The sequence below is a fragment of the Lichenostomus cassidix genome, chromosome 4 (assembly GCF_008360975.1).
Source record: "Lichenostomus cassidix isolate B80296 chromosome 4, HeHo_3.0, whole genome shotgun sequence".
In the NCBI taxonomy this organism is placed as follows: domain Eukaryota; kingdom Metazoa; phylum Chordata; class Aves; order Passeriformes; family Meliphagidae; genus Lichenostomus; species Lichenostomus cassidix.
In genome coordinates, this window is record NC_139484.1 from 27,327,702 (window position 1) to 27,467,553 (window position 139,852).

The following is a 139,852-nucleotide window of genomic DNA, read 5'->3' on the forward strand; positions in this document are numbered from 1 at the left end:
ACTGCTCACAGAGGTCAATTCACAGCCTGACAGTTGGCTCCCTTGGATTCATTGCTATCTACTCCATCCATTCCCAGCTCAATGCACTTTTTACAATTGCTTGTCCCTTCCTTGCTACAGAAACATTGACCCCCTGCAGGAAAAGAGGGAACTACAAGATGGAAGACAGTAGGAGGTAAGATATACAGGCCACATAAAGGGAGTTTGAGGATTATTTTCATTAGCAATTGCAAATCACAGCTGCAATAGGAAAAGAGGTGTCAGAAAGTGAAGACTACTGCAGTTACACACAATAGTAGGAAAGCAAAAGAATTGGCTGCTGAAGGTTTCAGCAAAATATGCCAAGTGATAAAGAGCCTCTCCCACACAGCACTCAACCCTGAGCTGCCCCAATAGGTATGGAAGGAGAACAACAGACCTGACATTATGTTCATTAGACACAACATGAGACAACGGCATTGTCTGCTAGTACAGATTGCGTTGCTGTGAGATTTCTTTAACATTTATTGTGGATTTGCTCATATACCTTTGGCAGCTAGGCTATTTCTGTACCACAGTCACTGGTTGATAGGTACTCTGAAAATATGAATACTAATTTGCTTTAGTAAGGAATAAAAAACACAGCACTTGTAATTGGTGCTAAGTGGACAAGAGTCTATGTGGAAATGCTGCATTTTTAGCTTTTAGATAGCTGGGCAGGCAGGTAGGTATTGCTTGCTACTTTACTTCAGTAATTTCTCTGTGCAAAAACTCCTAGTGCTGGAAATTGTGCCACCTGGCTTAATTCCCCTTTTGGAATTTAGTGATGTAAAATGATGACCATGGAAGAATTTTATTTTTAAAACCAACCACCTACTGTCTTGCCTTGGTGCTAAGTCAAACACACATGGCACCCAGGGAAAAGAGCAAGGTGCACAGCATGACAGTCTGCAAAACTAGACAAGATCTGACCTGGCAACTGAGTCACAAGACAGAGCAGCACAGAGAAAGCTTATCTCTGTGCATCTTTTTTTCTTTCATCACATGCTTCGGGGGAAGTCAGCTGTAAAAGCAAGAGTTTCGTTTCTGTAATGAGTTTTAGCTTTGTGTGAGGATGTAAGCCTTGTCAGAGTACAAGCAGTTCTGGTCCCAGATGCCAGATAGAATTGCAACTATCTACAACAGCATTTAACAGTTTAAGCATTTACATATGCCTTGCAACTATGAAGCTGCTGTGAAGATACTGCCAAAACCCTGTCCAGGAGACTAGGACCTTCCAGATCTTATGTTCAGGAAGGAAGCTCAAGGTCTTTCACAAGTATGAGCTTTAAGCTGCCTTCCAGAAGTTCTTTTCACTCAGAAGCATCTGCAACATTTGCCCAAGGAAATACTGATAGCAGAATTTGCAGGCCTCCGTTTAACCCCAGTTTACAACTGCCAAGATGTTGAACTGCCTCTGTGTACACCATGTCTCTGTTCAGCAGTGACACATTCTCCGTGTAAGAAGCCAATACGTCAGCTTAGGCTATCCCTGTGTAGAGTTCTGCTCTATCCACAACCAGGAACAGCAGCAGTGATCATAAATTCTTTTGAAGGGTTCAGCTCACCACCTTCTAAAACCAGGAACTTGCTGACATAACAGAGCTTTTCTGCAGACTCAGATCCCAAACCTCGATTTACGAGAAAGCCTGCAATTCCTTATAGGGTTCAGTATTTTGTTATCAAAAACTTAATCAATACAGTAACTATTCCCAGTGTTGGTTTATTTTATTGAAACACACAGCTTACACACTCTGCATCTGGGGATAAAGGATGATATTACACAACCCAGGAAGTGGATGATGAGACAGACAACTCTGAGGAAAGAGGCAATGCCATCCCTGCAGGCCTAAAGACAGTGATTTAAAGACAAAAGTACTTCTTATTCACTTACTTCACACCTTTATCAAAAAGAAGGGCAAAAATATCTTGCAGATCCAGAAATTATGGTAATTCATCAGATTTATGTATCAAATCACATTTCATGCAGAAACTATAAATATATAAATGCAAATTAAAACATTGTCTAAAACGTTTCATAGCATATTGTAATTTGAGTGCTAACTTTGGCTTCAAATTACCCAGTTAGAAATAATCCAGTTTTATTGTTATGTAATTAGTTAGCAAAGCAAATATTGACTGTGACAAGCTTAACCTGAAAACACTTGGAAGTAAGAACTCCATATTTAAAATATATTCTTTTGCTACACTTTGTTGTTAAGAGATTTACCACAGACTTCTACTCAAGAAAGGTAGAGCTTTCTATTATGCCACCAGTAAGGGCTTTGCCATTTCCCTTTTCAGGTTTATAGTGCAGGCTGTTAATGTAGTTATTTTTCCCCAACCCTCAGGCAGCTCTGAGAAGCAAACCACCATTTTACTCTCAAGTTATCAATTTCATTTTATACTTTCAATATAGCACTTTCAGTATAAGCACTTGTTCATGAAGCACTTTTTATCTGTTGACTTCATAAAGATTTTTGGGTTTTGTTGGTTGGGTTGGCTTTTTTTCTTTTGGTGTGTTTTGTTTTGTTTTCTCTCTTTTGGTTGCTTAAGCCATACAGTGAACTTGGGGGATGTTACCATGTCAGCTAATTCCTTCTGTAGTCATGAATGGACATAGTTGTTTTTTGGTGAGTTATGCTGAAGCCACTTTCTTAGACTAACCAGACCTACTGAATCTCCTTGTGGAAATGCAAACTGTATCAGCTAAACAGTGCTTTGTTTTTGCTGTAATGGTTGATACCAATTCCCAGATACAGTATTTTCACAAGGCCAAAAGATAATGCTTCTCTGGCTGCTGCCAGCATACACAAGCTGTGTACAAACACACACTTCTACACTCTGTTAGGATGGGCTCTGCAGAAGAGCTGGTGATCAAGCAGCCCATTTTTCACTCTTCCCCTCTCCCCACAACCCTGACAAATTTCTCCGCTCTTTATCCAGAAATCCCTCTCCCAGGAAAGACTAAGTCACCCAAAAACTGTATGACACTTAACAGAGACCCCAAAATATCATCACAGAACAAAGCAAGGCCTTTTTGCTTCCCACTCTTTGATAGCACTGTGTTTTCAAAAAACATGTTTGGGAAAGTTTACATCCTGTCAAGATACTCAGTTTCTTTCTTAAGTATAAAAGCCTGCTGTGTCCCAGAGATTCTACCACCTTTGCATTAAGAACATTCCCTTCCCTTTTGCAATGAGCACCTTTGGTTTACTGAGCCCTGGACAGGTCATCTAGCAGGATAGACCATTCACATCACAAGTTTTCACAGCATTGCCAACATCCACCATTAAAAGGAAAGTCTGTGGCCTCAATGCAGGCAAAATGTCTGTAGTCACCTGAATTTAAATTACTTCAGTCTTCCAGAAAGAGGTCCAAATTTCCAGGTTACTTATTAATTTACCCCCATACCATACACAAAATCCCCCAGGTTTGCACAGTCACCTTGGATAACCTCTGAAACATGAAGAATCCAAGAATCTGCACATTTTGGCTCCAACAGTCACACAGCACAGATACAAACCTATTAATGTTAGTCTCCTTATATACAGTTTTGCTCTTGTCTGCTGAGGAAGAACTCCAACACTTATCTGAGTAGCTCACTGCACTTACAGTGAATTCACAGAATTCACATGAATTCTGCAAAGACAAACAAAAGTAGGTTCAAAGAACAGCACTCCTTATGTATCAGGTAGATGCTGGACTACCAGGAAAGAGGAAAACAAAATATCATAAATTCTGGATCAAATGAAATTAACCACAGAACATGAGTAGTATGCTACATGCTTTGAATATCTGGTAAATCTATCATTGCCATAACCCCTCAAGTACAGACAGACATACGGTCACTCTAACATCATCCTTCTTCATTGGATGAGCTTTTTCTGTATGAGAAGCTGCTGATTTGAAATAGTCCATGTTCCAGCACCTGTGATACCCTAAACAACAGTGAGAGTCCACAGAGAAAGTGAGGAATTCTTTGCCCAGTCCTTCATACTTCATATCCATTTTTGAAGTATACTACTACTAAAAGAAGTAAAAGTACACAATAAGATTTAGTTCAACCACTCTGATGTAATAATGTCAAGGATTTCATCTTCGTTTTGTGCCCCCAAAGCCTGCAAAGAAAAAGAAAAAAATCAGCTCCACCATAGCATTTCCAGGGAACTCTCTAGTTCTAAAAATGCTAAAGGTAGCAAGGGAGATGAAGTAAACATACTCCCATGAAGTAGAACAGCAAGCAACTGTGGGCTGACTGGCCTGGAAACTGCTCTGTTCTTGCAGATTAGATAACCTGCATTCTATAGAGAACATGTTTGTGCATGCTTGCTAGAGAAGAGCATGCGTAGTGCACATCAGAAGGGAAAGCCTTAAATGAATGCAGCTCACCAGTGAAGACAAGCCCAATGCTGATGGTGCCATGCCCACCACAGGCCTGTGGGGAATTTCATGTCCCACAATGCTCCCCTACTTCCGTAGGGAAAGGAAGTTAGGGACATGGTTACATGCCCATCTACACCAACCGGTATAATAAAACAAGGATGCTCATTGAACCTCAGCTAACATCTGCTTGGTTTTGATACATCAAAGTCTCTTGAGCTTCAGAAAATTAAAAGGTGTTTTGCCTTACCAGAAGCAGTTCTTGTTCCTGAACTGCTACGTTCTGTGGAATTCCTTGAGTACCCATTCACAGGAGGTGTAGCTGTGGGATCTGTCCACATACTGTGATATGGGGAACGTGGCTGTGCTCTGGCATGAAACAGAGTGGAAGGAAGGCTTCATCAGTGACTTTAGGAAAAATTTAGAAGATACCATTCCTAACGAAGAACTGCACCTCCAAGGGAAAACTGTAAGCAGTTATTTCAGAGCTGGAAACACTCCTATTTAATGTATTTAACATGTTGAGAGCAAGGATATCCAGTGCTGTGATATCATAATCTACAGAGTTTCGAAAGAAAATTAAGCTTCATTCTTCAGAATAAGCAATTCTAGCAATTTCAAATGAGGAAACTTTTCCCTCTGAAATTTTGGCATTAGATTCTGTCAGACAAGAAAGCAGTTTGAAATCTGAATTTTAAATGCATTTTGGCATCACCTACATCCCAGCCATGTTTGGCAAGAGAAAGCATTCTTCTGTTAACTATTTTGAAAAGGTCATATCAGTAACACTAACATATCATGGTCTTTGATTCACTGTCTTAAAATTACTTGCTTCCATGGATATGGAATTTCCTGCTGTTGAAATTTACAAATAGCTCTCTCACACTTCCTGGCACCAGCATTTTGAGGCACATAATTTCAAAAGCCTAAAAAAGCAAAGTAATAGTGGACCAAAGACTGTTTTAAACAAAAAGAAGCCCAAGATAGGAAGCTTGCTCAGGTATTTGGACTTAACTCAATTAGATCTCTAATCCTGAACAATAATTTGTGCTTACTGAAATGGGGGTGTGTGTAGAAATCAAGCAACTATCCTGTATGTAGATACTACATAAATATAATGCTTCAACACAAGGGTTATGTATTTAAGACATAAGAAATTCCAGGTGAATAAAAATTTTGACACATTACATCTTTGAAAAATTCTTAGCAGAGTTAATAAAAGGTTTCTGTTACTAAAAATAGCCAACAACTTTAAAATGAAGACTCTTAGCATACTCCTGTCCATATTATCTTGTCATTCTCTAATCTGTTATACTACTACAGGAACAGACTTGATACACATCCAAGTTATTTGACAAATAGAGAAAACTGCTTAGACTACAAAGATTCCTGCAGGAATCACATACCTTCTTAAGTGAAGCCTAAAATGGCAGCAATTGCTCTCTTTACACAGTTAATCTAAAAATTATGCATTTTAAATGTCTAAAAGTCTATAGCAAATATGGCCATCCAGACTAACTTCAGGAAAGATGACATTGATACAGGAGACCCATCTACAGATGGTTATATGCTTAATATGACTATCTGTGTTCTAAGACATTCTGCATATAAAGTAAACAATTTAAATTTGCAGGCCATCATGCCAGGTCAGAGGAAGCACAATTAGATACATCAGTCAATGTATGCTTCCTCAGAAGCATGTTTGAAATGTCTCTGGTCCTGGAGCTACAGATAGCTGCTCAAAATTCTTCTAGTGGTAGAATTTTATAGCTTGAATGACACAAGCCTGAAAGCTTAGAAACAATGTCAACATAGTATATGGCATACCCCGGAAGTTTAAATACTTTTATAATCTGATAGGATGCGTATTTTACCTGTAACTGCCTGCCAAATAGCCCAGCAAGCCTCCTGTTCCTAATCCAGTCCAAAATCCTGGTCCTGAACTGGTTCCATGATGGGAATGAGTTCCAAAGCTGCTGTCATCTTAAATAAAATGAAAATAGGAAGCATCAGTTAGTAGTAGCCTAATCCTCAGGACAGCTGTTGCAACAAGATTCTCTCCTGTTAAAGATAATGGAAAATTAGACAACAAACTGCTCCTGATTTCAGCAGATTCTTGGTCAAGCTTAACTTGAAAGGCCTCACATTTCAGAAAGCAGGTAAACCCACATAAATGAACACGACTGTAAAGAGTTTTATGTTAAAAATCTGCTTCCACTTCATCTCATAGCCCTGACGTTTGCATAACATGGAAAAAGTCCCTGCCTGCTGATCTATAAACAGACAAGTTAGATTAAAAATAGAAAAGGAAACGAAGAAAGAATAATCTGCTGAAGGTCACAGAGCAGGCCAGAAGCAGACGCAGGAACACAAATCAAGTAGGTAACACTGTGCAGTGAGCAAACCACAAAGACACACAGCTCTTAATCTCACTGAGCACAGCTGCACAATTTGAGTCACAGTGGCTCAGTGTAACGCTAACATTACTGGTATTGTTCCTGGTAATCCTAGTCTGGCACTTGTTATCAAAAGACAAGCTAACTGTAATCACATTGTGAAGTTTTTATTATGCATGAGCCACCAAGCTTGACAAATACCTTGATGAAACTGCAAGCATATCAAGTAGTGGGGGAAGGAGAGTCACAATTTTTTTTACATGTGACCTGTGTAACATGAGGCTCTGAATTAGAATGAATGTCTTCCATTTAGAAATAAAATGAGAAAATACAAACCCAAAATAGAATAATTTTCTGGTCTAGCAAAAACCACGGATGCAAGAATAAGCTCAACCACAGGTTTAACACATAAGAAAGCATAAAAATGGCTGAAGATAACATTAGGATTCCCTTTAAACATGCCCACCTGAACAAGAGGGTCAGAGATGACACAGGTAAAAAGTACAGAGGGCCTGATTTGTCTTTGAACTGGTATGGGTTGTTTAAACTCATAGAAGATAAAACAGTAATGAAATAATCAGTTTCAGTCTACACTGGATTTGATGTTGAAGTTAATTTTGAATATGTGGGGAGAATAAATAAACTCTCATTGGGATGATATACCATTAAATTTGTTGATTTGGAACAACAACAACAAAAAATACTTAATTTGTCACAAAAACAATGTTAATCAGAGATGAACCAACTTGTTTATTCAAAAGTACTGTGACTAAACACTGACTCAGGAAACTGAGTAATTTTTTGTTGAAATATCTAGACTAAACATTAAGAATCGTGTCAAACCACTAACAGAGAGAAAGCAGAATTTAATTAAGAAAGTCTAGCTAAACAAGTTCCACAAGACACCTTCTGCATGTTAAGGGGATTTAAAATGAGGCAAATTAAATATTAACAGCAATGTGAACAACATTGCTTTTCATTACTGGCCAGGTTTCCAAAGACTAATACATTCCTAGAACACATGGACATACACATTCATATGTGCTTTTGCTCTGCTACTACAATGTAAGCCAGACACTAAATGGATGAAGTAGCATAACACATCATATTTTTAATCTGACTGCACATTTTAGAAGTCTTCCTCCTTACTGTGTCTAAAATCTGAAATCATTGACATGCCTTACCAAAAATGCCCTAAGTTAAGCATTATACAGCTCCCAATGTGTGTTTTAAGTGTCTCAATTTTCAGCAATCATCAATAAAACCTTCTCAAGACCCTATCCTAGCTAGATTTCAGTCCTGCAATGAAATATGCATTGGGGCAATTAATTGACAAGGAACTGGAAAGAAAAAAATGAAAGTAACTCTTCACTGTTTTGCCTGTGCCCAGTGGGACAGAGCTATGTCTCATGGCCAGGGCTCTAGTTGACCACCACAGTACAGCCAGCACCATGCCCTCACTTGGCCACTGATGCACACACAGCACAGACAGACTGAAATAACTACATGCAAACCAATTTGCAAAGCCAACAGTAATACAGAAGCAGATTCCCTCTAATTTTCTGGTGCAGGTATGGCTGAAAGTTTCTGCTGTGCACACCCTGCACAAGGGTATCCAAAAGAATTACACTGCACCCTCTGTTGGCCAAGCTGCTTGAGCAAAACTTGGAGAGCATTAATAAGCATTATTAATATATACACTTTTGACTAAGTAAACGTAATCCTTGCTATAGATTTTCTTTCTAAAACCCCTTCTCTATTAAAAAGAAAAAAAAGACATTATGTAACATGTGAGAATGTAATTTAAGTTCCAGTGCTGTGAGCAACTTGCATGTTCACAGGGTTAAATGAGTTGGTCAGATGCCAGATGAGTAATGTTTATTTTCCTTAGACACTATGACTGCCTAAGGAAGATTACTTATTAAGTGACAGAAGTCACCATTTTTCTGGGAAAAGAAAAGCTACGTCTTTTCCTAGCAGCAGCCTTGTCACTGCTTTTATAATTTTCAACTTCAGACAAAAGGCCCCACATGAGATTCAGATGCTGTACCTCTAATGACAGTCAAGAGACACTGTTCTCTGCTCTGGGAACCAAATCTTTCAACTGCTGGGACTACACTGAAGCATGTGTTAAGCAGAGGACTGGTACATGATACTCAACTCCATCAACTGCTTTGTGCATGAAATCAGGGCTGAAAGGCCATTCTGTAAAGTTTCAAAGTACTCCTTTGGCATGGGTTTGTTTCTGGCTGTGTAAGACCATTCTCTCTTCCAGATTACCTATGACAACTATTCTCCCTGTCACAATCCTACTATTTTTCAGGTGATGAAAAGAATGCTTGCAAAGCACAGGGAGATGGCTTTTCAGAGGTTCAAAGGGCAGCTTGCCCTGAAAGCCTGTGGAAAACCAAGCCCTTACTTCCTCTTTTAAACAAAGAACAGAATGCAAAGCTGGCTGTAGGCTCTGCAGCCGATGCAGCAGTCACCTGCAAATGCTGTGGTTTTAACTCTATCCCACCTTCTCTTTCAGCAGATAAACAATCCTGCTTGCTTTTTTGAATACTGTAAATGGCTCAGAGCCCTACCTGTGAAGGTGGACTTAAAGCCAGGAGGAGGAGGTGCCTGCTGACTCTGCCAGAATGGCCGAGAGAATCCATCACTGTCCCCAGAACTTTGCTGAGACTGCTGGCTGCTGAGGAAGAACTTGTATACTCCAAAAGCAAGAACGAGAAGAACAATTACAACAATTGCTCCAGAACCAGAATCAGAATAATCTTTCCTTGACTGGTAATAGCTAGAACCAAAGCTTCCAGAGTTCTTCACTTTCCTTTCACCTTCCTCAGTCAGCTCTAGCCTGAACAGCAAACTACAGGAGCCTCTTAGTATGTAAGGATCATCCGGATAATCATAGCCTTCACAGCTCACTTCTATTTGTCCAAAACGGTAGGCATTGTCCAAGTCTGCTTTGCACTGCCACTGAAAAGCAAACACAAAACAAAGTAAAATATACTGGCCCAAAGATGAAAACACTTGTCAGGTCCCCAAACACACCCTGAAATAAAGCTGCAATAGCTAACAAATCATGTAAGGGGAATAGGGTATGAAATTTCCATGCACTCCTGTTTTGAAAAGGAGTAGGAATTTGATGTTTAAATGAATTTTAAATCCTAAAACTTTAAAAAAAAATCTTATCTTTCAGAACACTGAGGAGTTACAGCCCTGGAAGATTTGGTTTTACTTCACCGAACAGGTTTTCCAAATATCCCTTTTTTAGATATAGCAACACTTCTAAAAATGTGCTGTCTCCTATGTAGCAACTGCTTGATAAACAATTGTCCTGTGCAAACTCGAAGGCAGCTACAAAAATATAACATGTGAGCCTAAAATCCAGTGTATCCTATTCCATTTGTGTCTATGCAGAAATCAAAAGAAACTGGGACAGATATCATTAGGCATCCATACGCAACACTTAACAACCATATTGTGGATTTTCAGGTTGAATATATGTGAATTCTCAGCCTCTCATTTCCCTGAGGTACCTGAATTTAGGGATCTCTAACAGCACGTGACATGCATTTTGGAAATGAAATAAAAAAGCAGTCATTTCTAAATTAATAATTCAAGACAGCAGTACCAACTGCCAATTCATATTTGACTGTTCTTTCACAATACTGTATCGGTTTTAACAATTACTTTCAGCCTTGATTCCTGTCTATTGACAGGAGCTTCAGGAACAGCTAACAAATAGAGAGTCATGACTGCTCACTGACTAGCACTCACATCTGAAGGTAGAAGAGAAAGTCAGACAAGTCTGAAACTTCATTTTTAAAAGGTAGGGCTGAAATGAAGCAAATATTTAGAAGCCCATTCCATGCTAATAAAAATAGGAAATCCACACAGCAATAACAATTCAAGAGCAGCCTCTGGGGTTTGCAAGAGTTTGATTTTATAAACTCGAGCACCATTTATTTAAAACAAACAAAGGTTTGCTATGCTGTGCTTTTACATGAGTGCCTTGAAATACATTTCAAACAGATATCTATAGCAGTTCTGGAAAATCCAAACCTAAAAGTATTTAGGTTAAGTTTTAGCTGTCAGACGTCATCTAACAAAAAGCATCTGAACTAACAAGGTAGCTCATTTCTCTTTGCTCCTTCCGAAATTACCAGCTTGGGAGAAGACGATTTCATAAAGAGTTTAACAAGTTTTAAAGAGCTACCTGTACATCATAGCCATCCCATCCTTTGTTGTAGCACTGAACAACCTCAGGGACACGGGAACAGCCCGCAGAGCCTCCTGTGCACTGCAGCTGAGGGACCGCAGCTGTTCGTCTGGATGTTGTGTATTGCCCTCTGTGGAGAGTGAGCGCCTGAACATCCCGCAGCAGAACCTTCCCTGAAACAGGCAGCACAAAGAATCACAGAACCCATTAGGCTGGAAAACATCTCTGCCATCAGCGAGTCCAACCTCGATGACTGAACCCCACCACGTAAACCAGACCGCGGCACTGAGTGCCACGTCCAGTCTTTCCTTAAACGCCTCCAGCGATGGTAACTCCACCACCTCTCTGGGCAGCCCATTCCAATGCTTAATCACCCTTCCTGTGAAAAAATTCTTCCTACTGCTTGTCAGCGCTTACGCAGGTGCATTCCTCTTGGCCACAAGGGTCTCCTCTCAGGAAAAAGCTGGCGATACAGAGGCCGAAGCAGTAACCTGCATCTTTAGGAGACGAAGCTCTGGAAAGCATCAGACGCGCAGAGAGAAACACGGTAGAATTGCCCATTTCCTTCCGAGGCAGCTCTGGGCTATTCTTCGCAGACAGACAACTCTCACTGACCACAGTGCGGGATTATTGCTGCGACACGAACCGATGTAGAGGGAGCCCAAATCCAAACGCCTTCCTGGCGCGGACCGCGGCACAAGCCCTCCTTCCCCCGTGCCCGCCGCTAAACCGACAGCGCAGCGCAGCGCCGGGCCGCAAGGAACCGCCAAGGCGCCGGGAGAGGCGCTGGGCTGCGCTGAGCCCCCTTAGCCCCCTTATCCCCGCGGGTCTCACCCGGCCGGTCCCAGCCCAGAGCGGGTCCCGCGGCGGCGCAGAGCAGGACGAGCAGACACAGCTCCGGGCCCGCCATGGCAGCGGCAGGACGCAGCACCCTCGGCCCCGGGGAACAGGCGTGGCTGGGCGGCGAGGCCCCGCCCCAGTTAGCTGCAGGGCCAATGGGCGGCTGCAGTGCGGCCCTTCCCGCGCTCCGCCCGGGGGCGAGGTGCCGCGGCGGGACCTGCGCGCGACACGTCCGAGCGTCACGGGGCCGTGCCCCGCCCCTCCCCAGGAGCGGCTTCCGCTTCCGCGCGGCACTTCCGCTTCCCGGCGCGCGCCTCTCCGGTGCGGCGCGGCTGGCGGGACGGGCGGCGCCATGGCGGGAATCAAAGGTGAGGCGGCCCCGGTAACGGCAGGCCTGCGCGGCCTGCGCCGGGAGGGGCCGGGCGGGGCGGGGCGGGCCGCGGGAGCTCTCGGGCTCCCGAGAGTCTCCCCGCTCCGCCGGGTGGCCGGGGCTGCGCTAAGCCCCGCGTTGGTTTGCGGGCCGCGGTCGGTGCTTTACACGGGGCGTTGTACCCTTCATGTTGGCTCGATTTGTTCTCGTTGTAGCCCTGATCAGCCTGTCCTTTGGGGGAGCGGTCGGACTGATGTTCTTGATGCTCGGATGTGCCCTTCCCCAGTACAAGTACCGTGCACTCTCTTTCTATTCTTCATTTCTTTCCTGTGTGTCTAGAACTCCAGGGTAGTCCGGCTTCCATAGCGATGCATTGATAAGTCTTCTCTGTGCAGGAGGGGCCTTAGGTTTTTTTGGGTGGGGTTTTTGTTTGGGTTTTTTTGTTTGTTGTTTTGGGGGTTTTTTGGGTGGGGTTTTTTGTTTGTGTTTGTTTTGGGTTTTTTTTTGGTGTTAGGGTTTATTTGGATTTTCAGAAGATTGAGGTGGAGGAAAAAAGGCCATCCAGCATTTAATTAACCCTAAAGTGTGATGGTAGCAAAAGTTAAACTACCAGGCCTGGCTGCAGACTGAAAGGATACACTGCCTTGGGTATCTCGACTGGTGTCCCACTGTGGCTGACAAGCAGACAGCAGCATCTCCTGACGTGAGCAGCGAGGGAAGCCTTTGCATTTTCTGTGGCTGCCTAGTGGCAGCTGGGTTGTTGGTGACTAGCAGGTGGACCTCTGGCCGTGTCCCACACTGGTAGTGTAGCATCTCGAATAATTGCAGCTGCTATCGTACTTTCCCTACTTCGATTCCTATCTCTTAGTTTTCAGGAAACAGCAGTAAAGTATAGTAGCCTCAGTATAGTAGTTTTCAGTGAGTAGCAGACTTAAGTGTTCAGATAGTAAGGGCTATGGCTTTGACTCTTTGTAAGTGAATGCTGATTTTACAGAAAATATTTTAAATTTATTTATTCAGTGTTGAATAAATGCCAAATATTCTGTCATTGGTTGTAAATTGCAGTTCTCTACAGGTATGGCTAGAATTCTTGAGCCAGCTTTCTTCTGTTACAAAACCAGGGCTGGTGACAAACCCTTGGGAAGGAGATCCTTATGCAGTAGCCTTTTAAACAAAGCAGTAAAGCTTTATTGAAACAATGTGCACCTGCATTTGTGTGCCTGAGAAATCTAGAGAGCTGCAAGAAATAAAACACAGTGTTACCAACTATGGTGGTGTTGTAGTTTTTGCAGGATTCTGCCAGTTGCGGTCAGATTAAAAAAAGGTCTTGGTTCCCCACAATTGCTGAGTATTGGCCAAGAACAGTACTTTGCTCCATGTGTGCATTGAAAGCTTATGGACAAAATGACATAAGGGCCCTGCAAAGGTACCTCTGCAATTCTTAAGTACAGCTGACAGGATAAACTTGGAGTTAAGCTCATCTTGTGAGGTGGCATTAGATTTAGGCTTGCTTAGTGAAAGCTTGCTTTATGAATATCGTGTTAGTGAGCTCTGCTGCTGTTGAGGTCAGCCAAAGCCACTCACAAACATGGCCTGCTGGATTAATGTCAGCTCATTCCAAGGCAAAGGATTTGCTTTCTCTGGACTTGTCTGTCTTTCCTAAATGGGGATGCTGGATGGGGAAAACACGTTGTATTGATTTTAGGAGGAGCAGGAAGTAAACGAAATTGACTAAAGCTTTTTTTCTCCTTTTTCAGCCAGTACTGGCCACTGTTTGTTCTGTTTTTTTACATCCTTTCTCCGATCCCGTACTGCATAGCAAGAAGGTTGGTGGATGACACGGATGCTACAAGTAACGCCTGCAAGGAGCTGGCGATATTCCTTACAACAGGCATTGTGGTCTCAGCATTTGGGCTGCCTATAGTGTTTGCAAGAGCAGAACTGGTTAGTAATATTTCAACCTGTGATTATTTTTTTTTCCTAGAAAACTTTGTCCTTTGTGTTTGTTGTTTGGTTTTTTTTTTAATTGAAGATAAAGGTTTCCTGCACTAAATAACTCCTATAATTACATACTTTTGGAACCAGACTAAGAGTTCTTTTGGCAGGAAAAATTAATACAGAAATGGGAGCATGGCAGAACATTGTGATTGCCAATTGCTTCACAGGGTCCTGGAATAAAGCCTAACAATGCAATGCAGAGTAAATGAGACAGAAAATACTGTGAAAACTTAACAGGGAAGTAACCAAATACAGAAGGGTAAAGAATGCTTTGAAGGCAGTTTGTGGAATAGTTGGGCTAAAGCAGCATGAATAAACAAACAAACAAAACCAAAAAAAAAAAAGCATTTTTGTACTCACTGTAAATAATATTGGTGTAATTTTTTTCAACTTCCAGGTTCTTATTATACAGCTTTTCACTAAAATACTTCAAAAGCTCACTTTGTTTGTGTGAATGTCAGAAAGCTCTACCAAGTCAAAAAACACGAAGTGCATTTTGATAAACGTCTTTAGGCAAGAAGAGCTCAGATGGGCAGTTTGCATGCCACACACCCTTTGAGTAATCCACTTACTCTCCTGTGAAAACATTCACCTCCTTTTTTGTTGCTTGGATATCTGCTGATGTTTTGTAGACCTTAAATATCTGTTTGAAAAAGTCTAGCAACATAGCTGGGCTGCAGATGTGTTTGATGCTGTTGTCTAGCCTTACTTTACATACCAAACCAGTTGTGCCTGCTAGCCAATGCTTTGAGTACAGCTGGAAGAAACTTGCAGTGCTGCTTGGCTGGCTATGAGTTGGTCAAGTAATTTTGGGTAAACCCAGCTTGCTTGGTGTAACCACAAATAATGAGACACCGCCTCTTGCATCATGGTCATGTTACTGAACGTTGTCAAGAATGGGTTAATAAGATGTTACCTTTTGTCTTGTTAGTGTTCAGCTTAAAACGTGTCTAACCAAATTCCCCCTGTTCACAGATTTACTGGGGTGCGTGTGCACTCGTTCTTACCGGGAATACAGTCATCTTTGCCACAATCCTAGGATTTTTCTTGGTCTTTGGCAGCAATGATGACTTCAGCTGGCAGCAGTGGTGAAAGGAAGATAAGAGAACTATCCACAGGCATCTTATCATGCAGTGGCCATCCATACAAATGAGAGAATGGGCAATAAAGAGAAGTAGCGTAGCAAGCCTCTTGAGTATTCTAGATGCTCCTTTTGACGTTGTTCGTTCTGAGTGTACTACTGTTGCTGACAGGGTTTCTACGTTTTTATGAAGTGGAGAAATGATTGATTTCATTTTTACCTATGGTATGTTTTTAGGTGCTCTCTTGGTTTAAAATTGTCATCTTTCTGTCCAATGTTTTATGTGAAGCTTTAAACCAGGAACGACATTTAAACATAGTTTCAAAGATTTAAACTGGGGGGTTTTGTTGGGGTTTTTCTTTGTTGTTGGGGTTTTTTTGGTTTTGTTTTTTAAGTTAAACATTAATACTGTGTTTCAATTTTACTTTTTTTCATACCAGGATTAAATTATATACAAGCTGAATGGAGGTAAGAGATTGTCCACCACCACTGCCAATTACCAGATCAATAGATTGTTGCTATGCTTTAGCAGAGGCAAGGTGGGTTGGAAAATACCAGTTGCAGATTTTCTTCTGCCATTACCTCAGAATGGGTGATGAATGTTGATAGCCTTCATTTCAGGAGAAGGCTGAGGAGCAGGTAGAGTTATTTGGGAGAAAAGTCCTAAATTTTAACATCACTAGCTCTTTTACCTGCTTTGTTACTGATTCTGTGGATGTGACATTCAAATACTCTGTAAATGTATTGATGTTGACATACAAAACTAAAGTGTATTGTAGGGGAAGAGAAAATGATGTTTAAATTCCATTTTTAAGGAAAAGTATCTTTTGAACTCTTTATAAGTATTGTATGGTTTTGAACTTTTATGTCAACTTTTTACCACAAAGATGGTAAAATGTTCATGTATGGAACTACTGGTCTATGTTAATTTGAAGCATATACAAAGCTATTTCCTCCTCCCCCTTTTTAATTTATTTTATACATAGCATATATATATATAAAAATATATAATAAAACAGCTTTTAAAATGTAGTTTAAAACTTTGTGTTAAACTTGCCTAGGAATGAGTTCCGCCCCCCCCTTTTTTTTCTTTCTTTTTTTCCCCTCACAATGCAGTTGAGGCACAACTTTTTCGGAAGTCACTGGCTGAACTGATTTCACTGACTGTTTTTAAGTTCTTATGCACTATTGGTTAATAAGATATACTGTTATGTCTGTAACTGTAGCTTGTGTTCTGTAAGATTGCACATGTAGCTTCAAGTATTTAAGACAAGTTTTCTGCATACCTCTCAATTGTCTAGATTTTTCATTTGAAGAAATCTGCCACTAGACATTCCATCACAACACAGTTCATGAATACCACTTAACCAGGTTTGCCTGTACCACATGCAGTGGTATAAACTTACTTCCAAACTGTATTCAGTTCTTTAAAAATAAGTCTATGAAACTTAACCATGTGTAATTAAAAGCTGACAATTGCTTAGATTTTGCTTTACAGTATGAAAAAGCACAGAACTGTGGGTCTTGGCTGTAATATTGTGCAGATGTAAACAAAGTATAAAGCTTGCATAGATAGATATATATATATATATTCATAAATGTATATGAATATATACAAAGTCTGATAGTAATGGGGTGTGCTCCAGGAACTGGTACTGGCAAGTGGGGGCAGCAGGGGTGTAGGTACCTACACACACTGCTTTGTTAAGGTCCTGTGTGTGAAACACAGCAACAAGCAGGTGCTTAGACTCCAGTCCAGAGCAGACAGTGTTTGAAGCATAAGCAAGTGCTTCACCAGGCTGCCTGTCATGGTGGCATTTGGAGCTGCGTGAGGGCTGTAGGATCACGTTTCTTCCCCTTTTTCAGTGAGACTTCTGCACCCACATACCCAGCACAACAGAGGCTTCAGAAAATCTTTCAAACCGGTGGCTAAAGTTGCAGTCCTCTGCAGTCCTTACAAAGGAGGAATGCCCAGGACTTGTACAAATATGAATCTGTTACATATTTCTTTTTCATATCAGGAACTGTTTTCTTCTTCATTCCTGAAGGCACATAATGCTACTCTCTGGATCACTGGTCATGAAGCTGACTGTGTATGTATTGGTGGTGCATTTTTTGTTTGTTGATTGCATTACAGCACTCCCTCCTTGCTTGCACACCAAGTGTGTGCAGTATTGCTCTGATTTATGAGTGGGACACTTGAGAGGTATGATCCTTCCATATAATATGCACTGAGATTGTGTTACCATCCTTCTAGAGGGAAAACTTTGAGCGATAAAAATTTTAGCAATCTTGAGTTCTGTATGTTTAATCAAAAAATACTCTAATAAAAAGAGTATTTTGTTTAAAGTATTAAGTTTTTTTCATTTCTTTAATTTTGTCATTCGTGTGGAAGAGATGACACCAGATTGCTCAGTAGTTCTTCAGAGTGAGTATTTGTGTTGTTTACGTGGGACTGCTCTATAAAACAACTCCAGTGTCCAAGTTGCACTGAGCTGATGTTGTTGGTCATAGCTCACATTGAAGCTTTTTCTTCAGTTCCTGTTTGAAAGCCAAATCCTGATATGTTGGTGGCGTTATATATAAAGTGATGGCCACCTTTACCCTCTGATGTATTTATAACTTTACAATTTAAAAAAAAAAACTCCACAGCCTTTGTGATATTTCTAATAATGACATTTCTGAAATTTGAAAACTGATGATTGATGCCAGTCTTTTAGCAGAAAAAAGTAGTGGGAGTTGGTTGGTGGAAAATCCTTCTGAGGTGAGCAATCACCCCTTCGCTCTCCACACACACTCACTTTGGTCAAAACACTGGAAGGGGAGTGGAGTTATTTGGCAATAACAGGTGCTATATCTGCACAGTTTTCTGATGAAATCAAAATTAATCAGAATTGCTGAATATGCTGAGCTGGAATCCCATCAGGATGATGGAGTCCAACTCCTGTCCCTGTGCAGGAAGCTCCCCAGAATTACACCATGTGCCTGAAAGCATTTTCCAAAAGCTTCTTGAATTCTGTCAGGCTTGGTGCTGTGACCCCTTCCTGGGGGGAGCCCATTCCAGGGCTGGCCACGCTCTGGGTGAAGAATCTTCTCCTGATGTGTAGTCTAAACCTCCCCTGACTGAGCTCCATTCCATTTCCTTGAGTCCTGTCACAGGTCACCAGAGTGAAGAGGTCGGTACTTGCCCCTCCTCTTCCCCTCAGGGTGATGAAGACCACACTGAGGTGCTCTCCTCTCTGCAGGCCGATCACACCAAGTGGCCTCTGACGCTCCTCATACAGCTTCCTCTCGAGGCCTTTCGCCGTTCTTTGGACACTCAGTGTCTTTCTTATACTGTGGCACCCCAAGCTGCCCCCAGCACTCGAGGTGAGGCTGCCCCAGTGCAGAGCAGAGCAGAGCAGGACAATCCCCTGCCTTGCCCGGCTGGCAATGCTGTGCCTGATGCCCTCAGGATGCAATTGTTCCTCCTGGCTGCCAGGGCACAGTGACTCATGTTCAACTTGCCAGTGACCTGGACCCGCAGGTCCCTCCGCACAGCGCTGCTCTCCAGCCTCTCGTTGCCCAGTATATACACCCAGCCAGGCTGCCCAGGTGCAGAACCCCGCTTGCCCTGTTGCCCTGCACCCTCGCAGCGCTGCCCGCCGGAGCACGCAGCAGGAAGGCGCAGGCACAACGGCACAGCGCCGCCCCGTGGCCACAGGAGGACACAGCAGGGGCGGGGCTCCGCCGGCACTTCCGCTTCCGGCGCGGCGCCGCTCGCGCGACGTGTGTCTGGTCCCGGTTTGAAGATGGCGGCCGCGGCGGGGGCGGCGGCGGCGGCGGGGCTGTGGAGCGAGGTGAACCGCTGCGGCCAGAACGGCGACTTCGCCCGCGCACTCAAGTCCGTCAACAAGAGTGAGTGCGGCGGCAGTGCCGCTCCCCGCCCCGCGGGTCTGTGGTCTCTGCCCGGGCGCGTTGGCCTTGTGGAGGGGCGCTGCCGTGTGGCGGGGGACGGGCGGGGACCGTCCAAAGGCGTCATGCCGGGAGAAGGGCTGCGGGCAAAGACTCCGGGGGTCTTACTGTGTCGAGGTAGATGGGAGCGGGGCAGCCGGGGCCTAGGATCTGCTACTACACCGCGACCATCGAGTGCCTCTGTGGCATCTCGCATCCCTTGCTGTGGACCAAGCTTTCGGAATTACTCGTGGGTTTTCCTTGCGTTTTGATCATGGGAGGATGGAGGGCTTTTCCCCCTGGAACTGGAGGAGTGGTGTTGTGTATATAGATCAACTGACTTGGGAGCAATAACTTGCATGGGACGAGAGTCCGTGGTGAGATGTGTTTTGGTGGTTTGGCATCCAAAACGGCATTGCAAGTATAAGGCACTTCATGGTTAGAAGTTCTGTCTTTGCCGCTTGTAGGCAGTAGGGATTCATCTCCTTTCCTGGAAAAGCTGGCATCCATGAAAAAAATCAAATAGCAAAAACCTATGCCTCTCTTGTAGTTCTCCCTCACTGTCTTCCACTGGCAGAAAGTTTTAGCATGTAAAGTGACTCCCTGACGAGAGCCACGCTGTTCTTCTGTACCAGCTGTTTTCTTTCCTGAATATCCTTTACGTGGCACTGGGGCCTTGGCACTGTGTTCTCTGCCTGGAAGTGAAATGCCAGTGACAGGTTTGTCCAGGTGTGTACAGCCCTTTTGGTGCACCTCTCTTCCAGACGTGTTAGCACAGTGGAGGCTGCAGGTAAGTTCAGGATGTATGCTGGATTCTTTTATCCTGATGGGGTTTGTTTCATGATCTGAGCCAAAGCAAGCCATGGCAGGACACTTTAGGTTGATGTGACCACTCTCTAGGATGGGTTTTTGCAGGTGCAACAATATGAGGCTCTTACAGAACCTGAGTGTGTTTGATAGTGAGTTGGATCATTGTGTTGAAACTGGTTTCTCCTCCAGTACTGCAGATCAACAAAGACGATGTGACTGCACTTCAGTGTAAAGTAGTGTGTCTTATCCAGAATGGGAACTTCAAGGAAGCCCTTGGTGTAATCAATACCCACACTAAAGTGTTAACCAGGTGAGTTGTGTCTTGCTGTGCTCTACAAAATATGAAACCCAAGTCCTTGAGAAGCTGCTGCAGCTTCAGTGGAGGGGACTAATAAGGCAGCAAAATAAAGGGGAGAATGTGCTCAGAGACATTGGAATTGCTCTTCTCAGTGAAACACTGATTTATGAGAGGGGGTGAGATGGGGTCTGGTTGAGTTTGACACAGTCCTAACATCTTGCTGTTATTGTTGAAGGGATTGTCCCTAACCTAGTCTTTGGCCACCTTCACATACTGATTCTGCTTGCAGATGTGGCTGGGTAGCATCGCTTGGTACAAGGGAAGGGGACAGATCTCACAGGGAGGGAAGTGAGAAGGGAGAAGCCCTTGTTGGTGGCAGTGAGCTGTTGGCTTTGCTTGGCTGTCTTACCATACTGCTCCTTAGGGTCCTGTTCTTTGACAGTCTGAAGGTACTGTCTCAACTTTTGGGGTGGTGCAAGCCCTTTGTGCATCCTCTCAAATTCAGGACCTTGGAGACAAATCATGTTTGAGAACAAGTCAAGCTTCCCATTTGTGTCATTTAGACTCTTAATTTTCTTCCTGATAACAATGCTCTTTGTGCAGTGACTAGGATGAAATAGTGCTACCCAAGAGTTAGCTGGCAGCAAAATTTTTGCTATTTCAGATACTGTTTTTATTAAGGAACTTCCCTGAAAAGTGTTTTGAAGTTATCAGTGTGATGAAATATACCTATAATTTTTTCAGCCTCACTCTACTGTGTCTCTTTCTGTGTTCTGTAGAACAAGGAAAGTGATGGTTCTTGGTCTGTCTTGAAGTTCTCCTGTCCTGCAGTGAGGCTGGCTTTGCTTTGCTTTGCTTTGCTGTAATTCTAAATGCCATTAATTTTCAAACATCCTTAATACTCAGTTGAATCGAGATCATTCTAAATAGGCAAAGAAAAGCTGTTAATAAGTGGCTTCAGGCATGAACAAAAGGAATTGCTGATTAATTTTCATTTGGCTTAAGTGGTAACTTGGTGGGTAGGTGGAATGTAGCATTCTAGGCTCTGCTTCTTTGAGAATGCTTCCCTGCTGGTCTGAGCTTGCTTTGAAGCCAATCTTATGTTGGCAAAAGCAAACCCTTTTGCTGCAGTTCTGCTGCAATGATATTTCAAAATAGGTTAATGTTACCTTTGTCTTGGTATCAGCCTGTGAGTGGGACTGTGTTTTATACCTTTTGCTTTCTCTTTGAGCCAATTGTCTTTAAAAGTTTGCTGTAACAATATTTCATTGTAATGTAATGCCTTCTCATTAAGAAAACGTCATGGAATTAAGTTTGCTATTGTTTTACTTTTTAAGCATTTGATTAGCATAATCAGTAGGCGGCCTGGAGCAGAGAGGATTTGGAATGCTATGTATGTGGAAATGCCATTAAAAAGGAAACTTTTTTTGGATGAAGTTTTGATATGCTTTCTCTGTTGAACACAAAGTAGATAGAAGATACTTTCAGTGCTCAACAGATACATAATTCAGTAATCTGGGATCATGTGTTTGGATTTTGGTTATGTAGCAGTATATGACTAATTAGGGCTGGTTATATGTGGGTGAATGCTGTTGAATGAAAACTCTAGTGCATGCTGTCAGCCTTTGTCTTGTCCTTGCAGTGACATTATTGCCTTTGAGAAGGCCTACTGTGAATACAGGTTGAACCGTATTGAAAGTGCTCTCAAGACCATTCAGAGTGCCAGTCACCAGACAGACAAACTGAAGGAGCTTTATGGACAAGTGGTAATTACAAGCTTTTCTTCCTGCTGGGAGTTTCATGTGCTGGATGCCTCCTCTAATGGGGGGCAATTATGGGGACAGAATTTCCTTTCGCTGGCTTGAAGGTAAGGACAGGTACAGTTCCAACTGCTCAAACTTCTGTGGAACTTCAGTTGCCTGTTTCTGGAGGCAGAGTCATCATCTTATTCCCACTGAACCAAAGCAGTAAGTTTGTGACTCCCACTCCCTTCCTGGGTCTGGCCTGGTATTAGCCATCTGGTTGAGGATGGAAGAGATCTGATGGGATTTGTTTGTGGTTCAGCCATCTGTTTGCATTAGATACCTGTTCAGGAATGGTTTGTGGGACCTGACATCTCAGGCATTGAAAGTGATGCAGAAAAACAGTTATGCTTTTTCCTCTCATTTTTTCCTGGTTGATCAGAATAGTTTTGTGAAGAATTGGCTATCTTCTCCCAGCTGCATGAAAGACCATTCATTTAATTTCTTTCTTAGAGAGGCGATCTAATTTGGAAGAAGGCTGTTTGAGGACAAAACTGAGTAAACTGCTGCTTTTAAAGAAGCTGGTTTAGGAGTAAGAGCTGTGTCATTTTTGTGCAGGTATCTGGTGTCATTGCTTGAGTCCTTCCAAGTGTAGTCTATATAGTTTGCCCTTAAAGGTAGATGCAAATGTTAGTAATGTTCAGCTTAAAACATATGATGCTCTGTTGCCCCCAGTCCATGGGGAGGGAGGAAGGAGGCTGTAGTTACCAACATGCACAGAAGAATACTGTTCTGAAGGCTAATCCCTTTCCTTTCTCAGCTGTACAGACTGGAGCGCTACGATGATTGTCTGGCTGCATATAGGGATCTCATCCGCAACTCCCAGGACGAGTATGAGGAAGAGAGAAAAACCAACCTCTCTGCTGTTGTGGCAGCACAAAGCACATGGGAGAAGGTGGTGCCAGTAAGTGAGTATGTGTGTCTATGTGTGTAAGAGTGAGAGCCAAGGAATAAAGTATGCAAATTCTATTGGAATTGTAGATATTGAACAGGACAGAAATGTGTTCCTTTCTCTTAATGACTTCTCTGTGTGTTGAAGATCACCTAGTGGTTTTCCCTGTATGGAGGAATAAATGCTGTTACTGTTCATGAATTATACTTCACCTTTGATCTCTAGACAGCTTGTACTATGAGATGTCAGAGCAGAGCAGGAAGTAGGTCTTCTGAACCTGCATTAGCAGAACACCTGTGGTGACTAGCACTTTCCTGTCTCATTGCCCTTTTGCCTAGGGTTAAAGTTAATTCCTCTAAACACCCAGCCGTGTTTGGGAATATTTTTGTTAATGAGCAGTGCAGATTGTAATGGTCATATTTGTTTAGAAATCCTTGTCCTTGGAGGTGTGCACAGCATGCTCAGCTTTCTGTTCAGTGCTGTGGATCCACTTTCTAAGCAGCAATTCTTACCTGCTCTCTTGCACCAGCCTAAGTAGTTCCCAGGGTCAGGCTGGTGTTTCCTTGCTGCCTTGTCAGTTGCTTCTGACTTTGTGCAGTGTGAGAGAAGATCCTTTGTGCTGCAACTTACTTGCCATGTGCATGCCCTGTTAAATTTGCCTCTTAAATTTATTTTGCAAGGATTAGTTTGAATGTACAGGAAGACTCCAGTTTGTGTCTGTTGCCTGTCAAATCTGTACAGATCAGTTCATGTTTATGCAATGTTATATTTGTTTTTCCTGCTAGGAGGATTTAGGCCTTCGAGAAGCTACCTATGAGCTGTGTTATAACAGTGCATGTGCATTGATTGGGCAAGGAAAGCTGAATGAAGCAATGAAAAAACTACAAAAAGCAGAAGGTAAAAGCCTGATGAGGTGAGAGGGAAGCTTTGTGTGATAGAAGTAGTTATTTGCTCTCTATATACGCAAATCAGAGGAAAAGAGGTTTTTGAGTATTTAAAAACTGACCAGCAGTAGGATTTATTGCAAAGCTGGCATTTTTGTAGAAGTATTCCTCTGCAGCTCTTTTCCAGAGCCATGCAGTATGTACAATCTCCTGACTCTCCTACAGTCCCCTGATTTGTGTTCAATAACTTTGTTCAGTTTTTTGGAGCCAGAAGTAGATGTGAGTGTAATCTCTTCTCCTAAGCATGAGATGTCTCATTTATTCTAAATCTTGATTTTGTTAGTGTAAGTATGTATTTAAACACATGCTATAAAAGTTCAAAATACTTCAGGTATGAAATTAGTATAAGCCAGTAAATGAGCTTTTTAGCAAAGAGGATTTTTTTTCTATGGGGTGAAAGGGGGTTTTTGTGTGTTTAAAGAAAAAGGCTGGGGAGAGAACTAGGAAGAACTAGTTTCTGTCTGATCTAATTCCCTTGCAGATAAATAGGTCATTTCTGTCCCAGTTTTGATGAAGAATAAGAGCTGTCCCATACAATTGATAAGCATGTGTAATTTGAACCTATGTCCTTTGATAGTAGTCCTTTGGAGAGCAAATAAGTGATGTTCCAGTGAAGTATGAGAAAGTTAAGAAGTGACTAGTAACGGGTACTGAAAACTAACAGAATTAGTGCTCCATAAAGGGTGATGTAATCTGAATATTGCAGGCTTGCAGCACTTAACTCACAAGCCTGTGAGCAGTTGCAGCTGAGTGATGCCTGTGGAACACATCAGGAGCTAGGTCTAAGGATTCAGGAGAGAAAATGAGTGTCTGGGAGGGACAGTATCTTCTGTGCCTTTGATATTTTTTCTGCATCATGTAATCTGCTCCCTCGTGCTCAGTCCCATCCACCATCAGGCTTCTAGTCTGCTGTACCCTTCTAGTACTGCAGGCGTTTCAGGGATACATGAAAAATTACTATGCTCCCCCATGCTTCTTGCCTGGTTTCTTTCCCCCTAAATCCTTCTAAAATGTGTTTTTCAATTTGTTTTTCCTTGTAGAGCTATGTCGCCAGTCGCTGTCAGAAGACTCTGTAAGTTCTTTATGTTGTTGTGGGGAGCGTTTGCTTTGCAGCCATGGGAGTGAGGGTGCAGTCACAAAGGGCAGTGAGCCAGAGGAGAGCCAGTGCTGCTCTGCTGGTACCAGCTTGTGAGGCTGGGGCAGCCATTATGGCTGTTGCATAAAGGCAGCTGACCCTGCAAGCTGTTTGCTGCTGTGCTCCTTGCATAGTTGCCTGTTCTGGTCCAGGTAGAATGGGTACAGGTTGTCTGAAACCTCCCTGTGACCTAAACCTGCTATGGATGAACAGTCTGAGTGGGTGGTGACCAACAGAGACTTTGTAACCAGTCATTGCACAGGGGCAGATTCAATGTACAAGTTAAGGTAATCTTCATATTCTCTCTGGAGTAGGTGAAACTTTCTTTTCTTTTCTGAACTTTTATCACTTCAACTCAGATATGCTTCTATTTGTGTTGTGGCTACAACCTTCACCTGTGGCAGCTGGGGTATTTTGCTACTTATACTGCTCAGGAATGCTCACAGACGTTGCCAGCAGAATGCTGAAGCCAGGGGAAGAGAGGTGAGATAGCAGCTTTTTACTTCTTGCTTTGATTTTCCTTCAGGATGTGACAGAGGAAGATATTGAGGCTGAACTGGCTATTATTCATGGTCAGATGGCTTATATCATGCAACTGCAGGGGCGTACAGAGGATGCTCTACAGCTCTACAATCAAATAATCAAGTTGAAGTAAGGGTTTTTTTAAAAACAAATGCTCAGCCTTCCATCTGTGAGAGACCACTGTTCAGTAAAAGTATGCTTTCTGCTTTTCTTACCTGCAGGCCTACAGATGTAGGACTTCTTGCTGTCATTGCAAATAATATCATCACAATTAACAAGGTATAGAATTTAATTGCAGTTACTCAGCTTGCTTCTCTTCTTTCCCTTCTATGGAAAGAAGGGAAATAACAAGGAAAGACTTTTTCTTAAACAGTAGTTACATTGCAGACCTAGGGACTTCTTCTTCTTCTTCAAGGAATGTAGTGAAATCTTCTCATGATGTGCAATTTCCCCAGGACCAAAATGTCTTTGATTCAAAGAAAAAGGTGAAGCTGACCAATGCAGAAGGTGTTGAGCATAAACTCTCCAAGAAGCAGCTCCAGGCGATTGAATTCAACAAAGCTTTGCTTGCAATGTACACTAACCAGGTAGGGGAAACTGATCTGCAGTAAGTAGCTACAGATTAAATCCATGGGAGTTGGACTGAGCAAAAATGGAGATGCAGCTGTTCTATGTCAGAAGTTAAGACTACTTGGTTTAGGCACATAAGGAGAAAAACAAAATGATCCCAAAAAACACAACTGTCTGTGTAGTGTCTTGGGTATTGCTGTAGGGATGACAGTGTGGAGATAAGTAAAAGACGAAAGCGGTGTGGGAGTTCTCAGATGTATCTGAAGTGCCACGAAGAGGACTTTTCTTGATTCTGTGTACTTATTTCAGGGAATTCATCCCTAATATCTCTTCTTAGATACTGTTGGTTTCTTAGCCCTGTGTAAGGTGCTCGGAGAGGCTGAGAAAAGTGTATTCTCTCTTTCCACTCCTCAGGCAGATCAGTGCCGCAAGCTGTCAGCAAGTCTGCAGTCCCAGAGCCCTGAGCATCTACTCCCTGTGCTTATCCAGGCAGCCCAGCTGTGTCGTGAGAAGCAGCATGCAAAGGCTGTAGGGCTTCTGCAGGTAGGTTAAGAGAAAGTTGGCCAAGTTCCATTTAAACTTTTGCTTCATGTTCTCCTATGCTGTTTTCCCTTTGTTTGGTTGGTTTGGTTTAAATTTCCGGGGGTATCTGACTTTCTATTTTGGTTTGGTTTAATGCTGCTGGAAAGCCTTCACACCCAACTGAGCAATTCTTTTTTTAAAGGGAAATAGTTCCCTTGCACCTCTGAATTTTATGCTTAGGAAACTGTAATAGACTTCTAGGGGGTAAGCAGTAGGCTTTGCTGCTCTATTTACAAGCAGTTTGCAACACCCTTTTTTGGAGGGAATGAGTGGCCTGAGACAGATATCTGAAAGGATGCACTTAGGGGTCCTCCTCTGCTGTGTGCTGAAGCCTGCATGTTCTGGAAAGCTTCCTTTGGCTCTTGCCAGTTTGCTGTGACTGAGCATGACATGATTCACCAAAGCAGCAGCCTGGTACCCACTCACAACTTGAATTGCTGTTTCTTCTGACTCTCAGGACTTTGCAGACCAGCACCCTGCCAATGCAGCTGAGATCAAGCTGACGATGGCCCAACTGAAAATTGCTCAAGGTATCTAGTGTCCTCCTTTGTTGGGAAGTGTCTGCACATGATAATGGTTCAAGGGGTAAGAGAAACAGACTTGAAGGCAATCTTTGCTGCAGTTAGTGTTGTGACAGGGTGCAGAGCAGAGATACTTTCAGTCAGGCAATACATATATATTTAGCTATGGCAGGATAATGCTTATAGCTTAATGTCTGAATACACAGGCTCCACAGATTGCCAGCAGAAATGCCCACAGTCTCTGTGAATAATAGGGCTGAGTCTATTCTGGGCCAGGATGATCTTGGGAGCAGTGTAGGGCTCCCTAATGGTACCATTCCTGTATATGGCTGGGCACCACAGACCTGCACCTGAAGCTGCCTGGTAGCTAAAGCTTGCTCCTGAACCCTTGCAGGATGTGGCAAGAGCAGAAAGGTCTATTGTGTGGAGGCTTGTGCTTAATTCCTGGAATGGGGCAGATATTGTGAGGAGGGGAATTGTTCTGTCCCCATTGTTTACCTTTGGCTTGAAGTTAACTGGTGGGATGAAGTGTTGCCATGCCACTCAGAGTGTATTCTTCCTTGTCACTCTACTAGGCAGTGTCACCAAAGCCTGCATGATCCTGAGGAGCATAGAAGAACTGCAGCACAAGCCTGGTATGGTAAGCAAAACTCAGTCTGAACTGTATGAGGTTTTTCCCTTGTAGGAGAGCTTTTCACTGCCTGCTCCTTTTTGCCTCTTCCCTGTGGTTTTCACTTGACTTGAGTGTCTGCAGGGATTTTGAGCCCATCTTCCTTGTCTTGAACAAAGGTGGTATTACGACTTGCTTCAGGTAGCTTGAACTTAGCCACAGAAGTACTCTGTCAGAGGGATGCTCTCTGCCTGCATTCCCGCTCGCTTGTAATCTCTCAGTCCTGCATGTTGCCTGGATTTATTTGCATAACATGACTGGAGCAACTGCTGGTTGCTGGTATGTACTCCTGGGACATTTTAGAAGTTGCTTCAGGACTATGGGCCTTCAGGGGCAAGTGCCACGTGTTCCATCCCTTCAGCATCACTCTGGCCTGCATGCTTATCCATACCTGGTATTCTGAAAAGCTTGATGACGTTCTAAATGCTCACATGTTCAGCATAAGCATTATGAACAGGGGCTGATAGTTGTGGATCTGTTCCAATTGCAGTGTGAATAATCAGAGTAATTTATACAGGCAATTAACAGTAACAGCTCCTTGCCCTGGGTCCCCTCTACTTGTGACTGAGATGTCGGCAAATGGATGGTATCCTTATCATCTCTTCAGTGCTGATTTCTTTTTTCATAGCTCTTGGGGTAGAGAATGGGGGATGAAAAAGGGTTTCTAATGAAACTGAGTCCCGTGATAAGCAAATAAAGTGCCAAGACAAAGAGATTCCTTTTGCGAATGCGGTCTTAGGCTTGTATTGTCGGAAAAAGATGGTGGGGACATAGGAAGATCTGACCTGGGTATTTGCCTCTTACCATAGCTGTTTTTTAGGGACACAGCAGAAAGCTCACACTGACTCTGCTTTTGGGAAATCCCATCCTTAAACTGCTGACACTCTGGCTACAGACAATTTGTATGAAGATCTGCTATATATTGCTCTTGAATGTTTGCAGGTGTCTGCGTTGGTGACAATGTACAGTCATGAAGAGGATATTGACAGTGCAATTGAGGTCTTCACACAGGCTATCCAGTGGTATCAGCAATTCCAGGCAAGTCAGACCAGACAAGCTAATGTGCAAGAATATATCCTGGTATCTTCTAGCTAGTCCAATTCAGCTTTTCTTGTTGATGTGTAGCCCCACCAGTTATCCAGATAGGGGTTTGGAGATGTAGGAGCTCCTGTTTTGTGAACATTTATCAGTGTTATATGATTTTAGATGTGTTGCAAATAGGGAGCAGCAGCTCCTGTCAGATTAGGAGAGTGTCATCAATGGGTACCCAAATCTAGTAATCAGGAATCCTCCCTGATGGGAAAACATGGTGGAGCAGCAAGGTGGCTTGTCCCGTGAAGTTCTGCCTCACTTCCCAGAATACAAAGGTGGTCTGCTTTCTGCATGACAGGATGTTGACTCAGTTCTCTTTGGCCAGGCCTCAGGGGCATTAAAGCCAGCTAGAGCTGGACTCCATGCTGTGATAATGAGGAACTAATTATGGCTGCTGTGTTTTTCAGCCAAAGTCTCCTGTCCACTTGTCACTGATAAGGGAAGCTGCCAACTTCAAACTAAAGCATGGCAGGAAGAAGGAAGCAATCAGCGACTTGGAGGAGCTCTGGAAGTGAGTTGGGTGGTTGCTGAGCAGCAGGTCTCCACCAAGAGTCCTCTGCAAGCTGTCTGGTGGCAGGGAGTGTCTGACAATTTTGATTGACTGGTGGCTGTCCTTTAGTGTTGCTTTTGCACAGGGGCTTCAATGCAAGGCCATATTTTGGAAGGAGGGGAGATAATTAATTTGATCTGTAGTTGATGTCCACTTGAAAACCTGTTAGACTTGTCCCCAAGGCCTCCTGTGTGCAGTGAACATTGTTTTGGTGACTGGGGTGCAGGTTTTTTTAGTGCTACAAAAATGTGGATATCTAGGTTTTAGTTTCTTTTGTGCATTTAATGGGATCTTTTATTGCGGGGAAGTGTTAACTTGCCTTTGCTACTGAGTTTTTCATCTTTCATTGACTGCCTCATGACACTGTGTAGTTGTCTGCTCCTCCATTTGTCCACACCAGCGATGTTTGGTGATGTGCTCTGGAGGAGACCACATACTAACATGCCTGTCCCCCCAGATAGCGGCTGTGCTGCAGCAGTAAACACTGTGTGGTATAACCAGTCTTTGGGATGAGTAACATTGGTAACTTGGTCCTTTTCTGTTTGTTTTGTTTTGTCCCCTACAAAGGCAAAACCCAAAAGATGTGCATACTCTGGCACAGCTTATCTCTGCCTATTCCCTGGTTGACCCTGAAAAAGCTAAAGTGTATCCTTTTAATGGTGGTGAAAGAGGTGTTTGGGTGTTGCTTCCTTGAATTTTCAGCTGTATGGGGACTTCAGACCCACTCTCACCTGAAGAAAGGCAAGGAACCTCTCCAGAACAGCTACATATCCAGGTCAAGTCATCTGGAGCTACTTTATTTCTCTAATTGGCATCATTACTGTGATATCTCAGGACCCTTTTATCTTTGGCCTCCTTCTCTTTGAGAATTAATAAGGTGAAGCCAAAAATAAGAGTACCTCCATCTTTTCTGTTGGAATCTTAAACCTCCGGTAGTAATGCAGTGCTGATAAAATATGGCTAAGCTCTTGGGCACCCAAAATACAGTTCACATACTGCTTTTGTCACCTAAGTCACTTTCACAGGAAGTTGCTCCCTGTGTCCCCATATTAATGAGAGAAAAATGAAGCAGATGGCGATTAAGCAGCTCATCCCAGCTTGTGTAAGAAGCTGGTGAGAGAGATGGAAATAGCCCCATAGGTCTGTCTGGTGTCTGCATTGCTAACAGACAGAATTTATCCAAGCTGAAGTTGCCTCTTCTGTCTGGAAGAACATGAGTGTTTACATGTGCTGGTTTGCATCCCTGAACTCTTACCTCACAGTCTTAGCAAACACTTGCCTTCCTCAGACACCATGTCCCTGAAAGTAGACGTTGATGCGCTGGAGAACTCCCATGGAGCAACCTATGTTCGGAAGAAAGCTGGGAAGCTCACTGGAGACAACCAGCAGAAGGAGCAAGGGTAAAGTGGTCTGCTATATTTTTTATTCCATTTTATTGCTGTAGCTCTGGTGCATCCTTCTTTGGGATGGTACAAGAACCATGCCTGGTGTGGTGAGGGCATTAATGCAGAAGCCAGGGTGGTGGAAAGGGAGCCTGTTTAACTGCAAGGAGCTTTATATAACAGCAGACCAAGAGAGAATGGTTAAGCTTTTTCCAGAGTTTTTAGTTGACTTGTCTCTGCTGTTATCAGTGTCTCGTTTCCGTTCTTGCTTTTCAGACAAGGGGAAGTGAAGAAAAAGAAGAAAAAAAAGAAGGGTAAGTTGTATTTCCTAGCTGTTGACGTAGCACAATTCCAGAGAGCTCACCAGATTGTTTCTTCAAATAGCCAGCCTCCAGGTCCCTGGGAGCTAGAGCTCTTTGCTAGGACTGGGTCTCTGGGAACCCAGATTTTCGTGATAGCTTGTATAGATGGGGCATTTTTCTACAGAAGTGAGAGCAACACCCATATAGGATGATGTGGTTGCTGTGCTCTTTGCGCTGCCTGACTACTGACATCCCATGCATGTCCCTTGGTGATGCCTCTTGTGTGTTGACCCCAATCTCATTTCCTGGCTCTGGATGTTCTGCAGGAAAGTTGCCGAAGAACTATGACCCCAAGGTGACTCCTGACCCGGAGCGGTGGCTTCCAATGCGAGAGCGGTCCTACTATCGTGGACGGAAGAAGGGCAAGAAGAAGGATCAGGTTGGCAAGGGGACTCAGGGTTTGACCACAGCTGGCTCCTCTGAACTGTAAGTACCCATTTTGCAAGGATTGATGTGGGGATTCACTCCTGGGCAGCTGGGAGGGCTGTGTTTGTATTGCTCTGCTGCAGCACTGTCACCACACCAACTGCAGGTAGCACAAATGACATTGTACTTTGCTGCTTGAACCTGCTGCCAGCTGCTCTCCCTGGAGATCCCTATAAGTTCCTGACAATCAATGTGGTTGTCATAGGATAGGCATGCTTGAAGGTGCCAAGGTGTCAATGAAATTCCCATAGTCTTTTAATGTGCTTTTCCCTAGCTTTGACAATGAGATGAATTTTGCATTCTTTTTCTTGAGCTATTTGCTTTCAAGTCTTTTGGCAGCTGCAGAACCATTAGCCATGATTTGAGGCAACACTGTACTTCTTTCTAAGCTGACACTAATTATTTGAGCTGGAATCAAGAATTTAAATTATGTGTGAAGCCTGAAGCAAGACGGTGACTTACTAGCATCTGAGAGGAAGGATGCTGGGTTTGCACTGCCTAAGAGTGGGGCCTGAAAGGCTTCTTGTATGTTGCATGATCTGTCACATGTCTATCCAAAAGTTAGCCTTGCTTTTGTTGTCAGGGACTTACACTGTCTAGTGGACATCAGTTAGAAGGTGATTACTGGCCTCTGGGACATGTTCCCATCATCCATCAGCTCCTTCCATATGTTGAAGTTTGTGTAAGGTCTCCTTGCAGGAGTGCCCTCCCGTACATAATGCTACCTTATGGGGCAGCTGCTATTTTCGCTGTCAGCTCCCTGCATTAGTACCACATCTCGTAGTTGGTTGTGAACCCACATGGTATCTCTTTCTCTTGTCTTCCTGCAGGGATGCCAGTAGAACTGCCAGCAGCCCACCTACCTCCCCTCGGCCCGGCAGCGGGGCAGCTGTATCGGCTACAAGTAATGTCATCCCTCCCAGGCACCAAAAACCCGCGGGTGCTCCAGCCACCAAGAAGAAACAGCAGCAGAAAAAGAAAAAAGGGGCTAAAGGAGGGTGGTAAAAAGCAGGATGTGTAACTTCCCTCCTTGAATAGGTGATGCTGGTTGCAGAATAAAGGTCAAAAGCAAGTGCTGGCGAAAGACTCTGGGCTGCCTTTCAGTGGTCTGGGGGGAGATGGGCTGGTATAGGTGCCGTGATGTGCCTGCTCACCAAGTTCCCTTCCTCACATTTGCCCTGACTGTGACTTGAGTTGTTGCCATCAGTCAAATGTAACCCCCAAGAAGAAATCTGTTTCTGTGCTGCCAGGCATTTAAGAGATATGGGATAATTAAGAATTTGGAAATGCAATGTTGTGCTCCTCCTGCATATGTCAGTTTCGGCCTTTAGCAGATCTGACAATGTGTGATGCAAGCACTGTCTTTTATGTCAATTGGTCATTGACCACCAAAGAGCGAAGGCACAAAGCATCTTAGAAAACAGCATCTGGGCTTTATTATACAGAATAAGATAATCTGAAGGGGGATAACAAGAGTGGTGAAATATATGGCAGCAGATTCAGTGTCCCATTTTCTGCAACCTGGCTGCCTTATTCTAAAGGGCTTCGCCAAATGAAGGTGAGCTGAATGTGTCTGGTTGTCTCAAGTGCACTTCCTACTCCTTTGGCCTTGACCCTACATTTCTATGAGTCGTATGTGTTGGGTTTATAAAAATAAGAGTGGTATAGCAGCAGGTCAGCTTAAGATCAGTGACTCTAGAGAGGGACCCACAACAAAAGAAATCCCCAAGAAATTACACCTTTGAGATTGTAAGTGCCCATCCTCCATGCGCCTTGCATGTACCTCTTGACCCAATGGTTATTTTTGGTCTGGATCTTTAGCACCTTACTGAGGTGTTTCTCTGTGTCCATGCAGGAAGGCTGTTAATGCTTCTTGTGAAGTTGCAGTTTCTGCTGATGGCTGTCTCCTTATCTTCTGGTGCACCTGCTTGCTGGCAGAGCATGGAAAACTAAAAAAGGTGATTTTTTTAAAATCACCTAAAAGAGTTAGGATAAATGTATTCATCGAGGAAAACAACAGTGTGTTATCACTGTTTATCTATCACACTATTCCTGTACTAAAGACAAAACACAGCAATGTACCAGCTACTAGGAAAATTACTAAGAAAACTGATTTTAGCTATGGAGGTGTAAATTCATGGTTTGCAGCCTAAGGCTTCAGCAAATCCAGCTACTCATCCTGATCAAGTAAAGCTAAGCAAACAGCACACTAAATCATGCAGAATTATAACTCTGTGTAACTCACTCTGCTGAAAACTTATTTATGCTAAATACCTACTATCGCTCAACACGTCTTGAAACTTCTGGTTTGATCTGAATGTAGCCAAAACATTTTTCCAGACATGGGCTGTCAGTGGGTAGAAACGACATCTTGGAGAGCGTTGTCAGATGTCAGCCCAAAAGGCAAAGGCTTCTGTCTGAAAGAGTTTAAAGCAAAGGTCTGAAAAGGCAGGAAGCAAGGGGCATGTTACCGTGGGTTAAGAAAAAAACAACTACTGAGTCGCCAGGGAGTAAAAATCTACTAAATAGAATCCATTTTTTTACCTTGACTGTACAGTGGGAGTATCTGGGAAGGGGGCCGAAAGTGTGTTGTCTGAGCAAGTCAAAGGAACAGAGCATAGAAAAAAAGTTGTATGAATGGCTGGCAGGCACTTGATGCCCACTAAGTGCTGAACAAGGAGTGTTTTAAATTACTTCCCTGGGCAATGTGCCTCCTCTTATGCAGCAGCTGGTGCCTACAGGAGAGAGAGCACTGTCCTGCAGCAATCCAGTGTTTGGAGGGGAGATACTGGAGGGGAAGCCAGCTCTGTTCTTCAGGTGCCTTCTCTGGTCAAACCCAGCAGCAGCTCTGGCCCGATGGAAACGCTGCCTGGTGGCACTGCTGGAGCCCTGTCCCGGGTACCCGGACAGTGTCCTGACGGCTGCGCCGGAGCTGGGCGCGCAGGCAGAGGCAAGCTGGGAACAAATCCCGCGGGGGTGGGGGCAGGGGAGGGCAGCAGCAGGTGCGCGGAAACCGTGGCCTCCCTGTACCAGCGACAAGCCGCCCGTGGCGCGCCTCGCTCTGTTTCATTGCCGCTCGTGTGTTCCCCGCGCGGCACCGGGAGCCCGGCTGGCGGCGGGAGCGGCGTTCGGGGCTGCGGGGGGCGCTGTCCGTGCGCGCTGCGGGTGCGCGGTGTTCGGTGCCCGCGGCCGGCGCGGCGATGGGCTCCCGCCTGCGGGCTGCCGCGCTCTGCGGGGCGGCGCTGGCCCTGGCGGGCGGCACGGTAGTGGCGCTTCGGGCCTGGGCCCGCCAGAGGAACCGCGTCGCTCTGCCCAGCCGCTCTGCGGCCGCCGCTGCCGCCGCCGATCAGGTAACGGGGCCGGGTCGGGGCCTCTCCGCGGGGCAGCGCCGCCCCGCCCGCCTCGGGGCCACCGCGACCTCGGCCCCGGCGCTCCCCGGCAGCTCCCGCGGGCCGCGGCGGGGCGGGGACTGGGCCGGGGGCCGGGCCGGGCCGGGGCCGCTTTCCCCACTTCCCTGCCCCGCGGTGCCCCGGGCCGGCTGGTGTCCCAGGGATCCCCCATCGCTGCGGCCCTGCCCTAATGCCATGGGAGCCCAGCCGGCATCTTCCACCTCTTCACCGCCAAGCGGCTTTTGCTGTGCCCTCCAGGCCCCTCGTTCAGCCTCCTTCTTTCCCCCAGCCCTGCTAAGCTTTGCTCTTGCACCGGCTGCCCGGGTAAGTGTGCTGCCCCTCGCTTTGCAGGGTAAAGGACACGGTAAGCAGATCCTGGTGCTGGGCCTGGATGGGGCTGGGAAGACCAGCATTCTCCACTCCCTGGCAACTAATCATGTCAAGCGCAGCGTGGCTCCCACCGAGGGCTTCAATGCCATCTGCATCAACACTGAAGAGTCCCAGATGGAGTTTCTGGAGAGTGAGTGAACCTGTTTTAGTATTGAATATAAAATAAGTTCCTGTCTTGTGCCGTAGGGATCAGGCACATATGTTAAAAGCACGACGTCCTCATATGTCTCCTTTGATAATGGGAAGTTGTGATTATTTTCTCCTTGGGGATTCTGCTTTCCTACTCAGCCTCTTTGAAGGAGAAGACACAGTGGTGTTAGAGATCGGTTTTCATTCAGCCCTGACATCCTGGGAATTCTACTCCCAGAGAGAGAAGGGTAATAAGCCTGATTGGGTGAAACCAGCAGAGGTTTCCCCAATAAGGCCTGTGGTGTGGTTCATAGCTGTTGTACTGCTTCTCCTTGGTGCTGTATGCCTGGCAAAGGGCAAGAGCTGCAGAGGAATAAATAATAAGTGACAGAGCAGGGGGGGGAGAGAAAAGCTTTGTACCCTTTCTGTTCAAAAGCCTCATTAGTGGTGTTTTCTAATCTTTAACAGCTTTTGAATGTCTGCAGCACTTTGTTAAAATTTCTGTACTCTCCTTAGCTCTGATTTTTGGGTACTGCCTGTGCCTGCAGAGGGCATTTCCTGTGATGCCTTTGGGGCATCACAGCTGTTCAAGGTGCAGCTAGCTGATGGGAAAGGTAGAGGCCCTGGGGTCAGGTCAGTCCCTGGTACAGAGAGGCTGACATTCCAGCCTCATCAGTGCCTGTCTTCTGTGGAGGCAGGAGCTGCCTGTAGCTTCCTGCTGTTTCTGCACTGTGCTGTACCAGTGCTCGACTGGCACAGTTGGCAGCTAGCCCACAGATGCCTCTGTACCTTTAGCAGGCCTGAAGGAGTTGTACTGTTCCCAGGTAAGTTTCTGGGATGTGAGGACGAGACCGCTTAGGCAGAATTTCATTCCCAGTCTTACTACCATAGGAGTCTCTGCAGTGGCTTGGGGAAATCATCTTTAGAGAAATGCTTGTAGTCTTGTGCCCCTTGCCTGGTAGGTAAGAGGGTGTCTCCTACTGGGATGTGCTTTGTTTATCTGAGCCCAGGGAAACCCACAGTGTCTCTGGTCCTGCCTGGGGTCAGTCTGGGCCCAGCACTGTGCATACCACAGCAGAACCTGTTGTTTCTGAGTCATCCTTCCCTCTCTGGTCCAGGTTGGTAGTGACTGAGATGTGATGGCTGCGATCTGACCCATGGGAAATGCAATGTCTCAGGCCAGTTTCAGCCAGGTAAATCCGTGCATGGCTCTCTAATCTGGTTACTTATCCAGTCTGTACCATTGCCTAGTCCAGGGGTTAGCAGCCTATGCCGTGACCACATGGCATGAGGTGATCAGCAAACAGCAGGGGTTTTATTTTGCTGGCTTAGACAGGTGGAAAACTGTTCTTTTTCTTGTATCACCATATAGGTTACTGGGTGGTATCTTGCCAAGTGGTATCTTGCAAGGTATAGGAGCTCCTAGCTTTCACTGAGTTCCTACAGGTTTGGGGAAAAGAAATTGTTCTCTGTGAGGTTGCTGACCCCTGGGTTATGCTATGCATGAATACACTTAACAAAGGGAGCAGTGCTGAACCCCCACAGTATCACAGTACAGAATTAGGGCCTTCTGTCCCAAACATTACATGTCAGTCACAGCCCTTTGGCTCCTTTCCACAGTGGCAGACTTGCAGTTCTGAGCCACTGCTTTTGTCCAGGGAGGGAAACTTGAAGGGGCACTTGAAGAGGCAGCACACTCTAATGGGAAATGTTACTTCCCTTTCTGTATTTTTGAAGCTACTGAGCCCTTTTGACTTAAGTGACAGCAAAATTCCTTTGAAACAGAACAGTCAAAGAGGGCAGTAAAAAATGGCTGACTAGCAAGTTAGTTCTGAAAAGAGCTCCTGTGTAAGGCAGGAGACAGTTATAGGGAACCCCAGATATATTGCTTTGGAAACTTACTACTTTTGAGAGACTTTCACATGCCTTTTGAGCACCTCAGTACTCTTTGAGCAAGTGGTTCTGCAATGTACCTGGAGAAGACTTAGAGACCTGAAAACACATCTGAAATGTTTAATATTCTGATAGTTATGCCATCTGCTATTAAACTCAGCAAACTACTGAACTCTGTCCCTTGATGGGAAAAACAGTCTCAAACACTTGGTGTCTTATGTCTTCACCAGAGAATTGTTTTAAGACCTAAGTTTTGAAGGTGGAAAGCTTTCCTCTGTACCCAACAGAGAAAAGCTCATGTAGAAATATATGCCTTGCAAAAACTACTTCTAAGGGTTGCCTGAAGACTCTGCTGGGACCTGATTTTTCTCTCTTCCTTAAGCACCTCTGGTTATTGACAGATGTGCTTAAGGAAGTTTGGGAGTTTTGAGCTAGTTCTTAGTGTCATACAAACATGATGAGAGCCCTCCACACCTAAGAGCTAAATTTCTCCTCTAGAAGTTGTAGACCTTATTTGTCTTTAAATGAGATGGGCCTGTGGAGATAGGTTATATGGGGACATATGATGTTTATGGACACTGAACTGTTTTCTACTCTCCTTGCTTGGAGAGCAAGAACCAAAAAGGCAGAAAGCAACTGTAAAGAAACTGAACCCAGAATCCTCTCAAAATAAGAGCTTAAAATGGAAAGTTGGGGTTTTTTTCCCCAGAGCATACACATATGCCTTAATGGAACTTGGCTGGAGAAACGAAAGCTGTTTTCAGTCTCCATGTGCAGTAGCTCAAATACTCTGAGTTTTTGGTAACCCAAATACCTTGGGTTTTCAGCCCAGGGCCTGCTGTCTGCACCTCTGGGAGCAGTGCTGCTTGAATTACTTGGTGAATCGTGTGCTGCTGTCTTCTCTTCCAGTCGGGGGCAGTGAATCTCTGCGTTCATACTGGAAGATGTACTTGCCCAAAGTGCTGTTGCTGGTCTTTGTCGTGGACTCGGCTGATCATGCCCGACTGCCTATGGCAAAACAGCTGCTTCATCAACTAATCCAGCACAACTCCACCCTGCCTGTGGTGGTTCTGGCCAACAAGCAGGTAAGAGTTCCCTGTTGCTTGAACAGCTTGGGCTGGCAACAGCTTTGGAAAGAGCAACAAAGCCTTTCAAAAGAGGCTTCATGCCTTTAAGGAGGGTACATGGCTGGGAGTCTTTCTGACACACCTGTTCACCACAAAACAAAATCATCTGAGGTTGTTTTGGATCTGCAAGATGCAGGTCCTGTGCTTGGTGAAGATGCAATCAGAGTTGTGGGTGGAAACTGCAGTATAGTTGCAAGGTTTGAGAGCTTCAAGGGAGACCACAGTTAGATCTGAAGTTAGGTTTCTGTTCTGAGTATCTGCCTAGAAGTACCACTTTACCTAGCAGCAGCAGCTAGAAAGTGAAGCACTGTTTGCCTTCAGACTGTCTGGCTGGTTGCTCCTAAGGTTGCTGCTGAAACCTGAGAGAAGGAGCAGCTTTCCTCACAAGGCAGTGCTTACTCCTAAGATCCTTGTGAAAGTCTCAACGATTGGTGCTGTGTCTGGAATAGAATTTGGCCTCTGGTACAGTCAGGTGACAGAAGAGCCCAGGAGTTTTAATCACAAGTTTTCTTTTATCAAGCCTGTGTACTCCGTTTGCTCTACATTGTTACCTCCTAAACTTCTAGTAACTAAGGCATGTTACTAGTAGTCATTTGTGTTACTCTTGAAGGCAAGTGCAGGCTTTGGCTTCATCAGACTCAAATGCATCAGAAACACTGGTGCTAAGAAGGTAGGCAGGGCATGACTGTTGTACATTTGCCCTGTTCTTGTAACTCTTTGCTGGGTGCCTGGGATCTTGGACCAGCAAGGCTTTTGTCTGCCTTGCACAGATGGTCTTACATAGTTATCAGAAACACTGGAATTAGTGTAGAAATAGAACTGTACTCATATTTCTTTGGGAAGAAATCAGATTAGAGATTAATTCTTTCCCCCAAAGCACTTTAGGACATGGAGACCTCATAGAAGGTACATAAAAATGGTGCCCCAAAGCTCTTGAGACTCCCTCCCTGGACAAAAGCAGTAGCTCAAAGTGGGAATGGTGCTGCAACCTCTTGCAACTAACAGGGTTGTTTTATTTTTGTGTAACAGGACCTCGAAGGTGCTTATTGCATCACTGATATTCACGATGCTCTGGCTCTGTCTGATATTGGGGACAAGAGGAAGATGTTCTTGATTGGTACCCATGTGGCAGAAGATGGCTCTGAGATCTCCTCCAGCATGAAGGATGCCAAGGAGCTGATAGCGCAGCTGGTTTTGGAAACACAGTGACAGCTCTTTTCTTACAACATGGTGTTTGCAGCTGAGGGAGAGCAGGTGTTAGCATATGGTCAGTTTGCTGTGTGGCAGCTGAAATGTACAGATATGTTTTTCTGGTGGGTGTGGAATTCCTCTGAAAGTGATACCTAGTTGGTAAGAAAATGTAATTTATAGTGGTTTGAAAATATGTTTGAGAAGTAGCCTATTTTTAGCGTATTTGTAGGAGAAAATTAGTCTCTCAGGCAGCAGATTTAAGGGGAAATATAGTTTAGATGGCCTAGATAGCTTCGTCAGGTTGGAATCAAGCACTGACTTCTATGCAAGAAAGTTGCATCCAGTGAATTTAACACGGCTTGATGTCTCAGGTTTAAGTGAAATATGTTTACTTCACAGATTTTACAGAACCCTGTTAACAGTGGTGTTCTGTTAAAAATGAGACCTCGCTTCCTGGCAGTTTAAAAGTGCTGCAACTAGTATTTTTGACAGTGACAATTCTTGTTGCTGTGTTGGACCCAGTTGTTAGGGGAGTGGCAAATTGGTAATCTCTGGAAATTGGGTTGGTTACTGCTTCTTTAGTGGGTAAGAACAAGAAAATAAAAGCAGTAATATATTAAGTGTTTCTTTCCCTGCAGGCAAAAAACTAAAATGGTGTTATTTGAGGTAGTGACTGGATGCATTTAAGTTAAATTGGCAGCAAAGGTGGGAGACTCCTCCATCAGGTTGAGCAGCTTATTTAAGCTTAGTCCGAGATGCCCTCAAGGAAGCGGTCTTTCTTGTGAAAACCCTGTTGTTTCTTGACAGTGATTTCTGTTAGCACAGCAGGTGAGGAGGATGACAAACTGCTGAGAAGTGTCACTCCCCTGGTGTCCTCCTCATTATACTCGAAGGACATGACCCAGGAGCAGTCCTGTAAAGGACTTGTTTTGCAACCACATCTATTGTACGAGGCTTTTATAGTTTTGTCCTTTGTAACAGATGCATAAAGCAGAAAATTCCACCCTAAGCACTGGTCCGGGCTGCTCTCTTCTCTTCCATCTGGGGAACAAGATGTTCGGATGTCGAAGGCTCCCGAAGCCCCTGTGGCACAGCCCCCATGCCAGGGGCCTTGTCAGCCCCGGTCCGAGCGCCTGCTGCCGCGGCCGGGCTCGGGCTGCCGTGCAGCGCGGTGTGTGCCCGGGGCGGGCGGAGCCGTTGGGCGGGGCGGGGCCGGGCCGGGCCATGGCGGCGGTCAGGAACATCTTCGGTGCGTGGCGCGGCCGGGGCCGAGCAGGGCCGGCAGCCGCGGGCAGGGGCTGTTCCTCCGCCGAGCTCCGGCCCCGGGGGCTCGGGCAGGGAGGGCTCCCGGGCACGGTGGGCTGCTGGCGCCGGCAGGGCCCGGGCGCCGCGGCGGGGAGTGCGGGGTTCCGGCCCCGTTTCATGGCCATCGCTGCCGTCAGGGCACGTGGCTGCACGTGTCGCCACGTCGCTGGTCTCCAGTCATCCCGTATCCCTCACCCCCCGCTTTAAAACACGGCAGGTTGTTCTGTACTGGCACCGAGTCCCAGTTTAACACAGCTGCTGCTCCCCCGAAGCTCTGGAAACCTCCCCCGTTGACTACTGAAGGCAGTCGTAAGGGGTGGCTACACTGAGTCAGGTGGGAGCCCGCAGGCTGGTGAGCACTGGTGCTTGTGTCAGGAGGAGAATGTGGTGCTGGGGGTGCTCTATCCTGCAGCCGTGGGGGCTGCCAGCATCACCCGTGAGGAGCAACCACTGGTGAGGCAGGCACCAGGGAAAAACAATGCAAACATCTGCTGAGCAATTATCCTAAGGAGATGCGCAAACTTCCATCTGCCATATGATTATTGCACGCTAAAGAGCAGGCAGCCCACGCTGGAGGTGTTACCAAGCTTTTAAATTCACCTGTTCTTGTTTTTGCAGTGTCTCCTTATACATCATCTTACACATGGGCCCCCCCACACAGCAGGTAAGAAGCCCTCCCAGCCTTCGCCTTCTGGCTGGGTGTTCAGGCCATGCCTCATGCCTCTTGAGAGGGCTCAGTTGGGGATTTACACTGAGCAGTGAGTCAATATATTGGTTGACACTGTGATAAACACTTGAGAGGAAATGATGCCTGGTTTTGCCCTTACCTCAGCTTATGACAAACGTCAGACCCTCCTGCCCCTTCAAAATGGAAGCTGTGACTGTTTGCTTTACAAGGAATTGATCTCAAAAGAAGTTGATCTCCCTTAACTGATGAGTCTGTGAATGCTCAGACAGTGGAGGGGAGGTGTTTCTGTGTCTGGCTGAAGCAAGGCCTCGTTTTCGTTGCTGGGAAGCATGAGCAGGACCAAACAACAAAGGCTCCACCAGGGCTGTCTTGTCAGCGAGGTGGTTTAACTCCTTCAAGTTGCAGAGCTGCTGTATGTACATCCTGTGTAAGGATGCTTGTCTAGAGCTTTAACCATGATAAAAGTAATCTTTTTTCTAATTGAAAAAAAAAATTGTCACGTGAGTTGAGACACCCGATCTGAATGTACGTGTGACTCGTTCCTTGGCTGGATCATGATGCGAGCTTTGCACAGCAGTGTGGGCACTAGGGCCGTGTGCATGTTGTGCTACATTTGGCTGTGGCTGTGTGCTGGGTCTGTGCCAGCGGTGGAGGAAAAGCAGTGAGTCTGCTTGCAGAGATAGTGCCAGCTCTGCCACACAGCTAGGCTGGCAGGCATCTCTGTGTGCTAATCCTTCCCTCTCTTGCACCTTTGCAAGGAAAACCCTCTGGGGAGCCACTTGCGAATAAAGAACTGAAACTGGTTTTTGGCTCCTGAAATGACATCTGCCTTCCTGACCATGTCCCGTCTTGAACTGGTGGCAGGGGACCAAAGTCCTACGGGCAGTTGCCTCTGTGGGATCTCAGCAGGAGCTGTGTTTGCAGTGCTGTGGCCCAAGTTAGGCGTGACAAGCATCTCGCAGGGAGCGTGGAACAAAGATGCTGTATGTAACAGCAGCCTGCCATTTCAGGGATCTCTGATGCCGAGTTCTCTGGCAAGCATTTGCCAGGGCTTAGCATCTTACTAGCAGTATTAGCCCATCAGAGAAACCACAGGTGTATCCCCAAAGCACAGATTGTTTTCTGTTTGTAAGTATCGCTCTGTTGGTGTCCTTACTCTTCTCTAGGGCTATGCTGCCTCATTACTAGGTGATACGGAGCAGGGAAGCAGTGCCCCAGGCTTCCACCTTCTGTGCTTTTTCCATGGTGGGGCGTGCACAGTGTGGTTATTCACCAGCTGGCTGTGGGCAGGCACCTGTAACCCTAGTGGGTGGCTATGGGCTTGGTTTGTGACATCAAGGAGTTGAGTAACACACTTATAGCACTGGATCATCTTGTTCTTCTCTCTGTACCAAGGCTCATAAAGTTCAAGCGCCTCCCAGTCACTGGGATTTCAGGCCTCAGCAGTGATACCTGATCTTCCTGAAAGGTTTTGGTCTGTTGTATGTTCAGTAAAAACATTTCCAGAGCTGCTCCTAGGGCAGAGACCATGTGTATTCCTGTGTCTCTATAGCATATAGGAACTCTGTGCTAAATGGAGTGAGATAAAATGTGCTCCTAAAGACATGTGGGAACATAGTGCTGTCTCTGTGGTGCCTTTTAGTAAACCACAACAGTGGTGATAACAGGCGTTTGTTCATCTGGGCTCCCATAGGCTGGGCGTTCATCCTTCTACCTGCAGTGGTTTCATGGTAAGTTATTGACCAGAAAAGTTCCTTCTCACTCTCCTAGCCCTTTCCCAGAGGAACTTTGCAGGGAAGACAGAATTGCAAATTTGTGTCTCTGTAGTCCAAGAGAAAACAAAAATTCATGGGCTGGTGAGTTTGCCAGATTAAATGGATGGAAAGTACTTGAAGAGAGAGGTCCTTAAACCCACTCTCTCTAGGGAATGGAGGCAACAGTATAGGGATTTGAGAGTGTTTATATGGCTTTGAGTAGAACAGTAGCTTCTTTATTCTTTGTTGATTTAACTGTATGTTTAATGGCATGTATGTTCTTTTCTGCAGTTTTGACAGGATCCATCTACTTGCACAACCCAAGCGAATATTCTGTGAAAGCAGTCCCACGTAAGTAGGTGCTCAAAGAGCCTTTGCTCAAGGGCTAGGGACTGATGGGGCTCAGCCAGAGCAGACCCTTGGCCATTGTCTTGCTGCTGCTTTCCCCTCTCTCTCAAGAAAAGCAGACTGAGATGTCCTGTGCTTGAAGGGCTCCCTCCAATTTGCTCTTTCAAGTTTTCAATCATAAAACTGGGCTTGACTTGAGCCTTGCCTTTGTTGCCCCATCTGATCTGAGCTGCCCAAATGAGACCTTGTGGGATAGGATGCTGTGTGGTGCAGGGTGACCAGACCATGGGAGCCACAGTCTGCTGTATCCTGGAGGATACAGTCCAGCTTTAGGAACAGAGTTGCTGCCTGCATAACATGATCAAGCTAGAGCTTGACAAGCCAAGGCAACAGTGTCTTCATAACATCTCCATTATCTGTATGGGTCTCAAAAAAGGCTCCACAAACCCATTGCCCTGCTGTTCCCTGTCCTGACTACCCTGGTACCCTCTCCCACCATGGCCTCTCAGTGAGGGATGAGCAACTCCAAATTTGCCCAGGGCACAGGAGAGTAACCACTAACCTGCTGTAAAACCTCACCCACTTTCCATGGCACACCCTGACTGTAACATTATTACTATTTTTACTGTCATACCTGTGGTGTAGTTAGGTGGTAATGGTGAGGCAAAAAAAAAATGCAATCATGAAACTCCCCCAGGGGATTTCAGAGATGTAATGAAATGACCCTTTCTGCACATCCACTGCTAAGTAAAACCAGACCTATCACCTGAAGACTCTCTTCTTTTTTAGTTGACAAGAGCCAGCAGGAGAGTGTTGGGAAATTCAGTGCCACAGAAGTTGAATGCTCAGAGGATGGTAGTGGCACTTTGCAGCTGTGGGGAGCCATAGGGCATATGTGTGTGTTCCATCCTATGCAGGGAAGGATAGCCCCAGCAAACACATTTCACGCTTGTGCATGTTACTAAAATTTCACAACCTTGCTGTTCCTGCTAGGCATGTATGGGGAACCCAAGAGACGATATGGACCCTCTCAGGAGGTGCTATGACAGCTCGGCCGTCTGCAAGAATATTGGCACTGTCCAAGCCCAAGAAAGATTTTAGTGAGTGCCAGTGCAGGTCAGTGACGTGGTAGCACATCCTGGGGAAGGAGTCAGCTCAGAGCATGTTCTCTAGGGGTGTATACTGATTCCCAGGGAAAGGGGAGATGGCATCTCCTCTCCTGAAGAGGCTGCCCCATAGGAGGCTCCGTGGCATTGAAACTCACCAGGCTGTTTTGTGCTTGGAATGGGGGCTGTCTATAGCAGGGAAGAAAGTGCTGTGGGAGCATAGTCATCCTGAGTTCTTGACTTCCAAAATGGGGAGGAACTGGGGAGTGCTAAATTTTGGTGTCCTTTTATTTCCTCATACCCACTTCCCAGCTGTGGGAAGGACTTCTGCAGCAAATAGTTGCTGGTCTGATTAGAGCTCTGGGTTCCCATCAGCTGGCATAGCAGCTTGTCCTGATCTCAGTCTCCAAGCACAAGGGAGCATATTCCTCTGCTGTAACAAAAATACCCATCCAACAGCTCTGCTTTGGTTTGAAGTAGACATCATGTGCATGCATGCATTCCTTGGTGGAATGTGTGTGTTGCACCTGTGAGTGCAGTGTCCTGTTGGGGCTGATGCAGTCCAACCAGGCACCTGGACACAGTTAATGGTCCCCTGCATCCTCTTGCAGTCTGACCTAAATCTTTAACATAAGGTTAGGAACAGAGAAATCTTGCAGCATTCTGATGCTGGAAAGAATCCAGGTCTCTTGCCTTGACTTAAACCTCTGCTGTCACTGCACGGTGAAAAACTAGACCATGTTTTGGAATTGAAGTGAAAAGTGATGTAAAAAGTATAAATGACAGTGATGCTGGTGATGCTGCTTTACTTGAAGCAAGTAATCTGTAGCTCTATTGGAGGAGAGGAAGCTCTTTTGGAGTCAGGAGGGTGGCTACTAGTCTGTAAGAAGTCTAGCAATGAGAATAGAGGTGAAACTGTGTTGCACTCCTAGCTTTCATCCACCTGGTGAGATATTAAGACATGCACTGTCTGCAGTTTTCTCCCCTCTCCCACTGTCACCAGTTATGGGCTCTCATCCTCCTGAGAGCTTCTGCCTCTTACTAAAGCTGTCCATGTAACAGCCCTTCCTGCCTTTTGGCTTACCTCTGCTTGTATCTTCCCTGGTGATGACAGGCATACTTCAACAGTTATGCTTGATTGAAAGCTGGAGATGACAAAGGCACTAGGCAAGCCTGGGGAGACACCAAGATGAAAGGAGCTACAAGGGCATAAGGTGCTATCAAGCCATTGTAACAAAGAGGTTTCTAAATTGGCCGAGCTGACCAACATAAATGCTGCTGGGTGTTGTGGGGCAGCTTCTTGAAATGGTCCAGGAAAAGCCAAGACTTTGAAAGTAATGCACCGAGGGTGTGTAAAAGAGGACTCTTTAGATGCAAGCAGCATTTAAAGTGAGGAAATCTCAGATGTAAATGACTGTTTGTGGCTTTTCCATGTGCACCAGTGCCAACTTCTGTACACGCAGCAGGCATGGATGTTTAACCAAACGTAGGATACTATCTGCCAGGATCATGTTCACTGTCAGTTGCCTTTTGCTGACTTGCTGTTCCTCAAAATCCTTCTTTTTGTACAGATGCAGACCAGTGATCGGTGGGCGTCCACCGCCAGCAAAGTTTGGCTACCCTTCTGAACGGCTGCTGAAGTTGTCTCAACCTAAACAATACCACCCAGATTACCTGCTGCAAAAGTGAGAGCCTAGAAAGCCTAAAGGGTGCTATAGGTAGGGCCCTGGGCCTTGTAGCATCAGTGCAGCTTCAAAGTAATAAATGCAGGAACAGAGAATGGGTAAAACAGAGGGCAAAATGCAGAGCCGGGTCTCTGCTGGGATCAGAACTTCTGGACTCTCTCATGGAATGAGTTCAGCACTGGAAATGGCCACAAGACAAAGCTGCCTTCCGCTGCAGCTAATGTGAGGCCCAGACATCCCAGCTGCAGCCAAAGTGGGGAACATCTGTGAGTGGTGGTGCCATGACTCTCTGTTTCCAGATCCCGTGACTCGCCCGAATGGCCCGTGTCCCAAGCTGCACAGAACTACAATGCCTCCGAGCGGATCCTGGAGCTTGCCCGGCCAAAGGAGCTGCACCCAGACTTTGTGCCAGCCAGAGAGGTGAGGAGGAGGTTGAGTGAGATTTGAAGGGTCCAAGGATGCAGCAAACTGTCCTGAGGAATTTTTACACCCTGTATCCCACCCCTGGATATGCCCAGTATGTGCTATGGAGGGGAGAAGCTGTCTGCTTCTGCTGGGGCTTATGTCACTGAGGGAAACTGCCTTTTAAGAGGGGAATGTTGTCTTTGCAATTCTCCTGCTGAGAGACAAAAACCAGCCAGGCTGGAGGAGCCTGGTGTAGCAGGAGAGCCAAGAGAGGAATCTGGGCTCCATCCTCTGATAAAGCAAGTGGGGAAACCTGGGAAAAGCTGAGAAACCTGATCGAAATGGTGCGTTTAGCTCTTAGGGAATACAGTCATGTTTGTAGTTGGGCAGCTGTGCTCCTATCCATGTACACAGGGGCCATGAGGTTGCAAACACTGTGTGTATTTTAACTGTGTTTTACCAGAAGCCTAATTTAGAGATATATTTCTGAACTTGTTCCTTTAGTTTCCATTACTTTGACAGGGGTGAAAGGGCTTGCAGCAATCTCGGATTACACTCATTTCCATGGCAAAGGCTAGGTTTTCTGGATGCTACATCTGAGGCTGGGAAATGGGAGACTGGGCTGGAGCAGGACTGGGCAACAGTAACCCTGTAAAAAATAGGGGAAGAAGTAATAATTTTTTTTCTCTGCTGGAGAAGTAATAATTTTTTTTTCTATAGGAATGCAGTTAACTGTACCAACAAATTTACCCTGAAATCTGAGTGTCTCTCCTTAACAGGGAAGATACTTGATTCAGCCAGGAAGATCAATATACAAAAATCATGGAAGAAATTTCTCTGTACTTTTACCTGGTTACACAGGCTCTCATTAGAGGTGCTCCCCTTCTGGCTCTGAATGGGTAACAGCTGGGGAAAGAAGTGATAGTGGCTATGACATAAAAATCCCTATAGCAGTAAAATTACTTTATAGTTCAGGTGAAAGAAAAATAATGGGTGCTGGAAAAGTAATAGTGGTCCTTCTTGTGACCATATCTGCAGAGGAAGGGTGCTGGGTTGCTCATCCTTGTGGAGAGGGGAGCATGTCCTTGTGGACTGCTGTACAAGCTCAGTGTCTGCATATCCCTCCCCAATTCTGAACCCATGCAGGTGCCAACACCAGTTTCCAGATCTGCAACATCAGCCATTGCATCGCCACGGCTCCAGCACCTCGCAAAGCCCTTGATCAGGCAGATGGCCTGCTGCCCTACACACAGCCATCCTAAAGCTGGAGAACTTCCGGTAAGGCAGCATCACCCAGGATCCTACACGATGGGACTCTTGGCAGAGGAGAGGGCATGGGTTCTCCGTCACTCGTGGCTCTGTTGGTGGCAGCCCTGGATGTGCTGCTCTCTGTGAGGCTGGCGTAGCTTCTTCCTGAGCTGGAAAGCAGGACTTGTGCTCCATTCAGAGCATGAACTGATTCCTAGCAGGTATCCCCAGAGAATGGCAGGGCTGTGCCCAGCCTGCGCTTGTGCGGATGGGGAGAGGTGGACAAATGTCTAACTGGGATCTCCAGTGCTGGGGGTGGTTGGACAAAGGGCTGTGAATAAGAAGAGGCTGGAGGGTAGGCTGTGGGAATGGCCAGGCAGTGATTTATCCTATGGTTTGTGTGGTGCCAAACACAGCTGTGTACAGGATCATGTCCCGTCTGTGTGTGGTCAGTGGCTGGGAACTTAGGTACACTGAGTTAGTTGCAGGCTGAGCACCCTTGAATGCCAGGAGCACCTCTAAGAACCTTCCTCCCAATTCTTCCCCAGATTACCAAGGCATCTCAGAAGGCAATTGCGAGCCCTCGGACCCTTGAGCTGGCTGTACCAAAAAAACTGCATGCCAAGTACATACACCCACGGGATCCTGAGTGGACTGTGACGGCCGCTGCCAAGCGCGCTGTGGCTACACCAAGGCTTTTGGAGCTGGCCAAGCCTTGCAGTAGGTAGGTGCTGCTCCCCTGTCATGGGGAAATGATCAGCTGCCAGCCCATTTTGTGTGGCTCATGGCACCTTGTTCATTTGTGTTTGGTCAGAGAGATTAGGCCACTGCTCTTCCACTTCTAAAATGCATGGATTTTATATGTCTGGATGTGTTAATGCTATATGGATTGTGGTTTAAAAAGCCCTTTTGAGGTGGAAGGAGAGTCAAAAGAGAATAAGCAGGAACTTTCTAATTCCAGCAGGAATTACTGGTTGGGACTTCTTAGTAGTTACAATTATAAAAAGCAACCAACTGGCAAAGGGCACAGTGTAGCACATTCATGTTGCTCAGTGTGGTGCAGCTGGCCTCAGTCCAGCCAGCAGGAAGTGCTGAGGAGGATGTTTCACAGGGTTGAGGGAACCCCTGGCTGTAGTGGCTGTGAGAGATGTCCCTCTCCTGATGACAGCAGCAGAGGCGTGACTCCTTTGTCCTCCCTTGACAGGGAAGGGCAGGCTTAGGTGGAGGTGTGGCAGCTGCACGGATGTGCTGACCATTGACCATCCCTGTCCTCTCTCCTCCAGACCTCCTATGGGCGTGACTTCATTCAACCCAAATGCATTCAGAGTGAAGGAGTCTGCTAAGAAGGCAACTTGTTCTCCGCGCATTGAAGAACTAGCTCGACCAATTGAGCGCTAAGCCCCCCCAGAAGTGCTCATACCAGCTGCCCACATCACCCCCTGGAACATCACTCTCTGTGGGCTGTGCTGTGCTGGAAAATCTACTTGAACACAGTACAGAGGCAGCACTCAGCAGCAACACTTTCTGGGAATTCAAATAAAATCATGATTCCTTAAGAACAGTCATCAGGGAAAATTAACAGAATTTAAGCTAATATGGGAAGACTCTCTCCCTAGAATGGGTTATGTCTGGAGTTTGTCTCTTGATTGTTTTGCTGTAATAGTTTAAGAAGTAATGAAATAATTGCTGGGGGATGGCAGCACAGGAATTGTCCTTTCACACGGGGAAGTGTGGCAAACCATGAGCATGCAGTAAGTTGATGCAACACAACTCCTGAACTTGGATTTAAAAATTTTGGTAAAGTTTAAACATCTCCTTACTGATGCTCAAAAGTTTTGTGCTTGTGACAGAAGTAGAAATACAAAAGGCTACAATGTATGCTGAGTTGGCTTGGATTTGGGGCCTGTTTTCTCAAATGCCTGGAGAACAGGCAGATCCAGTTACATAGCTAGGTTAAATCTGTGTGGTTCAGATATTCAGTTGTGTGACCCTGGGCAAAATAAGAGAGTTCTGCATTGGGATTTTTGGAGCCTAACTCAAAAAAGCAGAGTTCCCTTCCGTGTAAAAGAGAAGGCACATTGCAAAGGCTAAGCAGAAAACTAGTATTGATGCCAGAGTCTGCAGAACAAATCCTGAGCTCCAGTCAGGTCTGTGGGTGAGTGAGTTTGGCAGCTGGATTGCAGGGGAACAACACAGCCTGTGTGGGGCATGGCATAAGGGAGAATGCTTTTGTCTGTTTCCTACAAGGTCAGTGTGTTTTGCACTGGCAGCCCAACCGCTGGCGACAGGCTGGAGATACTGAGGCAAGAGAGATGCTCACCACTAAGGGACACAAGCCACAAATGAAAGCATATGGCAGTTTCAGAGACAATGTATTTTAATCTTCCCTGTGTTAAGCTGATTTTGCTTCCAAAGGAGTAAAGGCAGGTGACCACAAACCAGAAGGGGATTAATCAGAGGATCCATTAATTGATTCCATAAATAATCCACTAAGCAGAGGACTTTTGAAGTCTTTTGAACAAGGTAAGGTCACTGGGAAATGGTGCTGGTTATTTTTAGACCAGGCATTGTCCTGTGCCAGGATGGATGAGAGTCTGGGCTTTTTGCAAGAGCCCCAGTGCAACTGCATTCCTCAGGCGTGAGAATAGCCAAGAGGAGACTGGGATCTCCCTCTAAAGCCTCCACCCTGTGGGGGAACCCCAGCACTACCAGCCTCTGCCACCCCGGGATTAAGAGGTGTGTGGGGCTGTGTGGGCTGCCATGCATGGACCCACAGGTGCCCTAGGAGACAAGGCTGCCCATGTCTGTCCCTGTGGCAAGAGGGAAAACCCACAGTGCCCACTGAGGCTGCGTGGGAGAAATGTTACCCTCCCAGAGGAAAGAGTCTGCCTCCTGTCATAGGGGCAGGGAGCACAAGCAGGGACATAACACAGCTCCTCTCATCAAAAAATGTTGGGTTTTTATTATTGCATTGGGAAAAAAACCAAAACAACCCACGAGTTCTTTCTCTTTGGTCACCTTTAACAGAAAGATAAAAGAGGCATTCAAGGGGTGTTTGGCTCGGTCCAATTACAGTGTAGGCGCTTGGTTTGCCAGTATCCAGAGCTGATTCAGGCATGTTGAGCCAAACAAGGTCACCTGAACAACACACCTGGTTTTCCAGATGCCCTCCTCTCTGGATGATCTGTACCTTAACACTAGCACACATACTTTGCCTCTGGGGATTGTAAGGAAAAAGAATCTTTATTTCTTCCTTCTTATTTGAACACAGATCATGGCAACTTTTCTGCAAGCCTGGGACAAGGGCATGAAATTGCTTTTTCTTGTGCAGCTGCTATTAATGGGTTCGAATCACTAGACAGGTTATCAGCCATCAAAAGTTGTATACACACACATATGTATATATATATATTTTTTTTTTCTGATTATATACATGTTAAATAAAACTTATATTAAATAGCAGAGTATTACTTTGTATTGCAAAACCTATCACAACAAAAGAACCCCAAGGAAACCCACTCTGAAGAGCTTCACCATCATTTATAAGAGGCAAGGGGATTGGAGCAGCATCCTCTAGTCCCTGACAGACCCGCATTCTGAGGGCAGCCCTTCAGACTTCCTCCACTCTGCCAGGCGCTGCTTGAACCATTGCTGGAGAGAAGGAACAAAACAGAGATTGAGTGCACTGGGCTGAGCAAACCCTCCAAATAACTTTGCTAAAGGTGCAGATGTGGTCAGCACGTGGGACCAGGCGAGGGGAACTCGAAGGTGCTGTCCCAAGGCAGTACAGGCAGCAGGACAGTCGCTCCTGACTGAATGGTCTGTAACCTACATGTGCACCTCTTTCAAACTCATTTCTCTTGCTCACTTCAGACTTTGACAGCTTGGGTGAGTCCTTTTTTTAATTGCTGTGAGTCCAGGTTTTTCTTGCAAACAGTAAGAGATTGACTAAGGTGCTTGATGGTGTCTGTTTAAATGACTGGAGCAGTGAAACAATCTCTTGCAGGTCCAAAACTGACAAGAATCAAAAGCTGGTCTGCTTCAGAAAACATGATAGGAATAGCACATTGGCTCTCAACAAATTTAAGAACAAATATATTTTAAAACTTGTTTAAAAATTGTCTCAGTCTTCAGGCAATATATAGGTCTATGTAAGCAGTAACTTAGTATCTGCAAGCCGACTTCAAGAGCTGCTGATGCTACTTCAACACAGTCATAATTAAAAATAGTAGATAAAATGCATCTAGTTAAAGCTGCACTACCTAAGAAGAAAAGTAAGAAAAGAGATAAAACTCATGTGCCGGAAGCACAGCTCAGCCTTTTGTTTGGCAATGTGCCAGTGATTCCTTTTGTTGCAGCTCATTTTGTTGCTATATTTGTTCATGGCTATTTCTGAAGCTATTATGGTCCGTAATGATACAACCACGGTGCTCTCTACAAGTGTCTCTCACACTCACACTGCCTTCAACCATATCCAGTCAGATGATCGACAGCCTAGCCTTCTCCCAAAAATTTCTCTTTCTGTCCTAAACCATCATCTCCTCTTTGCACCTCATTGTTATTGAATTTTTTATTAAAATGGCTACTATTTCTAGCCCATAAAGCACTCCGGATGTCACAAGCAATGATTCTCTGTGTTCTACGCAATACAGGCTGTTTGCAGCTCACCACCCCAGTCTTGATCCTGTCCCTAACATGACCTTCATCTCCAGATCTCTAGGAGCACTCTAGATTAGTGGAAAAAGATGGTTATCAGGGAAGATTTTAAGACATCTACAGAGGTGCCCTAGGCATATATGGCCTATGTTTACAACTTGCTGTAGGGGGAAAAAAGGAACAGTGCCATTTATATGGAGAAAAAGGTACTTTAGGGGTACTGCCTCCTTGCTGCCTCAACCAAGCAGTGATTGATACCTGCCTGTCACTAAAGCAAAGTCCATTCCAGCCGAGGACTCTCAGTGCAATGGCTGCTGTCCCAGCATCTTTCCCTGGGACACGCTAAATGCTGACTTTGCCAGCTCGGCTTTTATATCCCTTTGGCTTTGCTGAGGGAGAGCCGGGCTTGGCAGCTCTCTGCAAACTGCTGCTAACTTCCCAGTGGGTTGAATTTCTTTTCTCTACCCATAAATGCTGCTACGGGTCTAGTAAACACCTGCATCACAATGAGCTGCACTGCCACCTGAAGGAACTGGGAAGAAGCCGTTTGCTTCTCATGCCCACGGTAGCCTGCAGGTAGCCAGATGGAGCACAGGGCTTGGTGGAATTCCCAGACAGTGGAAGCCTGTCCCTGTGGGGTATTTGGAGGCCTCTATGCTCCTGGAGAAGCTGACAGATTTGCCTGACATCTGGGATTGGGGACACTGAGGAGGAGAGTGCACAGCCTGAGCATGTCCCACAGCACATCCTGCAGGAATTGCATCTATTCTGTATCTGTTTTAAAATTACTGTAGTTTCTTCAGACCTTAAAGCCATCAGTAGTTTGTGCATCCAAGACTATCAAAAATGGTTTGGAAGAACAGCATGCATGGGTTGTATACTCAGGAGCAGAAAAATGCGGGGTGCAGGAAAGATTTGGGGTACAGGGAGGTGCTGTGCTGCAGTAGAGCTCTGTGGGTGCAGTGTGGGGTTAGGGCTGTGCTGGGGGTTGCAGAGGTGCAGAGGAGACTTTTGGGTGCAGTAAAGAGTGCGTAGGGTGCACAGTGGTGCAGGGAGTGCGAGCAGGGAGCACATGGGACACAGAGAGAGGAGTGCAGGCAGTGTGGGGGCAGCATGAGAGGGGCAGGGGCTGCTGTAGGAAGCCTGTGTGGGGGACAGATGGGTGCAGGTGTATGAGAGAGAGAGACCAGGACAGGACGGGCAGGAGATGTGGGGGGAGTGCATGGGGCACAGAGGCATGCAGAGGGAGCAGGGCTGGTGCCAGGGGAGGGATGAGTGGCACAGACTCACCAGGGTCTGCTCCTCGGACAGCCCAGTCTCAGCCGCAATGAGGCACAGCGTGGTGGGGTCAGGATGCTTGTTCACCTTGCAGAAGTGGTACTCCAGGATCTCCAGCTGCTCCTCAGTGGGAATCACTGGCTTTTCCATGGCCATCTCCTCCTGGGGCAGGGCTATGGGGCCAGGCACTGCGGAGAGGGGCCAGTGTCACTGCTCAAGCTGGGACCACACTTGCTGAGCCCCAGATTTGCCATCCATGTTCCCACCAGCCCCTGCCCCCCCCCCAGAGGCCTCTGGCTGTGACAGGGCACAACTCCCTTCCCACAGACATGCCAGGGAGCTCAGATGGGAGCACCAGCCCCCCAGCACCTCCTGTCTCAGTTCCTCACTGCAGCGACCACATGCCAGCAGTGCCCAGCACGGAGCTGTCTCACCATCCTCAGCTGGCAGGAAGCTGCAGGCTGCTCAGCACTCCCCTGGTGCTGTATTTATAGCCAGTGTGACTCCCATGGGAACGATTCCTGTTTACAGCCGTATTTAGGCCTGGGCGTCACTTAGGAGTGATGTCACAGCAATGGGCATGTTCAGGGGGTTAATTTAAAGATATTTGTTTAAAAACACTATCTGTCCTCTGGGTGAAGGGACAATATCTGGCATCTAGCCTAGAGAGTTGTTGTTTTTTGTTTCCCTACTTCCCAATGACCAGGCAAGTTTGTGCTAAGAAATCATAAAACAGAGGATACAAGATCTTCTGGGAGTATAGTCTTCAATAACATAGAGTATATTATTGAACCAGCAATCACTCTATTTCCCCTCCTGATCAGTGTCCTAGTCCTTCTCTTAGCAGTGTGGCTAGATACCACTCAGTGCTGGCCATGAGAAGGTGAGCTGCACTGTTTTAAGTAATATTTAATATTACCACATGTGGGCATAAACAGTTGGTACTATTGTTCCTGAGCATCACTGAACTGGTTGGTTGGCTGGTTTTTGGTGTAGAAGTGAAGGGTCAGTCCTTGGAGGACTGTACCCAGTGCATGTCTGTTGCTCAAGCACTTGCTGCCTTTGACTGTGGTCAGTGCTAGACGCTCCCAGCAATGGCAGAAGCAAGAAGCTCATGTTTTCCTCCAGAGTAACATTTGTCCCACTTGTGCTTTGCATAATCTCTGGAAGACTTGGCCCAAAAGCACAAACACAAGCAAATACATCTTGGCTAAGCCCACCCCTCTCTTCTGCTGGGCTCCAGGTTTACTCCTGTGTGACAGAGGGTCATGCTTGCCAATTTGGTCAATTAAACCACGAGGCACTTCCCCCCCCCCAGCATGCACAAGTCCCTTGATGCTGAATCACTGTGGTGTTTCCGAAACCAGGCGATGGGGTACTGGCAGGGGAGGAGCTGGTTGCAAAAATGTGGCCTTTCTTGATCTGCTCTCCTGCTGTCCCAGTTGCCTGGCCCATCTCTGTCAGGTTGGCTGGTTGGTATTGCTGGCTCTCCAGTGCTGCCAGGAGCCCCTGGCCCATCTTGGGACTCCTGTAGGCCATCTGCTGCAGACCTGCCCTGCCTCCACATTGCTGTCCAGCTTCTCCTTCCCTCTGGCTCTGGGATATAACCCCAGAACATCCATTATGCTGCACTCCTACTGCATAGGTTTAAACCCAGCTGTTTTCTTGGTTGACTGATAACTCACCTTAAGCTATCCTTGAGTATTGAATGCCCCAAGGCTTCTTTTGCTGACAGAACTGCTAGGATGGAGCTCAGCTTCAAAACTGTCTTGCACCTTGCAAAGAGCCAGGCCCTTTGTGAGAGGCTGGAGAGATCCTCTTCCTTGAACTTTACCTCATAAAGCAAAGATCCCCCTGAGCCTCTTCTGCAGAAAGTGCTTTGACTAATTAAAGAATCTTTTGGCATTTGAGTAGGGGCTTATAAATAGACCAGGGCTGGTTGTGAAACAGCCCACTCTGCTTGAGTCACTTGGTAAATACTGATTGTAACACAGTGGTTGCGTAACATTGGAGCACCTCTGAGCACCATGGAGTGCTGGTAGTGCCCTGCATGGACTGGGGAAAGACCATCTTTAACCCCAGGTACTGCAAGCCAAGCTGCCCTTGTCTGCAGAGTGTTGCAGCTGCCTGAGTTTTCCTAGGGCCAGCTCAGTTCAGAAGCATCCATATAGGAAGGGAGCAGACATAATTCAGTCCCTCATGCATGAGAGGTAGTAGGAGTCTGTGGAATGCTGCTCACCTATCTTAGGCATTTGGAGAACTCTTAAAAGATGCAGGGCTGGAAGGAGGTCCCCTGGACTTGAGGTGCTGCTCTCCAGCACTGTGGCTACCAAGCTCCCCATGAAGTCAAAATGCAGGCCAAGCTCAGGCCACAAGTCCTGCCTCTCATGCTTGATCAGCACAGCACTGAGCCACCTGCCCTTCTCATAGAAAGCCCAGCCACAAAGGGCTCCTTGTCACCTTCAGATCATGCATCCAGCCTGGGCCACAGCCACCAGCAGCAACATGCCTTGGCAGTTCATAAATCACTGTTTGCAGCCTGCTGCATTAATGTGCATTGATGTGTGTGCATGGATTTGCATAGGGAACACAAGCTTCAACTTTCATGTTTCACCTGCAGAGCTATTTCTGCTTCTGATTATCTCCAAGTTCCTGAGGCATTTCCCCGTAGGACACAATATCTTCTACCTATTGGCAGCTCAGGGTGCCCCAGCAAGCAGGATGTGATGCCTGATGGCTTTTCTTTGTGTCACCTCTACCCCTGCTCTGGAAGGAGAACAGCTTTTACCTCTCAAGGTTGTGAGATGGTTTTCAGGAAAAGGCAAAACCCCCAGGGCTCCTGGAGAGCTTTCCCGCAGGTCTCCCCACATCACTCCACTAGGTCCTGGAGGCTTTCAGGAGGCATGTGGCCCCTGTGCAACATATGGCCTCGAGCACTTGGCACCTCTTGGGTGTTAAAAATTAGGGATATATGACAAGACTTGAGGGCACCAAGAGTGCCTAAATGCCCCGACTGGCCCTATTTGGACCACTACTCACCTGCCTATTACTTAAATGAAACCTTGTTTAAGCCCAGGCCTGCAGCCTGCCCTTCAGGCTGCTCAGGATCTCTCCCCTGCACAGGAAAGGTGATTGTCTCAGTTACATTTCTTTCAGCCTGGTAGGAAAATGAAGACTCACAGCTGTTTGGCTTAGCTGCTGGGAAGCACCACTGCTCACTGCTTTTTCTGCCTAAATTTTTGACAGCATTGAAAAAAAATGTCTTTTTCAGTGCAAGGTATGTTAACCATTCAGAAAGGCTGTGGGGCTGTCATTCAGCTCTGTGAACAGTCCCCTGAGAGCCCCACGTCTGGGGTTTACTCACCCAGGCAGAAATGACAATGCCAGATGCACTGTCACAGTGAAACCACCACACCTGCTCTGTCCTAAGTGTCAAACGAAAGACCCCTGGGGAACTCGTGCTTGGCTCTGACTGTCTTGGTTTTAGGTGGAGCAATGTGAGAGCAGAACCTTGCAAGTGGTTCAGTGGTTGCCTGTGCTGTGGGTGGCTCCAGCCAGCATTCCTGTATACATGACAGCACCTGGTGCTCCTTGTGTGGCTGACAGGCCACTAAAATGCACCTCCTGGGCCATTTTGGAATGAGCAGACAAAAGGTAATGGCTGATGGACACAAGCTGCAGCAAGAGAAAGTCTTATTATATATATATAGTACTCTGCCCATGTCCCATGGCACCCAGACCCTTAGACATACCCTGGGGTTACTAGCAGGACTCCTAGCTCTGGCCTGAAAAGGGAGAGGACATCTCTCTGTCTCCCAGCATGCTTGCCCAGCACTGCTAGTGCAGTCAGCATTTACTATCCTGGCAGAAATCTACCACTTTTCCAGAAAAGACATGATCTCTGTTTGCTCAGCTTTGCTTTTTTGAACAGTAGTCACAATAGCTGGCTGGCTGTGCAGCTTTCTAATGATTTATTGCACCCAAAGCCCCTAGAAATCTCTCTGAGCAGTAGCTCCTGCCAAGCTGATGGGGGCCCATAGCCTCTGCTGGGCTTCTTGATCCCTTTCCCAGTGCCCCCACTGTCAAGGCTGGGATGTGACTGGAGGCATCTGCATCTGGTTTTAGCTTGCAGCTATTTCCTGCCACTGCAGGGATCAACATAGCAGTTCTCAATGCAAACGAGCCCTCTTACCCTCCCTTGCTCTGCTGCAGAGCCATGTCCTGTCCTGAGCTTTGCTCAGCCTCCTGCTGTGGGGTGGCTGTGGATAACATCAGCCTGCATGGCGCACAGGATAAGGTGGGACAGAGGCTTTAAAAATAAACCGGGCCCTGCCATAAATAAGGAAAAAACACCTGTCATGCATCCTGTAAACCACCCGTCCAGCCCTTCAGAAGATAGTATCAGATGGAAACAAAGCAAACAGGAGCACAGCAGCTGCAGCAGCAGAAGCACCCCGTGGTGGCCCCTGCCTGGGGTCTCTCCTGCCTGCGTGCCTTTCTGCCTGCCACGGGAATGAGGCTTCCCGCCCTGCTGGGCGCAGCTCCGACCTCCTCAGCACCAGCACTCACAGGGCAGCTCCTCCCTCCATCCCCATCCCCGACTGCAAACCCACCCCAGCACCCCAACTCAAAGCCTGCGCTTACCTGGAGCCGGCAGGGACCCGAAGTGTGTAAAACAAGAACCCCGCAGGTCCTCGGGTGACTGCTTAAGTATCTGCGTGTGTGTGTGACAGGCGGGGACCTGAAAAACCTGCCGCAAATCACAGGAGCTCCCGGGATGCACAGCCACTCTCCGGGCTGGTAATTCAGGTTTGGCACCCGCTCCCCTTGGCAGGGCTCAGCGCGGGGCTGAGCGAGCGCGCCGCGGGCTCTCGGTGCCCAGCAGCCGTCGGGGCTCCCCTCCTGCCACGCTCGGGGCCCAAGGGCTGGGGCTGCCGGGCTGCTTCCTGCGGGGGTACAGGAAGGGTGCAGGCGGGGTGCGGCGGAAACCGCGCTTCGTTCAGCCGAGCTGCTGCCGAGCTCGCCTGTCCCTGCCGGCCGGGCTGCGCCCCGCTGCCCCGCTGGAAGGAGCCCCGCTCCCGCCCTCGCTGATGGAGCGCGGCAGCGCTGGCTGCTGAGTGGGGCTGGCGTCTCATCTCGCTTTAGCATCTTGCGAATGATGTGTCCGCGTTTAACATTCCTGAGTCTGCTGTCACTATAGCCAGCAGTGTGATCCCGCCAGGCTGGGTGTAAGGGCAGGATTGGGTCCTGGATCTGTCCTGCTGCTGCAGCCCAAGTGCCCTCAGAGGCACAGCCTGGCTGGGGATGGGGAGGAGGGCACGGCATCCTCCTCTGCCAAAGACCTCTTCTCGATCAAAGTGCCCAGGAGCCTGCAGTTCCCAGTGGGGTGGTCTGGAAGCATTAGACAGCAGCTTAAAAAAAGGCATCTTGTGGGGTGGGGTGCAGTGGGGAGGGGCTGATTTTTCCCTCAGTTTAGACAGCTGGAAGGGGATGCTGGAAAATCAGACAGGCTGAAGAAAAGGCTCATGAAAAATTGAGAATGGCTTGTAACGGCTGAGATTATCTGCCAGAGCAAAACTCAAACTGGCACAGAATGCACAAAGCTGTGGAGCTGGCTGGAGCCAGAGGCTGGGACCCCTGACCCTGGCAAGAAGTGGCTGGACAAACCCAGGCAAGAAACCTGCCATATGTTTAGCAGTGAGCCAAAACTGTCCTGGAGAGGTTTTGTAACATTGCGGGAAACATGGGCCAAGGCAAGGGGATTGCAAAGAGATCTGTGCAGAAGGACAGGCAGACCTGCCAGTTTTCCCAGCAGGATGACATTGATCTAGCAAGATCAGGGGATAGCTTCACTGCCTGATAAACTAAATGGTGCTGTTCAGTGGCTGCCAGAGGATGTTTTTGGGGGAAGACTTGATCCTGCATGCCTTGGGCAGGCACCTGGCCAAAGGAATATGCCCTGTTTATCACTGGTGCTAAGCAACAGGAGCATGGGTAGCAATGGGTGTGGACAAACACATTGGACAGTGTCCAGTGGGATGGCTCCAGTAGATGTAGCTGGGGGGATCAGAGTACATTCAAGGATGCTGGGGCAGACCCCTGCAGCAGGACTCACCCGTGCATTTCAACCCCAGTGTGGGAAAGTCCAGGCAGAGGTCCCAAACTGCATACTGATGTACTCTTGGGGGAGCTCTCAGGGGTATTGCTACTTATCTGCCCCATGTCTATGATCTGCTCTAGCATCTGCTCTTGGCCAGCCTTGGTGATGGGACAGTTGGGAAAATATCCTCACCCAGAAAGATTTTCCTATGTTTGTATGCTGTCCTTTTTTTCCTTCCGTGCATGTGCCCCAAGCATTGCAAAATGTGAGTAACCTGGCCCGCAGGAACAGGATGGGCTCCTCTCTTCCCTTGTTTATAACTGTCAACAGAGAGAAAGTCTTTAATGTGGAAAAACCCTTGTCTCTTAGCCTGTGAACCCAGTCCAGACTTGCACTGGGAGCACTGGCTGTGACGTGTTTCAGGCTGAGACACCCCATTGAAATGGCTTCAGAGGTGCTGGGAGTCCTGCAGTGACAATGTGAAAGTCACGTCAAAATATGTTCACATCTGGCTGGCACATCTTAGTGCTCTTCTGACCTTTTCTGAAATCTTTTAGGCCCCATTGCTCCTTCTGGGAGAGGGTCGAAATACTGCTGGAGTTTATGCCTCACCTGATATGAAGACATCCTGTCCCCAGAGGATGCCTTTTGTCAGCAGAATTAGATTAAATAGAAACAAAATGCAGGGTGCATCCAGGCCCATCACAGAGACTTTTTTCCTGTTGAGAAGAAGTACAGCTGTTGTGATGTGCATTTGACAATTGTGCATAATACTGTGGCACTGCAGGGAGGAGTTGGGAGCTGCAGTCTGCATTCAGCACCTCACTCCTCTGGACCCCTCTTGCAGAGGCTTGAATATCATCCATATTGCTCCATGGCAAGATATTGTCTGAAGTCACTTTGCAGGGGGGGCACTGGACACACAGCTCATGCCCATCCTGGCCCAAATGCTGTCCCTTTAACACTGCATGGAGACAGAATGGAAAAAGAATATGAAAAGAAGAGGGGGAGAAGCAACTTCTCAAGCCATCAGAATAGAATGGGATATAATTTAGCTTTTCTAATTTGTTCATACTGCCTCCTTTTCATGCATGTGTCTCTCTTGAATTTTGCCACGTTTTTGTTCCTGACAATGAGGCTTAGCACCAGCATCCCTTGTCTGGGGATTAAGCAGAATTTTTTTTCTTTTTCTGAGTATGTGAATTGAAAAATATTCTTTCCAGAGACTCCACCCCAACCCAACTGTCAGAGAGCAAAAGCTTCCTGTCTCCCTCTGAACACCCCAATGCGAAGGAAAACCTCAAAAGCCATCTTCTCTTTTGTTTTCCAGCGTTTTTTTCCCCTGATGTGCTGGGGTTTTCTGGCTGCTAATCCAAAAATGTGGCTGGAAACAAGGCTTTACAGAATATTTTGGCTTCCATTCAGAGAGAAGTTTTTTAACCAGCCAGTACTGACTCACAGGACAACTCTTGCAGCTAACCAGATGAGATTTCTACCTCCATACCCCACTTGCCCCAAAACAGCGTAAGAGATTGGTTACTCCTCAGGGTGCAGTTAACAATTGCCTTTGTTGGACATCGCAACACACAAGAGCTTGACTGAGTCATTGTTCTTTTGATCAGTTTTTTCCCTAGGAGAACAGCAGCACTGGTTGCAGCCCAAGAGCCAGCAGCACACAGTGCTTACCCAAAGCGTGCCCTGGGCAGAGGGAAGAGGAGGTGGGCACAGGTGGCTCCTTGATGCTGGAGCAGGGCTGCCCACCCAGGCTCAACAACTGCCTCTTCTGCACTGTCCTTCATGGATTTTCCTTTGTTTTTAATGGGCAGGGTTCAGCCTGTCTCTCCTCAGCAGTAGAACGGATCCAGGCCAGATACTGATCAGATGTGACTTCCAGTAAGATCCCTGCCTTTGCTTTGTCTGTGAGATTCAGTTGTGTGGATGGAAACTGCAGTGTTTTATTATTCCTCCAGTTGTTCCAATACTTCTCCGAGAACAGTGTCATCTCATTGGCATTTCCATGTGCAATCTCTGCCTGGGGTACAGTCTTCCTCCCTACTCTCACTCTTACTAACCAGATTGTTTTGAAGTGACTAAACCGGGAGTTGATACGTGCAGTTCCTTGCCGGGAGGATTTTCAGCAGCGCTGCCGCTGCTTGTAGGCAGAGCGTGCTGCAGCACGCAGAGACAGCCGGCAGGGCATCACACGTGGGAGCTGCTGCCGTGCCCAGCCCAGGAAAGCGCGGGCTTGGCACCGGTGAGAGGCAGGGAGGAGGACAGAACAGACCTACAGATCCGCTCTCTACCCTGGGAGTGCCAGGGGTACAGGGGAGCCCTTCCACAGACTCGGATGGCTGTGCATTTTCTAGGTAGCAAGTCGGGGAGGTGGGAGGATGGAAAGTGCCTGCTGAAATGTGTTCTGTTCTGAATCTCTAGGCTGGAGCTGCCTGGTTTTGGAGGTCCTGAGCCAATAATCAATGATCAGTATTTGACTTCAAGTCAAATACTTCAAGGTCAATGAAGGGACTTTATCACATCCCGGAGGAGGGATAAGCTCTGTCCAAACACTTGCCTGCCACCATGTCCCTCTCAGTTGCAGCAGGAATGCTGTCCTGAAGACCTACTTTGAGGATCTTAGCAGGGTGAGCACAGGTGCCAACCATCCGGTGACTTTCCTCAGCCTTCAGCATGAGGGACAAGGACTGCATTTTCCCCTGTGCTGTCCCATGCCAGGGAGTCCACGGGTGCCTGGCCCTTGTGCCCCCCTCGTGGCAGTGGTGCCATGCAGTGGGCAGGCTATGGTTTCTGTCAGACCGGTTTGGGTGGGCACCTGCAGAGAGGTGACTCTGGTGCCACCAGCTGCTGGGGCATTGCCACAGGCGATGAGCAGGGTGGGCCATCTCTGTGGGACACACATCACAGCCCCTGTGGCACCTGTGGTTCCCTGTGGCACTGGCAGACGACCAGAATGACTTGCAGAGTGACAATGAACAGGGAAGGAATGTAATGGAAGCTCGCCCTCTGCTCCACCTGCTGGGTGTCAGGGAGTGACTTCAAAAGCCCTAAGCAATTAACTTTGAAATTTTTGTTCCCTTTAGCAATCCTTGCTAAAGAGGGCTCCTGGGAAGCTGACACTGACAAAGGATGCTCGCTGCCCACAGTCTTCTCTACACAGCTGGCCATGGGGACAGCTGAGTGAGCACAACAGAGGCACTCACAGATGCCTTCCTCATTGCTCTGACAGCCTCATCACCCCAGGGAGTGAGTCACCCTCAGCGGGGGCTGCTCCTGCTCCTGGGTGCTCCCCCCGCTCCAACTCTGGGGGCTCAATCACTCCACTGTCAGAGGGTCAGTTGTGTCTAGTGTGCCTGGCGGAGAGGCTCCAGGATGGAGGAGGATGTTCCTTGCCATCTTTCTTGGGTTACAGTGGCTGGGCTGGTGGATGGGGGTGCTTTCCAGGGAGCAGTATGGGAGCAGGGTGCAGTGCTGCACAGGCAAGCAGCTGGAGAGTGCTCAACCCATGGGAGAGCCCAGCAGGCTCAAACAAGCACAAACAGCCTAAGAAATCTGAGCTAAGGGAGCTGTACCTGCACCACTGCTTAGAGAAAGTCACACTCTTGTCACAGCATGTCTTTTAGCACCTTGTCCTGCTGGAAGGAAGTAGTCTGGGGGCCACCCAGGGCTGAGGGGGCTAGTTCCCATCAGCACTGAGGGCAGGTTCTGGAGGCTCCCTGCCAATCTGAGGCTGTTTGAAGCAGAAGGAAGGCTTCTGGCACTGGTTTGGGATTGCTCTCATGTTGCTCCAAGTGTCTATGTGCCGGTCTCTTGGCTGGCTGGTGCTACATACAGCCAGTCTGTCTGGCTTCTCTGGGTGGGTTTTTCTCCCTTCTTCAAAGGCTGTTTCTTGTCCCAGGCCTAGTCCTAGCCAGTAAGCTTTTCTCCAGGGAGGGCTTTATGTAGGGTCATGTCTCCTGTTTCTTAAGTCTATGGCCTGGCCACAGGAAGCCACGCTCAGTGGGGTGGGCACAGCAGGGCTGAGCTGAGGGAGCCCAGTGGAGAGCTGTGTACTCAACATCCTGCTCCTCCTGCTGTCCAGCACAGGCCTGTCTGCTTGGCAAGGGAACACTGGACCAGACTGTCAGGGGCTTCCAGAGCCTGCTTCCCTTGAAATACACTTCACTTAGCAGATATTCCTTTAGCAAGATACTAAGTCTAGCCTCTGCTGCCCAGGTGAATACCTGGTGAACAGGTGAATACCTGTTCTGCACATAGAAATGGATTTGCTGACTTGGGAGGCTGAGCTGGCTTAAAGTATCTGAGCTTAACTTAAAGTATCTGGCTGTAAAGGTAGCCTTGAGTTCTTATGACTTGATTGTTCCCAACTTGATTTCTCTCACCCTCCATTGTTGAGTTATGTCACTGGGAAACCTCTGCCAGCAGCAAAGAAAGAACAAACTTGCACCATCCAGGGTGAAAGTATTTCTCCAGGGCATCTGCCTTCTGTGTTGCAGCATTTTCTCTGAGCTAGATCTCTGCACAGCTTCAAAAGAAACAGTTCATGACGATGCTGTAGAGCACGTTCATCTGCTCTGGACCTTCTCTGGCCCAGGAGGAATCATGGCCAGAGGAGCTCTCTCTGGCTAAAAATGCCAGACCTTCAGTTTGCTGACCTTCAGTTAGCAGGGTGGAAGGACCGTGAAGTCTGGAAGAGAAGGAGCAGGTGGTGAGAAGGGGCTGACATATCTCCATATCAGCCATTCTGGATTGCACTCTGCTTGTCCTTAACTTGAAATTCATTCTCCCTCCCTTGGTGCCAGCAAAGGTCCCTGCAGCTCATGCATCTCACCCTGGTGCAGAGCTCAAAAGTGAGCTCTGGAGCTTGGCCACATTCATCCTGGTGTTCACAGCAACACACTTCTCAACCCTCTTCAGACTCAGAGATTAATTGCATAGCTAGAGAGCAAACCTGCATGCTTCAGGAAGAGTTGTGCCACATCATTATTCCCTGTGATGACCAGGGGTCTCCCAAGGGAACTTGTCCAGTTGTGTACTGCTGACCTTCTTCTGTGTCATGGTTTAACCCCAGTCTGCAACTAAGTACCATCAGGTGTTTGCTCACTCCCTCCCCCCCTGCTGGTATGGGGAGGAGTACTGGCAAAAAATAAAAAATTCACGGATTGAGATAAGAACAGTTTAATAATTCAAACAAAGCAAAATATAATAATAAAATACAACAATTCAACAAATAAATTTATATTAATAATAATAATAGTAGTAGTAGTAATGAAAAAAGCCAGACACAAAAGACAAGTAATGCACAATATAATTTCTCACCACATGTTGACCAATGCCCATCCCATCCCCATAGCAATCCCCATGCTTCCTGCCAAACACTCCATTTATGTACCAGGCATGATGCTCTACAGTATGGAATATCCCTGTGGCCAGTCCAGGTCAGCTGTCCTGACCATGCTCCCTCCCAGCTCCCTGTGCACCTGCTTGCTGGCAGAACATGGGAAACTGAAAAGTCCTTGACTTAGGGGAAGCACTACTGAGCAACAACTAAAACATAAGTTTGTCATCAACATTATTCTCACACTGAATCCGAAACACAGCACTGTGTCAGTTACTAAGAAGAAAATGAGCTACAGGATATCTTGATATGCAGTCCAGATATGTGTAGCTGATATATGTATCCCTTTTTCCAGGGATGACTGCAGGACATCCCAGGATAGAGAGTGAAGCTCAAAGATTCATGGTCTGTCCTTACCAGACTGCTGAGAGAGCTGGATGACTCACTGAAGATATGCCTCCCCATATTCCACATTAAACAGCTTTTGACATCAGATATGAACTCTTCACCTGCCAGGGGACAATTGCCATCATCATCCCTCCAGTCTGAAAGCCAAAGGGAAGCTGTCTTCTCATTGATCCAGGCCTTATATCCCTTGAAGAGATGACAAGGACACAGAAGAACCCTTCCCTGCTGAGATCACTGCTGAGCTTTATAACCAAGCCAAAAACTGACACAGCAGAACACAGGGGTTTGCTCTGTCTGCTCTGCAAGCTCTCTTTTTTTCTGGGAACGCATCACCCACAGCCCTGACAATGCACTGACACTTTTCTGTGTGCTCCCAGCCACTGGTCAGTCTGACAGCAGCGTCACCTCTTGGCATTAACTCCCATGGGAAGAGGAAGAAGCAGGGAAATGTTTAGGCTAGACCCCAACCAGTAGCTGACTGTAACTGCCCTGCCAGATGCAGACTCTAGGAAATTTCTTTCTGTGTGTGCCACCTCATCATAAACTATCTCCCCTTGCCACTGGGGTCTCATTTGCTGAAAAAGAGAAGAAGAGACATGCATTGAAACAAAGCTCAAATTTCAGAAGGAATTTGCCAAAACTTCTGGGTTTTACAGACAGGTGATTTTGGATGAAGAAACACAGTCCCAGAGTGACTCCACTCCTACAGACACAACTACTTGATAGGTACTGGATGTTACAATAATTCAGTAAGTTAAAGAAACAGGATGGGTACAAGGAGCTCATGTGTGTTTGCTCATTACTGAGCTGAGAGTGTTAACCCTTCTCTGTGCGATGTGTAATTACTGAGTTAGATCACTGGCTCTGCAGTGGGCTGTCAGCTTGGGTGGGTTACTGTCTTGCATGGGAAAGAGGAGATTTATGTGCTTTTGCAGTTTGATAGGCTTTAAGATAGCTAGTTCCCCAAGACTTAGTCCCGTTCGCAAGATTCTTTGATATCTGGCCGATTTGTCTAAAAATACCATTTATTTGACACAGAACATAACAAACATACAAACATAGAACAGATTGACACACATAAACACACAGTGAATACATAATTGCAACACTATAATAGCTAAAAATGCAATTATGGGGTAAAACCTTGCTTGAACAATAAAAATAGTTAAAAAAGCAAGAAATGCTTGCTTGAACTATAATGCAAGTTAAGAGATGCTTGCTTGAGCTAGCTGAAATGCAAATTAAGAAAGGTACCTATAAGTTAGCCGGAATAATACAATTTAGGAAACTCAATGATCTCACCAAATCCAGTTTTTGGAGCTGGAGATGCATCAGCGTCCTCACTCAATCCCAGGGAAGTAACCACAGGGCTGCGTCCAGACCCTGGGGAGAGGCTTACTTCACGCTCCTATGTCCATGTAGAAAGCTTCTACTTTTGCTGAGTTTTTCATGGTGTTTTATAGGGAAAAAGAGTGTGTATTTGTGGTCACTTGAAAATTCTTCACATTCTCTCAGTGTCTCACTCGGAGCTCCAGACGCCAGCATTGATAGTCTGGATTAAGCTATTGACTTAATCTGAGCCATCGATCTCGGCCAGCAATCAGGGAGAGAGAGAAGGGGGGGGGGGTTTGTCCTGCCACAGTTACCTACTCTTTGCAGCCTGTTTTGGATGAACATACTGCTTTCAGCCTGGCCACCCAACCCCTGACCATGTCCCCCTTTACTGGCCACCAGAACAGATCAGGGCTCCTGGTACATCTAAAGGCTGTCATGAGCTCAGTGGTCCCACAGCTCAGCTGGGTCATTGCGCATGGTCATGGAAAATATGAGCCATGGGGAAAATAAAATACACAAGGGGCCAGCTCCGGTCTCTGTCCCCAGCCTTCTGTTGAATTGGAAATCTTGGTGACCTGGGAGTGGGGACACACAGGAGAAACCTGGTGTGTAACTGCTCACAGCCTGCTGGTTTCTGCCAGGTGTTTCTCAGTCCTGCCATTTCTGAAAACCTGGAGGCTTTCTTGAGTCTCTGAGAGTATTTTATCTGTTGTGAATAAAGTAATCTTATCACTGCCTAATGGCAGACTGTTGACCCTAAACACTCATTTTATGATGTTTTCACCCAAGGAAATTGAATGCAAGAGATGGGAAGTTAAGCAGAAGACTCAGAGGCATTTTTCTGCTGTGCACCTACACACAGCACTCCAGATGACTAAGGTGCTTTCTCATAAGCAGTCAGACCTGTTGAGGTGGTGCTGGTGGTTCTGATAACACCTGACTTTGGGTAGCACAGGTGCTGGTTGCAAATGCACCAGCCTGTTGCTATTGCAAACTATAGAATAAATGATGTGGAAATGACCTCTCCAGGTCTCTAGTCCAAACTTCTAATCCAAGCAGGGCCCTCTAGATCAGGTAGCTTAGAATTGTGAGCAGCAGAATTGCAAATATCTTGAAGAGTATTGTTCCTAAAACCTCTATGTGTTCCTGTTTTAGTATTCCTCATGCGAAGTAATTTTTTGCTGGTATTTAATAAAAATTTTGCATGTATACAAGATGCCCATTCTAGCACATTATTAGTTATATGTGCGTTTTTAGCCTTACTGAAGCATGGCACAGTCTAAGGCAGTGTTTGACAGGGGACAACAAATGTTTCTTTTCCTCCTCATGAGCCCAAACAATTTTCATTTGAGAGCTAAAAATCTCCTTTTCTGAGTACTTTTTTAAAGGATATCCTTACTTCTCTGTGTAGGAGTGGAAAAAGCCCCCAAAATATGCAGGTTTTTCCTCTCTGGACTCAGTTACATAACAACAGGTGGTACTAGGAGATTACAGACCCATATGCCCAGAGTTTAGGAAATCTTTACTTTAGCTGATCCACGGAGATTAATTGCTTTTTGTCTTCTCTACTTAATTCTGACAGGAATACTATCTAGCTCTCAACTGTCAATACATGTAGTCAAGTTTTAAACTTTGATTATGGTTTCAGATCCCTAAATCCTCCTGGAGAAATTGGTTGGTCATGGCATGGATGGGTGCACTGTTTGCCATGGAAAAAACTGGGTGTGTGGTGGGACCCAGAGAGTGTTGGTGGCTGGTCACTGGTGGGGTTCCCCAGGGCTCGGTGTTGAGAACAGTTCTGTTTAATGTCTTTATCAGTGATCTGGCCAAGGGACTTGATGCACCCTCAGGGCAGAGGGCAACCTGATAGGGACAGCACCAGGGACGCAATTGCCTTGATTGTCAGGGTTTACATTTAGTAACACAGCTTAGTGAGACTTGGCAGCATTAGGTTTATGGCTGATGATCTTAAAAGTCTTTTCCAACCTAAATGATTCAATGATTCTTAGTAGATTAACTTAATCATTGATGTGACCTCCAATTCACAACCATTTCACTACAGCTTTGTGCAGTTCAGCTGTATTTATGTCTCCTACCATAGACCTAAGGGAGGCAGAAACACTGTGGGACAAAAAAAGCTATGAATCCCATGTAAATGCAAAGCTGATTTTTATAAATTCAGAGAGAAGCAAGCTAGTTGGAGTTTCCCAAATCTTATCAGAAGGTAAGAGTATGCATGCAGATAGCTATTGTACAACAGCCCCACAGTCTCCTACAGAAACCACTCCTCTTTTTAACAGATGCTCTTTAAATGAAGAGAGAGGGTTCACTTCAGGTGTCCATTTACAGACATCTGCAGATTGCTGGATGTCGCTGTTGAGCAGCTAGCAGAGTAATGAAAGCACCAGCTCTCAGTGGCAAGAAGGAATGACCTTTATTGTTTTGATTTCATCACATATATAGAGTTTTCAAAAGTCACCCAGATTGGTCAGTCAGAAGCCTTCCCCCAGGCCTGATTGGCCAGGCTTGCACCGTCCAAGTTCTGGGACACTGTTCCAATAACATCCAAACTTTATCTTTATTTATAAAACACAAGAAAACTCTCATGGGAAAAGCCTGTGCTAGCCACAGCTGGATATGTAAAATATTTGAAGGGGACTGGCAGATAAGAAAGGACTTCCGGGAAACGCAGGCCCTTCCAGGGCAGCAGTTTGGGGCTTGCTGCAATATCCCACAGAATCTACCGTGACACCCAATATTACTAGACAAGACCTCAGTCCCAGCCCTTTTCTCCGTTCCAGAGTGCTTCACAGTAGGATTTTCACTGGGGAAGCTGGGACAGACTAGCTTATGTAGGAACAGTTTTAGGTCAACTTGAAAAGCTTTTGCACCTAATATCAGGAAGAAATACTTAGAGCTGGTTAAAAGGTAAAATAAAACACATGTAGCAGATTCTTGCATAATTTCTCACCAGTTGACAGAAAAAGCACTTGAAAGGGTTAATTTTTCCTCAATGTAAAGATGAGACTCTGTCAAAGAAAAAATAGTTTTTTTCTGAGGTTATCTAGCTAAGAATTCCCTGTCCAGAAACCTACGCTACTTCTATAGATGTTTAGAGTTTAGAAAATGAAGCAGTTGCTACATGACCAGCTCCAAAATCGCAAAGCTAAGATAGAAGCCAACGCAATCCTACACATGGCAATGAATGCCACAGCTTCATCTCTGAGTCATCTGCCCACAGAATAACATTTCCACCAAATTCTGTACCATGGAGTCTCCTTCATCAAACATACTTGGATTCAATGATCAGGAAAAAGCAAGTTAACTTTGCCAAGTAAATGAGATTGACCTTGTATCAATTACTCTAATAATACAGTTGAAAAGAAACAGCTCCTAACAGAACATTCATGCATACAAATGATAATGATTAATGAAAAGCCTTTACTACACCCCCTACTGAGAACACAAAATGAGATTTAAAAGAAAACAAATGCTGCCGCCTAGAGAGCAAGGTTGAAATCCACAAATCCAACCCCTTCATTCTCTGTCTCCCACAGGTTTCAGACCATGGCTCTCCCTTCTGCTGTTGCTCATGGTCATGTGTCATCCAGGAGAGACTTCTCTCTTCCTCGAGATACCAATGTAGTCAGTACTAACCAGCTGCACCTCTGGCTGAGAAAGCCTTCATACCCTTCAAAGGATGCCTGAAGCAAGGGCCTGAGCACTTCCAAACTACCCATGGCTAAGCTGGGAGCTGAAGCCCAGCTGTCCCAGAAAACACACACACTGTGCCTGCTAAGCAACAGTGTGTGGAGTTCAGGGAACATTTTTTAACATGTTTCCTGGGCAATTTTAAAGCAATTAAAATTCCACAGGAAGGAGAGCTGGGAATTAAATCAGTTTAAAAAAAGCTCTTCTTGTAACTCAACCAGGGAAAAAGCCCAATTATCTCTACATCTCATTAGCAAAAGCCAGTAAGACATCTTCTGACCTTCCCTTATTCTATATGGATGGCTGAACATTCTCCTACCAGTGAGATTAGGACTGTGCTGATTCTGTGAAGCTAGAAAATATCATAAAATCCTAATCAATCAAAATATTGTCCAATCACCCGAGCTCCGACAGAAAAGAGATCCTTTCTTGATTCACCATCATGCCATCCAGCTAGCGAAACTCCTTCTTAGCCTCATACATGTGTAATAAGTTAATGGGAATGTTTGCTGTAAGGTTGTTGTCTAAAGATTATAGTAACATCCTTCTATGACACTATATTATGAATCATGCTATGAGGATGCTATTATTGTATGTTAATATTATGTTGTTCTAAATTATGCTGTGAAGCTGTGTCAGGGGAGGTTTAGGTTGGATATAAGAAAAGGTTCTTCACGCAGAGGGCAGTTGGGCACTCTCCTCAGGAAGCACCAAGACTGAGCTCAAGAAGTGTTTGGACAATGCTCTCAATATTGTCCTAAATGTAATGTACAGTTTTAACTAAAAACAACAACAGAAAGTTAAATCCATCATACTGAAATTCACCATCTTTTTGAGCTACAAAGCTTCATAAACACCACACTGGGGTACATTACTGTTTGGGGTTTTATTTTGCTTCCAGCCCTCCAGCTGTGCCATAAATGATATTTCTCCATCAGTGATGAGTCTTTCCTCAAAGAAAATGAAAACAGGCATGTGCTGGAAGGTAAGGACAGTTCTGACCCTTTAAAGGAACTGTAAGGCAAAAACATAATTGTTTTTCAAACACGAAGTCACTGACCTGAGACTGCTCCTCAGGCATGAAATGTGCTGTACATCTCTGCCTGCACTGCTGCTGCTCAGCAAAGCCTGACAAAGCCATTGTCTGGGGCCAAGGGTAGAGCAGGTGCTGCTTGGCTTGGATCAAAGGTAGAAGCCACCTGGGTATTAGCAAGCACTGCAGGACAACCCAAACACAGTTAATATCAACCAACACACAGAAAACAGGTGTTCAGTGGAACAGAAAGGAACAAACCTAAGAAATGTGCCCAAATCCATGGACAAGTAGGAGAGACCAAACCCTCCCTGTTGCAAGGCTCACCAGACCCACTCTGGACTGCACCCCTTCACAGGCATCTTGAGCTTTTCAATTTTGCTGTGATGTTTGCTGCAGGAGGTGGCTCTTGGGTGTCAACCAGGCTGGTGACATCACTGCCCCAGGGAGCAGAGCCCAGAGGGATGGGTACCTGGAGGGCAGTGCATTTCCCCTGCCCATGCCTCCAGCATTCCAAAACAGCCCTTACCTGCAGCAAGAACAGAGGGTGCCCAGGTCACTGCCTCTCACCAGCAGGACCTCACCTGCAGGTAGGGAGTCACGGGCAGAAGCTTGGTGCATGTCACCAGGTTTGGTAGCCACCACAGGAAACCTGTCCAGTGGCTCTCCAGGGGTCACTGGCACCTGTGGCCTCAGAATATCCCAGAAACAAAGCATTGCCTTCAGCAGGGATGCTGCGGCTTTCTCAATCCCAGGCAGGGCTGTGGGAATGGCACTTGATACCAATTCACTTCCTTCCTTGGAACATTCAATCCCTTCTCTGGACAACTGACCTACTGGTACAGTCAGGACAACTCTTTGTTATGATCCATCTTTCATAAGAAAATTAATCCGGGTTCAGGTTATAACTGTACTATGGATATGTTTATAAACACTGGTTTTAATACAGAAATGATACTTTAAATACGCAAGCTTGTTTATTAAGACAGGCTACATAGAAGGTACATTTAAGGCACTGGTTTCATTTGGACTGTAAGCGACACTCTTATTTTCTTGAAAAGTGGCCATCTGTCATATCAGCAAACTCCCTCTCGGACAATTTTTACATTCCTGTGGTGTTCACTGCAAACAGAAGAAAAATATATTAGAAGAGGAACACTACACTTGAATTTTACAGACACATTTTATAAAGTGGACTCTCCCATGTCTTTCTATGTGTTCAATTAAATGCAGTGATGCATTAATTGCATCAGTTACTGTAAGCATTACCACAAAGTAGCCATGATGCAAAAATTTATGAATCACATGCACAGAGTGAGTAACCACAGGCTTTGTTACCTATAAAAACCTGATAAAGCCGTCTGCAAATCTGAGAGCTATCAAACCACATGACAAGTCTCACCAGGAGGACTAACATGTCTGTTACAAAGCACTAACACAAGTTAAACTTTGTAGTCTCTGAGGCGTGAACCAGTTCTAATGCTTACAAAATTTCTACCTTTTACATGGGAATTCAGTGGGAAGGGTGTGTATCCTGATGCACCTCTGCATCTGAGGCTTCACTAAATTTTGAATGTGTGGTTCTCTGAACGATGGAATCTTCTTAAAGGAGATTTTAGACAAGTATCCCTTACTTTGGGAATGCTGGTTGGTTTTTTTTTTAAGTCCTATACATAGTATTTTGGGGTGCTTCATTTACAAATCTCAATTTACCAGGCAAGGGCAGATCGAAAAAGAAAGTAATAGAATGCAAATTGTCCTAGATCATCAGTTTGTTTCCTTATCTTAATAGAACCAAGTTGGTTTACTCCTCATGAAATTCACTTATGTTTATCCAAAAGCAGGGTTAATCTGTACCAATAGTTTTACCAGAGGTCTTTTAACCAGAAGGCAGTGGAGCAGATTAGGAATATGGAAGGCAAAATCAAGGCCAGGGGACATAAAACACTTGTAAAGACATAAGGAAAAGTTCTGGCTGAAGGACAGCCCTTACACTAAACCCCGCAGAAGCAGCTCAAACTGCTTCATCTGTTTCTAAAGAGCAGGTGTTACTGTCAGACTAGGTTTATACTAAAATCAGATATTGTCACTGCTACTGGACACTGAGTGTGGAAGAGACCTGGGAGTTGCATTTGAGCACCCACTTAAGAATGGATTAAATCTAAGCTTTAAAAGAAAAAAAAATAGGGAGGAAAACCAACTTTGGTCTTCCAGTTAAAGGGCTTCACTGCAGAACCAGGATGGGCAGGGTTTGTGCTACATCTTTGCTCCAGCTGTCTCATGTTATCATGGATCAACCACAGCAATCTCTTGATTCACACAGGGCTCTCCAGGTGCCCACACAGTCTTGCATGGCTAAAAGAGCTCATGGACAGTACTGTCTTGGCCATCAGGGAAGTACAACTCCCTCTAAAAAGTCCCTTCATGGGCTGGAATAAACCTGCAATTTGACTGTTGAGAATCACTCCAAGTTAACTGAGAAGTGACTGTTCTGTAATTTACTACTGGATGTGTCCATACATCTGTTTTTCTATCACCCCATGACTATTTCAGCAACTGGTCATGCAGCTCGCTAAACAGGGCAGAAAAATCTCATTGTTCTGTCCTCCTAAGAAGTAGGAGTAAGTCCTCTAAGAAGTAGACTGTACCTTAAGATTACTTGGAGTGGAATGACCATTGCTTAAGACTATGAACTGTTTTTCAGAGCTGAAATTCTTCCAATAAAGCAAAGTGTTTTATCCGTGCTGTGTTCATGCCAAGTCAAACACTTGAGAACAACAACTCCAGACTGAACTAGAAGGCCCTCAAACATGCCAACTGCTGAACTATAAAAGAAAAACAATCAGGGCAGTATCTGACCATCCTGTGCCACTTCAGACCAAAATACACGTTTCTGAGCATGTAAGAAGGCAGCAAAAAAAAGATGGTTAAGACAAAATTCTATCTTGTGTGTCTAATTGGATTTAATCCCATGTATTACACAAAACATGTACTTTACATCTTATACTGAGGAGATGTAAGTCCCATCACTAGTTACTTAAGGAATTAGCTAAGGAGTTGAAATAAGCAGCAGATTTGACCGGAGAACCCTTTGTTCTATGTGCAATGCTGTATTCAGGAATCTGCCATGCATCCACCATCTGAAATTGAGGCATCATGCCTAAAAAATCAGAAAAATGCCTCTATCTCCACAATATGGATTTGCACTCTCTATGGATAATACTTAGCATTTCTCTTTGTCTTTTATTGTACTAATTTCATTCCATTTCTCCAGATCCCTGGGAATTTTGAAAATGTCCTGCACATATCATCATATCTATGCCATTTTGCAATTTTTATTATATAAAATGTAATAGCTCTTTCCAATGTAAAATGATGATCACTGCATTTGAACCCAGCATTTCAAACTCCTGTGACTTCATCCTTTAACAATGTCAGCTGAATAACTATTTGTCTGCTTATGTGAATGTCAAGTGGAGATAATGTAAAATGCTTTATTAATGTCATGCAGCAATACTTCTATTTCCTTCTACTCTGTTTGGCCAGTTATCGTGCCAAAAACCTAAATTTCATGGATTTGATTGGATTATTTCTGACAAATCTGTATCTGCTTTGCTTACTTTCTTCTTTACCTCTGGCTATGTACAAAGCCAATAGCTTAATAATTTACTCCAACATCATTCTAGTCAGGAAAGATGGGTAGGCTCCTAATACATAACATGCCATAACCTCTTCCCTTTTAAGATTTTACTGTGTGTGAATTTTGGTTCCTTTTTCCTCCCAAACTGGAGGTTTGCTGATTTTCTTTGCAATGTGGGTTTGCTTGGGTAGCTTGTGCTGTGCTCTGGTGAAAGTGTTACCAAATTCTATGGATCTGTGTGACACACTTCAGCACTTTCTTACAATATTACCTTGAAAGTTCTTTGACACCTTTGACACTTTCCTTATTCTGGCCTATGTTCCCTGTGTCTTGGTCATTTGAATTTTGTAAATCATCTGGTCAGAATTAATCTTTCCTCTGCCCCAAAGTCAGAAACACATTTCAGCCTTCCCTTTCTTGAGATCTATCTGTTCACAGTTTTGGACATTCCCCTCACTGCCATTCTGTTACTCACTTCTACCCTCTGCTGGAAACAGAAAACCTTTTATTTCATAAATATAAGTTGCCTTTTACTATCAAAATTCTACTCACAACAGTTCCTCTCAGTTTGTACTGAGAGACTGCTCTATAAATGTTTCCAGTCAATTGTAATCGGGAGTAAAAATGCTTATTATATACTGATTTTCTGTGTTTTCAATTTGTTTTTAAAATTCATTAAATTATTAGAAGAATAAAATTAGAAGAATAAAGAATAAAATACTCTCTCTCAAATGTCAGGCAGTCCTTCTCTTGACTTTTAGACAACCTGAAGGCAAAACAGTATTTTTTCCTAACATTTAGCATTCTTACTCTTCTTTGTGAAAGGAAGTACAGGAGATTGGATCTTGAACATAAACATTTTGTATTTAAAGTTGCAGTTTCGGTGGGATCTTTCATGTTTACTGATGGAGAGTGTGGAAGGGTCTGGCATTATATTTAATGGTAGCACGGCATTGTATGAACATGACAGGCAACCTCCTCTAAGATGCTCCTCCTCAGGAATTACTAACGCGAATATTCGGTACATCCAGCAGACTGAATGCAATTTAAGCCATTCACAGGTATCACGATAAAATCTGTTGCAGAGGATTCACAGCTGAGAGGACCCTTCTGAAACTGCAGTGCAACAGTGTGAATGATCCAAAGCCAATAAATGATCTATCAGATACCTGGGATGTCAGGGTGAATATTCTGCTTGCATATAGGGAAGGCAAGGACAGAACTGAGTGGCTACCTGTTAGCAAGGCAGAGCACACACTCGTTTCCGTAGGTCTCTCCATCAGTGCCACAAACGGGATGGTAGTCCCTTGGACATAAATACGAACCATAACTGGCGCAGTCAGGCTAAGGAAGACAGGTACAAAAGAAGTTATAGCATTTGAAACAGGTTTCTGCTCAGCTTCTGAAGAATACTGGCATGCACAGAAAAAAGGTGTCCAACAGGAGCTGGCACAGCATTTTAACGTCACATTATCTTTCATGCTCCTATGGGAATTTATCACATGAGGTTTGACTCCTACTGCCCGGCACGAATTAGCTGTGGTGTCAGGACATAAGTGTGCCACACAACGCAGCCCTTCCGTCCGACCGACCTCTGAGCAGCAGCGGGACACACGGACAGCGAGTCCCCACGAAGGGCACTGCACACGGAGACGGGAAAAGATGGGAATGGCCAGGGCTCGTGTGCTGCGGGGCAGCAGCCTGCCGGGCGCCTCAGCTGTGGGGAGAGACCCCTTGTCAGCGCCGGGGCTGCGGGGCCAGGGCAGGCACAGAGCCCAGCGTGGGCCCGTGGCTGTGGGGAAGGGGCTGCCCGGCAGCGGGAGGCCTGGCTGGAGGCAGAGAGGGCAGCGGGGCTGTCCTTCCCGGGGCGACGGGGCAGGTGGCACTCACCGCGTAGCTGGCCATGGCGCCAGGACACGAGACAAGGCCTGTGGAGAGCAAGCGGCGTTAACGGCGCCGGTCCAGGCACGGATCGCCCCGACCTCCCCGGGACAGCCCTAGCCGTTACCGACCAGGCGCTGACCCGGCCCGGCACCCTCCTACCCATCTCTGTCCGGCCCTGGGACACCCTGACCAGCCGCTGCTCGATCCCGGCATCCCCCGGCCAGCCGCTCTCTCGTCCCGGTCCTGTCCCCGACCGGCTGCCGTCCGGCACCATCCTGTGCCGGTTCCCCGCCCTGCCTCCGGACGGCTGATACCCAGCCCCGGCTTAGATTCCGCTGCCACACCACTGAGCCAGCCGGGGCACGGTACCGGTTCCCAGGATGCCCTTCCCTGGGACGGGACCGGCCCGTCTCCCACTTCTCCGGCACCGGCTCCCCTCCCCTCCCCCGAGCGGCAGTGCCCCGGCGCGGTGCGCGGTACCGGCGAGGAGGACGGGCAGCAGCAGCAGGAGCGCAAGCGGCCGCGCCATGTCGCCAACTGAGGAGCGGCGGCAGCGGGTGCGCTCGGGGCGCAATGGCCGCGGCGCGGGAGCCAACGGGGGGCGCGGGGCGGAACGGGGCGGCTCGGGCGGCGGCACGGGCGGCAGCGGGAGCGGCAGCGGGGGACGCTCACCGCTGGGATGCCACGGTGGGACCCGAGGTTCCGCACTGCAGGAGCCTCCCCAGGAAAACTTTCCCGTCAAAGCTGTGCAGATGGGCAGCACGGTTAATGAAGGGGAGGCCATCCGTAATTTCAGCGTTTCACAGGCTTCTCTGCTTGACTTCAGCTCATTAGGGTTGTGCTTTGATGGAAAATGCCTTGGGCAATGCAGGGAGGTTGGAAATACGCACGCAGTGCCATGTGGCTGGTGATAGCCCCCATCTCGTCGTAAAGTGACATGAGACAGCTTCTGCTGAGCTATTAGTGTGTTCCTGCCAAGAGGAAGAGAAAAATTAACACAGTCCTAGCAATAAAGCCAACCAACCTGCCTCCAAAGGCAAGAGAATACAGGCCAGCGGAGCCTGGAAAGTCTTTGCATGATGTCCTGCCAGCATGGCTGGGTGTCTCGGCAGCACTGCTTTACAAGGAGTATCTCATCTGTTGGTCAGTGGTTAGCTCTGCAGAGCCCAGACGCTGGCTTTGCACAAGATCTGGCTTTGCACAAGATCTGACTCTGCTAATGTTTTTAAGCAGTTTCCTAAAATCTACAGTATGAAGTTCTTCTAAAAACGGCCTGTGCCTCTGTATATGATCTGTGGTTAGACCAATCAAGTGTTTTGATACGGTCCCCATTGGTACGTACACAGGCGTCACACACGTGTTTCTTGTCTGTGTGTCAGCCTCTGAGTCCTTTCAAGTATTGTTTTTTTCTGTGTCTGACAGTGTGTCCTGCCCACATGGCATCATAAGGAGGTTATTTTATTACCTGTTTAGTATGTTCTTGTTCCTCCAGGTATCCTCAGCAAATTGATTGCAGTTTCAGATTTTCATTCAGAGCACGCCTTTGAGTTCACTGCCCAACACAAGGGATGTTTCATGCAAAAGCCTCTGGCTTGGCTATTTTAAGGAAGACACCTAATCAGAATGATTTTTGGCTGGTGAACCATGTAAAATGTTATTTCTCTCTGCTTGATGTCCTTCCCTAGCTTTCCCAACTTTTTACCCCAGCTTTGCCACCCTTTGAGATGCGGGTATGTTTCTGTTACCTTGGTGGTGGTGGGATGGTTGCTGGATTTGCCACCCTTTGGGGAAGGATCATTAGGAGGTTGAATACTGCAGAGTTATGGTGGGGTGGGTTTCCTTGTTTCTTGAAGGTGTGATTTTTTCAAAGGGAAACATGCCAGCTGAAAGTGAAGAAAGCACAACCACGGGGAAGGGGAAGAAAGCAAAACCAAGGGTAGGAGTTATCTCTTAGGTTGTGAATTTCATGAGTTCATTTCTCTAAACAGTTAAATACAAAGAAAAAAAAAACCTGAACAACATGAACCTTGTAAGAGCTCAGTGTTCCAGCTGTTGGTAGCCCAGATGAGCTTTCTCCTGAGCAACTCCTGCTCAGCAAGCACAAAATGGGCGTGTACTGTCATCATGTCACCTAAGAGAACAGCTGCCCCCTGAAAAACGTTCTCTACGCTAATGTATTTTCCAACAAGTTAGTTTCGTGGCCATGGATATGTTGCACTTGATCCCAGATAAACTGCATGAATGGGACTATTTGGTTTAACATCACTGCAGTTGCCTTCCTGTGACAGTGATACGAACTCAGTCACAGCCATGTGTTCTGTCACAGATGCTTCCTCTTGATGTTGCAGAGAAAATGGGGAAAAAATAATCTGAAGGTGCTCTATTAACTCTCAGTGTGACAATCGTATTTGAAACTGGTGCTAGTCTCCTCAGTTCTGAAAGCATTTTGTTTCACTTATATTTTTCTACTGAGAATATTTAATTTTGTCTAATTTGAGTAAAATTTTAGAGACAAGTCTTTAGAGAAGGAAAAATTATAGAAATGAGATTTTAAACAGATGAAAAGATAACTTACAGAATTTTTCTTCTGGCAAGACTGAGTGTCTATTACAAGATACTAATTTTCTTTCATAAATTATTAAGAACTGGAGGTAAGGAAGAGTATAATTATGCAGAGAGCTTCTTAATAGCTTTTGTATCCTGTTAACACATTTCTGATATGAATGCTGAGTCACTGGAAAGGAAAATTGCAGAATTATTTGCATATCTCCTAGAAGTTATCTTCTTGTTAACATCAGGTAGCTGATTAAAAAAGAGGGAAGACAATAATGATCCTAGCATATAGGCTGCAGGGAACAATGCATAATTAGAAGTTACATCCCTACAGAGAAGGCCTGTTTCTGCCTTATGCTTAGTGGAATAACCCTCTGCTTGGAAGCTAGAATTTATTTGAACTTCAGTCAAACTCTTCTGGTGCTACATGGCCTTGCCATGTACACTGAGCAGACCAATAGACTTCAGGTGTTGGTCTGGGTTTTTTATATGTGGGGAATTGGTTCCAGTTGACAAGCTGCCTCCCTGGCCAGGTGCTAGGTGCTGAGCTGTGCCATCACCTCTAATTTTGGTAGACTCCTCCAGGCTGTTTCTGTAGAGGCTGAGTTTAAAGGTTCATAGAAAGATGTGGAGGAAGCTCCTCATCTCATACACTCCCTCACCATCCTGTCAGTGGCATTCCCACCTCCACACCACTAAGAGATTGCTCTGGGGGTCCTATCTGTCACACACAGCTTGTGAATTATTCCTTTCAGTTGTGCTCCTACATTTGCAATCCCACGTAGTCCCAAAGACAGGATCCAGGCCTCAGGGATTCAGTTATGTACACTCCACTCAGTCTTTCCTTCCTTGATCCCTCTGTGCCCATTCATTTTGTTCCATCATGTGCTGTTCTCTGCCGTCTCAGTCACAGATGGGCAATTTATCCTCTCCTGTTTCCCACATGAATCCCATCTATCACCTGCCTGTCTTTGAAATTAATTTACTGGCTGGCCAACTGCCCACTTTGTGTTGCTGGCTCCTTTGCATCTGTATGTAACATGGGGGGTGCTCTCTGAAGTGGGGTGGCTGCAGCAGCTGCAGCATCCTGTGTGCATAGGAGCACTGCTGACCTGCGGGCAGTGCTTTGGGACGGGACTGCTGCTCGTGCTGTGGGACACTGGGGAAAGGGCTGCAGGGAGGTACCCACACACTCCTGGGTCTGCTCATGCTGTCAGTCACCATCACAGCACAAGGCAGCAGCCTGCTGTCTGGCAGAGAGATGTGTGTGTGTTGCTGTGATGCTCAGACTTGAATAAGGGCTTGAGTAGTCCCTGAAGCCTGCAGAAAGCTCCTGAAGGGTGTCCAGATGGGCAGAAATCAACATAGTTTTCTTTTTTCTCTCTCCTCCAGAAGTTCTGTTCTGCTGTTGTTTTCAGGTCGATTAAGCGCATCTGTCTACTTGATCTGTCATGGAGAGGTTTAGAGGTGCTGGCTTTGACTTCTGCTGCCTCTATGTGTGCTAGTCCAAATGACTCATGGCAGAGCTGAGCCACCCTCCTTCTGGAGCGGATGTGCACTTCATCTTAGTGATTTGCTTGGGATCATAACCCCTTTGGAGGGAGGTGGTTGGTCCCAGTGGCATTTCTTATGTCAAAAGTTTTCTCAAAGAGCAGAATCTTTCAAGGCAGGCTGTAAAAGCTTCTTCTAAACTGCTTAAGCTGTTAAAGGAGACAAGGTTACAGAACCTACCTGTGGCTAGCACAGGCTTTTCCCATGAGAATTCTTCTTGTGTTTTATAAATAAAGATAAAGTTTGGATGTTATTGGAACAGTGTCCCAGAACTTGGACAGTGCAGGCCTGGCCAATCAGGCCTGGGGGAAGGCTTCTGACTGACCAATCTGGGTGACTTTTGAAAACTCTATATATATGATGAAATCAAAACAATAAAGGTCATTCCTTCTTGCCACTGAGAACTGGTGCCTTCATTACTCTGCTAGCTGCTCAACAGCGACACCTACCCAGAAGGCTGCTCACCTTTTCTGGGTGCTAAGGCTAAACCCCATAGATGACCTGCAGCTACAGAGCAACAGCTAGGCTGGGGGGTCAGCAGAAACTGATTTCAGTTTCAGACTGTGAAAGGACAGAGGGTGTCCATGGGGGCAAAGCTGCTACTGCATCAGCACAGTGCTTGAAAGTGAATTGATCCAGCAATACTTGTCTTAGTTCCAAATGGGAAAACAATTTGAAAAGTCAAAGGCATCTTCTTTAATGCCCACCTGTTTTTTTATAAAGTGAGTAGTTTCAGCCAGGGCAGTGCCTATTCAGATCTGCTTTCAGAGACAGCCTCTTCTGTTTCTTCATCCTCCAGGAAAAGTCCCTGTGAATGGTATGATCATTTAAGAAATGTGGTTCCCATCTATTCCAGCAGAGCTTCTGTACAGCTTCCAGTGCCCTTGGGCTGGGTTTGTAGGATGAGGATATTTTACCTGATCCATGCTGGGGGATAGATTGTATCTATCAACAGGGCAGAGGTAGGGCAAGTGGAAGGGAGGACAGGTAGGTTCATCATCTCCATTTTCCCAGTGCCCTTTTTATGCAGTGCTCTGCCCTGAGCATGTTTCATGGGAATGTATGCTCTCCCTGAACCTATAAAGAAAGGTATTCTTATCTTGAAGAACCCACTCAAATATACTTTATGGTCTCTAGGAGTGAGGATGAGCTGCAGGTAAGCATTTCACAGTTGGCTGGTTTATCTCAGTCAGGCTTTGATGCTTGTCCAGGTGATGGATTGCCTGGTAAAATGGAGGATAAAAAGACTTTTATTCATCAGGGAAGATGATGATGGCTTGGAGATGAGTTTGCTGCAAAGATGGCAGGCACTACCCACATGAAGGCTGAGGGCTGCTGAAGGCTGTCCCTTCTCTGTGAAGGCCAGTGACAGAGGCACCACTTTGCAATGTCTCACTGCCTGCACCATTGCCAGCCAGAGCTTCAAGGTCTATATTTTCATTAGAAACCTGCAACCGGTCAAGGGAGGAGAAGAGCAAAACAAGGGGGAGTGACAAAGCCTGGGACTTGTTGGAGACACCATTTCTGTGTGTTCTGCTGGATGGAAGACCTTCAGAAGTCAGGAATCCCCCAAACACTGTCTGGGCTTGAGGATGATGGAGGCAGGTAAATCTCAGCTTTGTTTCCCTGTCATACTTCCATGACCTGACCTGGCCTGTACTCCAACACAAAGCTGTGATTGCTCTTGCTCTTGCTCTTCTTGCTTCTACATTTATCTTTTGGTTAAGTTACTGCAGAGCAGAACCACAATTACTTGAACTGCTCTGTAGTTCAATGTGGCCAAGGCTGCCCAGCCCTTATCGGAAGTGTCATGCTTTTGGATTAGTTTCATGCCACAAGCAATCTGAATTTAGGTTCTGTGAAAGCTTGGTAGATTTTTGTCTGTCTGTGCTCTCAGGCTCTGCTGAGCCCAGACTTTTCTGCTCTGCGGGGCACCGTTGAACTGATTTGCTCAATTCAAATTTTTCATAGTGAGAACGGCCACATCTCATCCATGTCTTAGGAATCTCTGTTTTACAAGATTCAGGTGGTTTCTTTGGAAGAGATTTTAATGACTTGGTGGGGATGGAAGGCTGCAAGAATAACATTTCTTGACCAGAGTAATTGATCCAGCTGAGACATCAGGATTTGGCCGTCACTGGTTAGTGAGGCTGGTTGCAGGAGTGAGGGTAGTTTCCCCCTCTCCTGCTCTGACTCAAAGCATCTACAGGCTTGTCCTTGTACCGTGTGGTGGCAGCCTTGCACACGGTAAGTGCTCTGTCTTGCCTGCTTGCATGACTGGTTTTGTTTGCAGCATTTTTTAGGGTGAAGAGCTCAATGGACCATTTATGCTGTCAGCTGGATAATACAGTACTGTAATGTAATAGTCTCATCCTCACAGCATCAGCAGTGCACAAGTGCTTCCTTTCCTTGCCCTGCTGGAGACACCTATAATTCAGTGTGAAACTGCCCGTTCCATCGGGATTGGTGCTTCAACATCCATTGTCAGCGCTGCAGGAGTGACAGGGCTGTGCAGGAATGAGGGCATGAGGATGTCCAGAGCATGTGAGATCTCACACAGCCATTCAGATCCCTGCCTGGCAATCCCAGAGGCTGTCAGGAGCTGAGAGCAAGGACTGGTAGCAGGTAGCAAGGGCCATTCCTAGCTGACTCTCTTCCCCTTTCCCCTGCTAATTCACACAGGATTTTTCTGGTTGGTACTGTTTCACTGTGAGCCCCATTTTGGAGGGCTGGTATCTCTTCTGCTCACAAGTGTGGCCGTGCTGGTGCTGGAGAGGAGGAAGGCTACAGGTGGTATTTATCTTGATTGAGCTGCAGGGTTGTATTTGGCAGGGCTTTCCAGCAGCAATGGCTGAGCAGGTTGTGGGGACACTCAGGAGTGAGTCACCAAGTAATAATGACAGTAGGAAGCGGAGAAGAGAAATGCTTCAGGAGTTGTTCAGCTTTTCCTGCTGGGAGCCAAACACAGGAGCAGGGTTTACTTGGAGTGGCAGAAAACATTTAAACTGAAAGGTCAGCTGAGGTAATCTGGGGACATAGCTCAGCTGTGGTCTCTGTCTTGAATCCTCATGTGTCCCTGTCACCAGATGATGTGGAGACTTCCTGGCAGATGCATATGATGTTTACAGGAGGACTTCCTACCTGTCAGCTTCTCTAGCCACCAAGAATCTCATCAGACTGATGTGGCTGTCCTAAGGGACATTTGCTTCAGTGTAAGCTGGCTCTGCTAGAAGTCATCCAAACACCTCATATTTAAACAGAGAGCACATACTGCTGTAATAAAAGCACCTGCATGGAGATGACAGTTTGCTGAAACTGGTTTACACTTCACTGAACTCCAGCAGAAAGAAAGTGTGTGATTTGCAATATTGGTTTTTCCCCAGTAATTTTGGCTTCCACTGTCATTTCTGATCAGAGATGTATGTATGGGATAATAGTTAGTTAGGAAAAATTTCCTAGGCTGCATTCTGAGGAATACAAGACTACTGCTGTGTTTTTTCTTCTGCAATATATTCTGGCCAGATCACTTATATAAGGGAGCTCTGCTCCCTGCACGCTTGTTATGGTTCTGATGTATGTGCTACATGAGGCCAGGTACCCTGTAGGCACATTGCAATTACTGTGGGATCCTGCAAATCCCAATTTTCCTACACTTAGAGACCCTTTTGCTTGCAGGTGCTGACCCCATGATAATGACCATAGTAGAAAAACCTACTGGTGAGTTTCCTTTTTGGTTTATTACACAAAGGGGACCCTTTGCAGCAGATCTAATTTTCCTTTGGGCTTCAAGCGGAGGGCTTGGAGCTATGATATGAGTTTGTTGTAGGAACCAAGTATAGTGCATTAACTAATGACAGGATAATACCAGTGGGGATCTTGGGAATGAACAGTGATTGCCAGTGGCAGAGTTTTCAAGTGCAAAGGACAAAGCAGCTGTGGCTTCTTACTCATGTATTTGCTATTATTTTAGCATGGAGCTTTTCCTCCTGGTAAGTGGCAGCTGTGCAAGCTCCTCACCCTGTGTTGTTGGTCCAGGATGGGATGCTTCCTGTTTTAACTGTGATTCCCATTAGTTCCTTGCACATTACCCGGTTTATCTACCAGACTTGGAAGCAAACTGGTCATTAATACTGAGGTTGCCCCTGAGGACTGTGGTTACACCACCTTGCAGGAGGGGAGTTACCTGGCCTGTGGAGCAGCCCACCTGGGTGCATCCAGCATGTAGGAAGCCTTCTTTCTGTGAGCAGGTGTGTGGAGAAGTGCAGAGCTGAAGCCATGGCTAGGTTACACCATTTGTCAGCTTTAATGCTCTGACCCCTTAAAAAGCTCTTTTACTTTGGGTCAGGCCTGCCACGTTGGAGTGGTCAGGGTTATGGACATTCTCCCAGAGCCCCGTGCTAGAGAGGTTTTGGGAATGGCAGTATTAGCAGAACATGGCTTTGGAAAGGAGGCATGGATATATCCCAACTACCCAGCTGTGACTTTTTTTGGTTGCTCCCAGCTCTGAGTCTGAGCAGGTGGTGACCAGAGGCTGCAAAGCCACGTGGAAGAAGCTAAGAAGGGCTGGAGAGAAGTCCTGCTTTCCACTATACCTCCAGAACAGTTTGGGGAAGAAAGACCTCTTGTGTGTGCCTCTCAGACTGATCTTTGTGGGAGATTCCATTCACTGCCATCAGGGCAGAGAGGACAGGCTGAGCTTGCAGCCACCCTGTGGGCATCCCTCAAAACCTATCACAACCAGGAGCCAAAGAAGTTGCCTTGGAAACTGTGATGAAGCTGAATTTGCAGGGAGCTCCTGCCAAGCTAACTGGAATTGCAATGTAAATACTGGTCACACTGCTGGCAGAGCTCAACGGTCCTGGGGATGCTCATCCCAAGCCACATTTTGGTGTAGCACGATCCTAGGCAGCTTTTCAGTTGCAGGTCTGCACACCTTGGGGAACTTGAAGAGAGGCAAAGTTCAAATCAAAGTGCTTTCTCTCCAGGGTAAGAGCAAAGTCAGTCAGCTGTGCCTGTTCCTTGGTTATGTTATCCGCTTAGAAAGATGAATGAGCCAAGCAGGTACATTTGCATTTGCAGCAGTGAAGGAAAGGGATTCTGCATGGAGTGGGAAAGGAGATGGACTGGAAGACCAAGCAGCTGATAAATTGCCTAAGGGACAAAGAGAAGTTACTCAATTTTTATTTTTTTTTTACACTTGCCATGGGCTAATTAAGGAATCTATGTAATGCTGGAAACCTTTGAATGTTTAATGGAAAAGCAGCTAATTAATTAACATTACAAATCATAACCATTAAGGAATTAATCTTTCATGAATTTAATTAGGAATGGTGAGTGAATGGGTACATGGGAGGATGACTTTTGGAATATGAATTATGGTTGTTTCTTTCCTAATCACTGCTAGTTAATGAAGACACACAGCAATATTACTGAGCAAACAATGCAGAAGGGAACAAGGCTGTGTAATGATCCCAGCTAGGAGTGATAATTGATTCATTTGTGGGGAAGGCTCACAAATCGGAAATGCTATTTGGCATGATTATTCTGTTGCTAGAGATGACCATTTGCTTATGGCAATAAGTGGCTAAATTGTTGTTACATAATTTTGCCTGCTAGGCAAAACTTCTGGCTGGCTGAGCCTTTGTGTGATGTTTCCAGTTCCCAGGGCTGGTTGTGGTCACTGTCCAGGGACCCTGGGAGTTCTCTCATCACAAGGTAATATGATGTAGATGAGAAATGCAGTTTTTGAAAGAAGGAAAATGGCCATAGTGCTTTGTGAGAGCTGTACAGAAGGAGATTGGAAAGTTTGAGAGATCTGCAGTGGTCTGGATCCTGAGACTTCCCTATGTGGCATTTTCCTAATGGGTGTGTGCTGCTCAATCTGGATTCAAAAACTCCAAGTGATGGTTCCTAGGCTGTTCAGATCCACCTGGGAATTTCAGACTATTAAAAATGTGTCTCTTATTTTGTGCCTGTATTGGGGATCAGCTTCCCACTGTCTGACTCCCTTCTACTCCCTTCTGCTAAACAGAGATCCTCTCTGCACCAGGATGATGTGACTGTGTTGGGGATGGTCCCAGTGGAGCCAGGAAGAGTCCTAAGTGAGCAAAAACCCTCTGAATGAGGTTTGGAGAGCTTTCTGCCTTAGTTAATCAGCTCTGTTTCCTGTTCAGTGCTCGTTTGGAGATCGTTCTGCTAATAATTGTTCTTCAGCTTGGCAGTCAGACAGACAGAGTGAGGCTAAGGACTCATTTTGGTTGCAGGAGGAGACAGATCTTACTGGGATTTACCTAGGGAGCACATGCCAGTGGAGTTACACTAATGGCAAAAGCAGGGAACACTGGCCCTCTATTTTTCTCTCTGGCATGGGCATCTGACATAAGGTTCCTTTGAGCACTAGAAAACAAAAAATTGGAACCAAAGCTAATAAACACTCTCCTTTCTTAAAATACAACTTAAACTACATGGTTAAATACACAGAATGAGGTAGCACTAATATTTTCATGCTGGGCTCACTGGCACTACAGTGAGGGAAGGCTTTGCACTCTTGCAGGGAAGACTGCAATAGACTTTGATTCATTCAGATAAATAATGGAATAAATGAATGAGAGTTAACGAGATGCGGCGCGAGGGAAAACTCACGGCACTCTCAATATGAGATATAAAGTAAGCTCCAATTTTATTTCACCAAACGAGAGACTTATATACTGTTACAGATATTTCTAATTATAGATACACACACACCTGCAGCTGTTCTCACACATTCAGGGATCCTCTTGTTAACTCCCTTATTCTTTTCTCATAACACTCCTGACTCCTAATCTTTCTCATGGCATTCTTCCCACAAAACATTCTCAGGCAAACAACCACTGCAGCTTGTCGGAATTTCACTGAGGCCTGGGAACACTGAAACCTTGCTCAGCTCTGTTCGGTTAGCATGAGTTTTGCTGGAAAAACTGTGTTTTCCAACAATTCCCCCGTTTCTGTTGTGAGAACAGACATTGTCTCGTTATCAGATTAATTTACTTTGCTATAAGTTATTGTTATTATTAGAATTGTTATAAAGTTACCTAAGGAAATTTCACTAGTTAGATATGTTGCCATGGTCTAGAAATTATCATTGCTGAAAACATTCACTTCACAGGTAAAGCTTAGAGAACCTTTTCCGGACAAGGGCTCTAAGTTTACCTAGAAGAAGATTTAGCTTTTATAAAATCAATTTGGTAAATGAAAATTATCTGATCATATTTTGATGTAGAACACTTTGGGACTCATGGCATGTTTCCCAGCCAGTTAGAACCAAAGCTTGGCCAGAGCTCAGGTGCTAAGTGGAAGGGTTTTCTTAGAACATCTTATAAACAAGCTTTGATTAATATCAATAAAAAGAGTATCTTAACATGTTACTATTTTTGTAGATAGCTATATAAGGTGAGATGAAATATTTGAAAGTAGTAGATATTATTACTTGACTTTAACTAAGAAAGATAAAATTGCAAAGCTTTTGTGAATAATAATAAAAACTAACAAATTTAAAACTTAAAATTAATATCACTAAAATGAATAAAGCTTAATCTTAACAACTCTTATCTTAAACCAACAAATAGAACGTAACTATAATGAAATTTAAAATTGATATTATCTTAACAACTTAACTCTAACAAGATTTAAAACTTAACAGAATTTAAAATTAATATCACTTAATATTACTTAACAGAATCTTAACTTTAACAGAACTTACAACTTAATAGAATTTAAATTCACTATTACTTAACTTTAACAGAATCTATGCTTAATCAAAAGATACTTAACAGGTAATTTAAACTATTCAGTATAACTTCACTCACAGGTTTTCATTCACACCTTAAAACTCTCAAGAAATCAAAATCACATTCTCATTAATCACAGCTTTCATTTACACATTAAAGCATTCAACACACTCTCAGTAGGCCTACAACATTCACACATATACACAAATGCTTTAGCAAAATTCAATTTTCATTTAAGGCTTTTAGTATTCAAGGTGTTATTATTTTTTTATCAGGATAATATCTTGTTACAATGCTTCTTTATTAGTAAATTGCTTTGGTCTCGGTGTCAGTGCAGCCAGGCTGAAGAAAGAGCCGATCTGCTCCATTCTGCTCAGGCTGTTTCTGCTGGCAACGCTGTTGGTTAGTTCTGGTTCGTTGCTGAAGCTGTCAATCATTTTCTCATCTTTGGGGAGTAGTAGAGTTTAGAGTTTCACCACAGGCATCACAGTTGGGGCAGTGAAGGAGGCGTGGATGGCTCGCGACTCCGCCCACCGGGGTACCCTCTGGGACTTCCGCTCTGGTTGTCATTCGGCCAGAAGCCACGGCTGGAACAACTTCCTCCACAGGCGTGCCGCAGGGCAGGGGCCGCCGCTGCTCCCGGGTCACTGGTCACCCTCTGTTTGTTCTTTTTGTTTTTGCAAGCTTCTGTGCTGTGAGTATCTTTGTTACAGTAGAAACACCAACTTTTTCTGCTACAGTTTTTCTGCATGCGTCTCTCACTCCCACATCGGTAACATCGGGATGAGTTCTGGTTACTCTGTTTCTTTACCCGCGAGGAGCTCGTTCTAACAAAATGTTCAGTTGTTCTGGCAAAAGTCCAACAGTGACTCTCTCAAACAAAGCAGCTAAGATGTTTTTCGTTGTAACATTGCCATACTCTATGATATATTGAGACAGGAACAGACTTTTCATCCAATCGAGCAACTTTGAATTCTCGGCTATCAGCAGTCTCTCCCCCCCCCTCCCCGGCGGAGGGGGTTTCCCTGGCAGCTGTGCCGCGGCTGCCGAAGTATTACGCATATCAAAAGTGGCACAGTAATTCACAGGCTTTTCTCTGCTTAATGCGGGTACTATGTCCTGCGCCGTGAGCCACGTAAGGTTTTGCTCTGTGGCATGTATTTGTAAGCAGGCTACAACTTTACTCCATGATTTGCCAAGCTTTCTTGCAATTTTATCACAGTCCAAAAGCAAAACAGCTCCGTAATTCAACCATTCTGTTACACTGAACACTGTAATAGGATTTGTAAAAAACCCATAAGCTTGTCCTACTGCCATCAGGCCAGCCAAATAAAACAGGCTACTGAGTTCGTGCTTTTCTAAAAAGCATAACAATAAAATTCGGGCTACCTCTGATTCCATTTTGGGTCCAGCTGGTTTTCAGGGTCCTGGTCAACACCGTCTAAGCACTCGATCGAGGCTCGCAAGTTGCCAGAGTTGTGCAGTTTACCGAGTATAGCCCTCACGGTAGGCAGGTAATCACCTGTGTCTTCCGACCTTTCCCAATTCGGGCAAAGACACGACACGCTGAGGCTGCACTCCTCTAGCACCTCTCCGTTCGCGCCGCTCTCAGAAGCCGGGTCGTAAAACTCCGTTGTCAGGGTCCGTAGCTCGCTCCGTATCACGTCGGGGTCACCATTTAACGAGATGCGGCGCGAGGGAAAACTCACGGCACTCTCAATATGAGATATAAAGTAAGCTCCAATTTTATTTCACCAAACGAGAGACTTATATACTGTTACAGATATTTCTAATTATAGATACACACACACCTGCAGCTGTTCTCACACATTCAGGGATCCTCTTGTTAACTCCCTTATTCTTTTCTCATAACACTCCTGACTCCTAATCTTTCTCATGGCATTCTTCCCACAAAACATTCTCAGGCAAACAACCACTGCAGCTTGTCGGAATTTCACTGAGGCCTGGGAACACTGAAACCTTGCTCAGCTCTGTTCGGTTAGCATGAGTTTTGCTGGAAAAACTGTGTTTTCCAACAGAGAGTGAGTTCTATTAACGTGGGGTTTAGGGTCCTGCAATTCCTTTGTGAATTTGGACTTTAGATATTAGGCAGAATTGGATGTTCATATGACTTGAAGGGATAGACCAGCCCCAGGTACTCTTTATGGATTTTACTAAAAGAAAAAAAGTCAGCAAGTATATGCTTATCAAGCACATTATTAGGCTAATTTATTGCAGTTTCATGAAACTAATTAAAGAAGAACAAGACAAGGATGAAAATAAGGTCACAATTAAGACTGAATCGATAAATCACTGTATTCAGCAATTTAATGCAGCAAGTAATTTAACTGAATTATTAGTTTGGCATAAGAAAGAATTACTTTCTGTGTAAATCCTTTTCAGGGGTAGACAAAGGAGACTCAGCTCTATTTGAACCAGAGCATACAATTCATTTGCTCTCATGGATTAATGCATTGACTTTGCTTGGGAGAACTTGAGAGCTTGATGCATTGTGGGCAGAAGCCTGTAGGATCTGGGCAGCAGATCTGCTCTTAGCCCCTCACCTTAGGGTGTTACTCTGTGCAGACTGTTCTCTGCGCAAGGAGACTCCCATAAAGAGGGAACCAACATGACTGTCCAGAGCAGTTATGACAGTTCCATTCAACACACTCTCCTTGAATATCTCTGTACTTGTATGGTTCTCTTTTGGTCCTTATTTCCCTTTTCCAAGTCCGTGCAAATACGAAAGGGCCTGTTCACACCTTCCTAAAAAGGCAATGACAAAATCAATTTGGGCAGCAATTTTAAGCAGTGGTCTTTTTTTGGTCACCTATATTTACTGACAAACTGGGGGATGCACATACTCAATAAGAAGAAATTTGACCTGCCAGAGTCCTTTTTTTCAAAGGAAAGGTGAAAGTATATTGAGGGATTCCTTGATGGCTTCAAGGGTTGTCAGAGAAACTAAGAGATAATTTTAAGATATTAATTTTTTTCCTGGAAACTTAGGAAATGTTGCTTTCTTCACGGTTAGAAGCAGGATTTTAAAAACTCTTGTGTATTTTATGATGAATTTAAGTGTATTGAATGCTTATAGATTTAATATGTCTTTAAATACTCAATAGTATATTCCAAAATTGCTAAACTGACAGAAAAAAAAGGCAGACTAATGCAAACAGTTCCACTATAAATAGATTAACAACTGCTAAAAAAACACCAGCTTTCTGTGTTGAACATTCTTCTACTTCGAATTCCAGAAATTTAGGATTGGAAAACACCCTAAAGTGAACTGAACGTATCTTCCTGGGCTGATATATAATCTCTCAATATCTTCACTGTGTTTCTACTGGACTGTTTTGAAATATTAACTCACAAAGGAACATTGCTTGTGACATTCCAACTGTTTTGAAAATAGATTAAATTTATCTTAAGGTATTTGGCTTTGTCATAGCATTACCTTCTGTCAGTGGTCCCAGTCTGGGACAAGTCTGGGATGACTGGTGGGGCTTGCTTCCCTTTTGACATTTCTGGATTTGTTGCTGCCTGTGCCTCTCTTTCTTCTCTTTTTGTATTAATTGAGCTTTATATGGGAAGATTATATGTTAACAGTAATAAAGCCCTAATGAACTGGCCAATTCCTTTAGTAGCCAAGTATTCATTTTAAGTGTTTCTCTTCATTAAGACGTCTTCAAGAATTGCAGTGTTATAGATTATTGTTCCAGAACACTTATGCCCTTACAGCAATTTTCTCACCGAAATGAGTGAAAATTATATGAACTTGCAACTTTTAATAGTTATGCCCTGCTCCTAGTGACTTCCTACTGCTCTGGCTTCATCATTCTCAGACTGACACTACAGTGGAAGATTCTCGTTGACATGTATGTTGGCAGTAGAACTGAGAGGATAGGAGTATGTGTGATGCTGACTGCTGAGAAGCACAGGAAGGATGTATAAACAAACCAAGTTTGAACAGTAGTTGATGCTGTATAGAAGGAACTGGAAACACAGTTTCTTTTCTCAGCCAGCATTGTTCAGCAGCAGGGCCTGTTTGCAGTTGATCCACCTTAAAATGTGATTTTTGTCCCAGTAGAAAACCAGGTATTTCTTGAACTTTTCATCTGAGATACCTAAATGCTATCACAGAAGCAGCCCTGACCTCCTATGGAGTTATTTCTGCCTGCATTATGCTTGTGGCATCAAGGTGCCATCCCTATTTGGGAACATCTCTACAGCTCACTGGGATGCTGAGTTTGCTTTCTCCCATTTCGTTCTTTTGGCTTCTATGCACAGAATATCATTCATTTGTTGCTGGTGATCATCCACATATTGCTACAATTCCCCTAATGAGCAGGCAGCAACATATTGTTCAGGGCAGCTCTTGCCATCCCAATCATCCCTTGCTATCTTGTGGGTGAGGAGCCCTTTACTTTTAGCCTCCAGACTATCCTACTGGGCATGAAAGAGGTGGATATGGGCAATGGCTTTCTGAGAGCACATGGGTGCTGCAAGGTCTTTTGAAGGTTGTGCTGCTACAGCAGGAAAAACACAAACACGTGAGTGAAACAAACCACAAAGAAATAATGAGTTTTAACCCCACATGTCCTGTTCTGTTAGCGTAGTAGGGTTACCAAAACTAATGCTTCAGATCAGTGCCAGTGCGTGATTTTTAATGGAACTCTGACCTCTCTCAGATAAAAGGAATTTAAAATCAATTGATTTTCAGGGCAGAGTCTGGTGAGAGACAAAGAATGACTTTGGGGATTTTTTGGACTCAGTGTACTGAAAAAAAGAATTTTGAAGCATGATCATCAGCTTTGTTAAATTACTGGGCTGTCCAAGGTATCTGATATTGATGCCTCTGCTTCTAACACTATTACCCTCAAGAGGTTGGCAGTGGTGATTTATTGACTTGCTGCAATTCAGAGATTTAGTCTGGCTAAATTCCTAACTCGCATACACCTTCAGAGAGGTGGAATCACATGGGAAAATGTGAAATTATCTAAAATAATTTGCTGTTAATTGTCTCTTACCCTTGGAATGTCTTAAACTCAATGGGATTGAAATGGACAAAAAAAAGAAAAAAAGGAAAACAAAAGGACAGATTAAGGCTCTAAGATCTGATGCTTTAATAAAAAATTACACTCCTGGGTGAAGTTGCAACTCTCAAGGAGCAGTGGACTCTGTAACTGGTATTGCATTAGGTGTTTTCTGACCCAAGCACCAGCCCTTAAATTATAAGTAGCTTCTTTGATTTCAGCAGTTACTGAAGATTTTTCTAGTTATAAATGAGATCATAGATACAGAGAGGCTTTAATGCTTGTCGCTTATGTATCTTATTAGTACAAGGCATACCTCTGAAATAACATGGCCCAGAAGAAATATCTAATTGTTCCCATTTATTTTTCATCTGCAGGAAAATGTATTAATAAGACAGAAACGAATGCAGTGACTGAACTACAGGTAAGTGCCATGTTACTGCATTGGAACAGAGTACTTGCTCCTATGTCTAGGTATATGGAGAACAAAAATAGCTGCAAATTACTCTGTTGGTCAAACTCATTTTATTTAGGAAATGCCTGTGAATTTTCCAGGAGGCTCACACAAGGTTCAGCTGGTCTTGAATCCTCAGTTCCTGGAACCCTGCAATTATGCCAGGCTTGCTCCTTCCAATGGTTGAAAAAGGGTGAGTCTGGTTTTTGAGATTACAAAGGGAAAACTAAACACAGAAAGGTGTAAAAGTCTTTCAGGATGTCAATGAACAGTTGTTCAGTATATTGCCTGATGGGAAATTCTTAGCAAAACTAAGAAGTAAGTGTCAAAGAGCATAAAATCAGAAACATTGTGGAAAATCCCCAAATATGGGTACATTTTAAATTTTTGTGATTCTTTCAATGGTAAGAACTGACATGATTTTTTATGAACTCCTCTTGCTCTGCTGGCCACTCGTCTAGTGTAGGCCAGGGCACAGTTTGTTTTGTGCTCTGCCAGCTCCTTCAGCTTTGAATCCAGCTGTTGTCCCCTGGGCTTTTTCCACCCAGGACCGCCTGTGCTCTGAGGGCTCACAGCTTCCATGTGGAGTGACATCTCATTCCCTCCTACCTCTCTGCTGGGCACAGCTGCCCCTTTCCCTGCAGCCAGCAGCCACCCAAGGAGCCCTCTGCCTGCTGGTGTGGTCTCAGCTCAGCAGCTCTCAGCAGCAAGTACCGCCCATGGCCAAGCCCTGCCCTGTGGGAATCACTGCCAGAGTCAGAGGGATGAGGGAGATTGCACCAACAAAAACTCCTAGGAGGAAACAAAGCTCGTGCTTGAAGTGCAGGCAAGGTGCTGGGTCTGCACTGATATATATGTGTGCTGACAGATGGTCTGACTTGAAATACTCTCTCCAAATTCCATTAAGCCCTAGGAAGGCAGCGGGCAGCTAGCAGCCGTGAGGAAGTAAGTGGTTTCTTATTAACCAGCCCCCACGCTTCCCAACCCCTGCTAATAGCAGCTGGTGGAGTGTCTTTTCCAGATGTCAGTTATCTCTGTCCATCTGGCAGGTACTTTCAAGCCTGCCAAGATGAGTATAAATAGAAGGGCTTTTAGGGAAGAAACGGCAGACCTCCATTGCAGACCCTATATGTGCTGGGCTTTGAGGGGTCCTGGTGGCTTTTGCTTCAAAGCAGTGCTTTACCATGGATGTTTTAATATTGGCATGGATGAGAGAGTTTTCTTTAAAAAGAAAATTATTACCTTCTTCAAGAGAAATTTTTGAGGTTGTTGTCTTGCCTCATTTTTAAATGTAGTAAAGAATAAGCCTGGAAGCTGGATGAAAGGTTTCTTCTGATTTTATTTTTTTCACCAGAGAAATAAAGACTGAGTCCGTGGTGCCAGATTAGGATCAGAGTGACTGAGATTTTTTCATTTAGTGCCCCAAAATGAAGTTTAAAGGAAACTGAATTTACGTTTTATGGAATTTAAGCAACGTTGCAACCAGACTCTTGTATATGCACCAGCTATGGTGCAGTATTAACAGGAGAGAGGCACCATGACAGAGACACTTCTAGTGCTCTTCCCTGCCCACATCTTTCAGGACATCATCTAGAAGAACACCTTATTTTCAGGTGTAGATCTGATCTTGAACAGACCATGCTCAGATTTGGCAGTAGTGGTCCAGTGAGGCTGAGTGTTGGCAGGTAAGTTAAATGTCAGTGGGATGAAAAGGACACTGGCTAGAGATCTTAGGTGCTAAGTGTGGATTTAGGCACTTAATTTCCACCTAAGCATTGCAATGCCTGCCTGCATCCATTGCTTGGTGTAACCCTCTGTGTTGTTGTTATGATTAATTTGTTCAGATTGAGGTATCTCCAATACCATGCTCTATCCCTGAGCTGGTGTTCTGAATTCCCTCCTACAGACTGTGGAGAGATGAGCACTTTGTCTGATTCTGAGATGGGCTGCTAAAGTCAGGTGAGATAACTCTACCTCTCATATCCAGTCCCTAACTCAGAGCAGAGATATGAGTTACTACAGATGTTACAGCAATGGAAGCTCAGGCTGTTATGGTGGAAAGACAACATCAGCTACCTTGTGAGCACTGGTGTTTCTAGGTGCCTTTTAAAGTTGATAATCTCTATAATAATGCAAATTGGGAACTCACTAGTACTCATTTCCATGGTTGACAAAGCACAGGAAACAGCTGAGTTTTGCCCTTTGGACAAAAGGCTATGTTGGCTTTTCCTGGTTCAAGTGGGCACATACTAATGTGAAAATTTGGGAAAACCATGAAAAAAGCAGCAGGGAGTAGGTAGATGCAGCTTAACAAAATGAAGTCCTATCCCACTCCAAGGAGTGGCAAAAGCTAACCCTTTCTCATCTGACTTAGTCGACTGTCCAGACAGTCAGCACTGGGTCCCCTTTGTTGGCAAGCATGCTGTCCCAACCACTTTGTGTCAGCCAACAGATAATTGCTGTGTACTCATAAATAAGGTGAATGGAATGCATGCATATCCATGTGGTTTCTCTCAGTTGCCACGAAAATATTTGACAGAATAATTTGTGTTTTCTAAAGTGCACAAAGTGGGCTTGTTGATAACACATGCTAAAATAGGGTACATCCCGCAGCATGAGTTTGTACACTTCCTGATCTTTCAGTCAAATATTACTGTAAGATGTCCTCTCCTTGTGATCAGTATCAATCATATCCATGTCCCACAAAGCTTGAGGATCTTTGTGGAGCGGGTAACACCGCAGGGTAGTGGTGAGATGTGTTTCAGCACTTGCAGCATCACAGAGCATCTTCTCATCTCATGAGAACAGGTGAATTAGCTGACCTCATGCTCACCTTTAATAGTATTTTTTGCTTTAAGTATCTCACCTACAATATTTTATTTATCCTCCCTCTGTATGAAGTATCCCTCATCTCCTCAGAGTCCCTGGTACATATATGCCTGTCAAAACCCCACTATATTTATAGGAAGCTTTTTTTTCACCTGGGATGCCCATGCAGCTGTTACGCTGCTGGGTGAAAAGAGAAATCCTCCAGCCAGAGAAGGCAAATCACCAGCTTATTTGTTTATTTTCAGTATCATCTTCTGGAGGCTGAAGGCATAGCAGGGGGAGTAGCTGTGCAGACTGCTTGCTCTGCAGACTGCTTGTGAATGCTGCGTGTGTCGGCGGCACGAGGCCAGCCGGGTTGCCCTTTGGCAGTGAGGGACTGTAAGATGGATTGGATGGCATGTGGTCTCCGTGCTCGAGTGCCCGGGGAGCTGGCTCGGAGGAGCAGTGGAGCACACTCCCAGGCACGCGCTCGCCTCCATTGATTCAGCAGGCTGCTTGCTCCCGTCTGTCAGAGCTCGTAGGCTTCTCTGGGCTGCCTGCGCAGCCCCTGCCAGGACAGCATGAATGAAACTCTGGTAATTACTACAGCATGACTTCACTAGAACCATATTGCCAGGGTTCATCACCAGCTCATTAATTAAATAGTTGCCATGGTGACGGTTGCCTTGGTAGCATGAAATCCTTTCTCCTCCTTCCCACCTCCTCCTCTCCGCTTCACAGGGTTTCTCATTCATATTCTTGTGTTTTACATGAATGAAACCAGAGGGAATCACGGGGCTAGGCAAAGAGGTACTTGAGGAAAGATGATGCCTGTTTTCCACCATGCCTGTCACCCTGTGGGCAGGAGCAATCATTCATCTCTGTCCTCATGTTTTGCTTTTTTTGTGTACGTGAAGCCTGCCTCTTAGCCATCCTATTTTTTTCATTTGTTGCTTTTAGGTGAAATCCTGATTATCCTGAGCACCTGTGTTATTCTGGGGTCCTGGAACCAGCTCCTCTGATTTTCAGTGGTGCGAGGGAAGGACTGGGCACTTAATTTGCAGCCCAACTGCAGAGTCTTGGCAGTCTTCCACAGCTGAGCTTTTGCCCATGTGGGTTTTCTGTGCTTGATTAAATCACAATATTTCCTCTGGCTCTGAAGCCAGAAAGGACCATTAACTCTCCAAGACTGGCCACCTGCACAGTACAGATCAGTGACTCCCTCCCAATGGCTTCTGCTTTGTGCCTGAAAGCTTCTGGTTGAGCTGTGATTTCCTTGTCAGAAGATGTCTCATGTTTGTATAAATGTTGCTGGCGATGGCAAACACTTGTGCTGTGGTAGTCTGTCCAGGTGTTTAAGCACCCCTCACTGTTAAGAATCTGCCTCCCCAGCACGCTTGGTGAGACTTGCTTGGCATTACTTCTTTTGTTGTCTTTGATTGTCTGTGGGCACTTTCTTATGGCACCTAGCAGCTCTCTTCTTCACACAGAGTTTGGATCCTTACTAGTCCCCATGGATGCAGATGGGTGGTTGATAATTTGCCCTGAGCTCAGCATTCTGCCCACATCTCTCTCTAGGTATTTAGAAAAGAAAATAATTCTCAGTGGATAGCAAGACATGTCTGTAGTCATTTTGTAAGAATGTTTTTTTAGTTCAAAGTATTTGAAGTAATAATATGGACATGTTTCAATGTCCAAAATAAATGTTTTTGTGGCACAAAACTGAGAGCATGTGGTTTGTAGAACTGTGAGGAAATACAGCCTGTTGGGACAGTGTCAGAGGAGCATACATGGTCCCAGAGCCTGAAGTGACCTTGCCCATCTAGGTGTTGGGAAAGGTCACTGGTGTGTGCCGTCTTTTGAGCCATGTCATGGGGAATGATGGTCCAAAATCTCACCTGTAATGTATGAATGGTTAGGTTGTTTGTATGACTGGGACTCTGGAGTTCATCTTTCTCCCTAGCTCTGTTTTATGTAAAAGTCTAAACCTAGCATTAGAAGTGGAGGTAAAATTTAGCCCATGGGATGGGTTATCCCGTGTCTCTTTACTAGAGGCTTTGTCTGAAGTGCTTGGCAATGGCAGTGTTCTACAGGGAGGTCTCTCAAGCAGATGGAGCTAGGGGCTGAACAAAATTGAAAATCCATATGTTCCTGACTTGGCCCTACCCAGAAATGTGAAAAATTGCCAGCGCTATACATCAGCTGTGTTTTTCCCAGACACAGTGTTCTGTCTCTGACTGTGTGTCTTTTCAGAGATGCATAAAACTTTCCCAGAAGTGCCACAACAACTGGGACACCCGGCAAAGGACAGGAACAGCCACCCTGGTAGCTCACAGCTGTCATGCATAGCTGTGTTGGTGTTGCTGTAAGGCTTACTGAGCTCAGATACAAGAACAAGCAGAGCCAGAGCATATCTCTATTGTATTCAGCTGCCAAAATGCTTTCAGCCCATCTGAGGGGAAAAGAAGAAGGACCCCAGTTGTGTCACTGCCTGTAAGTTACTATGTGAGCAACTAGGAGATGCTTGGCTCTGTGTGGAAAAACTTCCTGTACTAGAGAGGGGAGAACTGACACGGTTCTGGCCTGCCCCTTTATGGGTTATTACTTGGTTTCTCACTGTGGTTTTCCTTCCCCTTCAGTTTTCTGCACTAATTTTGTAATAACAGTTAGGGCTGGATTTCATAACACAGACATACAACATGCAATTAGAAATTGCTTTGTGTGAAGTAAAGTAGCTGTGAGTCATATCCAGACAAGTGAATTATCTGTGATTATTCAGCCAAGAAGGGAGACAGTGGTAAGCAGAGGAATGTGCACACCAACGGCTATACATTATTATTAGCATTTCCATACTATTTGGAAGCATAAGGAGGAAAACAATACCATATACTATGGCAGGGCTTATTGGGATGTCTGTGTGTAAACATCCATGTGATCAAGTCCTCACGGAGAGGAGCAGGTGATCTTCTTCTGATCCTGAGACTTGTGCACCCAAAGGATTGGCCAGTGACATTACTAGGTCTTTCTCTGTTTCCAAAAGAAAAAGGGGTGGGGTGGGGAGTGGGGAAGATGCATATATATCTTTTAGAATTCTAAATTTATGTGAAGCAAATCTTGTATATGAGGACTTAGCCTAATGAGGAATTAAGGTTTCTTCAAAGGGAGATGGAAGAAAATAGATTACCAGCACTGCCCTTGTTTGATGTATCTATTGGATCTGTTTCTTTTTGTCCTCTGGAAATGAAAGGTCATAATATTAAGGGGTCCTTGGCTGTGCAGAAAGAGCTGGGAAACCTTTGGGAGTGACAAGTTGCTGGCTTTGTGAAACAAGGTGGTTTATGCAGTGGTCTCCCAGTGTGTTTGTTATTTATTGCCAGGTAGGCAATTTAGGAGCTGGGACTGCGGTCAGGAGCACGGGCTGGGGGGTGGTTTGCATTTCCTCAGTGTCAGTGCATCAGCCAGCGAGAGAGACAGCGACAGCAGGGGAGAATGTGAGCAGGGAGCATGGCAGCTGTCAGCTCTGCACAGTTGCACACTCTTCATGGGAAGGGTGATTCCTTTTGAAGGTGCACGTTGAAACTGGAGGTCTTTCTGCAAGGCAAGGGGTACCAGGAAGGGACTGACAGCACTTCCTAAAGAGCATCTTCACGTTCCTTGGTGCATTGCTTCAACTGCCCAAAGAAGTTTGTTTTTCCCCCATTGCAGAGAATCGGTTGACCCTTCCCCAGCCAGTCGCAAATGCCTCCATCTGTAAAATGACAGTGAGAAATGCTTAATCTTCCAAGATGAATCTAACAGATGCTTCTCCCAGGAAATGAACTAAAGGTTGCAGCTTTGCTTGAGCGATTGTGAGTCAGGTATGAGTCATTTCTCCCTTGAAGGGCATCTGGATGTGCTTTGCTGATAAACACACAAAGAGCACAAAGCCTGGGGTGAAAGGTTATCCCAGGAAGGAGAAACTAAAAAAACCAAAAACCACAAAAAACCTGAGAGATATACCAGTGCACCCTGCGCCTTCCTCTGTGGCCCACAGGATGCATTAGCTGTGGGTCTTAATGACATTGTTTTCCAACTTCCATTGCATACTGACTTGGAAAAAGCTGAGAGGAGCCTTTTGTTATAATGGAATTTGGATATTAGTATTATATCTATTGTTTCTGTGGCTTCTGATTGCTGCAGGTGCATTGAGCCCAGGGAAGTGGGACTTGTGGAAAAAGTACACCTTCAGCTGTTTTTCCACACCAAAGCAAGGTGGTCTGAGTACAGATTAGAATCAGAGTGTGATACTGCAGAGTATTTGACACCTCAGTAACTGATCTCTATGAAAAATAGTAATTTACAGGAAATACCATGGTACTGGCTGGCTTTCTAAATCAATCATAAATTAATGAAGTCAGTGCAGAAATTGATGCCCAAATTACCTGGCCTTGTGCTATGCAGATCAGAATAAGGGATCACAGTATTTCTGCTTAATTTTAAAAAGATCATAGAAAGAGGCACTGTACTATAAAGAACTGGGTATAAGACTTGTTTCTGAGAGCAAGCCACAACTGGTTTTAGATGGTCCTGTTAGCTCAGTGGTAATCCCTGCTCCCACAAGACATCAGAGGTAGGAAAGCTGACTGCAGCGGCAGCAAATTAGCATTAATTGTGCTTCATCTGATGGAGCTAATCCTCGCCAAGTGCAGCCAGGCATGGATTTTCATACATTGCCGTTCTGACCATTTTACTATCAAGCTGTTTCTTAGGGACGTACATTTATTCATGGCACAGAGCCTACAAAAAGCAGCAGAGCATCCTGCCTTAGGAAGCCACTGGAGCATGGTCTGTAGGAAGAGTTCCTATCTTTTACCAGGCTGACAGATACATCAGGGAGGGGCCAGACATGCTTGCCAGCACGCAAGTCCATTCCCAGGTCAGGCATGGAAGATGCTTGTTCCAAGTAGAGGCAGGTCAGGAGTAATTACTGTGAGTTCAACCTAATTAGGATAATCAATCAAGCAATTAGAGGGACAAGGAAGCTGACTTGCGGGGACAAAGTAGTGAGCCTTTTTGGGAAATGAGACAGGCTAGTAACTAGCTGAGTTTGGGCTGGAGGTAGGGGTGGTAGGGAAGATTGATATAAAAATCTCTGATTGTGTCTATGGCTTTAGATACTGTGGGGGTTATGATTTTTAGATTTTAGGCTCATCACACTTTGCCATGTGGCAGAATAGGCATACTGATTGGGATGCAGTTTCTTCTGGCAGCTTCCTGCTTAAAGCTGGTGCTGGCAGATGCATGGAGTATCAGTATTCCTTTTTTGTTTGTGTTATGGAAGATCCCTGCCCTCTCCCTACACTGACAGAGTAAACTCTAGCTCATCTCTGGGACCATTTCACATTTGTCCTCATGACAGCCAGGGGATTGGATCAGGTTCAGATCATCTCATAGCCAAACTGTTGTGCATATCCCTGACCTGAGTAAGCACACTATCTCCTGCACCAGCTACTCAAAAACTGACTTTCACCCATGGATTTGTGCCTGGCACAGCCATGCATTCAAAATCGTCCAGAGAATGACAGGCCAGAATGTGACCAAAACTGACAGTTTTGCCCTTGTAGCCCTGTGCCATGGTGTAGATGAGAAATGCCAGCCCTTTGAGGGACTCGAATCTGCACAGCCAGGATGAAGGAATAGCACAGAGTAGAGTCTGTTCTGGCTCAAACATCTCTTCCAAAAGTGTTCTTAACTTGAAGAGCTGAAGCATTTACTGTGTCTCTTGAAAGTCATTTTAACTACGTCAGTTACCTTGACTGGAAAAACACAAGCGAAGAAAGAGCACACCCTTCTTAAAGCAATAGGTATCACTTGATAAAGGACATGGTTTTGGTCCTTCCTCAGGTCTGAAATAGAAGCAGCAGACTTGAAGGTTAAATCCAAGCTGCTCAATATTGCATTAAGTGAGGTCACCTCTGCAAGAAAAGGTGTCTGATACCTGAGAAATAGAGGAGGGAAGAGAGAAGTGGAAGGGAGAGAGATTTCAGTGTGTCCTGATGAAGAGGGTTGTAATGGCTGCAGCTTTCCCTGCCTGGAAGGGAAAAGCACCTTTAGGCCAGGCCTGCAGGGATAACATGTTAGTCTGCTCTGTTTTCTCCTCCAGACCTTGCTGTCACATACAGGCTTTGACAAAAGAGAAGCAAGGCAGGCTGGAAAACTTCCTCAGAAATAGAAAAGTCAAGAAATATTCTACTCAGAAAAAGGCTTCCCAAGGCTGGTGACGTACTTCAGGATAGCAAATGATCGCCCTCAACAGCAGAAGGGAAAAAAACAACAAAACTATCTGTTCTTCCCTCTGGCAGGCTCCAGTGCCTTGGGAGATGGCTCTGCTGACTCATTCAGAAAGCAGTTTTCAAAACATGACTCCTTCTCTTGTATCTAGACAGCTCTTTTCCCTGGGAACAGCAGTCCACCTGCCCCAATCAGCAAAGGCAGGGTGGGAAACCTGCCCTCCTCCTGCTCTCGACTGGCCTCTGCCTCAGTTCCCTTGGCACAGGCACCCTCCACTCCTTGTTCTGCACTTAATTCTCAAAAGCCCATTTGCCTAAAAAGCTGGGGTCTGATGTTTGGAAGTTGCTGCAATGTGATGTTCATCTCTCTACAGTAGCAAGCCATGTAAAATAGTAAATAAATAGATACAAAAAATGCAAGCAGCATGAAACAGAAGAGATTGCTGGTTCAGTTTTTCTCCTGTTAAACATTTGGTTTCTTCTATATGAAGATGGGAGCATGGTACAAGGTAAATGCAACTGCCTGCTCTAAATGTATAAATTCTCTCTCAGGATAGCCCTACGATACCTGGCAAGACATGCCAGGGAAAACGTGGGTCTGTTCTTGTCCCCCTGCAGGCTCTGGGTATGCAGATGTACTCCTGCTGCTGTAGGAGGCAGGGTGCTGACAGCATGGCATGTTGGATGACCCTTTTTGTGTGAACAAATTAGGAATCCTTTATCTAGTTCCTAGCCAGAGGACATCACTATGTCTGTTTTGTAGGTGCTAAGGATTTTTTTTTTTTGTTTGTTTTTTGCTTGTGGGCAGATCAGGGAAAGCTGCTGGGTCAATCAGAGTAGCAAGATGGCTGTGTAGGAGGACAGCCCAAACAGGGCCACATTTCCTCAGAGATCTCTCTTTGGTACCAGAACTCTTTACACAGGGAACTTAGTGCTGCACCATTGCAGCCTTCTCCCAAACTGTGGTTGTGGTGGCTGTGAGGGGAAAGGGGAATTTTATTAACATAGCTCTTCTCAGGGCTCACTCAGTCCTGAAGAGGAGATCTGTGCCAGAGAATGGAGTGAACTCCTCAAGGTTTTCCCCACAAGTTGCCATGACTTTGACTCCACTGGAGTCAAGCTAGCATCAGGAGCATCCTTCTCTGAGCAACCTCACAGGAGTGAAACTGAAAGGAACTAGGAGAGCTCCCTGTGGGAGCTGCTTGGTGAGCAACTTGGGTGAAAGGGAGGATACAGCAGTTGTCTCATCTGAGTGGCATAAGCAGGCTCGTGGACTTCAATTCTCAGTGTGAGCAGATGTGCAAAGCATTTTATCCTAGTCTGCTTCCCAGGAAGTCAATTATTCTTCCCCACTTTGCGGGGGGCAGGCAGCACATACAGTTTCTGTAGACAAACAAGGGGATGGTGAGCAAAGAGTACCTGGGGCCTGGGCATCTGTTTTGCAGGAGATTGGATCAGATCTGAGGGCTGTGACTGGCTCATCTGCCTTCCTGGCTGGTGACAGCTGACAGCTGTGGAAGACAGAGGGAGAGAGGGAGGCTTGATGTGAAAAGAAAGGGAGCTGGAATTGCAAAAACACACTGATGACGGTTTTGCTAGTAGAATTCCAATTCCAAATCTACATGTGATGAATTAAAACCTGAAATGGTGTTTAGCAAACGCTGCTTGCCAGGCCAAATTAGCAGCCTCATTTGTTGCCAGTGGCAGCTCTTTAAAACTCTTAAAGATGGGCTCCTTTTAAAATGTGGCATAAATAGGATGTTTTCTCAACAGTAGCATTTCCTCGCTTGAGCATCGCAGTAATTTTTGTACCCTTTGGTCTCCCACAGCTGGTATACCAAAAGAAAACGACAGCACAAAACCCAGCCAAGCTCCTTGGAAATGTAAATAGACCGGAACCACTGGTGTCCTCTTAACACAGCATCAATCACTGCTGGGTGCTGGAAGTGGCAACATGTTTGTTGCAGTCCAGGCAGCCATCACGGGCAGCAGATGGAGAAGGTTTAAGACCTTGTAGCACTGTTTTGGAGTTTATTTGCAGAAAATGGGAGCACAGATGGGGTGTGCTTTGACCTGCTCACTCAGTAACTGCAATATCCTTGTATTTCCAGACCAGCTCTGTATTTATCTCTAGGCTCTGAGGCACGGCTTGGAAACCTTCCACATACTCCCTACTCATGCTAGTCTTTGTTGGATGTTAGCTGAGCTTCCCATGGATTTGAGGTGAATTAGCAGACAGTAAACTAAGGCAGGTCCTTATCTTCTGGTAGGCTCTTCTCAAGAAAAATTAACCCCTTTACTTTCTCCCAGCAGACTGTGTTTCCAAAAATAGTAGTTTTTGGAGATAGTTGCTGCAGGGGAACTGTTGCAGCTGTTGATCAGCTCCACATCCATCAGTCAAGAGAACAGAAACAGATCCATCCATTACAGAGGATTCCCATGCCATAGAGACTTCTCGGAGTCACAGAAGACAGGGGAACCTTAGAAAGCAGTAGACACGGTGGGCTCTCCGTTGGAATGGTGGTATTACAAGATCCTGGTGATGAAGAGTAGGGTGGCTTTTAGCCAGAATACGTTCTGAGCAGTAAATACTGGCTTTACCAAACTAAGAATAAGAGGAAGTCTGCTGATAATTTTAGGGCAAAGGGAGAAATTTTTTTAAGGAGAAAGAAATATAATAAATACTGTGCTGTGCTCTGGTTTGCCTTGCAGGATGGCTCTCATTAGGAAGTAAGTGCAGATGTGATTTCTTGGGTGTGCCACATTTGTGAGGAACAGGCAACAGTCACTTTCCAGTGGATGGAGCTACACCTGGCCTGTTTCAGATTTCTCTTGGCCAAGTCTGCATGATGCATACCTGACTGCATTGCTCCATTGATCATTAGGAAGGTAGTCAGTGATCCAGATGGACACAGCGGGTTAGAAGATGACTGTTTTGGAGGTTATACGAGCAAAACTGCTTTCAGAGTTCTTTTTAATTTAGTAGTATTTGTTTTATTTCTAGGGATGAATTTTGGGCTGTGTGGAGAAGGATAATTCTCTGTTACATTTTCCTGAGCACCTCATGTAGGAGCATGCCAATTCTTGGACGTCCTTGTAGGATGTTTGTTTCTCAGCCAATTTGTGTTTCAAAGCTTGCATTTTCCAAGAACACCAGGTGGTTGTTCGAGTCATTGCTTTTCAGGTTACTCTCTCTTTCATGCCGTGGAGCAGCAAGGGGTGCATGACGCAGCTGCCCGCAGGAGCTGCGGAGGATTTGTAGTCACTAAGGTGACTACATGCTAGAGAGGATTCTGGTTGTGCTGGTGGTAATGGGACTGATGGATCAATCCAGCCCATGCACAACCCCAGCTCAGAGCAGGGAATGATTTCTTGCCGCTGTGGGAGGATGTTCACACCGCCTTTTTCTTTTAAGATGTTTATCATATGTTGCCTCCCGGGAGGATGGTTGTGAGACAGAGCCCAGCCTGAGAGCTTTTATACCTTTTCTCCTCCTCCAACTACAGGTGGAGCTGAGGGGCCACTTTCTAACTTGGGAAATAGTTTGACAAGTCTTGCTGCCTGAAGTATAATAGATTTCCTTTTCCCCTGAGTATGCCCTTCTGCTTCCCTTCATCTCCCTTTACCAAACCATAGTTTGGGGAGCTGATAACACACACACATAATTTGGGGAGTGGATTAAACACAGAGCAATACAACTTCCTTGATTCTGCTCCCTGCCTCCCACAGCCTCCAGGGTTGATGGAATGAAAATGATGGGCAGGACTAGGTATCTCAGGGCAGTGGCCACCATTGCCAAAAGAAGCCATAAGCCGGGCCAGGCCTTAAATCTGAAAGCCCATCTTGGGGGTTGTGACCTTCAAGGACCAGCCTGGAACTTCCTGGAGCTGCCAGAAGATGACATTTCTATTCAACTTGGGGGAGATCCTCTGAGGTAAACAAAAAGCACAATGATGATTGGGGAAGCGCAGCTTAGTTCCAAAGAGCTGCAGGGTGGTGTTGACAGTTGTCCTGAGCTACTCCTTGCCCATCTGTGACAGAGGTGCACTTCGATGTAGAGCAAACCCCACTGGTGTTTGCTGAACATGCAGAAAACGTCAGTCCCTGGTGCATCACTCAGAGCTATGTCAGATTTCCCTGCCATAGGAGCTAATCTATCCCTCTGTACACCTACGTGATACCCTTCAGGGATTACCAACCCATGGTAGAGCCTGAGCTGGATCTGGCACAGATGAACTCCCTGTCCCTGTCCCTGACTGCTGCAGCTGGGCAGCTGCTGGCCCTCAGGGCAGGTGCCCCTCTCAAAGCTCCTCTCTTGGAGACCAGGATAGCTCTCCCAGATGTGGCAGGGGGGAGCCAGGGAGGAGGCAGAGCTTAGATGTAGATACAGTGGGTTGTAAAGGATGTAAAACAAGCAGCACTGCTTACTTTCTGCCCAGAGTGGACAATACACCTTCACCTTCCCACGCAGCGCCGCTGTCAGAGCTATTGTATTTATTATTATTATTTTCCTACCCATTGTTAGAAGACACGATTTCATTGTTGTTATTTTTAACCTGCCAGTTCCGGAGCTTTAGGATGCTACCTGCCAGCCCTCTGTTTCGATTCAAATCATACCTTTCTCCTGGTGTCATTCTTATCACAGTGACAAGCCTGCTCCTGAAAACAACAATGGTGCATTATTCAGACTTTGACTTTGCAGCTGATGGGAGATAAAATTATAAAGAGGGGTAGGTGAATCATCTGCTCTGAAGCACTGATGAATACACACGAGACGCTCAGATCGCAGCTCTATGTGGTACAACGAGTGACTGGAGAAAGGGGAACAATGAGAGATTCAGACAAATGCAGGATAGCAAAGTGACCATCCGTGCTGGTAGGAGAGTGTCTTTTTCCACCCTCATGCTGGACTCTTCTGGCAGAACTGGAGTGTTATGACAGTGCTTTCACCCCTTTTAATTTTTTTGTCCCTCCTGTCTTGCAGTGGATTCAGTGAGAAAAGGGGGTTGCTGTGGCATGAAGATGGGGACCCTTCTTTCACTGTGTGGTCACTGTCACCCAGACCATGCACCACAGAGCGTGTGAATGCCTGCAGAGTTAAGGGTGGCTCAATAGAGAAGACTTTGAGAAGAAGCTCCTGAGTACACCAAGGCACATACAGCTTGGGGGATGGACCAAAGTAACATTTTCTTTTTTTTTTTTTTTTGCTAAATATTAAAGAGATAGAGAACATTCTCTCTTTTTCTCCGCCAACTCTTTCCTTTGCTTCTCTCACCTCAAAAAACAGGAAAATGTGCTTGCTTCGAGATCTTTTATGTCTGAAAAATTGAGAGGGTGGAAGGCTGTCTTGTTCTTTATTTTGCTTCACTTGGAAGACCTGGAAAACAAAAAAAAAGTGCTTCTTTGAATATTTGGTTTTGTTCTGTTACTGTCCTTCAAGATGTGTCCTTCAAGCTTATGAACAAGCTTTTTGAATTTTTATGGAGGAACCAGAGGATTCAGAAAATAAATCTATACTTTTCTAAATGCCAGATAATATCTCCAAGGCAAGAATCCTGACATAATATCAGGAACTTCTTTAGCACTTCTTTAGACCAGTGGCAAATGTGCCCTGTTAGGTGAGAAACCCAGAAGGTGACCTGAACATGGTGTCTCTGTGTGTTGCCAGAGATAAGACATTGCATGCCAGGAGGCTCCTTCAGCTTATAGGGTCACGTCCAATAAAAAATAAAAAAGGACATTGAGAAATAGCTATGGCAAATAAAGCTTGCATACTATTCAATAGGTGGGTGGTAAACCACTGGCATGAGAAGTGACGGAGACATCTTTGTGGTCAAAATCAGCTCACCTAAGCTTTCCAAAATTTCTATTACACAGTATGAAGCAGGCTATTTTTAAGGAGAGAAGAAAGAAACTGCCATTGACTTCATGTTGACATCTCATTTCACTGCATTGTGGTTGAAGCATGTGCTGTGGTAGAAAGGTCTGCAAACCAATATTGAGAGTAAACTGCTCGTTCATATGTGTAAAACATTGTGGAGGAACTGGATGTGTCAGTTCTTCTGTCATTTGCAATAATGTAAAGACAACAGACATGAGGGATCTTCCTCCAAATATAAAAGAGGAATGAAAAGTGTGAGGGTTTTCTCCTATCCATAGAAATCAGCCCCAGGGCAACTCATAGAGTTTCCTTTGGAGCAGTTGTGCTCTGCCCACGCTGTACAGAGAGCTCTATTTCTGCAGGGTCACTGAGGCTCTTGGTACCCTTCTGTGTAGTACTTGCTCTCTGTAGTGATTTAATAACTCACATTTATTGCAAAACTACTATTCATATTCTATTGGACTGGGGGAGGGGGCAGGCTGTGTGCAGCAGTAGCAATGTACATTGTCATGGTTCACAAACTTGTGACACTTGACAAGCGAGAGGAAATTGCATTTTTCCCCACTGTAAAACAGCTACAGCGATGGAAGGTATGAAATTAGTCAGTCTTAACATGCATTAATCAAGGAAAGGAACTTGAAGATGCCCTTGGAGAAAGACAGACTGAGAGGCTGGGCCTAGAGCCTGTTTTTTGCTGGTAGCACATGCTAGAGAGACAGCTCTGGTCAATGGCAGCAGAGGGGCTGGGTACAATCAGTGTGTGAGAGAGTTCAGTAGCCAGTCTGGAGAGACCTTTTCATGCTATCATGAAAACAGCGAAGATCCAGAGGCTGATGAGGATTTCAGCACTCACAGCAGGAGGAAGGGGAAATTTGGAAACACCAGGTTTAAAGGAAGCTTTCCTGAGCCACTTGGGATTGCAGTGTTGTTCGGTTGTTCCCGGTAGGAGATGTCCCATGGAAGGGATTCATCTGGCTCTGCAGCTGCTCTGTTCAATGCTGTCCCTGCAGATGTGGGAGGGCATGGATCTGCACCATGTGTGTGTTCCCTGGTTGTGTGGCTCTGCAGGTGCCTGACTGCTGACAAACCTCCTTTGCACAAGACAATGCTGCATCCTCCTCCCTGCAAGCACTGCTTTCTCCTGGGGAGCTGTGACACTGAGACACAGAGACATTCTGCTTACATCACTGGGCTAGAGGAAGAAGTATCAGGAGAGAGAAGCTTGTGTCTGCTTCCCCATTCCCCTGGGAAACTGGCTGGAAAATCCCAAGCTGGCCTGAGGTTTAGTGCCTCTGGAGTGCTAGGAATGGTGTTGGAAGTACAAGAAGACAAGATAAGCTATCACAAAGACAGTGATAATCACTGTCCTCCATGCACAGTCAGAAATGTGCTCTTCCTTCTAACTCTGCCTGCAGAATCACTGAGAGCTAACAAAAAAAGCCAGCTTCATCCTTGCAGCTTCTTTTATTCAGTGTGTTATTCACCCTCCCACTCTGGCTTATAGTAGTGCTTGTTTTCTCCTGTGTTCTAAGGCTGTGTGTTGGAGGTTTCTGGGTGGACAATGATTGTTTTTGGTGCTGAATACAGCATTTTGGGGTTGATGCAAGACTGATTCTATTCATGAAATTTGAGGTGACTTCTTAGCTCTAGCAATACAAAATGGGAGTACAGCTAACCTTGCAGATGGTTGACTAAAATATTAAACAGTGATTCACCATTACTCACTGTCTCATCAGCTCATAAATTTAAAACAACTCCCTTTCCTATCTTTATTTAAGGAAAAATAAAAGAAGTAAAGCGTTATCATGCATAACTATGCTAAATTGATTCTCTAGAGAAGTTAGCTAATAAACCTTTTACTGGATTCTGCCTCTTTACATTAGTTGAGAACTGAAGCAATGAGAGGGGGAAGAAATCTTGCTTTTCTATGTTAATAGAAAAAACCAGGAGTAGTGTCATCTCTGGGAAAAAATGTGGAAATGTGAATGCAATTGTCCATTATACTACTTAGAAGGATGAAAATAAAAGCTGAACACTGCAATTACAGGCCACAGAAAATAAGAAGGTGCTGTGAGTTGTTTCTGGGGTCCCTATTAGCTGTCATTAGCCATTGCCCAGGAAACAATTTGTATCCACTGAAATCTTCATTAAAGCATTCTCTCTCATTCTTCCTCTAAACTAGGCAGGTTATTCTGTTGCCTAGGCTGAGCACTTACTGCTGCTGTGCATTAGGGGAGCTCTGGCATGTATTTTCCTAATTGTTTTCAGTTTACAGTAGGTTCTAGTGTCTCGGTGTCCAGAATGCTATGGGGAGTAATTACTCTGGGTGGGAAGCAGTCCCTGCCCAAAGATTGAGTGGCCACAAAAGAGACTGCAAGAAGAGACTATCAAGGTGAGTGGCAAAACTAGAAATTTGAACTCCTGGGTCTCAAACCAGGACTTCCTCTGCATACACCAGGCTACTTAATTTAACTTGCCTTGAAAGAAGAATAAGGTCCCTCTCCACTGATTTGAGCTGCTTTTGAGAGCTGGAATAATTGATTTTGCCCCTGGTACAAGGCACCTCCCATACACAGCCATGGCATGTTACCCATCAGTGCTTGTGCCTTCTGAGACTCTAGTGGTCTCCTGTGGTTGTACCAGTGCATGCAGCACTCTGTATGCCTGCTTGAGAAAGAAAAGTTGTTGAGGGACATCCAGGAGGATGGAGCCAGGCTCTTCTCAGTGGTGCTGAGCCACAGGACAAGAGGCAACAGGCAGAAAGTGATGGCACAGGAAGTTCCACAGGAATATGAGGACAAACTTCTTTACTGTGCCGGTGAAACTTTGCCCAGAGAGGCTGGGGAGTCTCCCTCACAGGAGATATTCAAGAACCATCTGGACACAATTCTGTGCAATGTGCTCTAGGATGACCCTGCTTGAGCAGGAAGGTTGGACCAGATGATCCACTTACAACTGGTGGTCTCTTTCAACCTAACCCACTCTGTGATTCACAACATCTCTGCTAACCAATGCCAAAATTCAATTATTTTGGTGTTTTGTATCATCTCTCATCAGCCTCCAGTGGCTGTAGTACTTACTTTTTAAAGTCAAGTAGAAAGTAAGTCCCATTTTTAATGATTATGCTGCTGCTGTGAGTAAAAGCTAGTGGGACCATAAGCATCTCTAGGCTGCCAGAATGTTGTTTGCTCTCCCCTTAAGCCAAATAAAAGCAGAGAGAGTCAGGCTCATAAAACAACATATCATGAGCCCTGTCAGTGATCAGCAAACACTTCTGGAAAAGAAGGATGGCAGAAAAGCACTGCCACTAATAGCTTTGAATTAGTGGCAGTGAGATGAACAGAGTGAAAGCTCCTCCCTTTTGTGCTAAAGGAAGGAGGGTTGCATCTGCTCTAGGGTCTTCCTGACAGTGATTCCTGTCTTATGCAGGAGTGAAGCCAGAATCCATCCACAGAGGGTACTCTGATTCACCAGGCTTCTCACAACTTAATGCAGTTCTGCCATGAGACAATTGTCTTCATTGTGTTTTGTCTCAGTTGTTCTCTTGTAATGAGCCTTGCCTGTAAATCAAGTTTTATGATAGAGTCCCCATGTTGTCCATTATCTCACCATGTCTGTAAAGTCTGTGCTCAGCACAGGGTGGGCATGCCTGGTGCCTCTGCAAAGGTTGGATGGGATGGGTCCCCTTGCAGCCCTGGGAGAATCTGACTCATGCTGCAGAGTCCTCTTGGTGCAGCCTGGACCTTGCAGTAAGCATGATAAGTGAGTGTTGGAGAGGGAGAAAAGCACCACAGACTTGAGACTCAGGCTCTCCAGGGTCTGTTTCCTAGCTTTGCAGGTGAAGATGGCCTTTAATATCACCCTTGTCTCTGCCCCCAGCTCCTCTTTGCAAACCATCACCACGCTGGCGCAGGGGTTTGTTTGGAAGAGGAAGCATTGCCACAGGATCCCAGAGAAGTTGCCATGCTGTTGTGCTCACATTAGCTGCCTCTCTCCTGGTGGTGCCTTTCCCTGCTCCAAGTGCTGGTCACATGCAAGCTGCCCTGGAGCACTGAGATCTTGCAGCCAGGGAATTCAGGTTCTGACCAGTGGGAGTGGAAGAGGGCAGGCAGTGGTAGTGCAAGGTTGCCCACTTGCACTTGCACCAACACTCATGCTGCCCATAGGATGCCAAGGGTAGGAGTTTGAGGGCTGTTGTAGATACTGTCTGAGGGAAAACTGCCTGGAGAATGGCATATTTGTCACTTGGATGTTGGGTATGACAGGAAAAGCACATGGTTCTTCCCCTCCTTGTGCTGTCTGCCCTTAGACAACATGGCAGCCTGGGAACAGCCAGGATTTATTTCGGTGTCTTAGCCTCTGTTGTCCTGGTGAAGGGTGGGTCCTATTCAACCCTTCTGTCCCTTCAGGGTTCCTGTGAAGATTTCCTGCTTTCTACTATAAAGGGGGTCAAAAATGCTTAAGGAAATGGCAGTTTCCGAGGCAACCACACTTAACAATTTCATCAATTAATCAGGAGGAAACTAAGGAAGAGAATGGGAAACAGATGCTCGGAGCAGGACAAGGCTATGAATGATTGATGTCATCTAAGAGACAGGCAGAATTTACTCCAGGAGAGACCTCAGCCTGGGGCTGAGGCAACTTCCTATGCAAGAGTTCATTACTGCAAAATGATGGCAGAGAGCCAGGAATGGCTTCTTAGGTGAATGTCCAGTCCAGTGTTTAGAAAATGATGAGGTACACTGCAAAAATACAGGCAGGTTGGCTCAGAAAGGCACACAAAGGCTCGAGGAGAGATGGAACAGAAGTCATATGCTAATTTTCCCTACCACGTGTGACAGCTCTACTATTGAGCCTAATAAAAATGGATTTTTGATGTTCCCCAGTCAAAGTTACAAGTAGGTGTGATCTCTTCAAGACATTAATATCCTGCTGCATTTGTGGTCATGATGTGTTAGCTGACCTGTCTGTTTGCTGTACTCCAGGCAGATGCATCCAACAACCAGTACTGCCCTGAAGTACTGCCTACCTGTGCAAGGCAGCTGAGGGAGAGAGTGGATTTCTTCTGGCAGTCCATGGTTGGAATAAAGGCTGTAGAGGTCTTAACCAAAGGTTTCAGTGCTCTTGTTCAAGTCCTGCTGAGAACAGCAATGACAAGGGAAGGAAATCAGGCAATGGTCTGCCAGGTTCTGGTGAATCTTTGCTCTTCTCTTGCAACTTGATTGGAATGGTAATGAGAAGGTCTTAAAGAAGAGACAGCAAAGTGAAAAATGTCATGATGAGATTGAAGTTTGCTAGAGCAACTTTGAATAAATTTTTTTTCTTTGCTTTAAAAGTATATATTATTATAATTTTATATATAGGGAGATATATACATATAATTTATTTATATTATAATTTATATAATAATATAATTTTTTTTTCTGGTGGAAGCAACTAACTGGACCAAATGATGAGAACAGCATTGTTAGTATCCATTCCATGTGCAGTGCAGCTTTTCTCTATATGAATCATGAGACACTGTATTCTTTCCTTAACACTTTCATTTAAGTGAGTGCCAGAACAGACCTTTTGCATTAATCAGCAAGAGAAAACAAACCATCTCTTGCTATAACCATTTGTTCCTTTTACCTCAGTAATAAATCCCTCTTGGGAATAAGTAGTTCATGTAATTTATCACTGATAATTGTAATGCACATTGTGGTACAGTATTTCACATGCCTGGAGTGCGTCTTTTGATTAGAGCAGACATCAGCTTTCTGCTTGTAAAAGCAAATGAAAAGATGCTCTCAATGGCAAACCTGAAATGAGTATTAATTGCATTAAATAATCAGTAAGTAAAAGGGCAGGTTGAAATAATCTAAGTGTTCATAAGGAGAAAAACTAATCAGAAATGTTAAAACAAGATTAAATTTGTTGTCTTTCCTAGGATGGATTTATTGTCTTTAATGCTATCAGCCCTGTGGCTTTTCCTTTTCTGATACATTAAAAAACCACTAAGTACACCTGCCAGCTTGCATTATGGGTACCTTAGATACAAGACATTTCAGCCTTTGATTTCTTCTAGTTAATTCATTTTAAGCCTTTTCTTTGGTAAGGAGTTTCACACTAAACAAACAGGATTAACCAGCTTTTTCAAAGCAAGTAAGACCTTGGGTCCTTCCAGGTGCAGTTTTCTGCCAGGTTCAGGGATGAGCAGGGACATGCATCTTTCTGCATGTATCAAGTTGGACTTGTGGTCCATATTGGTTCAGCATGTGTCCAGTCTGTGTCAGGAGGAGGAATGAAATGTCAGGGCTTCATCCAGGACAATTATCACGAGCGATGCCATCTGGCAGCTTCACTCTCCCCAGCTGCTTCCCAGTGGCCCAGGAGGTCTTTTCTCATCTGCATCAGGAAGTCTTTTCCAGGTGGCAACTCAAGCTTTCAAAAGTCAGAAAGGGATGGTGTGAGGAGCAAATAAATAGGCTCAGGGGTGTTCCGTAGACGTGAGAGGTTGGGAAGTTAGTTCCCTGAGTTGTGAGTTATGGGCATGATCCCTTTTACTGGGGGAGTTCAGCACTTTAGTTACCTTTCGTTGCCTCTCTTTATAGTGTCTTCCACCTGGCAAAGCAAGTAAAGAGGGAAGTAAGAAGATCACAAAAAATGCCATTGGGCAGATCTTCAACCGTCCTGCTCAGCTGCTGTCTAAACCTTGGGAACGACATAAACTGGGCAAGGGGTCGGTTCCTCCCATAGCCAGTGTGTTGCCCGGGAGTCTGTTCCCTTGCCTGTGGGCCAGGATTGAGTGATGGCCAATTCCTAGGATGACTGGGGAAAACACTCCGTGGGTAAAATGACCATTCCTGAAGGAAGTCTTACACCCGATTCTGAGAGGCAACTACAGAGGTCCATTAGCCCTTTCTCCCATGATATCTTGGGTGATGGCCCTTGCTGTTGTGACTCCTAGATACCTAATAAAAAGGTTTTCATTTCTTTCCACCTCCCTCTTTAGCATCCTGCTAAGACACCAAACTCATTACTTTTGTGTCGGACTACTGAAATGGGAAATGGCATGGGATAAGTGAATTTGACATCAGACTGAGTGAAGGAAGGGCAATTAGTTGTGTGGCCCAGCCCATAAATTGTTTCCAGAAGCCTGACTGCAGTCAGACACTGCTTTATTACTTGGACTGTGCTAATTATGAGCCATTGCAGTGGGAGAGTGAGGAAGAATGATGTGCTTTCTTGGGCACTGAGAGCCTTGTAACCGGCTTAGTTTCCATTTAGCAACAAACCTTTGTGCCACAGTTTCAGACTGCAGAAGCTGAAAGTCCTTTGTGCATGGGGGAAATGTTAAGGGTCAGCTGTGGTTAACCTGCAGATAGCAGTAACAAAAGCAAGTATATGTCAATCTCAATGGACTGCAGAGTCAGTTACATCCATGATGAGGGCTTGGCTCATGCTCAAAACTGGGGTGTCACAAGAAGGGGTGACAGATGCACACTGCAGAAAGTTGATGTGCTTTGGTTTGCTGTGTGCTGCTTACTCGATGACAAGGTTCTCAGAGGAAACTCTTGTAATCACAGCATTAGTTTGAAACCCCTTCTGGCCAGCAAAGGCCAGACAAACTTGGATTAACCCTGGCATAACCAAGGTGGGAAACAAATCAGAGGAAGGCACTTGTGCACACACATACCCACCACCGGTATGACCAGGAATGCTGCTCCAAACTTGCTGAATTAAATAAATTTCAGGAATCTCTCTGAATTCCTGAGAAAATTGATGTATCTGTATTTCAAGTTGTTTTGGGGTGTTTTGCTGTTACTCAGCAGCACCTTAAAAATATTGATCCATATTTTGTGATCAGACACTAAATGGCTGTTTAAATTAAAGAACAGGACAGGTGCTCTTTATAAATCAGAGGACCTCATCTTTTATATATATTAGACACTGTTTGCTTCTGCAAAGTCAGGAAAAACAAGCATGAGAGAGCAATTACAATGGCTGCACATTGCCTGCATGGATGTGGACTGCCAGCTGGGAAAGCCTTTGGCTGTGGTTCTGCACAGCGTAATGAACTGGGCAGCAGTTTGGTTTCCTTCCCTGAAAGAGCTACACTGGTCTGGGTTCATCCAAAGTTGCAGCTGGGATAAGTTGCCTGTTTCCCAAAACAAAGTGAGGCAAAATGATGGATTAAAAAAATTCTGACTTCTTCAGGACTCTTTCTGCTTTGAAGCAGAATGTGATATTTGGTAGAAGCAAGTCAGCTCAGGATCATGCTTTCCTAGCTCTAGCTAGAGGTTGCACTGATCAAAGCTATAATTTTTTTTTTAAGTCAAAACCTCCTGCTGTAAAATATCAAGCACAGAGTCTGAAAGCAGATAAGTCTGCTCAGCTCAGACCACAGATGTCTTAGTGTTTTGGAGGATGCAAAGAGCATCTTGATTTTTAATGTTTTGGGCAGAGCAATTCTGGAATGAAAGGGGCTGAAGGGGCTATAGGTGGTCATGGACACAAAATTATCTCAGTACTGCTGTAACTAATTCAAAGGAGGAATTTTCTCCTGGCTTCTGCTGAATGAAAGTGATGTCTGAGGCAGATACTTCCTCAGTCACAGTCTCCAGTTTGAAGAAAAAAGGACATTTAAATAGATGAGATGAATATCCAGGAACCAGAGATCTCCTCAGCTCCTTCACCCACAGACTGACTTCTGCTGACCTTTTACAACCAGTCAGAGGAACTAACACTGCTGTGGACTGTGTTTCAGGTGGGGAGGAAAGCAAGGGAAGCATAATGTGTTCCTGTAAGAGGTGAGGATGTAGTTGCATCCTCCAGGGACCTACTTTCCTTGCTGCAGGTGAGCCTGCCCTAGTCTGGTGAACTGAGTACCTGCTGATCTGTTGAGCAGGCTGAGAAGGGATGCCACTGCTCCTGGGGGTGTGCAGGTGGATAAGACTACTTTCTGGGATTGTCCATTTATATGTTTGGCCGTGCTTTGCCTTATTTTATGTAATCATCTAACATGCGCTTATAAACTCAGAGAGTCCATGTGAGCTATATTGCTGGACAAAGGGAAGATGCACAGAACATGAGAAAAACAGGAAGGGAGAGTATTAGGTACTGGTGATGAAGGCCTGCTCTCTCCTTCTAGGGGAATATGTCTGTTTATCTTTTTGAAAATTATCTTCTCTTTCCCAAGGAGAAGCCTCCCATTCAGCTGTGCCTTCAGAAAGTGGAGCACTGGAATGATGTTGTCTGAAGACAAGATGCTTATTAGCAGGGCCATTGGTGCTGACAGGAGTCAGTCCAGCTTAGAAAAGCAGTTAAATATGAGTGCTCAGTAATCTTGGCTTTCCTAATTAGAGCTGGATTGTGAGCTCAGTTGTGAGACCACCCTCATCTGTCTTGCCTCTGACTGTTCCCAGCTTGCAGCACTGCCTGGCTGTGGTTCAGGTGAAACAACAGTCAGGGACTACTCCCTGCATGGATAGAGAGAGAAGAGAGTTTAGTTGCATGGATCTAAACTCTGCTGTGCTGCTTGCCCTCCAGGCCAGAGAGGGAACCTTGGCCCATGTTATTTCCCAGCCCAGATAAAGGTACTCAGAGTTCAGCCCATTGTCAACATCTATTGGAGCAGTGATGCCTTTGAGTCACACTATGGAGTCAGCAGAGCATCATCCTCTGCTGGAGAGATAATGAGCAGCATTTCCAGCATGCTGCAGGCTTTAGGGAGGGAACTTTGGCAGCTGCGATATGGAGAGCTGCAAGTGCTGGTGCAGGGTCCCATGTGCCACCCTCTGGAGGCCCACCTTGGTATCTGAGTCAGAATGACTCCTCTTTCCCTTTCTGAGTCACTGCCACAGTCTATTTCTGGCTTGTGCTTTAGGAAGAGTAGGTTGATGAGAACGAGATAAAGAGGTCAAAGCTGTTACCAAGGGGTATATACCGAAATGTTTTCCTTAAGTAGATCAGTCCAGTTGGGCTATACATTGTAACTCTGTTGTGTATACTTCTGGGAAGTAGATGGAGGCAGGAGTCCAGCACTGCCTGGGTTCACTGGGCCCAAAGGGTTGGGATGAGGTTGGGTTTTCCTCCAGTAGTTCAGCTTTCTCAGGTGCCCTGGTGCCCTGTCCCTGACATAGTCCCAGAGCCCAGCCTTAGCTTGGGGAAAACCTGAGGGAACCCAAGAGAAATTAATGTTACTCTCTGGCCAGAAGATGACTCTGTAAAGAGGGGACTCACTACTCTTAGGTCATTCCCGGATGGAATGGCATCTGCACTTTGGAACAGCACAGGCACAGTTCTTAGTCCACATACCTCATCTCCTGCAGGGGTACAATTCTTCCCTCCTGGATATCAGGTAGGGAGCAAGATTCCCTGTCTGGAAGGACCTGGCTCTGTCCATGGACAATACTGAGCTTGAAGGAGATGGCTGAAAGCAGGTGAGAAGATGCCTCATCACCCTGATGAAGGGAGTGGCAGTCCATCTGCACTGAAGGTTTTGGAAAAGAGAACAGGTTTCTGGGATCCAGCCTTTTGGGGAGCAAGCTACAGACTCACTAGAGTCCCTAACACTTAGGCAGCACAGGACCAAACAGTCCTTTGGGAAGGAGCAGAAAGGAAGTGAGAGGCATCAAAGTGATCTATCATTTTAAAATTAAGTGATGTCTCCTCAGTTCACAGGGGAGCTTGGAGAGTAATTTACCACCAATAAAAAGAACAGAAACCAGCCCTGAGAGAGGCAACCTCTGAATGGGCTCTGCTAATGCTCTCCAGCTGTGTATGCCATGGCCTCGGTGTTCGGTGTCAGCAGAATCCTCTCAGGGTGCTGCTACTCTATATTCACACCAGAACAACCATTTTATCTCTGAATATTCATTTACACAAGCCAGATCAGGAAGCTGTGTACATGAGCTGCCCCCTCAAGAAAGAGGACTGAAATTGTTGTTAATTAGGCTATAACAATAATGGAAGAATGTGGCTGAATGATCTGAAAGACAGAGAAGGCAGAGTTTGAAAATGTCCGGCAAGGCACACGGTGAGGTGACTGATATGCCATGGCTAAATTGAAGCCAAAATACCCCCTAACATGCACAGAGGAAGGTCCTGTAAAAGGCACCCTTAATTTATTAATCTATCAGAAATTGTTCTTTCTAATTTTAGCTCAGCTTTGCTGCCTGCACGTGATGAATGTTCGTGTGTGGGACTGCACTGGAACATGGGGAAGCAGAGGCTTGCTGGAGGGCCTGTGGCTGTGACCCAGCAAGCAGGGGGTGTTCCTGGGCTTCCCAACAGAGAGCCTCAGCAGGTTTCACTGTGCCCCTGCTGCTCTGTCCCGAAGCTGTTTTTGGAAACAGCATGAGCCTTCCTGTCAAGAAACAAAGGGACAAGGGGGTCTGAGAGTCTCAAGATGGATTCCCCACCATATGAAGGAAATACTCTGGGACTTGTGCTCTCACAGGGCCAGTCAGGCATTGGTTTTATTGGAATAAGGATTGATGTTAGGAAGAAGGAAAAACATTTATGTTCTGTGTCAAAAGTGTGCAATAGAAACACAGCATGCCAAGGCAAGAGCCCTGTCCCCAGTGCAACATCCATCTCCTCTTAATTAAATCTCCTGCAGCCAGCGAGCTCCATTCAGTCCCAGCACTGAGCTGCGGATGATGTATGAGATAAGCCTTTCCAACCCACCCACTCTACACGTCTCTGCTGGCTCTGTGCTGGTGGGCTGCTCCAGATAATAGCAAAGCCAGATGCAGGGAGAAAGTCCCTCCACTGGTAAATAAATTATTTACAGTATTATTTTTTAGATCTGCTCCCTCCCTGCCCTCTTGAAAGTACTAAGCGTGAAGAATTTTAAACAATTAGGAGGTTTGGGAATGGCTCTGACCACATCTGTACAGCTGTACCATCCACAGCCTTGGGGGACTGTGTGTTTCACAACTGGTTCTGAGAAAGGAGAGCCACCTTATGTGCTGTGGGTCAGTAAGGGGTTTCTGAGCCATCCAGTCACCTTTGCTGGAGCTTCGTATCAGTCAGAGAGGCCAAGGACTTCACCTACCTGTTACCTTACCTTTTAAAGTACTGAGTGCATAGCCATGCACATGCAAGGCCAGAAAATCTGACCTGACTTTTTGAAGCACCATTGTGTTTTAGAAATCATCCCTTTCATTTGATGATGAGCAGTGCTGTTCTGAGGTGGACACAGCAATCCTGTCTCCTGGAAGAGAACTCAGAGAACAGCTGAAACCTCTTTTTGCTAGTACTGCAACCAAGAAAGTAAATTTCTCTTTTTCAAGGGATCAAGTTATTCACAGCTCTGCCTCTGGTTCTTCACTGTCTTCTCTGGCTGCTTATGCAGTTTGTCCTGCCTCAGTCACACACAGAGCCTTTCCAATAAACCCTGTGAAGCCCGCTATGCCATGCTGGTCATGCATTTCAGTGAGCTTACAGAGATCCAGGTATTGCATGAAGGCTTGAACCTGTTGTTCGGTTTGCATCATGTCGTCTTTGGTCTTTGTGTTCTCGCTGGAACACATCTAGATGAAGTCCAGGAGCACTTTCCAGTGTTAGATCATCTCTTTGCAATAACAGTAATGATAATTGGTCTTTTCATCATCCCCATTTGCAGCCATTCTCAGGATCAAAGCTCCTGTAAGCACCAGAAAGCTCTATCACCCTGACATTCAGCCTATGTGGGCAGATGCATTTGCAAGGTGGTTTCAGCAGGACTAGGCTAGAAATCTTAATGCTTGCCACAGTCTGTGGGTGAGTCTTTGCCGATTTTCATTTGTCTTCTCAACTCTGTTCCTAATGCTTCTGCTTCTCACAGGATGTAAACAGCTTGACAGATGTTTCTGCGAAGTTAAGGCAGTTAATTGAACCAACTACTCCTGCTGCCCAAGCAATTTAAGATAGTTCTTTGCTTTTGCTATTATTTCACTGATCAAGAAAAAAGATGGTTGTTCTCCAAGGCAATGAAGAAAGAGAGACTCAGGGAAATGTTTGGGAAAAGAAGATTAAAAAAAAAAAAAAGCTTAAAAAAGATACCCTGGTCTTTCTTTTGGGATGATTCCACTGGAATTTAACTCTTTCTTTCCAGTGGGGATTTTTCCCATTTATGTTAGCATTAAAATCTGATTTGTTCAGCTTTTTGAGTGGCAGAAGGAAGGCAGTGTAGCACACCTACATCTCCCTGCTGTAAGATATCAAATCCAAATTTGATGAGATTCGTTGCAATGAAGCATTACTGGTGTTGTGCTTGCTTCTTTTAAGCAGGTGCTGGAATAGAGCAAAGCACCATTTCTGAAGGTTATGATAGGACTGTAAAGACTGTAAAGACTAATACCTGCAGAGAATGAATCATCCATGCAGCTTATACATCCATCCTGGGATGAGATGAAGCCCATCTGGAAATAGCTACATCAACTCTCTGGGTTTGGATGCATGCATGTCAGATGATCCATCAGACATGAGGGAAAAGGTTCATAAGCAAATCTAATGTTACAGACTTACAGCTGTCACACTGGCATAGCAATCCAGGTTTTGGCTCTTCTGTTTTCTTTCTGTTTTTGAAGAATCTGTCAGCTGTAAATGTGGATTCCACTGATGGGGGAAAAGATGAAGGGGGCTCTCAGCCCTGGGAGAAATCTGCCAGCACTGGGAAGCTTAGCCTCAATGCACAAAAACCCCACCAGCTCTTCATGGAGGAAAGGGATTGCCTGGTGAGCTGAAAGCTGAAGCAGTATTAGAACCAAGTTTGTGATCTTAATTTTTTTTTTAAGTTGATTCTTTTTCTTATGAGAAATCCACACATTTGGTGCACATTCAAAAAACTAAAATAATTGTGTCTCTTCAAAGCACAGATAAGGTGAAATTAAAGACTCACTTCTGCCAGTGCCCACCTTGTGTGTCCCTACAAAAGACATCTCAGCTCCTCACAGGCTCCTGGTGCCAAGAGCTTGGCTCACAATATCCAGTCTTACTGATGCTCCTGGTTCTCCCCATTACTGATGGGTCAGGATGTGACAAACCCATTTTCTGCACTATGTGAACCACAGCTAAGTGTAGGACAAAACCTGAACAAAAATATTATCTAATGCTAAACCAAAGACAGCCACATGAGGGAGGACAACCACATACCTGGCTGTCCTTTCTGGTGGCTCAGACTTGGCTTAGGCTGTAGTCCCCATCCATCATTAATTGCCACACTGAAGAGCCCCAGAGCTAAAGCAGGCATGGATAAAAACAGTTTCCACAAGGTGGGATCTCAGTCGCAGGGAGATCTAGAAGCAGTGAGGGCCAGCCTTAGGTCCTCCCTAAATGAGAAGTCAAGGGTGGTGACATAGCCTGGAAACCTGGCTCACAGCCATCTTCTTGGGCAACTGGACCGTACTTTTGAGTTAATAAACCAGGAAACTTGAGAATGAAGTGCATTGAATTCCCATATTTATTGACTTGAAATATTCAAGTTGGATCTTCTCTGTAGGTCCCTGGGAATCCCTGTGCAGCTGGATGGCTGCAGTCCAGTTGAGTCATTCTGGGGTAAAAGTGATCCTTCTATGAGTTTAGCTGAAAGACAAGAGAAACTGTTATTGATTTTTTGCTTATCCAGTAATTGGGAAAAGTGCAGGGCATTCAAAAGGTGCTAATGAGCAGTGATAGAGGGCTTGGTGCATATGCATCTTTCTTTGGAGAGTACACTTCCTGAGAGGCCTGTGCTGGCTGTTAGAGACTAAAGAGACCAGTGCTGAAAAAAGAGATATACACATTTAGAAGAATTGTGGTTTTCCCTTCATGTTTTCAGCAGGAAAGCTCATAGCGTCATAAAGCAATTTAGGTGGAACAAAACTTCTGGAGTGTTGCCTCCAAAACCTGCACCAAGCAGGCCAACCCTAACTGCTGCTTCAGGTTGTTCAGAGCAGTTTGAAGTGGAGAAGCTCATCTCCTCCATCCTCTGGACTTACAGAATGGCTCTGCAAGTTCAAGCTCAGAAAGGAGCTGGGTCCAAAATGCCAACAGGAACAAGCCAGGTTTCAGCATGCATTTAGTTTATTTATTTTTCTGAAGAAACAATTCAATCACTGGACCTTATTCACAATGCAGCTTAGCACACAAGTCTGGCTCAGTCTTGTTTGTGATGTGTTGTTCGCAGGAAAGCCTCTTCCCTTTCTCTTCTTTCACTGATCTGCATCACATGAAATGAGAGACACACCTGCCTTATGCTGTAGGAGGGTTCTGCAGTCAGCACTGGACCATAGGCAGCATGCAAGGTCTGTGGACCATACCTGCCTTGCTGTGCCTGCCTGGGACATGAACTCATGCCTGCTCTGTGGTCTGTGCATTCCTTCACTGGCCTTCTGGGATCTGAGTCACTGTGCCCTCTCTTAGGTGTAGAGTAATAGCAAAACCAGTGATGAATAATCGGAGTTAATAATAATGCTTGCCTAAGGTACTTGGTGCACTTTGCTCCCAAATAACTGTTGAACGAAAACACCCTGTCTGCTGGGAATATGCCGTGGCCATGCAGCACTGTGAGATTTAACAACATCTGACAACAGCCAGCCCCCCTGGCAAGCTGTAGGTTTCAGCCAGCCATTGCCAAGCCCCTTTTTTTTCCATGGAAGTGCTGAAAGTCAGCTAAGTAATGCTCTGCCAGTGAATGAATTCCCCCAGTGGCGTGCAGACCAGAGTGGATCCATTCCCTGGGTGCTCACCCAGGAAGTCATTAGCAGCTTGCAGGCAGAGGTCGATCCCATTACCATGGTTTTGTAATGTTTGTTGAAAAAAATAAAAGCCAGTGCCTTAGGACTGAAGCTGACCTTGAATGAAAAAGAAGGAAAATCCATCATGTCTGAAGCTTGTCTCTGTGGGCTGAAACATGCTTCTGTTGGGATGCTCATTTTGGGGAAAGCAATTTGGGAGAGGAGGAAAGGTGGGAGCAACGTTTTGGACATGGAACAATTGTTTTGTCAATGTATTGTCTGCCCCTAAAGAAGAGCATTTCTGTGACTCCTTGTATCTTCTGCAGTATGACTGAAAGACAGCCAGAAAAGGACCTGACTGAGGCTTCACTCATTGGTGCAATGATCTCTGTGCAGATGTTCTGGCTGTGAGTGTGGAGCAGCCAGCTGTACACATGGACAAACTTCATTTCCCCGCTGGCAGATAGTACTCATTTTGATGTTTTTGCTTTAGAACTAGCATGAGTCCTTTCCATGAATGGAAAGTAGATTCTTTCAACCAGTAGATCCTGGGTAGCTGGCAAGTACCCAGACAAAAACAGAATCCAAAAGAAGTCAGGTAGGGTATCCGGCTACATGACTCACACATTAGTCCATGTTCTTTCTCAGCTGGATTTTCTGCTTTCCTCAGTTTTAGTTTTCAGAGTACAAGTGCTAGGTACTGGAGGTGGTGGTGGAGAGGAGGAAGGCTAAGATATCTCTTGCTGTGGGCCCATTTGCCTTTTCTGTGGTTTGGATGGATTGGGGGAACTCCAGTTCAGATAGCAACATGATGTGCAAGGGATTGGAAGAAAGAGACATGCTGTGGTTGACACTTGTACAGCTTTAGACATGTCTCCTGGTGTCACTAGATGCTTTCTCATTCAGATCTGGACTTCCTCTTTTCTGCCTAGCAGGCTCTTCTCTGGGATGGCCTCTATTAGATGAGTCAAAGCATACCATTCACTTTGATGCAATAATACAAGTATAAGCTGCTTTCTGCTTAATGTGGGTCCATTTGCTTCTATTTATGACGAATTAATATTTTCTTCTGTGCTGTGAATGGTAGCACTAGGCATAGGCATACAGCAGGTATGCTGCTAATTTTGTCCGCAAAGCTGGTTAGGGAAGCAGATAAGAGGGGAAAGAATGAATCACTGAAGGGAATAGCTGGCTCAGGCACTACCATGTTATCATCACGACCACACAGCAGTTTCTGTGCCTACTCACCCGCCCAGCATGAGGTCCATTTGGACCTGCAGAGACACACTGTGACATGAAACTGTCTTTCCTTTAAGCTTCCCAGAAAGCTCTGGGCGCAAATGAGCTGGCAAAGAGGTAGCTCAGTCATGATCTCCAACCACTGGGAACCTGCAGAGCATTCCTGACTGCCAAGTGCTGCTTGATCCAGTAGGCAGAGGCAAATGTAATGGCTGAATGCAGATGTGAAGCTGGTTAGGAAAAGGCAGGAGGTCTGGAGTTTTGTTGCCTGGGAAGTAAATTAAATCCTGAAACAGCTCATGTGGAAGATTCTTCAAAGTCCTTGTGCTGAGAACAGGTATCACTTGCTGCATAATGCCATCAGATGAATTTTTCTGAGGGGGCACACTGTTATGAGTGATGGGAGAATGTGTTTGAGCAACTGGCATAAATGGGACAAAAAACAAACACTACTTGGTAGTTCTGGATCACCATAGACCTCTGTAATATGAAGATGAATAAGTTGTAGTAGAGTTCTTACCATCTCCCTGTAGCATTTCCTGGTGCTGCTACTGTTGGGTCTTCCTGGCTCCTCAAATTAATGTATTAGACATTCCAGATTTCATAGTGGTGCCCACCCACACATTGCCACGGTTTTAACTGTGTAAAATTGTCTTTGGCAGGAAAGAAAGGATTTGTTCCAGGACAAACAAACCCTTCAGCTCAATCAGAACAGCTTAGAGATAATCTCACAACTTTGCTCCTGTGTACAACAGCAGATACTATGTGATAGGAACCCAGGTCCAAGTCCAACACCTCCAAGTTCATCTGCAAATGACCTTGAATTACTGGAGAAGAGCAAAGTGTTGTTTGTTTTTGATAAACAGCAGAGAAAGTCTCCCTCTTCTTCATTTTTCTTCCTCCTCCTCATCCACAAGTTAAAGACCAAGGAGGATAAAAAGAGCATCCTAAGGGGGAGAGTTACCACATGCTGCTGCCAGTGTTAGGAAAACAGTACTGAGTCACACAAATAATTTTAGATGCTTCTAAATACACTGTGCTCTCAGCAGGCAGCCTTTCCAGCTATAATCTCACCGGCTGTCCCTAATTCTGAGCACACTGTATACTCTGCTTCCTTCCTGGTTGCAAATGAGTCAGAATTTCTCTCTGTCACTCACCTGAGCCAGAAGGAGTTCACCAGCTCAGTGCTAGAACACTAATACACAATTTGAGGATGTATTCCCTCACCCTGTAAAAAACCCACCCTCTCACAATCCCAGACAAAAGTGCAAGGTATGGTTGGGATTCCCTACTGAAATGCAATAGCTGGGGAACAGTTTTGGCTGTGTTAGTGTGGTAGCTGGGAGAGCTGTCTGGGCAGCCAGCTTAAATTGTACTTGCTGTTTGAGGTGGTGCCAGCTCTCAGTGCAAGGACATCGCCCAGGAGAGTGGACAGCATGGATATTGGAGCCCCCCAGAGACTCAAACCTTATAGTTCTCACTAGCTGCATTAAAAAAAAAAAAAAAAAAGAAGCTAGGAGCAGGCCTCTGAAGAAAAGAAAGTGAAAAAAGGAAAGGGTCAGTCTAGAAACCAGGATGAGTTTAGAAATCTCATGAGATTGGCTCCTGTTTATATACAGCTATCATCCATGGAGAACATCACAGCTGTTTTTGGTTGGTTGCTTGGCTGGTTTTTGTTTGTCTGTTTGGTTTTTAAATAAATAATATTTTAAAGGAAATATGAAAAATTCTGTCAGTTCCAACATGGAAAAAAAGAGAGGCAAAATTCAGTCTTAGATGAAGTGATATATTTCCCCAATTCTAAGTTTTTATCAGATTAGAAAAACTTTGTTTCATTTTTATCTGTAGAAGTTGGCTAAGTGAAAACACTCCCAGATTCTGCATTCATTTGCTCTTGTTCTCTCCTTCTCTGTGCATCACCTTAAACATAGTTTTGTCCACCACTTCTTTTTACTTAACCTAGATGAGTCTTTAAGTTTATCCATGTTTATCCCTTTCTATGTTCGGTATACACAAATACTTTTTATTCTCCCAAATAAAACCGCTAAAAAGTTAAGTAGGAAAAAAGACTATCTAGAAAGATGTAACACATTTTATTGTCTTTGTTTTTGAAGGGCAAAAGAAAGGGGAGTGCCAGAAGTAAAGATGTGAAAAATTAAGGAATGAAATGGAGAGCACACACACACACAGAGATAAAGGAATGCAAACAAGAAAAGAGGACTGCTAAGGGGAAAAATAATCCTAGGTAGTAGTAAGCACTCTCCAGAAGAGCAATATGAGCATGACTCAGGAGCATGACTTGTTCTGTCGTCAATTGTGGACCAATGAAATGGCAAAAGAGTAGGTGGACATTAAGACATGGTAATGCACAAAAGAGCAAGAGGTCACCAAAGGAGATGTAAGTGGCTCCAAGGGATATCAAGGGCAATTTATTATCAAAAGATGTTCAACTTACTTAAAAAAACCAACAGTAAATGAAACATTGTCCAAGTGTTCTCAGGGGAAGGAGAAGCACAGATGGCAAACAGACCCAATAGCTCCCTGGAAAGGCTGGAAATTGCTGATGGAAATGGCAATGACGAAAGAGCAGGTGATGAAAAAGTAGTGCATCTGAAGACAGACTGAACTTCATGAGCAGATGGGACACTGGGTACCCTCTGGCAGAGACTGAAGGCACACTTTCAGCAACTGTTTCCCAAGTAAAGTGGATCAGATCTTGCTCACATTGTGCACAAAGTGAACAGCGAATATCCCAGAGGTGCCTACACATTATGAACTACAAATGCAGTGTGGGGGTCATGCAGCCAACCTTTGATCACTGGGACTTGAACTGTCTTTTAAATGCCTTCTCACTAAATCCTCACTTTGGAAAAATTAAGAATAAATTACTAGAAAAGTATTTTGTATATTTTCAAAGAAGAAAGGTACCAGTAGCTTCACAAAGAGCATATTTGGTTTTTCTGGTCAGGTTTTGGTACTGATGGGGGGCTACAGAGGTGGCGTCTGTGAGAAGCTGCCAGAAACTTCCCCAGTGTCCAACAGCTTTATTTTTCTCTGTAGAAGCTGGCTAAGTGCTAAGAGCCAATGCCAGCTGGTTCCAGGATGGACCCACTGCTGCCCAAGGTCGAGCCCATCTGTGATGCTGGGAGTGACTGTGTGATAACATATGTAAGAATGGGAAAAAAAACTGCTGCAGAGCAGCAGCAGAGAAAGGAATGAGGAAATGTGAGAGGAACAGCCTTGAGACACCCAGGTCAGTACAGGAGGAGGGGCAGGAGGTGCTCCAGGCACTGGAGCTGAGGTTCAACAGCAGCCCATGGGGAAGGAGCTGTCTCCCTGCAGCCCATGGAGGTGCACAGGGGAGCAGAGATCCACCTGCAGCTCCTGGAGGATCCCTTGCTGGAACAGGTGGATGTCAAAGGAGGCTTTGACCCTGTGAGAAGCCCACACTGGAGCCGGTTTGCTGTCAGGACTTGTGACCCCTCAGGGAACTGATGCTGGAGCAGTCTGTTCCTGGAAAACTGCATCCCATAGAAGGGATCCACACTGGAGCAGTTAATGAAGAACGCCAGCCTGTGGCAAGAACTCACATCTGCCGTAGCAGGGCAAAAGTATGAGGAGTCCTCCCTGTGAGGAGGAAGGAGCAGCATAGACAATCTGTGATGAACTGACCACAGCCCCCATTCCTGACTCCCTGTGCCACTGAGGGGATGAGGGAGGGAATCAGGAGTAAAATTGAAAGAAGGGGTGGGGGGAGGGTGTTTCTTAAGATTTGGTTTTATTTTTCATTATATTACTTTAATTTGATTGGTAATCAATTAAATCCCTCTGGAATAGCAAGCTATATGGGAATTGATTGTATTACAGCTGTATTATAGGCTGCACTGAGTGCAGTGCCTCTTACTGTAATTACCTGGTGCTTCTCACAAAAACCTATTCTGCTTGCATCTAACTTCATCAGAATATCAATCTCTAAGTGGAATTCTCAGTGTCAGCCTCTGCCTTGGGATGATTTTTTTTCAGTCAAAACAAACTTAGTTATTTCTAAAAGTGAGGTTGTGGAAAAATACGTCTTTCCTCAGCTAAAAAAACAAATTAAAAACTTCCAAGGTCTGTGCTGCAATTTGCAGTTTCTGAGGAGGGTGGTGAAAAAAACTATCCAGAAATAGGTGGATGTATAAACTGCTGGGAGACCTCTGTGCTCAAGTACTCAGGAAGAGCTTTCTTCTTCTAGTCTCCAAATCCAAAGGCTGGCAAACCTTTGATTGTCTTCAGTAACACCATGAACTGGGCGAGATGGAATGAAAATATAACCAGGCAGTTGAAATTTCAGAAGAGAGTCTGGACTGTTTCAAAACTGGCCAATAGCTTGATTTGTCCTTGGCTTTGTTATTGCAAAAATCTGAAACAGTTGTCATAAAGATTGCAAAATAGGTGGGTATCTGGCAGGAAAAATGGCAGCTCAGCATCTGGGAAAGCTCTAAGCAGCGTCTTCGTTCTTCTTCTCTGAGAATGAGCCATCAGATTGAATCAAGTTTGAATTACTGTCTTTTTAGTTATCTGCATGCTAACAGCTTCCCAAGCCTCCCTGAATCGAGCAGAAAATGGAAAAATCTAATTCACAGAACAGGACTAGAAACCACTTCCCCTCATGCTCTAATTATATCGTAAAAATGGGAAACATTTTTTATTTTTATTTTCTAAGAAGTGCTTCTCAGTGCAATTGATGCCTCTGTCTTGGAGTGGTTTTGTGCATTATCAGGGCAATATCACTCACTAACAGATGGAAACCATAGGAATTGTTTCCATCTGTTACAGGAAAGGAAAATCATTTTGCCTTTAAATGGTGCAGCATAGGAAAATAACCAAGCTTACTTTTTTTTCAGGCATATTTTCTTGGTGGGTTTTGATGTGAGGTTGAAGAATGTTGGGATGAGAAGCACTGTGCTCACTGCTGGCCTGCAGTGGCACAGGTGTTGTACAGGAGAGTTTCACGTGTTTCTTGGGGGACATTCTTTTTGGTGGCCTCTGAGATGGGGAGCGAGAAGGAGTGGATATCACATGGGCAACCAAATGCATAATGTTTTTTTCTCCAGCTTTGTCCTGCCATTTAATGCAGCTATAAAATGGACATGGTCAAAATCCAAACCTGTGCTTCCACCAAAGCATTCACTGAAAATCAGTCTGACTATCAAAAGCCATCAACAGCAAATGCTGCATGAAACCAGAATTCTGTGGAAACATTTCAGTGCTGCCAATACATTTGTGGCTAGTCTGGGAGATTATATCAAGTTAACCAAACTTTCTCCTGTAGTAGGTCAGCTGCCCTTTAAATCAGGGCACATAATAAGTGTGATATGCCTTGACATAAAATGTTTTGCTGCTGCCCCAGGTGACAGTCGGAGGATCAAGTCAGGAATGACAGTACAGGTTAGACTATTGTTAAAAATACAGAATAGCATAGCATAGCATAGTATGGCATAGCATAGCGTAGCATAGCATAGCATAGCATAGCATAGAATAGAATAGAATAGAATAGAAGCAGTTTGGTTTGAAGGGATCTGCAATGATCATCTGGGCCAACTGTCTGACCACTTCAGGGCTGACCAAAACCTAAAGCATGTGGTTAAGGTCATTGTCCAAATGCCTCTTAACCACTGTCTGGCTTGGGGCACTGACCACCTCTTGTGAAAGCCTGTTGCAGTGTTTGGCTGCTGTCTTAGTAAGGAAATGCTTCCTAACATCCAGTGTGAGCCTCCCTTGATGCGGCATTAAACCATTCCCACATTTCCTGTCACTGGGTAGCAGGCAAAAGAGCTCAGCACCTCCCTTTCCACTTCCCCTCCTCAGGAAGTTGTAGAGAGCAATGAGGTGACCCTCCAGCCTCCTTTTCTCTAAACTAAACAAACCCAAAGCCACTCCTTACTGAACATGCCTTTCTTATGCGTCTTTATTTGAAAAATAAAAGTTAAAAAGTAGTTACCAATAGTTTGCTGGTAACTGTCGAACTGGAAGGGCTTTAGAAACCCATCTTCAAGGGATGTCACAGTCTAAACACAATTTCAAATTTCTGTGAATAAATTGGACATACTAAATAGCAAGTGGCATGCTATTTAATTTGTGGGGCCAAATTACAAGAACTTTGACAGCAATGATTAGAAATTCACCATGATCTGTTGAACTGGAGAGAAGGTCTGAAATCAGGGAGATAAAGTTTGGTAAAAGACAGGTGAGCACTTTGCACTTCAGAAGAAGTTGAATTCCCAATGCCATGCTAGCTGGATGGAATAAAAAACCTTATGAGCATGTGAGCTATGATCTTTATATGAATGGGAAATAACTGTCTGAGCAGTACCTCAGAAAAACATGTGGGAATTGTAGAACACAGACCATATGAGAGGTGTCAGTGTGATCCTGCTGTAATAGTCAAGGCAGGTCTCAGAGAAGCACAAACATCATTGTTGTCTGTCTTCTAGCTAGCATTCCTGAAGAGGCAAAAGAAAGAGAAACTATCATTCAGGAGGAAGAATGTCATATGTTGCATGGAAAATTTATCCTCCTATCTCCGTTAAATATAAAATTTCCCTCCTCCCAAGGTCAGATGGTGGTGGGATTTCTTTGGCTCATAGAGGCTGGACTAAATAAATTAAGGATGTCTTTACATCTCTTTAATACTGCAAAATGAAATCACAAAAATCCTATAAAAAAAAATCATGCACACAATAAAAATAAACACAAACCTGCATCTTTAACAGCACAATTATTTAAATAGTCACAGGAAAACCACACCAATACAGGACACTTTGTCCTGTGCACTTTTTGAGTCAAGACCAAGCATTATTTATCTTTGGCTCCAGTTGAAGATTCTGGTCTTCCTGCAGGGGGATTTCTTCAGAATCCAGTGCAGGGATAATGGCTTGTGCTGTGTGCACCTCCCCTGGCAGATCAAACTGTTCTGTGTACAAAAATGGCAGGTTTGTGGTACTTCAGCTGTGACAGTGTTTTTGAACACTTACATTTTTTTCTGGACCACTGTACTAAAGAAGATGTTTTTCTTGGTTGGCATTATATAGATACAGTAATGAGGTAGAGCAGGAATTCCTGTGACACTGACATTTTGTATTTTGGGGCAAAGGTGTGTTATAAGCCCACTGCCCACTTCTTTATTTGCCCAGCAATGGAGAATTTGCTCTTATGACAGCAGTAATAAACCTTAAAAAACCCACAGCCACTTTTGTGTAAGCTGCAGAAAAGCAAGATGCAGACATGTATCTTGAGGTGGAAAGACCTATGAATTGATACCTTCCTTGACAATCAGACCTGTGAGGCTCCTAGGCATGGTGCAGGAGCAATAGGATGCTCTCACTGACATCACCTGTCCAGCTCTATGATATTACTCTAGTTCCAGCTCCAGGCTGATGTCAGTGTCTTGGTTCTGTTTTTTACCTGAGATATAGTACACAACATCAGTCTGTAGAAAGGCTCTGGGTGAAAATCTGGGATATAGTTTAGGTTACTCTGGCTGAAGTAAACTTTGAGTCCTGGTTGGCTGTGCTGACACATAAGTCAACCTAAAAATTCAACCAATCTATATTTAGTGGATGAGGCATTTCTGTTGAAATTTATGAGCCTCTTTAAGCTCCCAACCCATTCAAAATTACTGGATTGCTTCACCTTTTCTAATGTGAAGCCATGAAAAGACATTGGCAGCATCAGCTTGAACATCTTCCCTATCAAACCAAGAAAGGGTCAGCAGCAGATACACAGAACAAAAGACTGTTTTGGGTCTTGCATCAGCCAACCTGTGGTGTAAACATTTCTGCTCCAGCCAAGCAAAAATGTGTCTGCTGAGGTCAGCTCTGAGTTCAGCCCTTGGTGTGCCATTGCAGGATGTCAAAACCCATCGAGGGCCCCTCCCAAAATCCTCATGTTTTTCTGGAGGCAAGGGCCTTGGCTCTACCTCATTGCCACAAGAGGGCTCAGCAAGAGGGAAATCAGCCCAGCAGCCCTCAACAAGCAGATGTGCCCTTTAGTTTGGCCCTTTAAGCTTCACGATTGCAGAAGTCTGTAGAAAGGCAGCTGAGACTAGGTTGGCTTTGAGCAATATATTGGTAAAAGTTGGGAATAATCCACCAAAATTAAACCTGCCAGGTGTCCACACAGCTGTTGCATATTAGGGCAGTAGAAGAATCAGACTGGTTTGAGTCAGACAGGGGAATCAAACTGTTGCAAACACGAGCTGTACACAGGAAATCTAGAAGAAACCATCCAGAGTGAAGACCCTGCCTTCTCAGGCCTGCTGTTGTTTGTTCTGCAGTGGGTTGGCTGCAGTTCTCCATTCCCACACCTGAGCCACGTCTTAGAAGTTTTATATTCTCATCCCAGAGAGCAAAGCTACATGTGTCCTGGTGCCTTTTCTTCCAGAGGCTGGTTCCACAGAGCAGCCAAGGCACAGATGGATGTCTGGCTGAACTGGGCTTCCTCACCATGGCAGAACAACGTGCTGAATAACTTACACTCATGGAGAAGAGGCTTACACCTGAGTGACAGGAGGATGGTCTAGGGCAGGAGGGAAGTGTGTACCAAATGCCATTTTAGCACTACAGTTTTGGAGGGGGAAAGTATGTATTTTCTTTCCCAACCTTCCCACTCCAAAAGTAGCAGAAAGTTTGATTAGATAAGTGGTGAAAGCATACGCATGTCGCTCTCCTTCCTGTTTCTTGAACACATCAGAAGATGTAATGAGGTAGTAAATTTGGCACTTAGGTGGAGTATTGAAATCAAAGACAACAAGGCTCTTTTCTCATTTCTCCCCATTGTAATTTAGTTTAATTCACTTATTCTATAGTAATTTAAGTAAATGACTGGGAAATTATGAGCTCTTTTCTGCACACCATGTTGTGATAATGAATTCCTTCAGCTTTTTCTTAAATGTCACAGATGGTTACAAATGAAAGCTCAGAATGAGGTGGACTCACAGAAGAAACAGGCTGAAGAGGAGAGGGGGAATTCCCCTTGTTTTAGTATTTCCTCTTCACTCAGCAGACTTAAAATTCTCAAACCCTCTATGCAGATGTATTTGAGGGAAATACCAACCAAATAGGATGGTGTGATCAAAGATGACCATGGATGAAGAATTGTTTTAGAAAAGCTCTCCTGTTATGTCCCAAACTAGTATGAATAAAGCCATGGGATGGAGGCAGGAGGGAGAAGCAGGGAATCTTGCACATAAGCCATGTTGTTATCTAGATCTGGATCTTAAGACATCAGAAGGTGTTTGGAGGAGCAAAGGGACAGACCATACCTCAGCAGTGGCATCTCAGGTAGATCAGCAGTGGGATGAGGCCTCTTTCAATTGCCATGGAAGTTGGTGGGAAGCTTTCCACTGAGTAATGCTGCTTGTTTGTGTCATCCACAGTACAAAACCTGCAAGATTTGAAGGAAGCCATTCTCATGACTTGGAAACTAACCACAGAATCACCATCTGCTCTGGAGCAGGGACCTTCCCCTTCAGAGGGATAGCCTTTGGGACACCTTGTTATAAGGGGCAGGTTGGTGAGAAGAAGGGACAGGTTAGCTCTTCAGCATTTCAGCATCCTGTGTCATTCTGAGAGCTGTGTTAAATTGCTCCCTTCTCTCTTCTCTGAGGTTTTCCTGTGGCTAATTAATTACAGAGAGAATTCAGAGCCCTTTGTGGGTAGTTTGTCAACTTTGTGCTATGAGTCAAGAGGAGTGCACCTCAACAAGTTCTGGAATGTGGGCTGGGCTCTATGAGGCATTCCCAAATTTGGTAGTTTATCTGGATTTGTCTGGGACACTTTGCATCCTCTCTGTGTGGCCAATCCATCTTGCTTTCGAGGCAAAACACAGCATGGAACATTCAGCTAGCAAAGAGAGTGGTGGCAGCCATCACAGAGTCCCAGGGACCTTGAGTTGTTCCTGAATTCACCAGATTGGTGCAATATTGCAATATCTTTTCTCCAGCTTACTCTTGATGTCGTAAACAGCAGCAATGAACAGAGAAAATCAGAATGAAATCCTTCTTTTCCTATTTTATATATAGAGGAATGGTGACAAGAATATGAAAACCCAGACAACGTAAATATTCTTCCTTCCTGACAACCAAGAGACTGAAGAGACAGCTAAGTATAAATATACCTTTGACCTCCAGACTTCACAGTTAAGCCCAAACTTACACAAAATATTAGCCCAGAAAAAGCCATGTCCAAAAAAAAGCAGGCACATTTTTTTAGCATGGCATGGGTTCATCTCCTTACCATCTCTTCAGAGGCCACTTCTCCAGGAAGGGTTTCCTCCTGCTTCTATATAATCTTGTGGCTCAGGCTCATGGCATTACCGCTGTGGAAATTCAAAATACTCACTGCTCAGCTTGCAGGGGTTTGGTCATAGCTTACCAAGTATCCCCTGAGGAGAGGCTGTCTTATTTGAAGAACCTCAGGTCTGTGGGCAAGCTCAGGTTGTTTCAGCAGGAACTGCTCTTATTTGTGGTTTATTACTATGCAGTGAGCTGGAAGAAATGATGAAATTACTTTGGTGACCAATCATACAGCTCAATAACAAATGCACTGGCACTCAGATGAAGTTGAGGATCCACTAGCCGATACACATCCAGCAGATACTGCTGGACTGAAGAAAAAGTAGGCCTGTAGATAATTCACAAGCAGTAAGTTGGTAAAATTATGCTAAAAGGAATTCAGCAAGCCCCATTCTTTGTCTTCTTGATAACTTAAACGTTGCAGTCCATGTTCCATGCATTTGCCTTCTGCCCGGCTTATGGCATTGCATACATCCACCTATGTGAAACAGTCTTAACAAAGAAAGGAAAAAGATTCATAAGAAATTCAAATTAAATAGCTGGTGTGTGAAGGAAAGAACAGTGTTTAAAGATCAGTATAAGGGCCTCAGGAGTACTTGGCATTTGAGGCCTTCTGTAATTTTGGTGCAGTATATAGCAATCTTTTATTCGTGAGCTTTTTGGATGTGTTCCCATGTTAAAATTGTGTATTAAAACTTGGACCCCAAAACAACAAACGAGAGAGAAGTGATAATGGGAGGACCTTAGTAACCAAAAACTTAAAACAACGAAGAAGTTCTGTTTGTTTGTACCAGCTGTCAGCTGCCAGGCTATCAGTCATATGGATTCAGTCAAATCCTGGCTAACCCTGACCAGCTATTTGAGCAGAATTCAGCTGACAGTCACAGCTGGTTTGGGCTAGTTGCAGCTGTTCTGCTTGCCCACAGCAGGTCTTGAGCAGTATCCCAGTCTCTGTGTCCTCTTGGCTGCCCTTTGCCCATGACTGAGCCTTCTCACAGGAAGACAGGACTTTTCCATCTTTTCCAGACTTGATTCATGGTAGGATCCCGGAGTTTGTAAGACAGATCCCTGGGACTTCTCACTTGAGGGTGCAAGTGTGACAATCACTGGGAAAACAAGAGCCCAAGACTTGGACTAAAACACCAGCAAGAGACAGTGATGCTGGTGTACATGGAATGGTGGCAGTTACTGGAATGTACAAGTGCAGAAGCTCATATCTGAGCCCTGAACCTACCTTCCAGTTTCCTTTCCTTTTCAAAAGCCTTTGAATTAAGTGGCATCATCAGTGGTCTCATATTCAGCTTCTGCTTTTCCTAAGCTACCAAGAAGATGGGATGGGAACTTGAATGTGTAAACAATCCATATGCTAGGAGAAGATTGTGAACATGTGTTGGGCTTACTTTCCTGGTGCATAATTATTACAGATACTTAAGTACCAGAGAGGTTGCACAATGCCTTAATTACTGTGTTTAGATGCAGCCTGTTCGATGTAGGAGTCATACTCTCTGGCTCTACTTTCTCTTCAAGGTGTAATTTGAACAGTCATTGCTGAGATACATGGGTGGCCAGCATGCACCAAAGTGTTCAGTATGGTTCATACAGATCAAAAATGGGTATTCTTCATCCTGCTTTTCAAGGTGCAGCACTTTGTGAACTTGTGGCCTGTTGTGTAAAAGCTGTCAATCCTTTGAAGAAGAAAGAGGGCAGATTAATGTCCATATGCAATGGAGATTCAGTGATTCTTCTTATAGGCACCTTTTGGTTGTTTCTTCTTTGTATCTGAAACATATGTGTTGCTGCACACACTTGTAATACCATATCTTCTTGGTATCCAAATTGTTCGGGGAGTAGAAAGAAATTTTCAGATGAATCTGAGCAAGATTCTAAGATGGTGCACTACAAACAAATCTGGTACCTGCTGCCTGCTGGTACACCTGAGTTGGCTGTTTGTTTTTCCTTTGAAAGCCTGAATGAACCTAAACAAAACAAAACAAAACAAAAAACAAAAAAACAAAAAAAAAAAAAAAAGAGAGAGAGAGAGAGAGGAGATGGATTCAGTTTGGATTCAGTTTCACACAAATCTCATGATGCAGGTCCAGGAAAGGGGGGTCATTCTACCTGGCTTCAAGTAGCTGCAATCTAAGGTTGCTGCTTGGTACCAACATAACTATTGGTGAGAAGGGGGCATTGTAGGAAGTGGTGTCTGTAAACTTTTTCCCTCTTTGCAGGGACTTGGCTCACCCCAACAGCAAATCTGTTGCAGGTGAAGAATTTACTGTCCTTGTCCTTTCTCAACACAGTCTTCAGTAAAATTAAATGTATAAACCAAATATCCTCATCCCTGTTTCAATCCCCTAACTCAGCACTAGGGCTGCAGAAACATCTGAGGATGCTGAAAGAGGATATATCTCCGGTGGCTTC

At 45.3% G+C, this 139,852-nt stretch overlaps 7 protein-coding genes and 1 long non-coding RNA gene across 12 annotated transcripts in view; 5 read left to right on the forward strand and 3 right to left on the reverse strand.

Moving 5' to 3' along the window:
- Positions 1–1,727: 1,727 nt before the first annotated feature.
- On the reverse strand, positions 1,728–11,965 carry SARAF (store-operated calcium entry associated regulatory factor). The gene is made up of 6 exons (XM_085058453.1): positions 11,854–11,965; positions 11,017–11,192; positions 9,383–9,773; positions 6,276–6,384; positions 4,652–4,770; positions 1,728–4,139 (listed from the first exon to the last, which is right to left on the reverse strand). Exons 1-6 carry the CDS (start codon positions 11,927–11,929, stop codon positions 4,114–4,116), a joined length of 897 nt encoding a protein of 298 aa, XP_084914579.1. The 5' UTR covers positions 11,930–11,965; the 3' UTR covers positions 1,728–4,113.
- Positions 11,966–12,074: 109 nt separating this feature from the next.
- LEPROTL1 (leptin receptor overlapping transcript like 1) lies at positions 12,075–17,660 on the forward strand. The gene is made up of 4 exons (XM_085058454.1): positions 12,075–12,227; positions 12,445–12,520; positions 13,987–14,173; positions 15,203–17,660. The coding sequence occupies exons 1-4, from the start codon at positions 12,212–12,214 to the stop codon at positions 15,317–15,319; spliced, it is 396 nt and encodes a 131-aa protein (XP_084914580.1). The 5' UTR covers positions 12,075–12,211; the 3' UTR covers positions 15,320–17,660.
- A 1,387-nt stretch (positions 17,661–19,047) lies between these two features.
- On the forward strand, positions 19,048–32,886 carry SRP72 (signal recognition particle 72). The gene is made up of 19 exons (XM_085058455.1): positions 19,048–19,205; positions 20,241–20,361; positions 21,992–22,115; positions 22,912–23,055; positions 23,829–23,940; positions 25,028–25,059; positions 25,649–25,773; positions 25,866–25,923; positions 26,100–26,231; positions 26,629–26,757; positions 27,254–27,326; positions 27,893–27,957; positions 28,930–29,025; positions 29,487–29,590; positions 30,197–30,274; positions 30,892–31,029; positions 31,288–31,325; positions 31,640–31,799; positions 32,630–32,886. Exons 1-19 carry the CDS (start codon positions 19,100–19,102, stop codon positions 32,802–32,804), a joined length of 2,010 nt encoding a protein of 669 aa, XP_084914581.1. The 5' UTR covers positions 19,048–19,099; the 3' UTR covers positions 32,805–32,886.
- Positions 32,887–34,829: 1,943 nt separating this feature from the next.
- On the forward strand, positions 34,830–40,927 carry ARL9 (ARF like GTPase 9). The gene is made up of 4 exons (XM_085058461.1): positions 34,830–35,149; positions 35,540–35,708; positions 38,510–38,685; positions 39,757–40,927. Exons 1-4 carry the CDS (start codon positions 35,000–35,002, stop codon positions 39,934–39,936), a joined length of 675 nt encoding a protein of 224 aa, XP_084914587.1. The 5' UTR covers positions 34,830–34,999; the 3' UTR covers positions 39,937–40,927.
- Positions 40,928–41,059: 132 nt separating this feature from the next.
- Positions 41,060–50,016, forward strand: SPMAP2L (sperm microtubule associated protein 2 like). 2 transcript variants are annotated; one of them, XM_085058456.1, is made up of 9 exons: positions 41,062–41,167; positions 41,842–41,887; positions 43,957–44,016; positions 45,007–45,129; positions 46,691–46,804; positions 47,104–47,224; positions 48,356–48,487; positions 49,006–49,181; positions 49,741–50,016. In XM_085058456.1, the coding sequence occupies exons 1-9, from the start codon at positions 41,143–41,145 to the stop codon at positions 49,853–49,855; spliced, it is 912 nt and encodes a 303-aa protein (XP_084914582.1). In that variant the 5' UTR covers positions 41,062–41,142; the 3' UTR covers positions 49,856–50,016. The 2 variants fall into 2 exon arrangements, with proteins under 2 accessions (XP_084914583.1, XP_084914582.1); XM_085058457.1 differs by lacking the exon at positions 45,007–45,129 and having other exon boundaries at positions 41,060–41,167.
- Positions 50,017–50,812: 796 nt separating this feature from the next.
- HOPX (HOP homeobox) lies at positions 50,813–59,189 on the reverse strand. 3 transcript variants are annotated; one of them, XM_085058458.1, is made up of 3 exons: positions 59,036–59,189; positions 54,404–54,579; positions 50,813–52,108 (listed from the first exon to the last, which is right to left on the reverse strand). In XM_085058458.1, exons 2-3 carry the CDS (start codon positions 54,545–54,547, stop codon positions 52,031–52,033), a joined length of 222 nt encoding a protein of 73 aa, XP_084914584.1. In that variant the 5' UTR covers positions 54,548–54,579; positions 59,036–59,189; the 3' UTR covers positions 50,813–52,030. The 3 variants fall into 3 exon arrangements, with proteins under 3 accessions (XP_084914584.1, XP_084914585.1, XP_084914586.1); XM_085058459.1 differs by lacking the exon at positions 59,036–59,189 and adding an exon at positions 54,761–54,908; XM_085058460.1 differs by lacking the exon at positions 59,036–59,189 and adding an exon at positions 54,826–54,850.
- Positions 59,190–73,286: 14,097 nt separating this feature from the next.
- SPINK2 (serine peptidase inhibitor Kazal type 2) lies at positions 73,287–78,480 on the reverse strand. The gene is made up of 4 exons (XM_085058462.1): positions 78,333–78,480; positions 77,859–77,896; positions 77,203–77,312; positions 73,287–73,450 (listed from the first exon to the last, which is right to left on the reverse strand). The coding sequence occupies exons 1-4, from the start codon at positions 78,379–78,381 to the stop codon at positions 73,405–73,407; spliced, it is 243 nt and encodes an 80-aa protein (XP_084914588.1). The 5' UTR covers positions 78,382–78,480; the 3' UTR covers positions 73,287–73,404.
- Positions 78,481–95,154: 16,674 nt separating this feature from the next.
- Positions 95,155–139,852, forward strand: part of LOC146438142 (uncharacterized) — a 61,210-nt gene continuing 16,512 nt past the window's right edge. Inside the window, exons 1-3 of one of the 2 annotated variants that reach the window (XR_014852027.1) lie at positions 95,155–95,182; positions 95,292–95,405; positions 112,446–112,562. This is a non-coding gene — a long non-coding RNA (uncharacterized LOC146438142). The remainder of the gene's footprint in view (positions 95,183–95,291; positions 95,406–112,445; positions 112,563–139,852) is intronic. The other variant, XR_014852028.1, reaches the window with a different exon arrangement.

Excerpts from the sequence above, each read along its gene's own strand:
- ARL9 (XM_085058461.1), top strand. The coding sequence starts at position 35,000 with ATGGGCTCCCGCCTGCGGGCTGCCGCGCTCTGCGGGGCGGCGCTGGCC. Across the intron at positions 35,709-38,509 it reads CCAGATGGAGTTTCTGGAGA|TCGGGGGCAGTGAATCTCTG; the intron begins GTGAGTGAACCT and ends CTTCTCTTCCAG. Across the intron at positions 38,686-39,756 it reads TGGTTCTGGCCAACAAGCAG|GACCTCGAAGGTGCTTATTG; the intron begins GTAAGAGTTCCC and ends TTTGTGTAACAG.
- HOPX (XM_085058458.1), bottom strand. The coding sequence starts at position 54,547 with ATGGCCATGGAAAAGCCAGTGATTCCCACTGAGGAGCAGCTGGAGATC. Across the intron at positions 52,109-54,403 it reads TGTCCGAGGAGCAGACCCTG|CAATGGTTCAAGCAGCGCCT; the intron begins GTGAGTCTGTGC and ends CCTTCTCTCCAG.
- SRP72 (XM_085058455.1), top strand. The coding sequence starts at position 19,100 with ATGGCGGCCGCGGCGGGGGCGGCGGCGGCGGCGGGGCTGTGGAGCGAG. Across the intron at positions 23,941-25,027 it reads AAAACTACAAAAAGCAGAAG|AGCTATGTCGCCAGTCGCTG; the intron begins GTAAAAGCCTGA and ends TTTTCCTTGTAG. Across the intron at positions 26,232-26,628 it reads TTGCAATGTACACTAACCAG|GCAGATCAGTGCCGCAAGCT; the intron begins GTAGGGGAAACT and ends TCCACTCCTCAG.
- SPINK2 (XM_085058462.1), bottom strand. The coding sequence starts at position 78,381 with ATGGCGCGGCCGCTTGCGCTCCTGCTGCTGCTGCCCGTCCTCCTCGCC. Across the intron at positions 77,897-78,332 it reads GCTGCCCGTCCTCCTCGCCG|GCCTTGTCTCGTGTCCTGGC; the intron begins GTACCGCGCACC and ends TGCTCTCCACAG. Across the intron at positions 77,313-77,858 it reads GCGCCATGGCCAGCTACGCG|CCTGACTGCGCCAGTTATGG; the intron begins GTGAGTGCCACC and ends TGTCTTCCTTAG.
- LEPROTL1 (XM_085058454.1), top strand. Across the intron at positions 12,521-13,986 it reads TGTGCCCTTCCCCAGTACAA|CCAGTACTGGCCACTGTTTG; the intron begins GTACCGTGCACT and ends CTCCTTTTTCAG. Across the intron at positions 14,174-15,202 it reads TGTTTGCAAGAGCAGAACTG|ATTTACTGGGGTGCGTGTGC; the intron begins GTTAGTAATATT and ends CCCTGTTCACAG.
- SARAF (XM_085058453.1), bottom strand. The coding sequence starts at position 11,929 with ATGGCGGGCCCGGAGCTGTGTCTGCTCGTCCTGCTCTGCGCCGCCGCG. Across the intron at positions 6,385-9,382 it reads CTTTAAGTCCACCTTCACAG|ATGACAGCAGCTTTGGAACT; the intron begins GTAGGGCTCTGA and ends ATTTTATTTAAG. Across the intron at positions 4,771-6,275 it reads TATTTGGCAGGCAGTTACAG|AGCACAGCCACGTTCCCCAT; the intron begins GTAAAATACGCA and ends GTTTCATGCCAG.
- SPMAP2L (XM_085058456.1), top strand. The coding sequence starts at position 41,143 with ATGGCGGCGGTCAGGAACATCTTCG. Across the intron at positions 41,168-41,841 it reads GGCGGTCAGGAACATCTTCG|TGTCTCCTTATACATCATCT; the intron begins GTGCGTGGCGCG and ends TTGTTTTTGCAG. Across the intron at positions 49,182-49,740 it reads CTGGCCAAGCCTTGCAGTAG|ACCTCCTATGGGCGTGACTT; the intron begins GTAGGTGCTGCT and ends TCTCTCCTCCAG.